Genomic DNA, 137096 nt, shown 5'->3' with positions numbered 1-137096 from the left:
CACGTCAGAATTTTTATGACGTGGTATTTCACCCCGTCAGAAAACTGTACATATTTATATATATATATATGCAGATAATTATATATAGATATATAATTATGTAGAATTTTTTTTTTTTGGGAGACTTTTTCTGATGTGTCATGTGTGGCACGTCAGAAATTTCTGACGTGCCACACATGGCACGTCAGGAAACTTCCTGCTTGGGTGGGATTTTGAAAATTTTCCCACCTTTTTTTTCTTTTTATTCTTGCCTCTTCATTTATTCCCCACACTCTCTCTCTCTCCTCTCTCAATCTCCCTCTTCTGATCTGCACAGGACGGAGTTCCTCTCTAGGGGAAGAAGAAAAGAAAATGTGAAGAGAAAAAGAAGACAAGCAGCAGATTGAAGAATAGCAAAAGAAGAAGAAGAAAAATGAAAGAAGAGAAGCAGATCTGCTTTTCTTCTAGAAGAAAAAAAAAAATAAAAGGAGAAGAGAAGAAGAACCAGAACAAGAAGAAGAGAAGATAAGAAAATTTTTTGAGTTTTTGAAGATTTTTGTTGGGTTTTGAGGTTTGGGTTTTTGATTTTTGGAAGACTTTTTCGGTTTGGGTTTTTGTAAATGGAGAAAAGAAGAGAGCTAGAGACAGTGAGAAAATGGAGAAAAGGGAGAACATGGAGAAAAGAAGTAGATCAAAAACGAATTGAAGAGAAAAAAAGAGGAGAAAAGAAGAAGCTGGCATGGGGAGAAAAGATCTGCAGAGAAATTCGCAGAGAAATTCGAATTTCTCTGCGTGAGGGAGCTGTACAGCAGGAAGGTGTGCATCACCTGCACGGCAGGAATTCTCAAAAAAAAAAAAAAAATTTAAATTAATAAATTTTTAATTCAAAAACAAAATTTCAGAAAATTTTTTTTAAAAAAAAAAAATTAATTTTTTAATTTTCTGACGTGTCAGAATTACCACGTCAGAAAATTTTCTGACGTATCTCACATGCTGAAAATTTTCCCGACGTAGTAAATGCCACCGCCGTAAAATTCTTTCACGTGAGTGTGTAACACGTCAGAATTTTCTGACGTGTTGCCTACTAACACGTCAGGAAATTTTTTTTCCTGACACCTACGTTTCTGACACTCGACACGCGTCAGAAACGACCCGTCAGAAAAATTTTCTGACGTGTCGGACACTAGAACACGTCAGAAAACTCCTGTCAGTAAAAAATGGTTTTTTTGTAGTGTGAGGGCCTGAATCCTGCAAAAAGCGCACACACAAATACACAATAATTAAGTAGACCCATTATTGCTAATACATGAACCCACCAAAAGGCCAAAACTGTGGAAGCCTATAATTGGTTTGAGCAGCAGCACAGTTAAAGAAGGGTTATCATATGATTTAGAATGCTGTAATGGCTGGAGGGGCCCAAACATGTAGGAGTTGGTGAACTGGGATTCTAGGTGGGAAGCAAATTTTGAAAGGAAAGACAGCAACATGTGCTTAATTAGGTAAAATAGTTGCAATGCCTAGGCCTGCATGCTTGAAGATTTGATGACTCTCTCTTCTTGTTGTTGTAGTTGAAGAGTACTTCTTCAAGTGTGATGGAGATGGGATCCCACCAATTATTGCTGTGAATGTCATTCATTTGTAATCATCATTGGACCCCCCTTGTTAATAAATGATTTTCAGTGAGTGTGGTGGTGAAGAATCCATCACTTCCCCCCTTATTGACCCACTTGCCACTTTTACAACCCAACAAAATATTATTACTTTTTATTTTCTAAATGATGAAGGAAAGGGGTTGCAAGAAGTCCTTCCTATTCTTGATCTAGATCGAAGAGAGAACAAGAGACAAGTTAAGAATGTTTCTAAATACAATGTAAGAAGTGGCTCATAGATAAGGCTGAAAAAATTGGATATTACAATTTTTGTAATTTTAGAAACCGTGCTTTTATTTTGCCATCATCACATTTTGTTTAGTGCTAATCAGTTTTTTTTTTTATTTTTTTTTATTTTTTTATTTTTTTTAATTTTAATAAAGTCTAATTCAAAGGCTGATTGACACTGTGGCATGAGCAAGGTGAGATAGTGATAGACTAAAGTCTAAAAGTGTGGTTTCTAACATTATTCATACAATTTTTATTGCAAATTTCTTATAAATTGACATGTTCACATTTTCTTGAAAAACTAATAATAGAAACCATTTTATTCTATTACCATCTCACCTTGCTAAAGTGGTAGTGTTAATTAGTTCTTAATTATTATTATTATTATTTTTTTTAAAAAAAAAATGGTTGATCAATTGGCACCAATAGAGTGAGATAGTGATGGAATAAAAGTGTGGTTTATGATATTGTTTTTTATAAAAATAAACGTTATGTAGATTAACACATTAGTTTGTAAAAAAAAAAAGAAAAAAGAAAATAATAATAATAATTATAGTAGCTTAGCATCCCTTCAATGCCCAATTCACTTGTTGGTTGATTTGGGTGGGCTTTAGATTTGGGCTTTTGTGCCAAATAATTATTAACCCTAATTTAATTGATTCCCTCAAGGGAAAATGTACGAATAAATCAACTTTTTCTTTAACGAAAAATAATGAACAAGGATTAAAATATTTTTGTAAGATTGATAACTTTTACTTTGGCATCTTTCATCCTTTTCCTTTTTTTCCTTTCTATTCAAAAAGTCAAAATATTAAGAGAAAATTCCACTTGAACTTTCATTAGTTTAGCAATTATACCCTTAAATTTCACTTATGGTTACTATCTTTCAAAAATTTGCAATGTCAACTATTCTGTTCAAATTCAAGGTTAAATACTAATGGAATAAGTGAAATCCCCAAAATATCTCTGTCCAAATTCAATGTATTTTTTATAATATTATAAACATCTTAAGTGTATTTTGGAGATGATTTAGCGCTGAATTTTGACAAAAAATTGTTGATATTGCAAACTTCTGAAATATGTGAAAGTAGTTTTGACTTTTTAAAAAGAAAGGAAAAAAGATGAGGCGTTAGCAAACAAGTCTGCTACTCTTCACACTTATTTATTACAATGGTTGACATGATATTTTTTAAGTAATTTTTTTTTTTTTTTTAGTGGCTAACATAGAAAACCGCTTAAAACATGCAACGTCGGCTGATATGAAATGGGTACGAAAAGTAGCATTACTAAAAAATAGTTGATAATTTTATTTTATTTCTTGTGGTTTTGGACCTTTAATAACCTGCTAATCTAAGTGGGCATTAGGCCATCCCTAAAGTTGGGCCTGGATAACTTTTTAGTTTTATGCCCTAGACTCCAATTGTTCCTATTGGGCTGAATTGCACTTTGTTTTTCTTTTATTTTTTCTAACTTGTCTACAAATTTGTATGACAAAATTCTTAACCCTTATTCAAAGAGAATAACTTATATAAGGAGGTTGGAAAAAAAAGGTGAGTTTTATGCAACTAATCAGAATTTGACTTCTAAGCCGAACTTACCAAACTTAAGTTTTTTTAAAAAAAAGCTTAACTACACCACATTATATCACATATGAAATAAAAAATTAATTGTTTGTAAAACAAAAAAAAAAAACAAAAACAAAATTGAAGGGGTGGCTGGCTGGCCACCCCTCCCTCACTTGGGGTGGCCGGCAGGGGTGGCTCACCGGCTGCCACCCCAAATCTGAATTTGGCACAAAAAGTGACTTTTGTGCAATAGGTACACTCAAGTCACTCTCTCATTCAAAACCATCGAAAGCTACCGCCCTCTCCTCCGCCGAAAGCTACGGCCCATGTTCATTGCTTCCCCTAGGGGTGGTGGAGGGCGAGTACATCTTTAATTGTCAAAATTAGAAACTTAGATCATTATTTGTCAAATTAGCAAAACTAAGTAACTTTTCGAGCAATTTTCCTTCTAATAATTGGAAATTATATGGTACACGTATTAAATAAAAAGAAAAACTTAACTTAAAACTGATTTTAAAGTCTATTTATTATGTAGCTATCCCACAAATGTTTTTTTATCTTATTTTATTTATAGAACTTATTTTTTTGCAAAATAATTTTAATCGAGATGACAATTTATAATATTCGCATGAATATAATTTAATAGCAGCATAATAGGGATAGACGAAAATATTTAATTCAAAACGATTGAAAATTTCTGTTGGTCTACGTATATTAACAAAGGCTTTAAAAAAGCATCCATAGAGGAATTAATGAATTATGAATTTGGAAAAAGAAAGGAATATGATAAAAAGAATATTACATAAACAATAAGCTTAAGCTTATTGTTTATGTCGAAGATAAGATTTTCGATTTTCTTTTTAATGAAACATAAAGAAGTATTTGGTAAAAATTAGTAGAAAATGTTGATTTAATTATTTAATTAATATTTTAATACTTTCCTCACTTGTTGTTTAAATTCATGTGAAATATTTAATTGAAAAATAAATACTACATATACTTTTAAGTGTGCACTCTCTGATGTGGTAGTGAAATAATTATTGGATCCAAAATTAATAATAATTTATCCACAAGTGGTAATTTTTAGGAAGTGTATACTTAGAAATATGCTTATAACATTTATTTAATTGAAATAATAAATAAATAAATCAATAAAAAGCTACAAATACAAAGTTTGAACTTTAACTTTGTTCTAAAGTATATGAGAAGAGAGCACGTTTTCTTTAACATATTGATTCGATATGTTTTGCTGTTCACTCCCAAAGTATATGCTTTCTCCTTAACAAGAATTTGTGTATGTTGATTTGCTTGTGCCTCTCCTAATTTTTTTATATTGTACAATTTTTTTATCATCAAAATGGGTGTCTTAAGGACAAAGTACAATTTTAAGTGCCCTACATGGGTTAGGGCTTGACACTACAAAAAAACAATTTTTTTCTTATTAGCGTTTTTTGACGTGGTGTTTCTGACGCGCGTTGATTGTCAGAAGCATAGGTGACTAGAAAAAAAAATTTCTGACGTTCTATTGTCTCACACATTAGAAAATTAAAAATTAATTTTTTTTTTTTTAAAAAAAAAATTTCTAGACATTTTCTTTTGAATTAAAAATTTATTAATTTAAATTATTATTATTTTTTTTGGGAATTCCTCTGCACGGCAGCGTGAGGAGCTGCCATGCAGATGCTGTGTTTATGGTGTGCAGAGATGGTGATCTCTGCACACCATACTCTGCACATCATGGTGCAGAGATGGTGCACTTTTTCTTCTTCCTCGATCTTCTTCTTCTTCTCTTCCCTTTTTTTTTTTTTTTTTCTTCTCTTCTTCTTCTCTTTGATCTCCCTTTCTTTTTCTTCTGCACCTTCTCTTCTTCTTCTCTTCTCCCTTTCTTTTTCTTTTTCTCTTCTCTTTTTTTTTGTTCTCCTTCTTCTGCCTAATTTCTTGGATCGCCGTGGAGAGAAGGGAGAGGAGACAGAGAGAGTGTGGGAAAAATAAAATAGGAGGAAAGAATAAAAAGAAGAAAAAACGTGGAGGGAAAATAAGAAAGGGGAAAAATTTCAAAATTTCGGCCTTTTCTTTTTTTCTTTTCCTGACGTGCAATATTTAGCACGTCAGGAAATTTTTGATGCGCCAAATTTGGCACGTCAAAAATTTCTGACGCTTCAAACTGGCGCGTCAGAAATTTTCCCCGTCAAAATTTTCTGACGTGTCACTATTTACACGTCATAAAAAAATTTCTGACGTTTTAAAATTTGCACGTCATAAATTTTTTGATGTAGCAACAAAGTAGGTACTGTAGCCACGTCAAAAAATGCTTTTTTTTTTTTTTTTTGTAGTGTGAGTACAATTTTAATAATTTGTGTGTATATATATATATATTGGGTGGGAAAGAGGGGTTTAAAAGTGAGTTTTACATGATATTTATATCATTTGGTATTAAAGAGAGTCATCACGTTGCATGTTTGCGTAAACTGATCTTTTAGGTACCTAAATTACGTCTTTGCCTTTTGGTTTCTATTAGTTATGCTTGTTTTGTTTCTGCATAAATTTGCGTTTAATAATATGGACTTAAATTACGTACACTCAACATGATCATGCATGTCCTAGTTGTCCCCAATTTAATGGCCTTGGGCGGGTTCCGCTGCTTCTTCCCCACACTTATTTTTCTCCGTGCCCATTTTACATGCACTTCGCGTGCCATTAGTGCTTTGCTCTCCTCTTATTTTTCATTGGACGGTTGGGATGGACTTTGCCGTTCTTTCCCAACTAAAATAGAAAATTTTTTAATGACTGCAACCGCAATTACCTAGGTGATTAGTAGTTAGTGATTATTTTATAACCGGTTATTAGTAGCTATTCAAACCAATAACTTGCAGTTTTGTAATCGCTTTTTTATGAGTTTTTGAGTTATTTAAGTGTTTTTGGCCATCATTGAGCTTATTTTAAACATTTTGTGCCAAAATGTTCCTAAAAAGAAGAAAATAACATGTTTTTTTTTTGCCAGACAATGTTTTTGAACAAACCTTACCAAAAACATCACATTCCACATTATATTTCACATACATACAGTCATACACGGCCAAAACCATGTCGTTTTGGATGTTATATATATATATATAATAAGCGGTTAGCAGTTATTAACCGCTTTTCCTTACTCTTAAAACCGTTAACCACAACTACCTTATGCGGTTAACGGTTTTATAACCACCCTGCTTGAACATCCCTATTTAATGCAAAGCTCACTTTAGAATTTGTTTAGAATTGCGTTAATGAATTTAAAAAATACTATTTTTTATTATTAAGATTTTTTGATTTATCAAATATCAATAAATACAAAAGAAAGTTGGAGATGGAGAGTATGCATTTAGTGGATTTAGGAATTTGAGGGATAAATATTTTGGACAAATTTATGATATTTATTTTCGTAAATACAATATATGAATGCTCTCCGTTTCAAAACAAATGAAACGAGAGGATCCATTTCCGAATAATTGACTTTTTTGGGTTCTCGGCTATATATATATATATATATATATATTAATTGAAGAGTTTGGTGTTAGAGAGCTGTTTGAATCCGCCATGGAAGGAGACAGCAGAAGAGGAGGAAGACAGGACCACCGCCACCGCCACCGCAACCCGCCTCTTCAAATTGATGAGACCTGGACCCTTAGGCCCGCCCTCGATCAGGAACACAATATTGTCCAAGCCCAGCTCTCACCGCCTTCCTCCCCTTCTTCTTCTGCTACAGAAAGCAGAATCGAACACACCGCCGCTAGTTTACCCATCTCATATCGTAACCCCAGAACCCGTCAAAATTCCAAGCGGGTGTCTGAGAATCGGCGCTCCCATCCGGTCAATTCCAAGTTTGTGAAAGAACCTGAGGTGGGTTCTTTGAATAACGAAGTGGGTTCTGTGAATTCTTTGGATTCTCAGATAGGGTCTTTGAGTATTGGGGAGAACGTCAGTGGGAAGCGAGAGAAAGATGATGAGGAGGAGGAGGAAGAAGGGAAGGGAAAAAGTAAGAAAGAGACAGTTGAGGTGTCCGAGTCAAGTGAGGGAGTGGATGGTGTTTTGAAAAGATTGGAAGAGCTGCGGTTGGGCATGGAGGAGCGGGAATTGTCGGAGGAGCAGCTGAGGATTAATGATCAACTGCAGGAGGATGAGGTAATTAAGTTAGTGAACTTGCCAATGATATGAAATTGTAGGTTTTTTAGCTTGGTGATGACTGATGATGGTCTATATGCTGCTCTGCTTATTGCTAAGTAGAGTTTGTTGAATAAGTTGAAACCTTGCTGGAATCGTGCCACGGACTTTGAGGTGAAAATTCTCCCATATGCACTTAAAAAGTTGCTGTCTGGCCAATAGAAATGGACAAATTGTGCAAAAATAAATTAAATCACCATCTTATTGATAAATAATGAGTGTATATTCATCCAAATAATAATAATAACAATAATGTTTGCATGGCCCAAGATCATATTGAACCCAGCTTGAACTGCATATTTGGCTCAAACTTGGCTGATAATGAGGTGAGTTTTTTTTAGTAAACAGTGCTCCTTTAGCCTGTTGGAAACCTTTGTTAAGAGCTAATTCCTATTTAATTTTAGGTCGCTTTTAGGGGCGAAACCAAGGTTTTTATCTGGGGAGTTGGATATACTCTAAATAGAATTTTAAAAGATGTATTTTCTAACAATTGGCTTACGGCTAAATCTTTAAGTTCTTACACAAAAGTATGTTTTCTTAAAACATCATTCATATTAAGGTAATTATAATAAAACAAGTGCACAAAGGGGGGAAAAAACAAAATTGATTATGCTAAGTGTACTTGACGTTCATTTAGCGAGTAAAAAATAACAAGTGCACAAAGGGAAAAATATAAGGAAAAAAAGAGACTCAAGCTTAAAGAAAATATATTTAGAAACTATAATATTATTGGAGCTTACAATAATGAAGAGGTTGGTCTCTTTGGGAGGTACTGAGACACTTATGGTGTAGGGCAGTGGGGCTGGCTTTGCTTAGTGAAATGGATCTTCTCTGCCCCTCTTTGTGACTTTGAAGGTTGAATTGTTTGGAAAGCTTCAAAGGAAAAGGAAAAGTGGAAGAAGAGTGAGGCATAAGCTTTTCTCTTTTTTTTTTTTTTTTTTTTTTTCCTATTCTTTTGAGAAGCTTTTGCTTGGAGAAAGAAGGGGATCGCTAATGAGGCATGGTTTTTTTTTTTTTTTTTGGCCAGGTTTTCTTTTTTGAGGGGTATTGATGAGAAACACTATTAGGAAAGTAACAAAAATGGCCATAATTATTATTTTTTCCCAGATCTTTGGGTCCTCCCCTTAACTTTGTCCCTCTTGCTATAATGAGAAAAATTATTTCTCCCCATATTATGGATAAAATGAATTGCTCATATTTGCGACACAGTTTAGTGTACATGTTCAATTGGTTCGCATTATTAATGAGAATCAGGTACTGGTGAATGATAATAACGACATAAAAGCTTGAAGATATCCAGAATGTTTCACATTAATTTGAAAAGGACGTGTACTTTGAGTTGCTATTCCCACGAAGAATATGCATTGGAAAAAAGTTTTGAGTTAGAAGTGATATGCCACTGAGATGAATCTGTTGCCAATGCGATGAATCTGTCTTAGTCTCTTCGGGTGAGAGAGAGATTAGGAGGATGCTTCTGTTAAATAAGAGCTATTGGCTGACATAGGATTATGCTTTGGAATCAAATTAGAGTATTACAAGAGGAAGTCCTTGGGTCCGTATTACAGTGTTGCTATCAGATTAAGCACTTTGTCAGTCAACATTTAGGCCCATACATGTTAAGTGTGTTTGGCCTGGTTTGATCTACTGAGTTATCTAGCTTGTTAAAGTAAAATTATGGTATACCTGTACTGAGAGTGTCATGGTTAACATGAAGGAAGACTTGGACATCAAGAAAAATAGGTCTTCCATAAGGAGTTACTTATACAGCCCCCTGTTAGGTGAAACCTAGGGGAGAGCTGGTTGGAATGGTGTGGTCATGCACTGAGAGCTGACGAGGACAATAAAGAAGTTGAATCTTAAATAGGTGAAATTCATATCTGAACATGTCAGACCAAAAAAAAAGGCAAGGTTTTGAGGTTTTGACCAATTTTTTTGAAAAGATAGCTCAGCCATAAGCCTCCAAGCTACCAAAGGATTGCCTCCTGAGCTGGCTACCATAAGATGTGGCCCGGCCCATTTTTAGCATTTGTATCTATATTTCCTCTCTAGAAATCTTGCAAGCTTTCTGAGTTGCCTTTGTGAAAGTTTTTTTTACCGTCATAAGAGTTTCCAATTATATCTTGCCTAGTTTAGGAATTCCATTCATGAAAGTGTTACGGCCTATGTAAAGTTTGTGTTCATCTATCGGCCATTACTAGATTTTATTTTTTTTAATAATTTCCAAATTAGAATCTGGTTGAAATAGATATTGGACTTGACATCTCAGACCCTTTACCCAGAATTTTATTAAATTAGATAAATTTGTTGTTTGAGAGATGATTGAAATTTTGAAATGCCAAATATTCAATGTTTTGCAAAGCAGAATGAATACGAAGATTTTAGAAGAAATCTTCCTTAATTTTAAAATCATGCCTGTGTATAGAAGAATGATGGCTTTGCGTGGTAGGAACTTTATGACTGCTTTGAATTTCTTGCCCTTTATCATCTTTTGTGTTTTTCTTTTGCAGTTACTTGCTATGGAGTCCATCTACGGAGACAATGTTTTCATGCTTGACAGACACAGCGGCTTAAGATCTTTTCAGGTTTTGCAGTAAGCCAATGTCTTAAAGACAAAGTTCAATATCCATAAAGAAGTGAATAGTCCAACACCTGTTTGTTATTTTGCAGATTCATATAGACATTGAAGCACAGGGTGAAGTTGCTATTACTGCAAAGCTAAATTCATCTGGTGATTTTGAGACCAAAATTGACAGTTCAGATGATTTCTCATACTCTTTCAAAGTCCAATATCTTCCACCAATTTTATTGACTTGTTTATTACCTAAATCCTACCCAAGCCACCTACCTCCTTATTTTACTATCTCTGTTCAGTGGCTGGATTCTAGTAGGATTTCCAATCTTTGCTCCATGCTGGACACAATATGGAGAGAACAGCCAGGGCAAGAAGTCATGTACCAGTGGGTGGAATGGCTACAAAGTTCTTCTCTTTCTCATCTTGGGTTTGATAAAGAAATAATGCTTGGTCCTTATGGCATAAGACATGCAGGAGATAGGCGTGCAGTTTCTGGAATTTTTTCGCCAGATGTTGATATTCCTTCAATAAAAAGTTACGACGATGAGAGACACCATGAGAACTTCCACAAAAACTTGCATGAATGCTGTATCTGTTTTAGTGAGTATGCAGGTAATTGTCAACCTTTGCTTGACGTATTAAATAAGATTTTTTTCCAATGATGTAAGAAAAGCAACGTTTTTGAAAAATGTTTTATAAAATAGATCTTAAAGAATTTAAAACATTATTTACATTATAGCGGTGATATAGATAAACCAACATTCTTTTTATAATACTATTATATATTTTATTACTTTATTACATGTTTTCATTTTTTACCATTAGGATCTTCCAAAATTTACCTATTTGTTTTTAAGCATGTAATCAATGCTTTGAGATTCTTATTTTTACTTTCCAATGACTTTCAAATTGATATAAAAGTAGTTAATGCAATTTTTTTTTTTTGGTTTTAAGACATTTTTAATTATATAATGTTCATCTTTTTAATATATTAAATTCAATAATTTTTTCGTCTTTTAACAATTAACCCGTGCAGCACGATTATTTTGCCTAGGTGAAGCTTAATAGGAGACCCCACACAATGTTGATGGTGCCTTCTTTTGTTTGGAGCTATTATAATTGATAGTTTATCACCTTGGTTATGTTTACTAACTACTTCGAAATAGGTTTATCATGTGTAATGCTAATCCAAAACCAGTTGTTCATTTTCTTGCATCAGGACATTGTCTTTTTTCCTCTGTACAATATTTCAGCCTAAGAGTCTTGTGTTTGTTTTTTTTGAAAGCAAATCCATATAATATGTTATAATTATAAGACTTATATAATGACCAAGGGAAAATCGCTAATCACATCTGTGCTATTACCCCAAAATGACTAGTCAATTTGGAGTTTTTCTAGAATTCCTTATAAAGCATAGTTTCACATAGTAATTAGGCAACTTGAGACTTAGCACTCATGACTATTTTTATAAACAACCTACTTTATGTAGGCTATTCCTCATCTTTGCAATATAGGACTGGAGTATTACAACCTCAGTGTACAACCTGCAGTGATTTAGGCATAGTTGTATATCCCCCCTGAATCATATGTCAAAGGACTTCCATTCTGTCACTGGTTCCAGGCTATGGTATCTTGATCAAGTTGATTTCTTCTCTCAACTGATTTCTTTTGTTAGCTATCTGCATGGATGTTCCAACTTAATATTCCAGTCTACCTTTGGTAAATTTATCATCATTTGACAATCCAATTCATATTATGTATTTTTCCCTGGTACACATACCAGGTAGTGAGTTCGTTAGACTGCCGTGCGAGCATTTCTTCTGCTGCAAATGCATGAAGATTTATTCTGACATGCATGTCAAGGAAGGTACCATAAACAAACTTCAATGTCCTAATGCAAAATGTGGGGGCATGGTCCCACCCACATTGTTGAAACGATTACTTGGTGATGCGGAGTATGAACGTTGGGAGTCCTTAATGTTACAAAAAACGCTCGATTCAATGTCTGATATTGCTTATTGCCCAAGATGTGAAACACCCTGCATAGAAGATGAGGACCAGCATGCTCAATGCTCAAAGTGCTTCTTTAGCTTTTGTACACTTTGCAGGGAGCGGCGCCATGTTGGCGCAGCGTGTATGACATCAGAACTGAGGCTTCGTATTTTGCAGGTAAACTTTGTAGATTCTTCTCTTGCATCCTTTGTTGCAATTTATTTGGTCCCTTCTGTGTTATGATGCATGCTTTTCATTTCCATCAAAACAGAATACTTTAGTCTGTCAACACTTTTTTGGTGGAAATACTGTCTTGTACCTTGTGTGGGGCTGGTGGTATACAACGATAGGAAATTGTCCATGGAATTGCTCTGCTTATGGGCCTATGGCTATGGATTCAGTTTTTTCACTTGCACCTTTGAGTTTGAAGTCCCTTTTAGATGGCTTAATTTTTTAGTTTGGTAAAATATAAGCATGTTTGCTTGAGTCTTGAGGACAGGATCTTCACATATCTATGAGGTTATAGCATTGCTTTTGGCCATGTGCTGTATGACGAAAAGCAAGTATGCTTTTTTGTCATTTCTTATTACAGTACACCAATTGCTCCATTGTGTGAGAAACCTCAGGATGTCTTCAGATATTTTTCTCCTTATTAAAAGTGTGTCCTATAAAGTTCTGGCTCGTTCTTTTTTTCTATTTACTTAATGATAGATAGATTGTCCACTGTAACCGGGGCTTTACTTGTTGCTTGATATTCTGCCTACCTTGGTTTATAATGATATCTTCTGTTATTTGAGCTTTTAGGTTTTCTTTATTATTTCCATTTTAGCATTCTTCAAGCTGTAGAAAACTTTCCATATTTCTATAAATTCAGTCTTTGCTTTTTGGTTGCAGGAGCGCCAAAATTCATCTCAACTAAAAGAGGATCAATTGCTTAGAGAACGTGAGATGATCAATGAAATTCTTAGTGTCAAGGAAGTACTTCGTGATGCTAAGCAATGCCCATCTTGTAAGATAGCAATTTCCAGAACTGAAGGTTGCAACAAGATGATGTGTAATAACTGTGGGCAGTATTTCTGCTACCGCTGTAACAAGGCGATTGATGGATATGATCATTTCAGGTATGTGATTTACAACCAGTTTAGATTTTACCAGTTATGCCTGTTTTGTTTCTTCATAAATGTGTGTTTACCGATATTGACTTAATTACTTGTACTCGTTCAAGGGAGGGGACATGTGATCTGTTCCCACAAGAAGCAATTCAGGGGTGGGAAGAGCGCATTAATCCTCGTCAGGTGTTGGGTCAGATTCGAGCTGGATTCTTTGCTCAACATGTTCATGCATGCCCTAATTGTGGCCAATTTAATGCAAAGGTGACTTAAGATTGGGTCTCTCATTTGAAGTTCTGATACTGTTAACGATGGTTATATCCAAGTTGCATGTGTAGGCTGTCACCTCCCAGTATTCTGTTTGCATTTCACATACCTCATTTAGTGAATTGAAATCTTCTTATTATAGAATTATAACCTTCATAATGATGATGCCCCAGCATTTATTATTTTAGAGACAACAGTAAAATTAAAAAGAGAAAGCCCACATTTCATAATATTGAGGATCATGCATCTGGCCATGTCCATGTCAAGATTGAGTCGAAAGTCAACCGGACCCCAAGGCATTGGTTCATCTATGACCGCTGGACTACAAAATTTTTTTCCCTCTTGATTACAACAATTTTAGATGACAACTTTTTCTGTTGAGAGCCGTCTTGAAGATCGTCTTTTTTTTTTTAATCATTTAAAGTCATGGAGTTGCATTAGTTTGACTGATATGGCTTTCTGTCAGGTTGGAAATAACAATCATATATTCTGCTGGGCATGCCAAGTTCATTATTGCTATTTATGCAAAAAGACTGTGAGGCGTAGCTCTCAGCATTTTGGACCCAGGGGTTGCAAACAGCACACGGCGGAGTAGTAGTGATTCAGTGAACACCATCAGATGTGTATAGCCTATTTGAAAGGAGCAAACCAAGCATTTGGTGATAATCTCTTTGAAGAGCACTTGCTACCAAATCTGTTGAGGCTGCTTGTGGTAATTTATATAAAATTCCAGGGTATTGAGGGAAGGCCCTTGTAGTGCAAGGCATTCAATGGCTCCCATCTTGTTCATAATTTGATTCAAACTTTTCCTTTGCTTCAGCGCTTTGCCATTACTTTCTTTCCTTTGGGTGATGTTTTGAGTGTAATTTTTGTTTGGTTCCATGTCGGATGTCCTCTGTAGATAGAGAGCTGTTGTTGTACTGAGCATGCTCTTCCAGTTTTGGAGTTGAGAGCTTGAGAGTATTCAACCAGAAAAAAGTGACAAAAAATAAAAACTGAAAACTTTTGAGTTGATTTGTACCATTTTGATAGTTTTAATAAGCTGGTATAAGCACACGTTTATGCTAAAAGCTTCGTGTTTCTTTTCTGACATTAATTTTCACAAGTGTTTGATTTTACAAAATATTAATGTTACTCTTTACACTTATTTCACATCGGTTGACGTTAATTGTTTTAAGTGACTTTTTATGTCAGTCACTACTTTATTATTATTTTTTTTTAAATAAAAAGTCACTTAAAATAGATTACGCTAGCCTGTGTGAAGAGTAGCATTACTCTTTACATAAACGAGCATAAATTTTTTGGCATTATCATACTTTTTGTTGCATTACTATAACATATAAAATGGTGCTGAGTAAATTAAAACTAATTGATGCTTGTTCTATGTTATCATCCTCAAACAACATCTAGACTTGCATTGTCCATCTCTTTCTGTTGATGTGGATTTTTTGAGTCTAATCTCTCAATCTCATCGGATGTCTGAAAAATTACCAAACTGACCTAAAATGAAATATAGGTCATGCAATTAGTAATCATACAAAACATGTCTAAGATGACAATTTTAGAACCAAATGCATATTTAAAGAGCGTGAGAAATACAAAAAAAAAAAAAAAAAAAAAAAACTTTGAATGCATAAATAAAATATGATCATATCTTCAAAATATGTCAAAAGACTATTCTACCTTAGAATTTCCTTTGGGATGAAGTTTTTTTTTCAAATTGAATCGGAGAAAAAAATTTCCAGTTCATGACATGTAGGCATTCTCTACCTCCATTTGACATTGCTCTATTAGGCTTTCTCTCATTGCTACCTGTCGCAGAAGTTTGAGCAATTCTAATGTGACCGATCATCCTTTTAGACCAGTTACTAATCATAACCTTGGCCCTTTTTAGGCGGATTCCTCCTCTTTTTTATTTTTTTCTTTACCCCATTTTTACTTTTAATGATAGCTTGAATAAAGTAAAGAAAAATAAAAAAGAAATAGCATTGAAACCTCCTAGGATTTATAATCGCTAAAACGGGCGGTTTAGTACAGTTCCTTTCTTCTACCGCTGAAGCGGGCGCACAGGCGGTTCAGTTCTGTCCAACTTTCTTCTTCTGCTAAAACGGGCGCATAGGCGGCCGTTTTCATGCTCCTATGCTGCTGAGGGCCATGCTTCTCAGCTTTCAGGCACAGAAAAATCTCTCAAACACTACAAGCCTCACCTTCTTGTCCGGCTTTTGATTGACCCACCTCTCTCTCTCTCTCTCTCTCTCTCTCTCTCTCTGTGGGAATCATAGACTCCTCAAATAGAGGTACTTCTATTATTTCCAACCTTTTTTTGTTGTAAATACCTGTTAACTTTGTCATATATAGCCCGCAGTAAATTTGGTTTTTCTCGAGCATAATTTCTTCTTCGTCAAAAATGGTGTTCTGGGTAGTCTTTATTTTTAGTTTTTGAGCAAAAAAGACTGGGTTTTGAGAAGCTTCAATGGTGGAATAGCGTTGGGTTTCACTGACCCCAAAGATTTGGTATGAGGCAGTTTGTGGTATTGTTTGAAAAAATCGAATTGGGGGTTGATGGGTATTTGCTCATGTTCAAGGATATTTTTAGCTGAGTCGTGTTTACTCCGGAACCAAGTCATTCTCCGCGAAAAATGCATTGTTAGAGGTTATTATGCTGCTGCTTCTGCAATTTTTTCAGAAGACCATATGTTCGATGAAAATCCTAAAATTGAAACTAATTTAATTGATAAAGTTAATATGCCGAGAAACAGGTCACGTATCCGGAAAAAGCCCAAACTATTTCCGTTAGTTGGCAGAGTTTTCAAGTCTTTGGATTGGATTGGATTTCCATACTTTTCAACAGCCGTGAGAAAGTATGGATTTTCTCATTCAATCGATGCATTTAGAATTATTGTTCATATATTCGCATTAGCTAGGATGCATATGGAAGTTCATGCTTTGCTTAGAGATATCATTAGATATTATAATGAAGTTGGTTATGATGCGTTTGAATTGTTTCCAACTTTACTGGATTCATCTCAGCATGCGGTGAGATCGATTGTTGTATTTGATGTACTAATAAAAGTATTTGCGGCCAATTCAATGCTTGAGAATGCTGTGGATGTGTTTATGCGGGCTAAAAGTATTGGCCTTAAACCAGATATGTTTTCGTGTAATTTCTTATTGAAGTGTTTGGTGGAAGCAAATAAAGTGGAATTTGTTAGAAGTTTATTTGAAGATTTAAAAAACTCTGGACCATCACCTAACGTTTACACCTACACAATTATGATGAACTTTTACTGTAAAGGACATCTTTGTCAGGATGTAGATATTGGACAAGCGACTGAGATTCTCAAAGAAATGGAGATGAGTGGGGAAAACCCAACTGTTGTGACATACGGTACATATATCCATGGACTTTGTAAAGTTGGTTGTGTCGAGTTTGCCTTGGAATATATTCGGAATTTGAGATGGAGAAACCAGCCTGTGAATAATTATTGTTATAATGCTATTATATATGGGTTTAGCCAAAAAGGTGAAGTATATGAAGCTTTGAAAGTTTTGGAAGAAATGAAGAGCTTTGGAATATCGCCAGATGTTTACAGTTACAGCATTTTGATTGATCGGTTTTGCAAGATGGGGGATATTGAGAAAGGTCTGAATTTGATTGAGGAAATGGGTCAATATGGTTTGAGACCATCTCTAGTTAGCTATAGTTCACTCTTCTATGGTCTATGTAAGGGCGGACTGATGGACATCACACTAGACATGTTCCATAATCTTGGGGATGCTGGTTATAGATACGATCATATCGCTTATGAAATCTTAATCAATGGATTTTGTATGCAGGGCGATATGGATTCTGCCTGTAAACTTTTGGAGGAGATGATCAGCAATAATTTGGTTCCTGATGCTTCTAATTTCCAGAGTCTGATTCATGGGTTCTGCAAGTTGGGCCTCTTAGATAGGGCCTTGGAAGTTTTCAATATCATGCTACTTCATGGTGTCTTGCCTAATACCATCACTTGCAATGTTATAATTGATGGATATTGCAAGGAAGGGCACTTGGAGGAAGCCTTGAAACTTATGGATGAAATGCAAGACCTAGGCATTTTCCTTAACTCATATACCTATAATGCAGTTATTGACAGGCTGTGCAAGGAAAGAAAATCAGAAAAAGCTTGGGAAATTTTTCCTCAAATGCTTAAGAGGAATGTACTACCTGGAGTTGTTAATTATGGTACGCTAATGGATGGTTTTGCCAAACAATCAAATTTTAGGAAGGCCTTGATGTTGTACACAAGAATGCTAAAAGTTGGGGTCATGCCTGACACAGTCACGTATTCAATTCTTATTAACATATTTTGCCGAAGACACAAAATGCGTGAAGCATATAAATTGTTCAAGGAAATGACTGAAAAAGGTTTGGTTCCAGATAAGATTTCTTACACATCTTTGATAGCTGGGTTTAGCAGAACTAAAGACATGAAGAAGGCTTGGGCATTGTTCGCTGAAATGTTGAGGAAAGGCCACATGCCCAGTGTTGTAACTTATACCTGTTTAATTTATGGTTTTTGCAATTTGCAACGCATGGACATGGCTAACTTGTTGGTTGATGAAATGAAGAGGAACAAAGTGACTCCAGATGTGGTAACTTACACTGTTCTCATCACTTGTTACCATAGACTTGGAAATATTGAAAGAGCACGCGAGTTATTTGATGAAATGAAGGCAAGTGGTATTGCTCCAGATGGTATGGCTTTGCACTGGGGAATAAAAGCTGGTGCAGTATCCAAAAGCTAGGAAGCTGAGGGAATGGCGTTGTGAGGACCAGATGGTATATTACTACTACTCACTTTACCTTTGTATAGTTTGCTTTTTCAAACTTTATAGACTAGTTTGATCCACAAAACTTCTAGTGAAGCTAATTATATTCAGTTTTCCACATTTTGTCTACAATTCTGAAAATATACGGCCATAAGAAATCCCTTTGCTCAGACACTGGTAGATATACAATTTTCTTAAGATCCAAATTTTTGTTTAGTATCCTGAAAGATATATCATTCACAACCAAGAAAGGAAGCATGTCATATTTACTTCTTTTTTTTTCTTATATCATTCACAACCAAGAAAGGAAACATATGATATTTACTTCTTCTTTTTCTTTGGGGGGGAGGTTCTGAAATTTGAACCATGAAGTGCATAAGTCCAAAACCTGTCTGCGCTTATGCCATTGGTTTCCTTCATGGTACTTGTTTAGATAGTGTACTTCTTGAATTTAAATTTATCGAAGGAATTATGATGATATCCTATTTCTTTCACTTTATGCTACAGTATTAGTGAAGCGGATAATACTTATGACTCGAGCTTTTTGGTGATTGAAGAGGGATTTATTTCTGGATAATACAACTTAAGGAGTACACAATTGGATTGGTTATGGAGTTGGATAACATTGCAAAAGCCACCTTCGGTAAGTATTCTGGGAACCCCTTCTCATTTAAAACTCTTGTAGTAATTTTGAATTATTTTTTTTTACAAGCATTTACATCTTCTCATCACATTATTCCGCATCGTTTTCAATAATAATGCACGGCAAAAATAACTTGTGTATCATCATGAAAGCCATATGCAGGTGAGTGCATTACAATTTTTCTTTGTATTTTGCTAAAACATTGTGACATGTACGATATGCTTTTGATTCATAACTGATAACGAACTATTTCTTCCCTTAAATGAATTATCAAATATAAACTACGGAGTACCGAAGTTAGGATTTGATGCTTTAGTGTCTGGTATATGTTACATCAATTATTTCAAAAGCTTAAAATTATAGGAAATTGTGAATTTAAGCACTTAACCATTATTCTAATGCTCCCCTCTCCCTATGTGTGGGCTCAAATAGTCCTCAATAAATGGGTCCAAAACATGGGATTTAAACTTTTTTTAGATGGATGGTAGAATAGAGTGAGAATTCAAACTCAAGATAACTTGCTTTGATAACATGTTAGATTATTAGTTGTCCTAAAAATTTAAGCCGATAGGATTAATCGCTTAACCATTATTCTAATAGTATTACAACATTTATAGATTTAATCTACCACCCATAGAGGCCAATTTTAAGGGTGGTCGGTCATCCCCCAAGCCATCTTAATGGGTGGCAAAATTACCCCCAAAGGCTGTTGGAGATAGCTTGGGGGTGGTCAGCCACCCCCTCAAGCCACCTTTGTGAGTGGCTGAACTACTCAAAAGGCCTTTGGGCTTGGCCCGCCACAAGATAGTTTTGGGGGTGGTTGGCCACCCCAAGGGTGGTCAAACAAAACCCCTATTTTTTTTTCTTTATTTTTTATTTGAGAGTAGAATTGTAATGAGTAATGTTACGTACTACACCACTACACCACCTCCAACCTATTAGACTGATATGACAATGCCCATCAGCCAAGTGGGATAGAGGTGAGATGGGGTGTAATATGTAGCATTAATAAATTGTAATTGCGTAAGGGTCATGTCAAAAAAATGGAGGCAATCTGTATGGAGTGATTGATTTGATACAGGAGCTTACCACAAGGATTGCGTTATATCGTCCAAAATGAAGCTGTCCTTCATTTCATGGAACATGCAGGTGGTGATGATAGAAACCTAGGGTTTCTTTTTTTCTTTTTAATAAGTAATCGAGATATCATAAAAAGCGTAAGGCGTCCCTAGGTACACAGGGAGTATACAAGAGAAGCCACTTAACTAGTAGGAGCAAAAAGAACAAGAAAATCATGATAACTAATTTTTTTATTAGTAATGTATATTTAATCAAAGCGAAGAGAGGCGTAACCCTAGTACATAAGGAGTATGCTAGAGAACCCAAAAATTGTAGAAAAAGAAGCACATAACTCCAAAACAATCAAAACAATTAGAGACATGCACACTATTTATTTCAAGCCACTTTCCATGTAAACAAGGATTGTAGCATCATCTTCTTTATCTCTAGCAAACCACTCTCATGATCTTCAAAACTCTTTGTGTTCCGCTCTTACTTCCCAACAAATCACTCACCCTTCAAGGCCTAACCCAATCAACACCAAATAGCTGAAAAAGCATATTCCACAATTCAATTGCAAATTCACAGTGAAGGAATAAATTATCAATAGACTCCCTACACTTCTTACACTGTTGAGTTACACATACAACATCACAATAGCATTCCTCTTTCGTAAATTATCCAAAGTTAACCTTGAAGGGTTGACTCAAGTGGTAAACTTTCCACATGCTCTTCCAAGGGAGATTGAACCTTACATTATTAGATAATACGACTCTTTTTTTTTTTTTTAAAGTAATGTGCTTGATAATGTGACTTAACTTCACATGTTTTCCTTTTAGATGGAATCCAACAATATGTATACTAGCCTCAATGCCTTACTCTTGGAGAATACAACATCTAGAAAATCATGATAATTAATTGCCAAAAGAGAGACAAAAGCAGTTATTCAAAGATAAGAAGCTTGGGGTTTCTATCATTTGTTAATCAGAAAATAAAGGGAGCAAAGAGATAAATCAATTGCTTCAAGAGGATTGAGCCTCTGAATAATCACTTCGAGGGGACCAACCTCCAAATGCCTTATGGAATTTGTATTTCTTTTCTCTGAATTGACCATATAGGAAAATAAAGGGAGCGAAGAGATAAATCAATCCCTTCAAGAGGATTGAGCCTTTGAATAATCACTTCGACGCGACCAACCTCCAAATGCCTTAGGAAATTTGTATTTCTTTTCTATGAATTGAAACTGTTTCCCATACCTTTAGCCTCAAAACCACATATATCGGCCAATCTGAACTTGGATTTATCAATAAGCCATATACCTTGCCCTCCATAAACTATATAAAATGTGACACACTAGACCCACTGATATTGGTTGCAACCTTGTTTTTCTAGATCAGTATTATTAAGCTTTTACATATATGATTTAGTGTAACCTACAACATAATGACGCAGTAGAAGGAATACATCACGAGGCATCAATACATCGTCTATAATGTATACTTGTTTAGAAAATCTGCTGGAACTGTTTCTTAGTCAGTTCCTTAATATCTTCATCTTGTCTGTTATTCCAGTGCTGAACAACCTTGGTTCCAGTGAAAAGACTTAGAAGCGTCAAAATTGAGTTGTCTGCTTATAGAATTAAAGGTTTCATACAATGTTAAACTAGTAAAAGATTCTTTTGAGCACTATTAGTGTTATATAAATGCAGTTTGGTAACTAAGTTAGCTTAAGAATAATTTGTAAGCTTGTCTTCAAATATAATTATTTCTCAATCCAAAGCAGTTGCCTTATAATTGTTGGTTCAATCTATAATGAGTACCATTAATTTTTATTTTTATGTTTTTAGCGTAAAGACAGGAAGGGGCGACCAAAGTGGCTACTCTACTTGGGCATGACTATAGTAGTAACTGCCTGCTTGAAACCAATGATAGGAGGGGCCTAGACAGACAGGGAGACTGCAGGCACTCCCTCAAACTGGTTTAGCAAAACTGTGGTCCAACCCCACCGAGGACACTAGTGCCACCCAAGTCGGTGGTGTACCATTGGTGTTTATATTTGTGTTTTGCTATATTTGACCTCGTGCATTCTTTTTATTTTGTGTAATTGAATTTACATGTATCTTGCAGATGCTATGAGCAAAGCTCAAACCCTTGGAAACTCTCTAAAACCTCCCAATAAGGCAAGATATGGTTATTTCTCCAAATTTAACTTGGAAAAGTGGAATCTTTTTGGTGAGTATGAAGCAGTATCTTTTTCTGTTAATGTTTTTGCTTATAGAAATCACATTTTAGAAGATATACTTTTGTGTTGATTTTATCAGAAAATAAATAATGACGTGTAGATTGCCTTAACATTAGTCCAAGCAATATTTCATGATAGTTTCTTTTTCTTTTGTCAACAGACCTAGGCATCTGTTACATTACTATTATATGCTCTGAATTTATTTTTGAAATAGTATGATTGAGCATAAACTTTGTGGTCCTTTTAATGAAAGGAAACATTTATTATGTTCTTGTAGATTATCAAGATGTAGGAAAGATAAAAACAAAACAAAGAGAAGACTACAGTTGGCTACCCTTAGCTTAATTGGTTTTTTCAAGGTCAAAGCTTGTTCTTTCTCTCTACTGTGTTTTCTAATTGAGCTTTTTTCTAATAGTTGGTAACTTGGTGCTAGGTTGATGGGCTCTCTTATTTGTTTTTCTTTGTGTATGTGCGCAGGTGAATATTGTCTGTTTGGGTCAAGTATAGCTACTGTACCAGTAAAGAGCAAAAAATAACTCAAAGGTGGAAGGCATTGCAAGGACGAAGCCAACAGGGGTTGGTGCAGCAAAAAAAAAAAAACAAGACAATCTATGATTTGCCGCAGCCCGCAAGACCTTGTGTATCTTATTATGTCGCTTCCTGAGTGGAGCTAGCTTTGAACAACAATGACCACAAAAACTGCGATGACAACAATGACAGTTGCAGTGGATGGATACTAGGAGTATTCTTTGATGAGCAACAGTGTTTTTATATTAATGTTTAATCTCGACATTTCACTTGAAATGAAGAAGATCCTGATTGTCGTAATATATGTTGTTTTGACAGTCTTACGATTAGTGCTAATACAACAGATCAACAAATTCTATTAACTATTTTAAAAGCAAGAGACTTTTTTCTTTATCAACTCCGACTCTTAACTTTTCGAAGATAGAGGCAGCTCAAATTCCACCTTCATCAAAAGTGTGTTGAATGTTTTTCTGACTATTTCAACTCCGGCGAAAGCCAGAGTCCAAAGATGCCTTTTCAATTCCATCGAAATTTTTTGTTAAAATTACTTCGAATTGCTATCAATCTAAGAAATAAAATTGTTGAAAATCTTTGTCCTGAGTCTTCTGATTTAAGCAATCTTGATTCCTTGAGTTGGGCAATTGTTTCGACAAACACAGAGAGAAAACCAAATATACTAAAAAATATCAAGTATGGAACGAGAATTCAACACGAAACTGAAATATGGAATTAGAACAAGCATTATGAACTATGATAAAGATGTCCTTGTTCCCTAATCATGCATGAAAAGTATATACAAAAGTAGCATAAAAGGGGAATGCTGGGAGACCGTGAGATTCATTGACAAGGAACAATGTGCAACAAGTTGCCATAAATAGCAAATGTCAATCATTTACAGTGTCTTCATCTTCCTCAGGTTTCACAAAGAACTCGATGTAAGCAATTCGGCTGGGTTGCTGATAGCCAGCAGAATCAATGTGTGGGTGAGAAACGGATGTTCTTGCAACTGAAACCAGGTGCTGAACTTTCAGCATTCCACCTCGCCCCATAGTCACCTTGCTTCCTCTGTTATCTTTAATAACGCTGCTGGGTATATTTGAAGTTGTTGCTCGAAGGAACTTGTATTTGTACCTGTTAAAATTAGGGTGAGAACCAACGCGAACCCAACACAAAACTAGCAGGTTAGGGTTAAAGGGTTTGACTTGTCTAATTAAAATGATCAAGTTAGGGTGACCTATATAGTCTTATACTCATATCTCAACACGACTCAAACTCGACATGCGACATTAGGGCTGTCAATTTTTGATATAACCAACGAACCCGACATAATCCTAACATGAAATTAGCGGGTCATGGTTGAGAGATTTGACCCATTTAATTAAACCTATCAGTCTTATATTCATGTCTCAATATGACCCGAACCTGACACGTGAATACAAATTGCCACCATTTGTAAATTTCACTAGAGCGAAATGGTGCATTACATGAAACCAATTAAGAAAAAAAATAATAGAGTACCTATAAGAAACTTGACGATCACAGCTAAATGCGGTCAAGAGATCAGTATTCACATAATACATGAAGTCTATCTGCAAGATAGACAAGGATTTAAACCTGTGAAAATATTACATACCTGATAAAGTAGGTGCTTTCTTCCAAGTTATAAACAAACCTTACCTGCAAGTCTCCATGGCCTTCACCTTTAAAGGTGACAGAAGGAGGAACTGGTTGTAGCATGATCTGAATGCTTGATCCAGGCCATTCAAGATCATCAATAGCTTCCTTCAACGCAGCGGACTGGGGTTTAAATATCATGATTTTGAATTATTAGATGTGGTTCATGATTACAACAGTAGGCAACAAAATAAACAACGCATGCGCTGAAAACCATACTTATTCACCTATTAGAGGAATATTTTCATATTCAATTGCTATTTCTCTCGAAAACACACACACACACATGCACATAACATAACATAACATAACATACCTCCTCCGACACATCAAGTACCACAACCAAACAGTTTAAGCTCATTTTATAATGAACTTTTTAGTAAATAACGAACTTGGAAAATTATGTTTGAAGTTTTACAAATGTGGAAAGAATTAACAATGGCAAGAAGGTGATTAATAAAAAGAAGGCTTTTTTGAGATTAAACACTAGTGAACTTTCAAAATGGCATATGAGCTAGTTACCTCACAAAACCTTATATCCAACTAATTGGGATGGACAGCAGAAATCCTGTCTCACCATCCAGCACTAGACATTTTGCATAATTAATATGAACAGTAACGCTAAATACTACACTCCCATCTCACCCACATCCTACTCAGCCCTTGTTAAAAAAAGAAAAATTCATAAGCTAATGAGCACTGCCACATCAGCCTAGTGGATGGAAATGTAATATTTAGCATTACTTTGATATGAATGAATAAATTCTAACATTAAATGACGAATGGAATTTTCTTAACATACTACTATTAGCATGTATTAGAGAATATTAGTTCAAACCACTAAAAAGAGCCAAATTATGGTGGAAAGAAAATTGCAACTTTTAGGGGCCACCAAGTGTAGGTGATGCTCAAAAGAGAGTACAATCACACAAGCACCATATGCATGCATTAGAATGCAGAGAAGCAGAAGAAGTTAGAGAAAGAGCAGCTTCAAAGCTACCCACTCTCATGCATTAGAAGACTAGATGATAAACCGAGAGAGTATACCTTAACAGTAAAACTGAGTGGCGTGCTTCCAGCAGGTTCAAAATTGTAGTCCCATGAAATTGTGTCAGGGATTCTTGTCCTGATCTCCGCATAAATGCAAGCATCCAGGGAATCAACAGACCTTAAAGCACAAATACAATAAAGCATCAAAGTAGAATTCAGATTATAGAATCCGCCCGTTAGAATATTAATTAAACACGTTTACAATTTCTTATCAGTTTAAACTTTTAGGATAATTGGTGATTTAACATGGTGTTAAAGCAAAAATTCGGAATTCAAACATTGTCTCGATCATTTTCCTCTCATATAAATTAAATATTTTAAAATATTAACTAAAACGATTAAACCAATCATTTCTACTTAAATTTTAAGACAAGCTAACACACTTGAGAAGGAGCTGCATATCAGGTCCGGGATATCGAATTTCAATCATGGTAGAACGACCCGGAACCGAAAATGTGTTCAAGCAATCCACCAAGAGGCCCAAGCTCACACCAAACCGGGGCCGCCCTTGCGCGCCGTACTCGTAACGAATGAAAAGCTACATGCGGAAATTAAACAACGTAAGTCCCGAAACTCCCTGTTTGGCCAAAAGGGGAAAAGGGAAATCGGGTACCTCGCGCTGAAGATAGACTTTGGCCTGAAGACAGCCGGTTTCCTCCACAATGAATACGACGCCGTGTTCTGACAATTCCACGATTGCGTCCTGATTAGCGAAGCGAAAATCAATCAGAAGGCAATCACGGAAAAATGTGAGGAATGTGAAGAGAAAAGGGGGAGCGGGGACCACCTGGAGGCGTTTCCATCGGACGGCGGTGAGGGCATCGACCATGCCCTGGACGTTGTCCAGCTGGCACACCAGATCAGGGGCTTCGGGCTCTACCCCCGTCGCCGACGAGCTCATGCTCTCTCTCTCCTTTCCTTTTTCCCGCCAAATATGTCATCGGCTAAAGTCCCCAAACAACAGTCCTCGTGCTCTTTTCTATTCGAAAAGAGTATCTTGGAAAATGCTCGGATAATGCATCCGTGCAGTAAAAATTAACTTTTTGATCAACAATTACCTGTAAAAATAAAAATTAATAATTAATATTCACTGTCACATTATTATAATAGTTGTATGATAGTCATATAAAATTTTACTAAATATTATTTCTCGTGATGATTAATATACAAAGAGTAAAGTTACTTTTCACACTCCTTTTAAATGAGAGCAGCTGCTGTTCGGTCATGGCAAAAAGGAGGAGGTTTTTGCCACCAATAAGAAGTTGCCACCTAACCCAATCCTATCAAACTTAAGTTTACAAAATAAACACAACTACATCTGATTATTAATTTAAAATATTATTAATCTTTAAAAATAAAAAAAAATAAAAAATTGAAGTCCCAAGTAAGGGGAAGCAACCACCCAAGAAGGGGTGGCTCACCGGCCACCCCCAGTAGCCATGGGTGGCAGCGAGAGCCACCCCAGATTTGTCTGGGGTGCCGCGAGGCCACCCTAGAGACCGCGGGCCACCCCCTTGGTGGTGGGGGTGGCCGCGCGAGCCACCCCATAGGCCCTGGGGTGGCCCGCGAGCCGCCCCCCTGTGGTGGCGAGGGTGGCCCGCGCCAACTCAGATCCTGTTGGGGTGGCCCGCGCCACACCAGATCTTGCTGGGGTGGCACACCGGCCACCCCCAACAACATTTTGGGGTGGCGCGGGCCACCCCATTGTAGTGCCCCAGAATTTTCAAACCTATTTAAATAGATTATTCTGATAATGATGTTATTTTAATATCCATTGTAGTTAAAGATTTTAATTCTTGGGAAATTTATGAGAGTGGTAATTAGAGAATGGTAATTGGTGAAATAGTATAGGGTTGATGAAATAGTATAGGGTTGGTGAAATAGTAAAATGAGGGTATAATTGTAAATTGAAGATAGAATGAGGGTATAATTGTAAATTGAAGGTAGAATAGTATAGGGTTGGTGAAATAGTATAGGGTTGGTGAAATTGTATGATCAAAGGCGGAACTAGAATATTTAGTTTGGGAGGGGGCAAAAGTTAATTTTTAAAGGTATTTTTTTAAAAATTTTATTTTTTTGGAGAGCACCCCTTGGCTTGGGGGGCTGGGATCTCCCAAGCCCAAGGGTTGTTCTACTCTTGTGTATGACAGTCCTATAACAATCTACTAAATAATATTATTCTTAATAATTAAATGAATAATACTAGATATTATACCATCATCCCGATAATGGACATCGGCTCTTGAATTAGTCATTGGTAAAAAAGAAAATTAGAAGATAGATCGATAATGTGATATTAGTATAATGAGATAGAAATGTAATATTTAATATTTCTCTAATTAAATAAATAAGTTAAATTATTTCATTAATTATGAAGGGTAATAGTCTACTAGAGATTAGAAGATCAGATCCTTATTTTTACGGCCATTACAGTTATATGATAATATATAGAAGTCCATTAAATATATTTTTTTTTTTTTTAACAATATATACTTCTTAAATATTTTGTTAATATCATAATTTAACGTCAGCCGTCGTCACGTCAACCCCAAAAAAGGGAATCCGCTTCGTGGCCACTCGCTCCGTCGTCACCGCCCCCAATATACATATATCCCCTCTTCTTTCTCTCTATCGTTTCCGTACAATCTCCCTCCAAATCTCTTAAATCTTTCACTCTCTCTCTCTCGCTCGCTGCAATCTAGGGTTTAAGTTTACCCCTCTAATGGCCTCGTACATTGCGACCCTCTCAAAACCCTAATATCAATTTTCCAACCCATTCTATTAGAAAATTGTTTGGTGGAAAATGGACGGAGCGAATAACGAAGGAGATGTGTCGGGATCGAGCGGCGGCGGGGGAGCTCAGCCCATGCCGGCGCCTGCGCCGATGCCGAGCGCGAACGCGCCGCCGCCGTTCCTGAGCAAGACGTACGACATGGTGGACGACCCGGCGACCGACCCGATAGTTTCGTGGAGCGCCACCAACAACAGCTTCGTGGTGTGGAACCCGCCCGAGTTTGCCCGGGACCTCCTGCCCAAGTACTTCAAGCACAACAACTTCTCCAGCTTCGTCAGGCAGCTCAACACCTACGTACATGCCTTCCCCTCTGATCCTCTACTTATTGTTGCTCTTCTTTCCATTGCTGTGAGCTTTGTGTGTGTTTTTGTTTTGTTTGAAACTTTGTGGATTTTTGTCGGTTAAATGATTAGAGTGACTTCGTCGATGATGATGAGTGTAGTGGGTTGAATTAGGAATTAGTTTTAGCTTGTGAAGTAAAGTTCGCTTTGTAGAAAGGAAATCGATTGGGTTTATGATAGGAACCCTTATTTGGTTGCTGAGAAAGCGGAGGGAGGGAAAAGGAATATTGTTTTGAATTTGATGTTTCTGTTTCGGGTTTTTGAAACCCGAGGGATTAACCTCGACTAAATTAATTTTGGTGAAAATAATTTGGAAATGATTAAACAAGAGATTCTAGTAAATATAAGTTATGATTTAGGGCTAGGTTGCGGTGCATGTTGTCGTCCCCCATTGGTTGCTGAGAATTTGACGAAAAAGGGGAAAAATAAGAGAGGAATGAATGAAATATGGTCAAGTTTTTTCTTTTGCTTGGAAAAATAGGAACTTGTTTAAATTAAGTGGGATGGTCTTGTCAGGGATTTGATGCTCTATTGTTTCTTTGTCTCCAAAACAATAAGAACTTTGTAAAATCTGAAGTTTTGATATCTCATCTTCCTGCATTTTTATCAGCAACCAAATGGAGCAGAAGGGGAAGAAAAGGAAAAGGAAGCAAGTCTCAGGTCGATCATGACCTGATTCCAAGGTTAATAATGATTTCATTTTTCATATGATCTTGTTGTTGCATTTGTAGTCCAGGCATAGCTAAATGCAAGGCAAACATATGAACTGATTAGAGTGGGCATAGATACACCTCTTGCAGCTTTTGAAAAACCCTTAGAGTCCTATATGGGATGTGGAAATTCTGTTGGTTTTCTTTTGAGGGAAAATTACAAAACCAGTCCACGTGGTTATACTAATTTGCAATAAACTCCCTGTGGTATAAAAATGTTTTGCAAGCTCACTGTGGCATGCAAAAATAACAAATAAGTCCCTATTATCAAATTCCGTCCAAAATCTTGTTGGATTCCGTTAATGTGCCGTGTTAGATCCAATTATATAGTGACATGTGTCACTCATAATTAAAAATATACAAAAAAAAAAAAAGCTGGAAGAGGGTGTGGTCGAATGGCCCCCGACATTCCTAGTGGCGCCTCGTCATCTTGCAACTCAAGTGCCGCCACCCGCAGTGACATCTTGCAAACCCATCTCTCCCTTCAAACCTTGCCATCCGTCCCTCCCCTCCAGAAACCCTAAGCCTCTCCATCTCTTAGCTCTGTGCCATGTCCTTAAACCCAAGTCGTCCCTCCCAATCGCCTGCCTCGCGGTCCATGGTAATCTCCTCTATGCAACCTCCTCACATGAAATCAATGTCTACAATAGCGCTTGCACATCTCAACACACTCAACGGTAAGGATTCCTCCGGCTTGTAAATGCTCACCTTTTGTGATAGCAAAGTCTTCACTGCTTGCCAGGACTTTTAAGATCAGAGTCTGGCAGATAATGGCTGCAACATCCTACCCCAATAACACACAATATTATCCGATTTTAGCTCCCCCGAACCAGATTTCCTAGGAGGTCACCCATCTTGATACTACTCTCGCAGAAGCACGCTTAATTGCGGAGTTCTGATGGGATCATGACCATCACGGCTTTAAAATGCGTTGTTGTCATTAAGGGTGTAAGTATACATTTAAATACATCCTCATCTCCATACTCAGGCGATGTGGGACGCAACAATCACCCCCTCTTAGGACTCAGCGTCCCTGCTGGCGACCCTCATGGGATTAGCCCATTCTTGGTGTCGAAGCGAATGCCCGCTAGCGACCTTTTTGGGCTTGTGCAGGCTCTCCCCATCTCAAGTTGGGCAATGATTCTAATACTATTTGTAACACCCCACCCCAATGACACACAATATTGTTCGCTTTTGGCTCAGCTGAACCAAACTTCCCAGAAGGTCACCCATCCTGATACTACTGTCGCAAAAGTACGCTTAACTGCGGAGTTCTGATGGGATCATGACTATCACAGCTTTAAAACGTGTTGTTGTCATTAAGGGTGTAAGTATACATTTAAGTACATCCCCATCTCCATACTCAGGCGATGTAGGACACCACAATGGCCACCAAGCCACACAAACTGTTAGCTACTCTACCCACCATTAATTCTGAAGGAATTTCATCACTACTTTGGGAGAAGTATTATCTTGCCTTGGTATTACCACCATTATAAGGAAGAGACAACGGATGCTATAGCATCGCCCATTAGCTTGGCTGGAAGCTTGTGGTTTCTACTTTCTTTGTGTTTGTATTCTTTCTTTCTCTCTCTCTCTCTCTCTCCCCCTCCCATCCAGTGCATAAGTCTAAGGTGGTTGTCTCTTATATACTTGGTGTTGGATTGTGCCCGTTCGGCATTTTATTTTAGTAAAATTACTTGCTTACAAAAAATAAAAAAGAAACACGCTGTTCTATAGCTAATTAACTTTTTGGTTTCTTGAGGGTTGAAACCTTAAAATTGTACTCTTTTGGTTGGGGGCAGAATGTTGAAATGGATGAGGTGTTTCTCCAATTTTTTTTTTTTTTTTTTATAAGTTGGTGTTTCTCCAAATTTATTGTACCTCTTATACATAATATAATGTAAATAAAGATTTTCATTTTCTGTGATGTACTTTCAGGGCATCCTTTGATTTAGACTATAAGCCATTGTAGGGTATTAGCAATGGATTTGTGGGGAGACCCATTTCATAATTTCTTTTTGTGACAGTGGTTAAGGCGTATGGTAGGTTATTGTTTGGGCCAACTAAAGGGGGGTTTACTTAAGGGCCTTTCATTAGAAAGCTTTTTGAACTGTTCAGGTAGCTGATTTTATAGGGTCGGCTTCCTTTCTGCACTTAGTAGGTCTCATAGTTTTCTGTTGTCTGTAAGGCCGCATGCTTTATCTAAATTTATACCCCTGTGGCTTGTAATTTCACACTTACAATTGGATCTGTAGAAGTGTCCTGTACCTAGTGATGATGTTGTCCAAGATTCATAGTCAGAATCTATCCTGAATTTGTGTTGGACATGGGACCATTTCTGGATATTACTAAAGGTGTCAATAAATTCCCTTGGAAGAGAAGTCTTTTCCTTTTCCTCCTTTTGTTTCCCAAAGTTTCTCATGTAGTTTACCTACATCTTATTTTTATTATTGATTTCAAGGAAAAGTGTCATAGCTAACTTGTGAGAAAGAAGCAAAATTATGTATTTTGGGTGATGTGAGGACTTGCAACTTATTTAAATATCTCTAATGCATAGGACCATTGATTTGAGGTTGACTGGTGTTATGGTGAGAAATGTATATTTGAGGATTGGAAGAAGTAGAATTTTATTCGGCCGTATTTACAATTTACATTGAGGGTGAGAGAACTTGATCTTGAACGAAGATTGACGTAGAACAAGTGCCCAATTTGTTAGAATATTAATTTAAATGATTAAATTTGCAGTTTCTTATCAGTTTAAACTTTTAGGACATAGTATTTTAACATTATATTCGAGCAGAGGTCTCAAGTTTAAACCTCAACTCCCCAATTTATATATTCAATTAAATATTTCATGTGTTGAGATTTATTTGTTGAGGGAGAATTTGAATCCACATATGGAGAGTATTATAATATTAATTTAAATGATTAAATTCATCATTTTTTATTAGCTTAAACTTTTAGGATAGCTGGCGATTTAATACAATTATCATAAACTAAGTTTCAAAATGTTGCTTCCAATTCTTGAATGAGCTAGGGTGCATGGTTTTACTTCGAAGTTGATTCAAAATTTTGTAATAAGAATGAGTTTGAGTAGACTGAACACTTGAAATTATCTCATAATATTTTGAATAAAAGGTAAGATACTTTTTTCAGTCTTATTACTGTTATGTAACTATGTGCGTTTTATTTTTTTATTTAGAATTAAAATATTGATGAATTTTTTTGTTCATTTATGTTTGGGTATCCATGAATTCTAATTTTATTTTTCTTCTTGCTGTCATCTTTCATTGATTTGTTAGGATGTGATTACTTAGCTTTGTCATCTGTTTATTCTGCTGATTGATATTGTGCTTTGCCCCCACCCCCTTTCCTTTATTTTTTATTTTATTTATTTATTTATTTATTTTTTCCTTTTCTTGTCACTATTTGTTGAACAGGGTTTCAGAAAGGTTGATCCAGACCGCTGGGAATTTGCAAATGAGGGCTTCTTGAGGGGCCAAAAACACCTCCTTAAGAGTATTAGTCGGCGAAAACCTGCCCATGGGCATAGTCATCAACAGCCACAGCAATCACATGGGCAGAGTTCATCAGTGGGTGCCTGTGTAGAGGTTGGGAAGTTTGGGCTGGAGGAAGAGGTTGAGAGGCTTAAAAGGGATAAGAATGTGCTTATGCAGGAACTTGTCAGGTTGAGGCAGCAGCAACAGACTACTGATAATCAGCTGCAAACCATGGTGCAGCGTCTTCAGGGGATGGAGCAGAGGCAGCAACAGATGATGTCATTCCTGGCAAAGGCCGTGCAGAGTCCTGGCTTCTTGGCTCACTTTGTGCAGCAGCAAAATGAGAGCAACAAGCGAATAACTGAAGCCAACAAAAAGCGAAGGCTCAAGCAAGAAGGTATTTCTGAGAGCGAACACTCTGCTGCACCTGACGGACAGATTGTTAAGTACCAGCCACCAATGAATGAGGCGGCAAAGGCAAAGGCAATGCTTAGGCAGATTATGAAAATGGATGCTTCCTCCAGGCTGGAATCTTATAATGACAAAGATAGTTTACTGATTGCTGACAATTCATCATCTTCGAATGCAATGGACAATGGGAGCTCTCCAAGCCGTATGTCAGGAGTGACTCTGCAAGAGGTCCCACCAACTTCAGGGCATAGACCCTCAGCTGCAATTTCCGAAATTCAATCTTCCCCTCGTGCTGCAACTTCTGATAAAGTTACAACAATTCCTTTCCCTGATATGAGTGTGCTGGTTGGAGCAGAAGATGCATCTTCCATTTCTATGCCTCAGGCAGATGTAATCATGCCTGAGCTTTCTCAAATACCTGAAATGATGTCCGAAAGTGTTGCTATTCCCGAGGAAAATTACATGGGACCTGAAACAGGCAATGGTGGATTTTTAGACCCCACTTCATTGGAAGTTAATGGGTCTATTCCCTTAGAAATTGATATGTCCTCTGATACTGATATTGATGCCTTACTAGGTTTTAATGTTTGGGAGGACTTTCTTGTGGAAAGTCCAGCACCAGAGGAGATTGAATCAAATTATGCTGACGGTATGCCCAAGGGAAACGATATGCAGCCAAAGAACGGATGGGACAATGCTCAGCATATGGACAAGCTTACAGAACAAATGGGCTATCTTAGATCAGATATCAATGAGGTTTGATATTGTTTACTGAATGTACATTTTGTTTCACTCATCTCCTAGGGTCATACTAGTGATCTTTACAATCGCATGCTCCTCTTGTTTTGGTCGTTGGAAGACCAGCTAATACCTTGTGTACCTGTTCAGCCTAGCTTTGTTTTGCATATATGGGAACCCTAGTTACAGTTTTCTTTATTTATTTATTTTTAATTATGATTTCCTCTACGTCATGTTGGTAGTAACACGAATGAACTCAACAGAGCAAGGTGGTTTTAGAGGCTATAGCTTTGGCTTTATGTTCCTTTTGTACAGGTCGATGTCCTGCCCTAGGTAGACATGGCCGTTGTCTGAAGGAACGACTTGTAATGGATGCTTTGGCCTAAAATTTCAGTCATGTAGTACCCTTTCAAATATTTCACTGGATTACAGTAACCTTCTGTAAATACACATTTATGTTCGTGGTTATTTGAAACCTTCTTAGTAAACATATGATGCTTTTTTGAGGTTTGACTTAGTGGATATATATATTCGGACAGAAATTTCCTCTAAACTGGGTCGGAGGAAATTTCTTTCAACCAATCTAATAAATCGCCGAGTGTCCTTCAAACATGTGAGGGACACATGTTTCTTTAATATGTTTAACAGCCGTCAACTCCTCAATTCCACTAATGTCGTCTCCCATCTCTCTCTGATGAGCTTTTTTTTCTTCAAGATAAACAAATCACTTCTTTTCCTCTGGTTTTGCTTTGTCGAGAGAGACCTGAAATTTTGTTTCACCCAAATACAGAGAGTCCAGGAGTCTTGCACCCAAACACATCTGTCCATCTCCCTTTTCTCTTCAATACACGTTCTGAAAAATGGCCGATAAAGCTGTTAAAGGGGGCATTAGATATTCAGATCAACGAGAGAGGCTAAGTTTGAGAATGGCGAAGAAGGAAAAAAAAAAACAGCAAACAAAACTAGCGAGACAGAACTGAGGTAGGAAGAGGAAGATCAAAAAGAGACGAGAAACGGATTTTAGAAATATCGTTTCTCTTTCCAAAATGACGTCATTCTGTTATATATATATATATATATAAAATTCACCCGTTACCCTTACGGGCGGGCGAATTGGTAAAACCGGCTCGCTACTCACCGAACTTGTTTTCCCCTCTCAAGTTTCAACCAAAAAGTTCTCTTACCCTTTTAACAGCTTTCAAAGAAAAATGGAGAGGAGCGAAAGCTCTGCCTCCTGTGAGCATATCATCAATCAGATACCAATGAAGTTTGGTTAGTTAAAGAGAAAAGCGGCTGCTACATGGCTTTACCTTCCATTGCGGCTTCTAATCCTAATAAATCTAATTCACAAATCCCACCGGTAACACTCCCCCTTCTTTTTTGTTGTATCAAAATTTCACACATATATGTCCCAAAAGAGTAGCTCAATCGGTTGTGAACTACGCCTCTTGAAGCGGATGTCATTAGTTCGAATCTTCCCTCCCCTTTTCTTTGTGTGGGTATGTCAAAAAAAAAAAGGAGGAGTGTTGCCAGATCCCGCTGGCAACACTCCCCCTTCCCTAATACCTTCGCTATATATCTACACTCTTTCACGCCCTCCATCGATCTTCATTTTCAAATCTCAAATTGCTGAGAGATTCCCCAATAATAATTAAACTCCAATTCTAACCCATTAATGTAAATTATATACACAAGCATGGCAATAAAAAAGACACCTTAAAAACACTAACTATATTCATGACTAAGATGTGCTGTCCTACACATACATCTCTTGTATAACTACAGACGTAAAAAAAGCATTTCTGGTTGGTTACTAGTGGAGACGGCATTTGAGTAACTAGGGGTGTCAATGCAGGCAGTTAAAAACCGCCCGCTAACCACCTAACCGCTAGAACCGCCTAGCGGTTATTGGGTTTACTAACCGTAACCGTAACCGCTAACCGCCTTTTTATATAATATATTTTTGTAATTATAATTGTAAAAATATTTATACATATAACATAATCACTTGATCAATAAATCACAATTTTTTTTAAAAAATAATTAAATCGCAATTTGAGTATTAATATACTATCACTATAATTTATATGATTATATCACATCATCAATTGATCATTAAATCATTTGATTATATAATAATTAATTATACATATATAATATGACATGACTCATAAGTATACAAATTCAGACTAATACAACAATTAAATATCTAGAGACTTATTTCCAATGTATGTTATACACTTATAAGTCTATATAAGTCTACATATGCATATGAATAATATAAATGTATAACATCAATACTTAATCATATGATTCAATGACAATTCAAATACTTTATTCAAGACTTCAAGTGAATCATATTATTAATGTACAATGATGATATGATTCGTATAATATCAAATTAAGTAATTGACATTGCATTAAACAATGACCAATGTGTTACTTATAAACACAATTTAAGTATTAGTATATTATCATTATATGTTGTGACAGTTGTCTGAATTCTGAACTTTTTTTTATATGTTGTGTTGAATTTTTTTTTTTTTAATATGTTGTTTTTTTGTTTTTTTTTTTAAAATAAAAAATAAAAAGTTAACCAATTATGATTTAATATTTAAGAAAAATTTTTTAAAGTACAAGTAAAGGTAAATTTTGGGTCAAATATTTTTTATTTTTTAATATGGGCTCTTTTTATAGCAATTGGGCCCAAGAAACACTAAAAATTAAAAATTAAAAAAAAAAAATTAAAAAAAAAGGCCCCAAAAAGAAGCTCAATTTTGAAAAGACGGATTATCTATTTCACTAACCACTAACCGTTAACCACTAATCGGATGTAGAGATACTTAAAAATGGCTTAGCTAAACTAGATAAAAGTGAATTTTGAAGAGCTATTTTACATAAAAATATGGCTCTTCCATTGGGAATGCTCTAAGCGGTTAACGGTTAGTGAAATCTACTAACCGCTAAGGCGGTTACGGTTAGCGGTTATTGCCAATAACCGCTAACCATAACACACCCCTATGAGTAACCACAAAAAACTCACCTGCCCCTAAGATCATGGGATAGCCACATCCACGTTTTACATCTCTGATAAGCTCGTGGCTTCCATGCATATATACGCTATGTATAAATAAATACTCTCTCTGATTGATTGATTTCTTTGCAAAAAAAAAAAGAAGAAGAAATATGTTATCGACAGAGAAAGAAACGGAGAGGCAGGTGGGTGGAAGAATAGTGTAAATTATTGATGACATGGTGAGAGAGAGAAGGCACCAACAAGCACTGAAGCTATCCTTACCGTTGCCAAATCCGGCAACTGATCATCAGTTCTGGGGCGAGACCCAATTGCTGCCATTGTTGCCATCTCCGGACATCGAAAAAGTTTCCGACCTTGAGAAAATGGCTATTCTAGGACAAGGCAGCGGCAGCGCAGTCTATAAAGTTGTTCACAAGAAAACCACCGCAATTTACGCGTTAAAAGTCCTCTTGCTTGATCGAGATTCTGGGAGCATTCGCAACCGGGCTGCACGCGAGGCCGGAATCCTCAAAAGGGTTGACTCGGAATATATTATAGGGTGTCATGCAATTCTCGACGATGGTTTTTCCGGTACGGAAGCGAAAAGCGGAGAAAATTACCTTTGCTTTGTAATGGAGTACATGGAGAGAGGCTCGTTACAAGAGGTGCTGCGAGCGCGGCAGAGATTGCCGGAGACGGTAATCTCCGGCATCGCCCGGCGGGTCCTGAAAGGGCTGCGCTATCTGCACGGCATGAAGATAGTGCATAGGGATATAAAACCATCGAACCTGCTTGTAAATGATAAGGGGGAGGTGAAGATTGCGGACTTTGGGGTCAGCCGTGTGGCGATGGGGGCGGGGGCGGTGGCGGGAGCGGGGGCGTTCGAGGCACGTGACTCGGCAATGGGCACGTGCGCATACATGAGCCCGGAAAGATTTGATCCGGAGACGTGGGGCGGCGGTGATGGTGCCGCCGACGAGTTTGCCGGGGATGTGTGGTCACTTGGGGTGGTGGTGTTGGAATGTCATGTTGGTCATTTTCCGTTAATTGGTGCAGGGCAAATTCCGGACTGGGTGACATTGATGTGTGCGATTTGCTTCGGAGAGAGGCTGGAGATGCCAGAGACAGCCTCACCGGAGTTTCGGAGCTTTGTTCGGCGGTGTCTAGAGAGGGACTGGAGGAAGAGAGGCACCGTTGCTGAGCTTCTTGGCCATTCTTTTTGTGATTAATTACCATTTGCATGAAAATTGAGTTGCACTTGCTTCGTTTTTCTTTAAAACCACACACTAGAAATACTTTTTGTTCTGAGTTGATAACACTTCTTTTAATTAATCTTAATTTCTTTTTGGCCCTGGGATAAGTCCCACAATAGAATTTTTGGTTCTAGGTTGAATTGTTTTTTAATTGAATAAGGAAAATAATTATGAGGGAGGATCATTTCCACCGATCCAAAAGGAAGAGAGAGTGAATGATCCTAAAACCAAAAGAATGGTGGGTTATCCAACAACAAATCAAAATGAAATAAGAGCAGTGCAAAAATACATACAAAGGGTAAGAAATTGATTAAACAAGTGACCCAATCTTCTTAAGGGGCCGCTCAAGGTGGTTAGTGGTTACAGAAGCAAAATGAACATAAATTAAGACGAGCCTATTTGAACCCCAACTTGGGAACAACAACCACAAAAAGGAGGTTGAAGCCGAAAATGCACTGCCATAATCCGATGCACGGACTAAAGAATATAGAGGTACCAATACAAATTCGGCTACAAAATTGCTAGATAATGGTTGATTATTTCTATTGAGGAAATTTTTGTCTAATCTTCAAAAGATCAACGAAGGTCCCTCTCTATATATATTCTTTCTATGTTTTCATCATTAGAGAAGCTTGCTTGTTTCAAAATTTTGACTAAATTCCTCTCCATCTCCAAATGATCTTCCTCTTGCCACCCCTTTTAACATACATTTCACTATACTGTATAACTATAGTTAAATGTATGTTATATTGAATGTATATAGTTGTATACACTTTAATACTTATATAGGGCAACTAGGACATAAGTTATAACATTTTACAAATGGTTATTTATTTACTAGTACTTGCCTATATTCTATGCTATAAGCAAGTTTTCATTATAATTTAGGATTAAATACTAAAAACCCCTTTAAAGTTTCACTTATTTATTTTTTTCCCTTAGGGTTTGATTTTTATTGCAGAAGGTAAGGGTGTCAATGCGGGAGGTCCGCTAACCGCTATAATCGCTAACTGTTAACCGCTTAACCGTATTAACCGCTAACCGCCTAACCGCTATAACCGCCTAGCGGTTAGCAGTTATTGGGTTTACTAACCGTAACCGCTAACCGCATTTTTATATAATATATTTTTATAATTATAAAAATATTTATACATATAATATAATCACTTGATCATTAAATCACAATTTGAGTATTAATATATTATTACTATAATTTATATGATTATATCACATCATCAATTGATCATTAAATCATTTGATTATATAATAACAAATTATACATATATAATATGACATAACTCATAAGTATACCAATTCATATTAATGCAACAATTAAATATCTAGAGACTTATTTCCAATGTATGTTATAAACTTATATGTCTATATATGTTATAAGTCTATATAAGTCTACATATGCATATGAATAATATAAATGTATAATATCAATACTAAATCATATGATTCAATGACAATTCAAATACTTTATTCAAAACTTCAAGTGAATCATATTATTAATGTACAATGATGATATGATTCATATAATATTAAATTAAGTAATTGACATTGGATTAAACAATGACCAATGTGTTACTTATAAACACAATTTAAGTATTAATGTATTATCATTATATGTTGTGACAGTTGTCTGAATTCTGAACATTTTTTTTATATGTTGTGTTGATTTTTTTTTTGTTTTATATGTTGTTTTTTTTTTTTTTTTTTTTTTTTAAAAAAAAAGCTAACCGATTATGATTTAATATTTAAGGAAATTTTTTTAAAGTACAAGTAAATGTAAATTTTGGGTCAAATATTTTTGATTTTTCAACATGAGCTCTTTTTATAGCAATTGAGCCCAAGAAGACACTAAAAATAAAAAAAATAAAAAAAAATTAAAAAAAAAGGGTAAAAAAAAAAGCAAAAAAAGGATAAAAAAAAAGGCCCAAAAAGCCCTAAGAAAACCCAAAAAGCCCAAAAAAAGCCCACTTTTAAAAAAGCGGTTAGCAGGCGGTTATCTATTTTACTAACCGCTAACCGTTAAGGCGGTTACGGTTAGCGGTTATTGGCAATAACCGTAACCGCCTTGACACCCCTAACCGTAACCGCCTTGACACCCCTAACAGAAGGTAACTGTAATTTTAATAAAATACCAAATTGGTCTTTTCGTCCATTGACCTCCACATCACTGACACGTAGAGCAATTAAAATTCGACACTTGGCATAAGTGGCTACGTCATCAGTGATGACGTGGCCACCTAATTAAATTTTTTAAAAGAAAAAAAAAATTTTGGAATGGCCTACCATTTGAGTGGCCGAAACCACCCCCAATGGGTACTAGGAGTAGCACGGCTACCCCCATGTAGCTACGGGAGTGGCCGAAACTTCCCCCAATGGTAGTTTGGGGGTGGCTCGGGCGCCCCCATGGAGCCAAGGGGGTGGTTTCGGCCACCCCCTTGGCACCTTGTGGGTGGCTCAACCACCCCTATCAGGCCAGATGAGGGTGGCAAATGGCCAAGGGGGTGGCCCCCAAATTTTTTTCTTTTTTTCTTTTTCTTTTTTTTAAAAAAAATATATATATATTAAAAAAAAATTTAATTAGGTGGCCATGTTATCACTGACGACGTGGCCACTTATGCCAGATGTTGAATTTTAATTGGTCCACGTGTTAGTGATGTAAACTTTCATTAAGTCAACTAACGGTCAATGGAAAGAATGACCAATTTGATCTTTTATCAAAATCACAGGTACTTCCTGTGATAAAAATCAAACCCTAAGGGGAAAAAATAAAGAAGTGAAACCATTGGGGGTTTTTTAGTATTTAACCTTATAATTTATTTTTATTTTTATTTTTTGTTTAAACATCTTAGAAAGAGTAGCTAAAAAATATAAATAATAATAATTAACAAAAAAGGAAAATAAATGTTATAAAAAAAATTCATTAAATTCAAACATATGTTTATTTTTGTCCAATGGTGACAGTTGGATTGATCAAATTAAAACAACATTAAACTTCATAAAACAGTCATAAATAGGGGCGGAACCACCCTCAAGGCTTACCCCCAAGCCATAAGGTGGTCCTCCAAAAAAATAATTTTTTTTTTTTAAAAAAAAAAATAAAAAAAATTATATATATATTTTTAATAAGATAGACCCTTAAAATTTAATTTTTGCCCCCCGCCAATTTTTTTTTATTTTTTTATTTTTTTAATTTCGCCCTCTCAAACTAAAAGTTCTAGTTCCGCCACTCATAAAATGTTACTGTACACACATTTAGCCACCTAAAACTATTTTATATATTAAAATTTGGTTCTTTTTCAACCTACTTTTCATTAACCATTGTTGATGAAATTTTTATGTACACAAGTATAAAATTACTGGAAAGTTTTGGCCTATTAAACAACTTTAGCCAACCTAAAACCCATTTAAAATGTTAAATTTTGTTTTTTGTGAGGTAATATTATTATTTTTAGTGCAGTATTTAACAATTTTTTTCTTTAATGTTGATGCTTATTATTGTCATTGAAATTTTGGGCTTAAGAAGGTTCATTTAACTTCCAACTTAACTATTCATCTTCCACCCTTTTTAAAGGTGCAAGAACTTCAAGAGGTCCTTCAAACCTATCTGAACCTCTACTAAGGAACTGCAACAATCACCGGAAATAAGGTGAAGTGGGAAAGACATAGTCAAAATTTGAAACAAAAAAAGCTGATGAAAAGGGAGTAGGTACAAATCTCCACTATAAGATCAAACTACAATGTCACTAAAACCCAAGGAACACAACAGTAAATATAGAAAAATAAAAAGCAGTAAACAGTAATACCACAAAACAACAAGTAGAAGTTTACAATGACAAAAACAGAAAAACAACAAAGGTGGTGGAAAGAGGCAGAGGCAATGCGTAGGAAAGGCTTTGTCTAAGACCTGTTCTTTCCCAATCAATATCTCCATCACAAGGTCCAGATTGATGCAGCCAAAGTGCAAAAGAATAGAAACATAAAATGTGTGTGCATGTGAGAGACAGAGACAGAGACAGAGGTCAATAACTATGAAATTCAATGAAAACATTCAGGGGTTTACAGAGAAAGGCCTTGGATGGACTCGGGATGAATTTCTACACTTGAACAGCTTTAATTTATTTGAAGGAAAGAAGCACAACCTCTTAATTTTTCACGTGTATAATAATAAGCTTCTGTTCTAACAACTCTGGATCACTTTGGTGGAGCCAATTTCCAGCTCTTTGATCCTGTCTGCTTGTGTAAAAAGCCACCTGAAGTGAAATTTACAGTTAAAAAAAAAAAATCACCAATATTAATGTTGCAATAAACAGATAGAAGAGGTAATAGTTACAGTAATATGGAAGGAATACAATGAAATTATGAAGAGTTGAAGCAGCAAAAAAACCAAACCAGGCTGTCAAAATACAAAGAGGTGAAAGCAATGTTTCAAAAAAACAGAAAACTAGAGAAATTATGAAAGATGTTGCTGAGGCTATGCTAATGAGCAAGACCATGGTATGCCAATAAGCATGCACTTTTTGCTTGGATTTTCTAGGCACGTTTTATAAACTCATAGATTACATTGCTCTCCATGCAGCACATGTAAATCCTCTCTTGATACTCATTCTACATGTAAATCCTCTCTTTCAGGTTTTCAACCAGGCAGTGAAACAGAAATAATTTTCCTTGAAAATATTTTACATTGAAACATTTTTTGCTCAGAAAACATTTTTACCCCATGAACAAACAGAATCTGAAAGTCAACAAGTTACAAGACAAGATTGAGTGTTATTCATTCATTCCACAAACAATTTGAAACTCTTTTACAGAGCACGAGCATGAGTAGCTTGATTCTCCTAAAGCCATTGAAGGAGCCAGGTTGGCTGATCATGTAACAAACTAGGACAAGTTGAAACCATTAGCTATGTTAGAATCCAGAAGATTTTCAACTAAATATGTCTGTATCAAATCATAATCTTCAGGATTTTCCTTACATTTCCTAGCACACCTCACCTACCCATTCTACCCTATAAATAGACCATCTTGTAACACATTATAATCAATTCATATAAACAAAATGTAAGCCTACTGAGCATTACCAGCAGTGGATGTAGGCTTCTATGGCTGAACCACCCCAAATCTTTGCCTCTCTCTTGCTTCCGCTTGTTCTCATTTCCTAGCACGCCTCACCTACCCATTCTACCCTATAAATAGACCATCTTGTAACACATTATAATCAATTCATATAAACAAAATGTAAGCCTATTGAGCATTACCAGCAGTGGATGTAGGCTTCTATGGCTGAACCACCTCAAATCTTTGTCTCTATCTTGCTTCCACTTGTTCTCATTTCCTAGCACGCCTCACCTACCCATTCTACTCTATAAATAGACCATCTTGTAACACATTATAATCAATTCATATAAACAAAATGTAAGCCTATTGAGCATTACCAGCAGTGGATGTCAGCTTCTATGGCTGAACCACCTCAAATCTTTGTCCCTCTCTTGCTTCCGCTTGTTCTTTTATATTTTATTTTAATATTTTAACATGATATCAAAGTAGTGATCTTGAATTCGGACCTTGACTTTACAGTTTATCCCCTAGTTCAGCTAAATATTTTCACATGTTGGACCTTGTTGGAGGAGAGTTTAAGCCCACACATAAGGAGAAGTATAAGAATATTAATTGAATGATTACATTCATCATTTCCTATCAGCTTAAGCTATTGAGATAAATGGTGATTTAACATAAATATATTACATTCATCCCACAAACGATCTTGAAAAAGTCTTGTGAAGAGCCAAGCACTAGTAGTTTGACTCACACTTAAATCCCTAAAAGTAGCCAGGTTATATAGTTTTCATTCATTTAAGCTTTTCAGTCTGAGTCAACTTGTAACCAGTAGGTTAATATTGAAATTTTGCTACTCCCAAAAAGCAAACCAACACCTTACCAGCCCTACCTGGCCAATATGAAAATCTGCAACTACTTTGGATCATGTTTTGAAAAACTTAAACTGACGTGTTGAAGTGATACCATGACAAATCAAACATTTTTTTGATAAGTGATACCATGACAAATCAAACATAAGGTACTCACTAAGATTGACAGCAATTTGACTAAAGAATGTAATGTAAAACTATTACTAGAATATTCATAGCAGTCATTATGAAGCATTGCAGATTATGGACCTAGGATCCATCAAAATTTATAATGGTCCTATGGTATAGTAACAAATCAACAACACATAGGATATGACAAAAGCAATAGGTAATTAGTGGGTTGAAGAACTAACCTCGTCTTGATATAAGGTGGATACGGGAGCGAGGTCCTTCAAACTTCCAGTTATCTTCATCCAAGGATTTAACCTCCTTGTCAAGTGCAGCCATCAGATCTGACTTTAGAACTAGAATTCAGAAAGCAAACCAGTGTCTTATTATGAGAACAATGGTCTATCTGGTATAAAAGAAGCATAAGAAAAGGAGAGACAATACAACAATTGTAAACTTTTCTACTTAGAACCCAAGGAGACAATTAGCCCCACTCAACTGAGTCCAATATAGTAACCGCATACGGTTAAGTGGAGTCTCTCTTTTTGTTAGTCTTTTCTTCTTTTCCCAACCAAAAACAAAAAGAAACATAAGATCCAAAAAAAGTGAATGAAGAACACAAGGAATTCAACCTCAGAAACACTTAACCCATATACATGGAGACTCAACTCAAAAGATGCTTTAGGCTAGTGAATTCCTTGTAAATTAAAAAAAATATAGCTTCATAAACACCTTTATGAGCAGAAGAATCATAGAAAACGCTAGACATAAGCAGTCCCCATGAACTCTCCTTACAAAATTCACAGTAATGAAACAATCAGATCTAAGTAAAGCCGAGGAATAAACAAATTATCTGAAAGGTTGCTGAGAAAATATAGGAATTCTCATTACTTGCAAGCCTAGAAAAAAGAATTCTTCACACACCTGATCTTAAAACAATTATTTGCCTTTGTGAGCTATCCACTGTCAACCCATAAAATAAACATTCTTAGTCTTCCCTCATCCACTAGTAGGCATTATTTCGTACAGCCAAGGAAAGTATCTTCCATTTAGGAAACCAAAAGAACACATAACATAAGGTTCAAATTTCTTGTTCTTTTCTTTTCCTAGGCTGCTTTGGCAACAAAATAGATTCACCAGCTTGAGGATTTTACAAATGTCAGGAACAAAAACAGGTCCAAATCCTACTTCTACACCTCACATAGTTGCTCAAAATTTGTCATAGCCCGGACCAGCCAAAAAAAATCAACAATTAAATAGAGGGTCAATGATAAGTCTGAAAAGCACAAGACCAGTCCTGCAAACCCTAAAGATTTTGTAGAAGTGAAAATGTTCTGATGGCTGAAGCTAAGCCTCAACCTCCACCCTCCCCAAAACAAGATGGCTGACATTGAGGAATATTACAATTATAGATTAAATGTAGAATTGAAGAGCCCATATGGCTAAAATTAAGGAATTTCACAATAACTATAAAATGACCCAGATGGTCTAAATTAAGAAACTTCATTAAAAATAAATAAAAAAATAAAAATAAAAATAAAAACAACCAAAAAGAGAAAAGACTAAACCAACCAAGATTATGCAATACAATGGCCCAGATGGAACAAACAAACAAACTTCAAGAACATAGCTTAATACTCAATAGTAAAAAAGAAGACTTGAACACAGGACCCTGTAAAATTCAGAAATAAATTCCACAACAATATGACCAGGAGCACCTGACTAATCCGAGGCATGTACAGTCGACCATCCCACATAGGATTACTGCCTGAGGACAATCCAAAAAGCCCACGAGTCTAACCCCTTGAGGTAACAATAATTAACTAAACCCACAATGATATTGCAGAAAAAAAAAATGACCCAGATGACTCCAATTAATGAACTTCACCAGATTAGCTTAATTACACAGACAATAAAGAAATTTAAGAACCCAGATTGCTCAAATTAACAAATTTTAACGAGAATAGCAGCAACCATGTCATTCAAAGGGGTCGAAGATACAAAAGAGATTTTTTTTTTTTTTTTGATAAATAATACAAAAGAGAAAGTTAACTACAGGAAAGTAACTAACCATGCAAAGCCTCGTCTTTGCGCTCCTGTATTGAAATTAGATCAGGTGGGATGTGGAACTCTTCTGTGGACAAAGCAGCATTGCTGCTACTCCCTCCCACAATTGCTGTGGTCGATATTGAAGAATGTGCCGGCGATGTACTATTCATTCTTTCTTGTATTCCTTTTTTTTTCTGGGAAAATTGCTTGGTGCTTTCCAGGAAAATTTCACGCTTAGGCAAACAAAGCTTTTTTTATACCAAATTCACAGATAGAAGCAAATGGATGTGCCCCCTACAATGCCACTGCGCTCACCTCGTTTAAATTGGGTGTAGTCGAATTTATTGTTTGTTTATTTAGTTTTTGGGGCGGGCTTGATTCTGACTTACAAGCCCAACTATGTGTTGAGGAAATGAGCCCCATCACCCATGGCTGCTTCCGAGCCCACATTAGCCCATCTCTCTCAGCAACCTCTCTCTCTCTCTTTCTCTCTCTCTCTTCCATGGTAAGCCGAACACGGTAGGATAACTGTCCACCATCATTAGCCGATTCAGGTGAGTTATACTCTCTCTCTCTCTCTCTCTCTCTCTCTCTCTTTTCTTTTCTGTATACATGCTCTGAGAGATTAAACCAGTATGTTACTGATAAATCTAATCCGTTCTTTTTTGTTTTTTTTTGGTAAATTCGTATGGGAATCATAGATTTTACTTGGAATTTTGGGTATTAGATGATTTTTTTCTTTTTTCTTTTTTCTTTTTTGGGTCGTTTTGCTTGAGGGAATTGGATGATATTAAATAAGGGATACTCTGGAAATTGAGGGCTGCAAGATTGAACTTTTTTTTTCAGTTATTGTTATGAAGCTGATCACTTTCTATTATTAGATTCGAATAAGTTGGTCTTGTTGTGTCCGTGTCAATTCCCATCAAGAAAATGAAATCGTTTTAGAATGCAAAATGTTTCTCATGGATTTTTTTACTTTTTGGCTTCTTTGTTAACTCCACATTGGTTGCATATATTTTTTTGTTTATGTATTTATAGTTCCACTCCTTTTTGTTTGTCAGTTACTCCATGGAAACTCGGCGACATATTCAATTGTGCATTTATGTGTTGGTTGGAATTTCGTTGGTACTCTTCTTTGGCAATGGCTCCTGCGTGCATAGTTCTTCACTTTCAAGTGAGGTGAGTTGACCGTAGTGTTTGTTAGCTGACAATTTAGTATCTTTCAAACTGGTTATTTGATTTTAATGCACTGACAATTTTTTTCCTGTTCTTATTCGAGGTATTTTTCATAACACAAACTCCTAACCATCTGTCTGGATGTTATATATGTTACACCTTGCAATCTATTAATGACTAGGGATTTCACTTAAACAAAGTTTTGGTTTTTGTCTGTGCATTGCCAAGTGTTTGCTTCTGTATACAATGGGGAGCATGCCCATTGATACTGATTTCCCACCGATTTCTCAGTTTCTTACTTGATGATTGGTAGGGTTCATGGTAATTTTGAAGTTTACTGGTTGATGTCATTTTTACTGTAGAGATTCTGGGTACCGGCTGTTGCCAGGATTGAAGATTCGCGCAAGGTTACGTGAAAGATAATACGGTTTATATTTTCCTCCTTATAGACCATATAGAAGAAAATAAAGTGTAAAATTAATACTTAAGAGCGTGTTGCCAAGTTTAGGGATGCTTATATAAGACAATGATGATTATGTTTGCAACCCAAGTACATCATTTGCAAGGAGAGGAATATAACTGATATCAATCACTGGCATTGTCAACATGGTGGCTTTTTTGCGTACTTCTTTTGTTATTATATTGGCATTCCTGACATGGCTTTTTGGTGTTCATGCTTGTGTATTTATAGAAAATAACTATGGTTCTTAATGTTATTTAGAGCTCCTCCTGTTTGTCATAATGTTTGCTTTTTCCTGAATTTCTATGGTTGTCTACTTGTTTTTTTCCTCTTCCTCCTGCTGGAGATGTACTTCTTATATCTGCTCCATGGTTTTTGAAATATACTTATCTTATTTTCTCTCTTAAACAAACAATCAAGAAAACATCTAGTGGACAAGCATACCAATGTTCAGTTTGTGTGCCATCTAAGGAAGTTATGGTCAACATATGTATATGGTCATGTTTAAAAAACAAGCTGTCAAAACGACCACCTTTTGCTTGACCTAAACCATATTTTTCACCCATAATTTTTACAATGACATGACCTTTCTCTTACAATGGAAAAGCACAGGCTATGGTAACTAATCAATTTGTTCATGACCAGTGGAAAAAAATTGAACTTAGTTGATCATATTATAATTAAGATTCAATTATATTTTCTTTGTTTCCTTTTATGATATTCACTGTCACATCATGAATATCCATTGAACACGTTAATACATCAGTTAATAGTCCTTTATTTTCAAAGCCCTACATGCTTTCCCAAGTCAATATGGGGCTTAATTACTCAACTCCCCAAGCATGGAAGAATTAGCTTTTATGTACAATCAATTGATGATGCAGTTGTTGATTCAAATATTGCTTCCTCCTTTGTTGCCATCTGCAAGTTAAACAAAGTACTTTCTCTTTGTAATTTTTGTGGCCTTCTGCTGACATTATGGTATTGTAAAACAATTCATTTTAGGTAGACTAGATCATAGCTCATATACGCTCAGGCCTCAACTAGAATGCCATTAAGTCTTCAAGTTCCTCTAATTCTTGTCTTTATGTTCAAATATGCTAACTCCTGGAAATTACCTATTAGCTTCTGCTTTAAAATTTGTAAGCCTTTCTAAACTTGACTCCCCTCCCCCTCATTTTAATAGAACAACCTCTACAACACTTTTTTTGATTGCTTGATCTTAATTAAAAATCTTTGTTCCTCACATTTAATGCAGTCAGGAGGTTCCTTATTATGATGACAAGTCCAAAGAGTTTCTTATGCAAATTCTACACACTCTGAATTTATTAATTATCATTAATCCCAAGTGAGAGATATTGTAAATAGCATCAAATCCAATGTTTTAGAGAAGAAATTTTTGCCAACTTTTACCTTCTCTTCGAATTAGTTTTCTCACGTGTATCCATAATTTTCAGGCACGAAGGTCTAATCCGGATTTTGATTCCAACAATTCAAATATTAGCTCGTTTTGTAGTCACAAGAAATTTATAATGGAATCTTATTATGAAAAGCACGAAAGTTTGCTTGATTCAGATTTCCAAGATTTTGTGGCACAAGCACTTCCCTCTGGGTTTTGTGGAATTCTACAAGATAATTTGAACCTTGTGCCAAGATTGTCAGTTCTAAAGCGCAATCTGATTGGTGAAGGTTCTCATCGTCATATATCCTCATCCATCAGACTCAACATTGATCCAAAATCCATAACTGAGCTACCAACTCTCTCTTGTGAGGTCATAATTATTGAAAGATTGCCATCCGGAGTCTTTGCAGACCCATTTGAGCTACAACATCTTCTTCAGCGTGGTGGTAAAATTCTACATTCTTTTTTCCTAAAAAAAAGTAAAAAATAAAAGATTAATCCTGTTTCTTAAATTCAAGCATATTGCATTGTTCTTTCTCAAGGTAGTTTAAACCATTTACTGCAGTGCTTAACGATGTAGCTGTTTTTGGAGATACAAATTTGGAATTGCCTTCATTTCTGTCCAACCGTTCTGCTGTTGAAGTTCACATGGATGTTAGTCCCAATCTCTTGTTAAGGCACAAGAATGGACTTGACATCAACATAGAACTTCCACTACATGCACGGTATCCGGTAAGTGATGAGGATATTATGAACTGTGAAAAAAAGAAACAGGAACTGTTTTTTATCCTTACTTTCATAATCTAGATACCCATTTTGTCAAAGTTCCATAAATGGTTGGAAAAAGTGGTTTTGCCATTTGACATGCATTCTCAAAATATGCCAAGAGTCATATGCTGTAATAAGAAGAATCCTGCATAGTTTATTGTGGACTATACAAATTTCGTTTTGCCTATTATTAATACTTAATAGGAAGTGATATATAATTTGTTGTCTTTCATTAACAACTGAATGGCTGCAATGGTTGGTTGCAATACTTCTTGAAATTCTTTTCTATGTTTTTTTGCAGCCAATAGATGAAAGTGGCTACTCAAGAGTTAAATTTGGAGCTCCTGATTTGTTTGTGCGGTGCAGCACAGAGGATGAGTCAGATAATCAGAGCTTTTTATTTACTTTGACCAGTGACGATGATGAAATGGAAAGTGGTGAGATTGTGTGGAGAATACCTGCCGGGATAAAGACACATGCTGGAGTTGTTTCTTTTGTCACTTTTATTTCAGCCTTATTATCAACTCTGTTTATTGTTTTGACATCCATTTTTTATTCAGACGCCAGAATGTACAAAACTCTGAAACAATCGTAATTTATCTTCTGGCTTAACGATTTGGCATTTAAATTGCTTCCCTCAAATGCAGTTAATAAGTGCAGGAGAATGATTTCCACAACTAATTGTCTGTTAATTACACCACTATGGTGCAGATGTTATAGGTTCAAATCGTGTCGTTTGATAATAACAATAAAAAATAATTATAATCATCAGTCTTGCTTGAATGGCCTTACCGCTTTCCTTGTTTGGTGTTAGACTATTTTCATTGTTTCTCTTCAAAAGTGCTAATAATGATGATGATAATGATTTAAAGTTGCTTCCATTTCCACAAGATTACCAAACAGATCCTAGACTCTACCTTAAATGCAGGGGGGAGGAGCACCCGGATGTCATTGCCAATTTCACAGCATAAAGACGACAAGAAAAACCAAAGAATAATGAATTTCATTATAAATAGGAAACGGGACCATTACACAAGAACCTGTAACTCGTCCTAAAAACCCCAAACACGACTTACAGAAGAGAACAAACGGTCACCCAACTTAAACAACCAAAGACGATAAGCGGACACCCGATTTATATATATGTATATATACTGGGGAGTGAAGTGAGACACTCCGGTCAGCCATGATGTCTCGTAAAATAACACTTTCGAAGAAATTAGCAAAGAAATACACTATCTTGTTGCTGAGCACAAACCAAATTTGCTGCACTATCAAACCAGACTCTTCTGATTAGGCAGCGAGAACTATGATCACAATAAGGAGCACAATCCCGAATATCACCAACAGCAAGCACGTCTACACACACAAAAAAAAATTATTGTTTAACATAAGCATACATGATAATTTGACAATCTATCATTTTGGTTCACAAATTAAGAAATGATTTGAGCAGAGAGTGAATGAGGGGTAGAATGGAGCATGCAGTCATGCATGTCGATACCCACTCTCATTTTGTACCCCCACCCCCCCTCCCAAAAAAGAGAAAGGGGCATCATAAATTACCAGAGACGAATTTGATCTTTGTGTCTTCGCGGCTTTCACAAGTTGAGACTTCCCTTGTGAAGTTGCAGACTGAGCACCCTCAATATTGGAGCCAATATCATCTGGCAAAAATAAATATGCTTGATGTGTGACAACATGAGCCAGAAAGACAAATATTGGTGACTTGTAGATAATAAGCTAGATGACTTACCAATCATGGCTCCTTGCTCGTGGACCAGAATGGCAAGATCTTTAAAGATCTCATTCACTTCACCAATTTGATGTTGGATTTCTTGTATGCCTTGCTCTCTTTCCTCAATTACAGCTTCATTGAAGGCAATCTCATTGTCCAACAGCAAGACCTCCTGTCTGCAGCACAAATCATTAAAAGTTAAGGGTATGCAATTTAAGCAACTGGTTAAACCAATGCCTGGATGCAAACTCTCTTAACCAAAGTAGATAAACAAAGAGCATTCCCAATGGACATTGAATAAAATCAAGACACAAAGCAAAGGCAGTGGGGGCCTTCAACTCCCCAGATGGACAATGGGATCTGTATTTGAGGTTTCAACACCAACATCCTTTTGGCACTAAATATGTAGCAATCACATTATGAAAAGGAAAATAGGATTATTTCAAATGTTACTTCAAGACCTCCCTTGTGTTTTCTAAAATTACACTTTAGTCCATGTCAGAGGATTCAGTCAATAGAAATCATATGATGATGATCCTGCCCTTAGTCCATTTTTTACAATAATTAGGGTTGTGCTTCATTTTGGGGAAAAAAAATTTAAAATACAACTGCATGTGTAGGGTACAGGTTTGAAAGTTTTGAGTAATGATATAAAATATTATTATGAATCTTCTAGCAACAACTAAGGGTGTTTTGGGCATTTCCAATTATTTTTAAAATGCCATTAATAGTTTTCCTGTGTGCTAATGATGGTCTCGATCAAAAGTGTTTGCCACAAATGAAACACATGGGAGCCTTAAATAAATTTTTTTAAATGAGGAGGTCCAAGAATTTTTTTCGTTAGAATCTAGGAGAGGTTGAAGTATTTTTCCTCAAATTCTCAGTTCAAAAATATTCTCTTCTTCAAGGGAAATCATATATCAATCTCACTTGGAGCCTCACCAAGAAAACAAAGAAACAAAAAGACAAAAGAATGCATACAACTTGATAGCTACACGCGTCCAAGGTATCATCTTGTACTTAGATTAGCAAAGGAACATATTTTGGGTTAAGTCTAAAAGTGTAACCATAAGTTCTGAAACAAGATAAAAATGAAATGCAACATAATATAGAAGCCCTCAAAGACCAAGAAAATTGGAGAATGTAGATTGAACAAAAACAGAATAATAATTTTGCAATAAATTTTTGAGAAAGAAAGACCTAAATGGGTGAAGTAAACACAACTCACCTTCTAGATTCCACAAGAATAGCACGCTGTTCTGGACTCTTATTTGAGCTTACATCTATCTCGCTGGCTGTGTAACTGTATGAAGCATAAATGACCAAAATGTAAGATACATACAAATATGGAATTGTATGCATGTATGCATGTAAGATACATACAAGTCAAGTTCAAAATTATACAGTATAACGCATTGACAACCACTGGGTGAGTTGAACAAGCAAATACTAAAGAAACAATAAATCCTGAAAAAGGATTTTGAGACAGATTTCTACACCCAAAAAAAATATTCCATTTTTAAAGTATTCTCATTAATTTAGTAGAATCAGTTCACTTTTCAAAAATTTGCTTTCTTGCAAGCATGCACCAACAAAAAAAAATAATCACAGACAATAAAGGAAGGAACTAACAAAGATGCATGCTTAATCATTAAACTTTCCGACACCTATTACCTAGAAGGAAGAACTGCTTGGGGAACAAAAGGATTGTATGCTGTTTCCCGCTCAGCTGCCAGCCGTTGAGCCTTCTGAAATTCTTTCAGCACTGCTTGAAAATCTTTTGCAAGTTTAGCATCAGCAATTTTTTTGTTGGCCTGAAATTAGATGAGAGACATTGAGGACCGTTATACTCTTGAAATCAGAATTAAATGACAAAAACAAGGCAAAAGATTTTAAATTCAAAAATCATTTTGATCCAATTTTAGCACCACCCAAGTGTGCTTCTATGTCGGGGAGAACCTCTCCAAGGAAGGGCCCTTCGGACCCACCCCTACAAAGTAAACCCCGGTCCCGTGTACCGCACTCTCGGATAAGGCAGGTGTGCGCTAAGGAGAGGAAGAGAGAGAGAGAGCTCTGCATTATAAACTACTTACATTAACTTCTACATTATGATCTATTTCACTAGCTTGCTTAAGTTTGGCTGAAGTATCCTTCACCAATTGCCCAATATGTAGCCTTGTCTTGTGCCTGCAAGTTTTAAATAAAAAAAAAAAAAAAATGAAATGAGGACCACTAAATATGGAAATTCATCATGCCATGATTTTCTTGACAAAGATCAAAAGATTTATGATAACAAACTTAAAGAAATAAGATAGTTGCACAGAAATGATGGCCTATAAGGATACATAAATCAAAACATTTATGTATAAATTCCACTGCAAACATGGTAAATTCCAAAAATTACACAAGAACCCCGAGTGTTAGAACTTGGCTAGGAAGATAACTAGAGAGCATATGCATAACAAGCATAATGCTAAGCGGAAATAAAAATTGACTTCGTAACCCCCAAGCATGCACGTTGACAAAAAGGGTAGATTGGAGAAATAAAAGCCCCTCTTTGTCTTAAAGTGAAGTCCTGAGCCCTTTACTTTTAGGCCTAAGAAAGCGCACAGAAATGCAGTTTACACTTTATAGTAGAATTTCTGCGTACTAGAAAGATCAAAGAGGCCGAATAAACTAACTGCGCGCATTCACAGTAACAAATTATTCTCACCTATAAGTTTCCCTAACATACATTACATCAAAATTCCTCTACCTACAATACAAATCCTCGTCCACCAGCACTGCCTTCAAATGCGAAACTTAACACAGACTATCTCCCACAAAAGCAATAGATTTACTTCCCAAATGCTAGCCAAAAATACATAATTTAATATACGAGAAATGCTACATGCACTCCCAACTTCACACTCACAAGTGCACACTCCCCTCACTCACCGACGCGGCACTAAAAATCCACATTCAGGAAGTAAACTTGGGAGTGCATATAGCATTTCTCCTTTAATAGATTATACATTGTAGGCCTTGAAATCATAATAATACATTATAGCTTGTTCAAACCCAATGATCCAAATCCCAAAATCAATCATTACCCCTTCCGCACCCCAAAAAAAAAAAAAAGAACCGTAAAAACCCCAATTTGAACACAAAAAGTCAATTCGACCAAACGATAACCCAATTCGCATACAATTCAACCTACAAATACGAATTATATATCCTCTACACGTGTATCAAGTAAATGCACACAACCCTATAATTTTCCGGAAAATGGAACTCACAGCTTCTCGCGAAGCTCGGGCGTGTCCTTGGGAGTACCGAGCGTGTTGACGAGCCGCTGAAACGTGGACACGGCGGTGTTGATCTGGAAGATCCCGGAGGCGACGGCTTGGGTGGAGTCCTGCTTGCCATTGATGCGGTCTCGCCTCGAAGACAAGGGGCGGCCCGCCTCGAGATCCTGGAAGCTCATTATCCGTCTCTTCTCGGAAACCTAACCCAAACTTTCTCCAGAAAATCAATTCAAAAGGGGAATTTTTCCAGAGAGAAAGGGACCCAGTCGGTGTTTGGTTACAAGGATCTGCAAAATCCTGACCTGGAGAGGGTAATTAGGTTTTTATGGAGCTGGGAACGTGGAGAGAAAGAGAGAATGGACGGTACAGAGAAATGACTTCTCGCTTAGAGAGAGAGAGAGAGAGAGAGACCTAAATCATTAGGTGAGGTGCAGAGGTGGTTTTCTTCGTTGATTATTCGGTGCAGGCACGTCAATGGGGACCGGTCGAAAGGGACACGTGTGTGGTTGGGATGGGTGACGAGCATGCTGATTCTGTTTGAGTGATATGCACGTGGACCAAGTCTATCGTGTATTGCACTTTTAACTAACATTTGCATTAATCCTTGTTAACTGAAAAAATAAAAAATAAATTATATCAAAAAAATAATTTAATTCTTATTGTCAAATTTCGTTCACTGACTTAATATATTCTGATAACGTGAAACCTTAAAATGAATAAAATTGTGATACTTGTCCGATTTAAGTTAGTGTTACACTAATAGAATCTATTAAATTAGTGGACGAAATTTAACTATATGAACTAAATTGTTTTTTTCGCATACCTCAGTGACCTTTGAATTGATTTTAATACCACATTAAACTAATTGTAAATCAAGTAAATTACACTGACTAATTTTTTTTTTTCTTTTTTCTACATTTTTTGCCAAAAGATAAATATTAAGATGATGTGGAAGTTATATATTGGAGAGGATTACAATAATTAATAAGAAATAAATGTTACAGGTACCAAATAATTAGCTCTACATCATTTTGGTACTCGTAATATTTCTCTAACAAAAAATTAAGAATTTTTTTTATCAAGAGTTAGTTGATGGTCGTATGAATGTTTGATATAATTATTTTCTAACATTTATCTCTTTTATTGTGGTTGTTTGATTAAAATAAAGCATTAAAATTGTTACATGTCTTTTAGCACGTAACACCTCGAAAAGCATCTTTCTAAAATAGTTTTTCCACATGCCGACAAATCTTCTCAATTGAAATATTCCTTGTGTGAATAAAACACATTCTAGTTAACAGAGTAATGCTTTGGGCCTTTGGCCAATTGAACTAAGGAGATTCCTTCTCCCTATACCTATTTGTTTTAGTTATGGAAGCTTTAGAGGGATGGTTTCGTTTTTATAAATTGGTCCGGTCTATTGCTCTTTCCTTGTACCTATTTCACCTTAGGATGTTGGTTTCCGAGTACAACCAAAGCCAAGCTGAAAGCAATTCACTTTTGTTATCGTAAATTTTTAACTAGTATGTAAAATTATCTTGTTTTTAAATATAACTATTTTTTTTTTTTATTATTTTGTATATACTCAAGAAACACATAACAATTTTATATAATTAGATTAAAGTAAATTTCTACAACCTAATATAAAAGACATTTTTGTCTTATAAGGTTCCGGGCTGAGATACCAAATGATCCTACATAAATGTCATACAATTAAGATGACGTAACAAATGACAATTATAGATCCACGTCTTTAAAGATGTGAATTTAGTGTGAAAAAAATATTTGTTTTCATTATCCACACATCTTCAAATATTGTCTTTTGTTTTGGAAAGTGAGAGATTTGTTTGATTGAAAATAGCCTCACCATCTCTTCCCTTTACTTTCCCTCTCCTTTTAGATTCGAAATTGGCTTTTAAAACTTTCCCTTGTCTCCTTTTTCCCCTTTTCATTTTCTCCCTTGACCCTCATCCTTGAGTCAAACATGGTGATAAAATTGAGTTTGGACTAGTCAGCGTCGTTCCTTTCTTTTATTTTATTAGAAAAAATATATGAAAATCATTCCATGCTTTTGATATGTTATTAAAAAGTCCTTTAAATATTTTCTTTGTGGTATAATTGACATTTCACAAACGTTTTGATTTGTTCAAAAAAGTTGATGGAACATTAAATTAAGTAATAGGAAAACTTCCCAAGGCCTCATTAACTTTCCAGCATTTTGATATTAATAAATGCTAGGTTTACCAAAAAAACGTTTACAACATGATGCGGCATAATATGATTGGGGTTCTCAAAAGTTAAATTTATATTTTTTTATAATCATGTTGCGTTACATCATGTTGTAATAATCTTTTTTTTATTTTTTGTAAAATTTGTTTGTAAGCTTAGCATTCCTCTTTGATATTACGTCTTAATGTTTAAAAATTCTCAATTTATTTAGGGCATTGAACTTTTAATTTTTTGCAATGTCCCTCTCCATTAGAATTTTTTGTTAAATATTTTCAAAATTTATAAAATACCTCTGTTTTTTATTTAAAATAAAATAAAATAAAAAATTGCAAGATTCAGGCGTTGGTTAAGATTTAATAGAATTTGCAAAGATACCTACATGAATATTTGTAATTTTTTTTTATTTTGTTTATAAAAAAAAATGATATTTTGTAAATTTTGACAAAAATTAACAAAAAATTCTAATGAAATTCATCTATTCATCTATTCTACTTTTGTTCATTTTAGATGTCAAAAACAGTATATAGCTCACAACTAGACATTCTTATACAAAAATATATTTCTAAATTAGATAATGTAGTCTTAATAGGATTATGCGTCATTAAGAAAGTCTTGATTACTTTGTATATTTTCTTGGGAACCAAGCAATTGCAGAAAATCAGTTTTCTTATATATATATATATATATATATATATATATATATATATATATAATTTTCCTAAACTTCATCTTTGTCGATATATATTTGACTCAAAACATTTTTTCTTATAATCCAACACAACGATCGTTCACAAAAGCACAGAGTTTAAACATGGAGAGGGTGATTGACTAAAACAACCAAGAATCATTTCTTTGATATCAATATCATCATTCATTTTGAATAAAAAATATATATATATATATATATATATATATATATATATATATATATCTCATCATTCATTTTAACATTTACCATGGTAAAAATTGATGAAATTAACTAGCATATCCTGTAGCTACCTGCAGTACTTGTAAATACTCCGCCGGTAAAAGTGGTCGGTGCGGCTCATGGGCCGACAAAAGCAGCGGCTAGATACATCATGGATAGGACTTGGAGGGAAGAAATTCCCTGCAATGTTTTTGATGTAGTATCCTTAGAACAATTTACTCTTTCTCTTTGGAGTTGTTATGCTCTAGTTTTCATTGTTTAATGAAATGAAACTACGATTTTTCTATAAAAAAAGAAAAACAAAGAAAAAGTTCCGCTGGTATAAACTGTTAAAGTAATGATTAAGTGATTGAATTTACCTATTCCTATCAACTTAAACTTTTTGAATAATTAGTAATTTAACATAGTATCAGAGCCAAATGTCCTGGAATTGAACTTTGACTTTGTCAATTCACCCTATTTAAATTAAATATTTCACATATTGAATCTCATCTATTAAAATGAAGTTTAGGCTCACACGTGAGAGAGAATATTCTTATCAACTTAAGTTTTGGGGATAGCTCGTAATTTAACATAAACTGTTATGCTTTGTTAGTTGTCTTAATAGCTTATTTGGTATAGTTGTTCATGTTACTCGTTACCCTTACTTACTCAAATCCGAAAACCAAAAGATAGAAATAATTGTTTTGTTTTTAATTAATAGTAAATGTGGCATGACAACTCAATAAAAATATATAGCGAGATGAACACCAGAATGTAAATAAACGTTGGTTTATTTCTATCTATCAATAATGCACAATTATTTATTCTTGATCCATCGGAAAGAAATCGGTACGTATTTGATGGAGTATACATTTAGGCCGGCTCAAATTTCTTATCCATCCGTCCGATGCACATAAAGGATTAAACATTCTAATGATTTATGATGGACCGACATATTTTATTGACGAACTCGTAAATACTTCTACCTAAGAAATTTTTTTTTTTCAGAATTCATTTATTCCTTTTAGTACTATATGTTAGTACTATTATTTTAAAATTAATAATAAATCAATAGTTATATGAAAGTTGTCGAGTGATGGGTCACCTTTAATCGTGTCTTCCCTATTCAATTCAACTAAAACAAAAGTACTTTTTTTTTAATCACTTTTTTTTTTTTGTATTAAACATTATGGAAAATAAGAGAAAAATAGAAGTGCTATACATTTTCTTTTCATCATTTTAATTTTTAAAATTATCATTAGATTTATCTAACTCACTTGAACTCATAAATTCAATTATAATTATAATTTTTTTTTTTTAAATCATTTTTTATAAACCAAAACTGATGAATACAGTCCATGCTCATTCCAAAAAAGGACAGAAGTTTTTTTTGGAGAAAATTTTATATAACCTAGTATAATAATAAGTGTCAAGTGTCATATTTTCTTTAATATTTTAAGAGTTATTTATTGTCATTTCACTAATATAGGAATTCAAACATTAATTTTTTAGAAAAAAAAAAAAAAACGACTGTAGTCACTTTTGAGAGTAAATTAAGGAAATTTCGGAAATTTGTGCAAAAAAAAAAAGAAAAAAAAAAGAAAAGAAAGGCAGTTTTATTGAAATTCTGTATCAGTTTATAACTTTAAACGCCAAAATAGATGGCCGGCCTCCGGCCGGTCCACAGAAGGTGGGTCCTAGTCTCGAAAGTCCAACCCCGTGTCGGATCGTCCCGTTTATTAATCAACACTTGACCCGGGGAAACCCTCCAACACGTTACGCGCACATGCGAAGACTTCACACGTACGAGACCCAAAATCCCCCGCGTCCCCTTCTTCCATACACAATAATCATTATAAATAAAATAAAATAAATATCTCCCTCTGCTCATTTTCTTTCACGAAGACTTGCAGCAGTCGAAGGCGCTCTTGCTCTGGTTCTCGGAAGCGATTGAAACGATGTCGGTCAGTAGTTCTCTACTCTCTATACGTACATCTCTACGGGTTTGTGTATGTGTTTTTTGATTTCTTAGGGTTTTGAGAGCGTTGTCTCTGTGGCTTTGATTGATTGTTTGCTTACTCAGTAAGTTTGGTGTTTGACTCAGTGATTCGCACAGATCTGTGGTGCTTGTTATTGCTTCTTATAGTAGATTTTGTGCAATTAGGAGTTTTGCTTGATTAGAGAGTTGAAATGAAGTGTATGTTAGAATGTGTAGTTGTGCTGTGCTATTTCTGGAATGGTGCGACTCTTTTTAACCTAATTCAGATTAGATTTATATAATTGCTTATTGTTTTAGTTCTGAAACTGCCTTTTTTTTTGGTTTGTAGAAATGCTCGTTCGTGTAACTTGAGTATCTTATTTTGTTCTCGGCTATGCTGCTTGTTCTTTCTACTGTTCTTAGTTTTGTTTCTTGAATAAAATTCTTATTGATCCAAAAAAAAAAAAAAAATGTATGTTTGTGTATCGATTGCGTTATTAAGCATGGATGTCCTGCTTAGAACTCCAGAGTATTTCATGGCCATGATGGTTATCAACTGCTTCGCAATGGAGATCTAAGTGAATTCAATGAGAACTCTATATATATATATATATATTTTTTTGTGTTGCTTAGCATACTTTGTATAGGAGACTGAGTATTAATCATGCTGTTGGATTTTTAATTTTGGCTTTGTATTAAGAAAGACTTTCTTTTCCATGACATTGTGCACCAAAATAAATGGAGAGATTTGCATCCATGTTTCTTCAAATCTCTCTATTTATTGAAAACCTACTTGGGTTTGAAGAAACATGTATGCAAATCTCTCCATTTATTTCGGTGCACAATGTCAAGGAACTGGCAGTCTTTCTTTGATCAGATTTCTTCTGTTCTTTTCAGATTTGATTATTCAGTAAATTTAAAAAATAATACCAAATGGGTCATTCCATTGTTGTTAATGTTTATATTGGGTGGGGGAGATTATTGGATTTGATTCTTACTGTGAACTCATAAAAAGAAATATTCAAATGGTTATTTTGACCAAAAATATTATTTAATGAAATGGTTTTTAGTAATTTATTGTATAGATTATGGCCTCTCTGCGAGTTGGTGAGATCAGAAATTCCTATGTGTGTACCATTTATTAATTGAAGACAAACTTTGCTCAATCTCAAATCTCTAGAATGCTAGATGCTTCCCTTTTTTATTAATTAGTTCATTTTTGAAAGAGGCAGCCTTAATGGGATTGAAAATTTTATAGGCATGATAGTCATAAGTGGCAAATGTGCGTATTGACGAGGCATCAGGTGGCTTTACCAGAATGTGTCACATGATAAACTGGGGTTTGATGGAAATCATCATTTGAGAATCACTAATTATGAGAGAGAATTTTAGAAGAATTTCCCATTAAACTACTAAAAAGTATTGAATTTCAGCCCTAAAAAGCACTTTGCTTTTTTTACTTTTTCCAAAGTAGTGGTTCTAAAGGATGTTCATTCCACATTTTCCAACTTGGAATTGGAAAATTGGTGCTCTCAATTTCTCACAATGTATGAGCCTTTGCTTTGTTGGATTTTGAGTAGTTCTATCACTTATTTTTGGTATGAGATATTTTTTATTTTTTGATAAGTTTTTTTAGTATGACATCTTTGAAGCATAATCATGTATGCTTTACTAGTTTTCCTCGGTGGTGTTTAACTTATATATTTGCTCTTGTTGCAGGTAAAAACTGTTAGAGTTAGCAATGTTTCTTTAGGAGCATCTGAGCGAGACATCAGGGAGTTCTTTTCTTTTTCTGGTGATATCGAATATGTTGAAATGCAGAGGTTAGTTCCATCATTCCTCTCTCTCTCTCTCTCTCTCGGTTTCATTGTTAAATAAATACAAAGCTTATCAAATGCTTATGCAGTGATAATGAACGGTCTCAAATTGCATATGTTAGCTTCAAGGATTCACAAGGAGCTGAGACTGCAGTTCTTCTTTCGGTACTTTCACTTATGAGTACATATATTATGTTGGTGTATGTTTGGTGCCTTAGGCTTTGCGATATGAAGCTTCTAAATTATCAGAAGTGTACAGTGTTTTTTTTAATAAAAAAATTTATATATATAAATGGTGTGACGATTGAAGATTGCCTAAACAAAACCTGATATGTGGAGAACACAATGCGCATGTTAGTTGCCTGAGAGCCATGGCATATAGGGCAATTATTTGTGTTAGCTTCAATAAGTTTTAGTGCATTGATAATTGCAATACAGCTTTGTGCATGAAAACAATGATGTTTCCTATGTTTTCTTAATTGTTCTCAAGAAAAACAATAAAGAAAACAACATCTTCAGTTTTTGTTTTACAATATTTCAAAGATGATCCTAAATAAAAATGCATTTCTAAGATGGTACTAAACATGCCATGTGCCCTGGATTTAGTTACAACATGGATTAGAGGTTGTCAGTTATAAATCAGTCTAGGCTTTATGTGCAAAGATGCGATCTAAGGGGTGAGCAGAATTAAAAGAAATGAAATTAACTAAGAAGCATCGACACTGAACAGTTTTGTGTGTGGTTTTTAAAGCTAGTGGGAACATCCATTCTTGAAGAGTGAGAGATTCCAGAATAGAGATGATATTGTACAAAATGGTTCTGTATTTTCCTATGTAATGGATCTCAGAGGGGAAACATAATACAAATTCTATTTGTTGTTTTTTTCCTATAAAAAAAGTTCTTAAGGAAGATGGCACATATAAGAGTGGGGAAACTGACTTCTCAAAGCAGAGCATGATAAAACTAAAGCAAGAATAAAAAGTCAGTTAGGAATATAGTTTCATATGAAGTTTCTAGAAGGAGAGCATTCTGTTGGGACTAACCTATCTACTTCCTGATTGCCTGATCTAGGAATCTGGAGAAGTGACCTTTAATGTAGAGGCTGTATTTATCATTCTCTCAATACTTTTAAATCTTTTAGGATTTGAAAAACCAAGCGATATTTTCCCATTTGGTCACCTTTTTCACTTGATATGCCATGTTTATATAGGTTTATTGATAGAATAAGATAACCAGTTCATGTGCCTCTTGAATGTAATTGGAGATTTTCACTAGAAGGGTAAGCGTAAATTTTGAACTTTTATATGCAGAACTTCGTGAGTAAATTGTCTGTGTTGAGTAAGTTCTGGCCATTTGGCTTTGCACCTATGCCTGCTCCACATTAATAGCAAGAATTTGAAGGTGTTGGTTGTTTTAGTTAGGGGATGTAAAAATTGGACTTTTATCATGCCTTGTCGGAAATAGACCTTTTCTGATTGAGAGTGAACAGCAAGCAGGCAGAATACATTATTTTTCACGAGGGTCACTGAAGTAGGGTATGCGAGAAAAGAATGCATAACTTCTTCAGCATAGTGTATGCCTTCTTCACTTTCTTCTTTAAATATAGTCTTCACATTGAGGGGGTTGGCCTTGAATAGTATTGTTCCTGTGTAACCATATTAAATGTATGGTATTAGCTGCAAACAATAAAAAGAAGTGAGATTCATCAGAACTTATTTTGAGGAAAAGAATAGAGTTTAGGATGGTTCTTATCCAAGATGTGAGGTATTTATCAGAGAATTCAGAGAAATTCGAGGGCTAAGGGGATTTCTTTCACATTACTCGAGAGAAATGGCGGCTCAAGAAAAGGTGCTTATGAGTTTCTACTTCTGGATGACATAAGTGGCATATGAGATCATCTTCCTCTAATTGGATGTAAGGTTGCTCCACCTATTGCTTTTCAAGTCCTAAATTGGCTGGACTTGGAGGTGGGGACATGTTTGATTTTTGTGGGTCATAGTGCATTCTTTTTTGAAATGATGGCTTTCATAAGAGGTGGATTGCACCATCATGTTTGTACAAGTTTCTGGTGTAATATATATAGATGAAAGATTCTGAGGGGCACTTTAGTTTTGGTTGTAAGCTTTTGTGGCATATGTTTGAATTCTTTTTGTTGTAGTTTTAAGTATCATAACTAAATGCTCCATCTATTGAGGATGTATGAGCCTATAATGGATAGAGATATCTGATCACATGCTTTATATATACAATCTCTTGCCTATAGTTTCGGTTTTACCTAGTTATACTATTGGTTTTTACAACATTAAATTGGTGACCTTATGATACATCTCTGTATGATATGCACTGTTTCCTACTCTACAATGCATATGAAACTTTCACTTCAAATGCATTTTATCTCAGGGAGCAACAATAGTTGATCTGTCCGTCACCATAACTCTGGACCCAGATTACAAGCTGCCATTTGTTGCTTCAGCACCCCCTGTAAGCGTTGTTGACAGAACTGCTGTTATACTGCATAAACCAGAGTGACCCTGACCTGATTTTTTTTTTTTCAAATATCTGCAGGCAATAGAAAACAAAACTCCAGGTGGTGCTGAATCTGCTTTTAGGAAGGCGGAGGATGTGGTTAGCAGTATGCTTGCTAAGGGCTTTATCTTAGGCAAAGATGCAGTCAATAAAGCAAAGACCTTTGATGATAAGCACCGGTTATCATCAACGGCCACAGCTAAAGTTGCTTCTATCGACCAAAAAATCGGGCTCAGTGAGAAAATAAGCGTCGGAGCTTCTGTGGTCAGTGATAAAGTACGAGAAGTGGATCAGAAATTTCAGGTTTCAGAGAAAACCAAATCAGCATTTGCAGTAGCAGAGCAAAAAGTGAGTACTGCCGGATCTGCCATAATGAAGAACCGCTATATATTAACCGGGACTTCATGGGTGACGGGGGCTTTCAGCAAGGTTGCTAAGGCCGCTGAGGAAGTTGGACAGAAAACAAAAGAGAAAGTGGGTATGGTTGAAGAAGAACAGAAAAGAAAAGTGGAGGATGACTACGCTCAGGTCCTTTCCGACTCTCCAAGAGCATCTGCACCAAGTGAGCAGCAACCTTCTAAGCCAGCACCTGCCCAAGGTTTAATCCTTTGACTTGCCACCACTGTAAATACAATTGTCTGAACTTTCTAGAATCTCCCTCTGGATTACTTGCTTTGTGTTTCTAGCGTGGGAAGTAGTGGTTGTAGGACAAATACCCAAATTGGTTGGTCATGATGCATTTTATATTTTGATTTTTCTTTATAAGAATGTTAAACTGAATGATCATGATGTTATTTTGACCATTTTTCCTCTTTTACTGTCCGATTATTTTTCAGTCTGGTTTTGGATTACATTCACATTAGCAAAAAATCTTAACGTGATTATGTTTTCTTATGTTACTTGTGCATATATGTGTATATATAAAATGGCACTGAAGGCATCTCACGGGAAGCAACTACATATCATGTAATGGTATGAAATGAAGGGTATGTTCTTTGCTCTGAAAGGAGTTTACCGATTATTCGATTACAGTGAAGGCGCTCTGCAACATTAGGTTATATATCATTACAATGGTATAAACCATGGACGTGGCTTAAAGTTCTATAGAAGTTTGAGGGTATTGAGTACCCTAAAAGAGCACCAGAAACAACCATGGAGATCCGCTTGGCATTCATTTCTCTCCCTCCCTTCTCCTTTCTCCTTTCTTGATTTGGCTTACATGCTCTAGTTTTAATAACAGGAAATCTGCTGTAGTTCATCATCGGGCTGTCAGCATTGGAAGCCTCTCAAAATTTTTTAAAGTTAATTATTTTTCAACCCATATGCGCGGGTCACCCCTTTCCCTTTTCCTCTACGCCCTCCTCTGCATCTCATCTCCAATGCGGAAGACGGCTCCAGAACGGATATGGCTTTTAGCTATTTGGTAATCAGCCAAAGAAGCATTAGCCAAAACCAGCAACCCAGAAAAATAGGTAAATAGACATTGAGAATTTTGTTATTATTATTGTTGTTGTTTTGTTAAAGTTTAGGGGATAATGGGAAAGACGTGAAATTTAATATTATAAAAATTACTTGTGTTGATAACTCATTTAATATATAGTCTGACATTTCAATACTACCAACTGGGCAGCCTAGATTTATAAGATAAATGTTAATGAAAGAAGAAAAGTTGCTCGAGACCGTGGATGCCCCATCCATGATTTGGGCATGCCTAAAACAAACATCAAGGATAATGGGGTCGGTTTGTCGGTTAGATTAGGTTTGATGGATATGATTGTATACACAATTATACAATTTAAAGCAACTGTATAATGAAGAGAGAGAAGGAAAAGATTAGAAGATTGAGAGCTTGGATCATATTGGACCCATACAATACATAAATAGAAAATGGCATTAAGAATTATTGTTATTATATCTTAAATATCGGCTTTGTTCGATAAAAAATTTTTTTTCTCTATTGTTTTGTTTTGTTAAAAAAAAATTAACAAATAATTCAAAATACAAAAATACTTCAAATTATTTTCATTTTTATGTCACATCATAATACTCTTTTCAAAAAACAAAAAAAAAAATCATCTAAATCGTATTAACAAACGGAACCAATTGATTATTTGTAAATTATAATAAGAATTCGAACTCAAGACTTTTGTTAATTGTGATATTATGTTAAATTAAATTATTACTTATTTTAAAAGTTTAAATTAATAAAAAAAATTAAATTAAATACCTAAGTAGATAAAATAAATAAATTTAAATATTTGATTAATAATTTAACAAATAAAGCAACCCTAGAGATGGGAAAATGAGTATCCTGCTTATTTATGTAATTTTCTTGTGGCCCGTTTGGTGAAGCTATTTTTGTAGATTATGATTTTGTATTTGTGTAAAAGCACCATGCGGCCACCTTTCACTTGAGAGGCACCCCAAGACCCATGTGCTTTCTCAAAAGCAGCCGTGGCTTTTAATGTCAATGAAATGATGAAGTTCTCCTAATAAGTAATATCCTTACCCTTTTATCAATGCCCCGCAAAATTAGCTTGCATTTAAGAAAAAAGGGCAAAAGTGGCTTCTCCACCAAACCCACCGAAAAATCAAGGTTAAGTTTGTTATTGTCTGTTATTTAAACAAGTGTTCTAACCTGATGTTTTTGTTTTTATTTTTATTTTATAGGATTTATATTGAAAAATAATTTCTATGAAATATATCTATTTATTTTGAGAAAACACAAAATAGATGTAGAGTTGATGTCTTACTTTTATATATATATATATATATATATATATAAAGAAAAAGAAAAGAAAAATGGTTGTCTGACTACCTTCAATGTGGAGAGGGGTGGTTGTGTAGCCACCCCTGTTTTGGTCGAGGTGGCCGTATTGATGTAGCCATTGCGATCTAGTTAGGTGGCTGAATGACCACCTAACCTACTGTGGTAATTGTATGACTACATCTGAAAATATATGAATGGTCGTGTAGCCACCCCTCTCCACCGATGTGCCGGCCTAATTATTATTATTATTTTTTAATTTGTTAAGTTTTTTTTTTTTTTTTTTTTAAAAAAAAAACAAATAAGTTAACCTCTACCTTGCAAAAGTTAAGCATATTTTTTTGTTTGTCAAAATACTCATACAAAAAAGGGTGTGTAGTCCAACCTAGCATATTGTTTTGGCTTGAAGATAGGACATAATATATGCAATGGTGTTCTAAAAGGCTAAGAACCTTGGAGTGCATTGGATCTACAAAAGCCATGAAAAACAAAGAAGCATATATATTAACTAATGCTGAATTATTCTTCCTCTCCTATTTTAATGCTGGCGAAAAAAGAAACCTATCTTAACTCTTAAGTTTCCAAAACCACTTCCCACCCACTTCTCCAACTAAAAAAGTAATACGATTCCAGAATGAGAACAATATTTAATGACAATCTAGTTCAGTACTTTATGCTTGATTGTCAATAACTTATTTGTTTCAATGACAGTAGCTAAAGATGTCAATGCCTCCTAACTCGGTTGTAGTTTAATGCCTTTAAACTGATAAGAGAAAATTCAATGAATTCAGTCTATTAAACTGACACCTGTTAAATTAAGACCGAAATTAACGAATTTTTTTCTAACTCAATTTGGAAGAAGAGAATTTTTTATCTTTGTAAAAAATTCTCTACATGATATTATTATATTATTATTGTTTTTTTTTAAAAATTTTTTTTTAATTATATTATTATTGTTGTTATTGTTGAGTTGCACTCTTATTTGAATTGGTCTAGGATAGAAATCAGTGCTAAGATTTATGATATTATAAAATTTTACCTACTTTGGCCAATGGAAATCATATATAAAATTTATGAGTGTTAGGTTTTTTCTTCATTTTGTTGAATATTGTTTGGGCAATACTAAAAGCCTAAGTTTTTGCAAAGTGTTGAAGCAATCTTTGATGGCATTTTGCTCGTGGAAAGTTTCCATTCTTTTTATTATTATTATTATTATTGTTATTATTATTCATCAGAAAGTTTCCATTCTTTTCAAACTGCCCCACCTCTTGAATTCCATTGTATAAGACATGGCAAAATCCAAGAACCTTCCAAATTCTGGAAGCTGTGTATAACAACAACAATCATTCGGTATAAAGCTTTGGAATTTGTCACATACTACTTTGTAATCGTTAATGAGACCAAAATTGAAAAAGAACAAATAATATTTTTTTAAAAAAAAAATATGCACGTGGCAGGACCACAGCTAGACATGACAGACGAATATTTTCATTTTTCCCTATCAAAGTCAATTTCTTGAATATCTCAAATTTTGATAATCTTTTCCACTTTCAAAATTCTCGGTTTTGGGTACAATATCTTTTCAATTCCTTTGCATGAAAACATACTAGATTGCCAAATTTAATTGTATGCTCTATCTTATTTTAGAATTTATCACCAACTATAGCTAGTAAGTATGTCGGACAAAGTTTTCCTTTGATCCGGTTTATTAAATTGATATTTTTCTTTAAAATATGTAATTTTTACATACATTTTTAAAAAATATTCATGTTTTAAAGACAGATTTCTCTAACTTGCTATGAAAGTTGTCTTGAAGTACGTATACCCAGAATACCATAAGGCCAAGTGGCCCCAACCAAAAGTTTAGTGACTCAAAAGCAAGATCGGCCCCGACCTGAGCTCATCGAGCAAAGCACACACGGGAACCCTTCCCTTTGCTTGTGCCTCAAAATAGAAAAGGAAAGTAATTGTTGGCTATCCTCCTAGAAGAGTTGTCCTCCGAGACTCGCCCAATAAGAAAAAAAGGGTCGACGGCTCCATAATCATAGCAAATAAAAATCACTACATTTAATAGACGATACCATGTTCCACGAGACTTGCCTTACCCGGCATACCAACCAATCAAGGGACAAGCAATCCCTACAAAAGGCAAGTAAAGTCGTAGCCCAAGTATGTTTTTCTAATCCTTACTCATATTCGTACTCCATTCTCTCTAATTCATCCTCACTAATTTAATCATCAAAGATGATTTCACCACCACCGTCGACATGTCACTATAACCTTTGACTTTTTTATAAGATTCCAACACCATTTCTTAACCACACGAAAACCCCAAAAGAACATTTCAGAATTTTGAGGTGCAACTTAAAACATAAACCAATTAGAATGCATGTTGGGTCAGAGCTAATCACTATGTACGTTCAAATCGAGTCATTTATTACATACAAGGAAAGATTTGTCCAAATGGGCCTTCTTCCTTCTATTTATTCTTTTTTCTTTTTGGGGTCACGTAATTAATGGTATACACCCTTGACCCTACACATCCACATCTTGCTATCTAGGCTCTACCGAAAGAGACAAAAAAACTTAATTCAACTATAATAGGTAACCCCCCCATATTTATTGAAGTAAAACTTTTCATTATTTAAGGGTTATTGGTTTAAGGGTTACATATATGTATATACATGGTTATTTGTAATATTCATATCTGTAAAATACGAATATTATTTTTAGATATTTGCATTAGCATTCGAATCATGTTTTATAAATAGCATCTACGGTTATTGTGATTATTATTTGCTATCTGCATATTAGATAATGGCTTTTTTGTGTGCCTAATTTAGTCTCTTTGGGTCTCTATTAGAGCTTATTTTAAACAATTTAGAAAATAATGTGAGCCGCTTTTAGTGTTTTTAGCTTGTTTTAATTTTTTTAAAGCCCTAATGTTTTGAAAATATATTAATTTCATATTACTTTTAAAAAATAATGTAAACATAACCTATACCTAATCCAAAACAACATCATTTTGATACTAAACACTAAAACGGTGTCATTTTGGCGAATTTATTAAACATAATATATATATATATACTCCATCCTAAAACCGCTATCTAAATCCGTATGTGCGGATAGTGATTTTTCTTAACCACATCCGCATGTGCGAATAGCAGATAGCGAATGTGAACAGTTAATATTCACCCACATATACACTCCTATATTATAGAAAAAAAATTGTTTATGGTACTACAATTTTTACTACAAATTCTTATAAATTTATGTAATAATTTATATTTTAATAGTGACTGATATGCATGATAATTATGACTGCTCAGTTAATTTGTAAAAAAAATTATAGTAAAAACTGTAATATTACGCTTATCCATATTTTTTAATTAACCCTGCTCATATGGAGAAGGAAAAACACAGCCTGGAAACAATCACGAGCACATGTCGTCTAGCCTGCCTCGTGATAGTGGGGACAATTTTTTTTTTTTGTTTTCGTTTGTTTGAAATGGCAAAAGTGTGGGACCCGTAGGGGGCATTATCATTAATTTCATTGAAAAGAAAGGTTGAGGAATAGCATGAGATAGCGCTGTCTTTTCCGGTCCATTTGAATAAGATATTATTATTATTTTAGTTATTTTTATTTTTTTATAGTTTCAGAAAGGATAAAATTATCCATTCAATATAATTAACTAGATATTATATTTAAATTGGAGATGATTTTAATTCCATATAATTTTACAAATTAACTATTAAATTTGTCAATCTTACAAAAAATCTAATGATTAATCTATTAAATTTTTAGAAAAGTATGAGCAAAATAGAAAGAACTTATTAATCACTAATTTTTTTTTTTTTTTTATATGTCTACATAAGAGAAGGGGAGCGAGATTCGAACTAATGACCTCCGCTTTATAAAGCGTAATCTTCAGTCGATTGAGCTACCACTTGAAGACATAACAATTCTCTCTTTATTATATTATTCACACAAAATCTCCCCCTCTCCCTTGTGGCTTATAGGCTAATTACTTATTAAAAATAAATAAATAAACCATGCTTAATCTTACCGGCCACGGAAAGCACTCTCACAATCCTTGTTGAAATGGTTTATTCAACTAATCTTTTCACTAAGTTTCTTTGGAATTTAATATAATATAATATATTGAAATTCTACTTGTACAATATTTTATCTCCATGAGAATGTATAGTTGACGATATCATTTTTTTATTAATTATGGAATGTCACAGTCAATTTGTAAAAGAATTTATAGTAGAAGTTGTAATAGTCTTAATAGCTTCATGTTAATTTAATAAATTTAATTGAAAAAAAATTCTTCCCAACTCATTTTGAAAAAAAAAAAAAAAAAAAAAACTGTCAATGACTATAATCTACTTGAATTTACATAGTGTAGGACATATCGATAACAACCAATCATGAGGTGAACCTACTTTTACCCTTCTTAATCTACCCTTCAATTTTCAAGGCCATCCAATCTTTTAATATTATTAATGTATTCTATTGATCAACCATTAGGGTTACTAGAGTCTGCTCGATGTATTTTGAGGCATAAGGCGACAAGTTTAATAATATTAAAGTCATTTCTTTAATAAGTGGAGGATTAGGTTTTTAAGAGAATCAAATAATTAATGCCTTTCTCTAATTGCTTGTTACTACAATGAGAAGAGTAATTCTAAAAATTCATCTCGTGTCCCTAAAAAATGAGGTGATTTTTAAAATTACAATTTGATTAAAATCTAATAATGATCAATCACAAGCTTAATAGTGATTTTAAGAGCCAGATCATCTTTGGATGGACACAAGAGGGACTTGTAGCATTACTCGAATGAGAAAGCTTAATTAAAGAATATTGGTTATAACTAGGACTTTTAAGTGTTTTTGAATTGAATAAGTATTTATTAGTAATTTTTAATTAGGAGACTTATTTAATTGAAAGCCTTAATAGACTGAACATGATCATCTTCAGTTCAAATGAACTGGATAATATTCAGATAGTTATAATGAAGAGGTATTTTTATCTTTTCACTTTTTTAGAGGACAAAAATACACTAACTAAATATTCTCTAATTCAAATGAAATAAAATTTTTTTGACGCAAATACTATACATAAAATAAATAAATAATCCAAAAAACAAAGACGAGAAAAATTCAACAAAAAAAAGAGGCATCACTTCGTTCTATTCTATTTTTAAAAAATATATATATATTTTTTTCATTTTTATTTGTTTTTTTATGAGCGTAAAATGTAGTTGTGGCTTATCATAATATAGAACAGTGCCACTTGTCATAACAGCGTGGCAAGTGATCGTCATCGGCAACCGCATTATTAATGTCCGAATCGAATAATGCAAAACTTAAGCCCAACAAAAGCAAAGCCGAAGGAACAAAAACTTAAGCATACTTCCTCACCCACCGACACTTTGGTGATATACTTCCCCCATCATACCATCTCCATATTATGACGCGTGTAACAACTACAATCCCTCGCGCCTACACCTTAGGGAAAGAAACGTTTTTTATACATATTTTTTAAGGTATTTTTATTTTTTGTTGGAAAAAAACAAACGATTCTATTGAATTATTTGTTGATGTTTTTTATGATTTGAACAAATAATATAAAAAAAACTTCAGAATAAATGACCTCAAAATTAATTATTGTGAATCTTGATCTGAATCTCTTATTATTGCTGACGTGTACGCAGAAGAGCCCCGGAGCACGAAAGTTCCGAGCATTGAGCGGTGAGGTAGCATGCTCACTGTAAGAACCTGGTACCAAAAGGACAGCTTTCCAGCTGGCATCTCCAACCGCAAACCGAGGACGCAGTAACGGTCCGATTTCCAGCTGTAGTCCAACAATAACACCCAGCGCAAGCTAGCCCGCTCCATGCTATTCTACGCTTTCGCGGACGCGCACGTTATCACACGCCCCCTCGCAAAAACAAAAGAACACTTGGAAAAAAAAGCTATACAAATCCGAATAAATACTTTGGAATTTCTATTATTGTGATCTGATTGATTTCTATGTTCGTCTACAAATCCGAAACAAAGCGCCACACGCGCTTACCCAATTTGTTCACAAATATAAGCATGCAGTGAATGAATATACACGCGCGAGGAAGGCTGAAGAAAAAAAAATTAATGAAAGAAGATGGGAGCGCACGTGTGAATTCTACCCAGAGAGTCGCACGTGCGAAACCGGAACAAAATGCGGCCTAGAAATCAGCGACTTTTCGGTGGGAGCGGGATTTCGGGGAGCGTTTTTCAATCTCTTGCAAGTTGCGGAGGCTTCGGATCGCCAAAACATCGCCCTTTTTGATCTCATTAAATCGCCCGACATCGTTAATCTCGGCCGAGTCTGCGGGGAAATTGAAAGAAGCGAATAAGGTAAAAAATAATTAAAAAAAAAGAAAAGAAAAGGGAAATCTCAGAATCTGCATTATACCTAGGTGCTTCGCTGGTAGCTGAAAACCATTGAACTGAGCCAAATCTGGAACAAAACGAACGGCGAGGATCAGACAAAGATGAAAAGCCGAAAAGAATGGTGGGCCGTTGATTGTGAGGAGGTACGTACCTGACTGGGAGGGAGTGTGGGAGCTGAGGTAGAGGATGAGGAAGCAAAGGAAGGTGAGGACGGGGATGACGTGGATGAACTTCTCTGGCCTCTGCGGCGGCGAGAGCGGCAGCGATACACGGTGAGGCTTTGTCGCTTTGTGTTCCACGTCGTCGTCGCAATTGTTGTCGTCTCTGTCTCTTTGCTTTGGCTCCTCGATTATGAGAGTGTCGTCCTTGGCTGCACCGCCATGGCCGTGGTGCTTGGAGACTGGGGAGCCCAGAGACTGTCTTTGCATGATGGCGTGTAGAGAGAGAGAAAGAGAGAAGAGAAAGAGATGTTGCTTAGTGAGGCGTAGTTGTGTTTCCGGGCTTTCAATATGACTTTCTTTATGTCCCTTTCTCTCTCTCTCTCTCTCTCTCTCTCTCTCTATCTTTTCTTTTTTAAAAAAAAAAAAGAAAAGAAAAGAAAAGAAATGTTATCTTTCCTTATTCATTTGAATCATTTCTCATCCAACTTTTTTTCAAATCTATGGTTAATTTAAACTCAATGATGAATTTAAGAAAGAAAGAGTTTTGATAAGAGTGGAATTTAAATTTTTGAAAGAGTAATGTTTATCGTTAAGAGAAACTGTCATACTCTTATCATACAACTAAAATGAGATCATTTTTATACAACTGGAATCATCAAATTAAATAACATTCATATGTTTTTTTAGATAAAGCTAATTGAGGCTAAAATAATGGGTACTGATTTTAATTTAATATTAAGGCGAATCTTCTAAAAATAGTAATGGAATTGGGGGGGGGGGGATTTAATTAGTTATTTGTGAAATTCATGGCTAGTTTGGTTTAGTGGGAAGCAAATGTGGGGATTTCTTTGGATCTGTCTCTATAGTGCCGTCGGGTTGGCTGTAGGATAACGGTGCTTAGCTGTTAAAGTGTTTTGCGGATTTTGCCAATAGATATGCTAAAGCATAAATGGAAGAGAAATTAGGTGGGTGTTGGGGCTACAGGTAGGAATGCAACTTTGAACGGATATCCTCGTTGCAAAATAGAGAAGTGTTAAAGAGTCAAATAAATAAATTTAAAAAAAAATTTTAAACCGAGGTGATAAGGGTTTTTTAAATTTGCGAATTTTGCGAACAGATATGCTAAAGCATAAAATGGAAGAGAAATTAGGTGGGTGTTGGGGCTACCAGTAGGGATGCAATTTCAAAACAGAGAAGTGCTAGAGAGCCAAACAAATGAACTCATAAAAATTTTTAAACTGACGTAACAAGGATTTTTAAAGAAAAATGCTAAAATCTAATAAAAACTCCATATTTTGTCTATAAAAGTATATGTGGCAAGATGTTACATTATCTTTTTTGTGGAGGAAAAAAGATAAAACAAAAAGAAGATGTGACATCTTGTCACGCAAACTTTTATAGACAAAATATAGTGTTTTTATTAGATTCTAGCATATCTCGTTTTTAAATTAAAAAAATACAATTCCCTCTCCATTGTCTGCTATTCACGACCTGCCACGTCAGTTTGAAATTTTTTTTTAGTTCATTTGTTTGGCTCCCTCGCACTTCCCTTCAAAACATCAACAAACACAAAGCCCTTTTCTGTTGGGCTTGGGCTTGGTTTCAAAATTTCCAGCTTCACTAGCCTTGAAATTCCTACAAACATTTGGAAAGTGTTTTTGTTTTGTTTTTGGGAAAAAATAATTTGAGCTCAATTTTTTCTTTCATCAGCCAAATCAACAAATTCCCAAGTCTTGTTTTATGTTTTATTTTTCCCCAAGAGCCTTGATTTATTCGTCCTTGGCTGCACACCATTCATTATTAACTTGAGTGAATTGACATCTTTCAAACTACTCTGTATCTCTTTCAAGTCCTCTCACTTTTTTTCTTTCGGTGGTATTTTAGAAAAAGAAAAATATGAAGAGCTTGAAGAGTTAGGTAAGTAGTGGGCTTATTGTAAGTGTGACAGGACTTGAAGAATTAGATGAGTGAGTTTCACCTTCGTGCTCTATTGAATCATCCACCAAATCATCATTATCTTGAATTGTAAAAGAAATATTGTAACCTTGTCCTATATTGAGAAAATAAGTAGCTCATATAAAGTAAATAGTTTTTAAAAGATATACATGAATGTAAAGTCTCACAATAACTTTTATAACTAAATTTAGAAAAATTTTAAATTAACTAGTCATTTTGAGTGATAGCACAAATGTAGTTAGTGCTTTACCTAAGTCATTACAAATATGTTGCTGCTCATTACAATTCTAAGCATTTTTCTCATCAAACAAATCACTGACTAAAAAAGTTTTATTTTTTTATGGGAGGATCATTACACTAATATCCTTTAGTTTCCATCTACTATAACCCACAAAAATATTCATTTCACATTATTATCTTCAAGTTTCTCTTTTGAAAAGGAATATGACCATAAGAAATACAACCAAAAACCAAGAACTAAGTAATACATCATCATCTGTTAGCGCACTTAAATCCTTAAATTCTCACAACTTAAAAAATACAAAACAACAACATTTTCGGCACCGAATCGCCGATAAATCAGTGTCGTGTATAAACTAGTGTTTAGGTACATGTCGAATTTTTTTTTTTAAAAAAAAGGAGGTGACATTTTGTGATGAGCCTAGCTAGGATTTGGTCAACATTAAAGAAATCTCCAACTAAAAACAATAAATGATACTAGAACAGGTAATATGGAACGATGAAATCCCCAATAAGGTAAAAATACAGCTATAAGAAGTTTAGTAGAACAAAACGACCCAAACTACTAGGAGACAATCGAATCTGATTGAAAATTCTAAAAAGTTACAAAACAAGTACATTACAAATTAATACCCATGCCAGCCACTGAGAAGATCCGAGTTTGCAAAGTAACTCCATCATAGTTCCTCTTTACTTAGCCATAAACACTCCAACAAGAAAAACATACTCACAAACAATAGCACGATTGGGTATAAAAAAGAAAACAGTTTCAAAACACTAACAATAAGAAATTTTTAACTTGCAAATACACCAACAAAACATGTGCACAAGATCGCTTTTAACTGTCACAGATTCGATCATGTATGTAAGCTTACCAAACCAAGTTCTAAATATCTTAATACGACGTTAAAACAAAGGTCATTATCTAGACAGGTCTCACATGTATTCGAGCTAAAATGCATGAATCCCTGTAGAAATTTTAAGTTGTACTGTTTATAGAGACTTGTAGATGGTGAAACTATGGTTGTTTTTAAGCCACCAAAGGCAAAAATAGTTATGGATGCAGGCATATATATATATTGCAAGCTACTATAGAGCCAGCTTGATCAATAACGTCAAAATGTTTTCTAATAAAAAAAAAAACAAAACAAAAGGAGAAGATCAAAGAAATATAATATCTTGATTCATTTGAAGAATGTAGCTTTAGAATCTTACAAGACAAATTATTGGACTTCACATTGAGATGGATGATCAACTCATTTGACCCATAATGGTTTCCACTTCTGACTTAAAGTATTATTTCTTTACTCATCATATATCTTTTTTGTCCTTGAATGTGAAGTTGGGGAGGGAGCAGGAAAGAAAAGCTAATGATGGCACTGTGTAAAAGACACTAAATGTTAATTAAACAAGATCTTCCTTGGATTCTTATCCTAATCTAATATCATTGTCTTGTAATCGCCTTTCAGAATTTGTATCATTTTGCTTATGCCAATTAAATGGCTTAAACTCTCCCACTTCTTGTAGCCTTACGAGAGAAGAAACTCATTATGCAAATTGTTGCTCTTGCTTTAGGTTTCTTTTTATTTATTAGTTTACTATTGTTGTCATTATTATGGTTTTCACTTTTCACCATTTGTTAGGCTTAACAGTGGTTTTTCTACTAATACCATAATATAACAGTGCAAGGTGCAAAATAGCAGATTCGATATTGATTTCTATAGTAAGTTAGTAAACATCCATACAATAGTAAATTAGTAAAGTCTCCACCAAGACCAATCTTATTCTAATTACAAAAGAACATTGCAAATCTCACTTGCTAAACCGGCAAAACCAAGGAATTTACAACTCCCAATCAAAAGACAGCAATATGTGCCAAATCTAGCAATATACATAAAAATGGAAAAAGAAATCAAAATCACTATTACCCTATAGTTGTGTAGGCTGTTACTAAAGTCCTTTAGTTTTAAAATACTTGAAAAGGCTAGAGAACTCACCTCCTCGTCATCTGCATCCTCATCTTCTTCATCTTCACCCTCACCCTCGTCTTCCTCATCCTCAATCAGATCATTACCTTCAAAACATGTTTCACATCTACACGCAATTCTGAAACTTACAACAAGAATACAGCTTATACTACACATAAAACATCACCTGGGCATCTATGCCTTGCATAACAAAATTTGTTTCCATGTTTTAACCACTTAAATTGTGTATTACCCATACAACAAGGACAAGCAAAACATTTCGTACTCCCCACAAACAAATCACTATACGTAAGAAAATCATTTATTGTCCAAATCAAGGCCACACGTATCCTAAATGTCTTTTTGGAGGACACATTTGACATCCCATAATTCCTTCAATTATGATATTAGAAGCTCTCGGTACATATCTATCTTGAATGAAGGTGAACTTGGGCTTGAAATAATCAAGAATAACATGAAAGATGATTGTTGCATGCATATCAAAGGAGGAAAATTGTATAGTACCAATATAATTGACCAAGTACAGTGAGTAGTGCTCATGTTGCCAAAATGATTAAATCTATATAATACTAACCCAAGCCTGACATTGAAGAGGCTAGAGGCAAAATCTTAGTATTGTGAATCATTTGACTTCCAGGCTAGATCAACGGTCAGATGCCTTAGTACCTCATCATTTGTTCGAACATTAGCATGCCACTTCATGCGTGAAGCAGTCTTCAATGACATAAACAACATTTGCAATCTTCAATGACTTACCTTCTCCGGTTTTCTTTTCGCCTTTTTAGACGACTCACCGAGACCATTGTGGAGCTTTCATGTATCGGCACCCTATTAACTGGAATGTTAGTAGCTCGACTAGTACTAGTCAAAACCCGTTCCCCATGAGCATACCAACAGGTGTAACCTTGCAAAATCCCCCAACTAATCAAATGGTCGTATACCACACTGAGCATTAATGTCTCAAATGGTCGTATACCACACCGAGCATTAATGTCTTGCGAATGCCACACCTCTTACATGGGCACTTAATTGACCCATTTGTAGTTGAGTTGTTACACGCAAGCCTCAAAAACTCGTTAACACCATCAATATACTCTAATGACTGTCTAGATGATCATCCAATTGTTGTCCATAACTTAACTACATTTGAAATTAATAATAATAATAAAAAAAAAAAAAAAAAAAGGAATTAGACCATCAAGGCCTCTTTTCTCGTTGTAATAAGGAAAAAAGAAAGGAACACAATAGAAGAACTTACTCTAGGTACAAGAAGTCTCGCAATTAAGTGTTGGTTATGAACTTGCTAGTTAACAATTAATAGAAGCTTCTCGATGGCAGGAAGTATCTTTAGCGCACAGTTGAGGGTAGGAAGAAAAAGAAAAGGCTATGAAGAACCTGATCAAGTTTATTAGTATTCTTGTCCAATCTGTGCCAAAACTTGTTTTTTTCTCTTTACAAAGTTTAAGAGTCCTATTAAAGAAATCAGTCTAACACATCATTGCTTCTTCTCTAAGGAAACAATAAAAGAGACTGATCAATTCTTTTGTTGAATTATATATAACAAGCAACCTCAACCACTATCTACATCATTTTCAAATTCCAAATAAACAAATTACATTCAAAACGAAATATTAAAATGTGTAATATTTTAACTGTAGGTGCATCTCATAGTCACAGGGTCATGACCTATGAGGAGGAATCATCTTCAATATAATCTGCAAGTAAAAATGAAAAAGAGTAAATTGTGTATGAAAAATAAAAATTAATAGAAATCTATACAGAACGATGAAGTGGCGCAGGGTTATGGTCATGTGTGTTTTGATAATAAAACGCCCACATCATCCTGTAAAATAATTTTGTAAGAATTCTTGGCAAGAAAAGCATTTTTCAAATGAAAACTATATATCTTCAAGTGCAATATCCAAGTATTATTCACATGGAATTGTGTGAACTATAATAAGAATTGTCTTGATTTTGAAATAAAAGAAAATTAGGAGAGTTTGAGGTTTTCTCACCTTCAGTCAATCAATATCGATAAAGATTATCACAAAGAGTTGAGATCTTGCCCAAATTTGCTAGCAATTTGGGCAAAGACATTGTGAAAGAGCATTTACATAAAAACTCACCTGATCAAATAAATTTTGGATCGCCAGACCACATCTTAGAACAGATGCGGTAGACTCTCAATTTCAACGACGAATTGCTGTCCATCGTATCAGGAGGGGTAGCTTGGGGCATGGTTTATGAAAGAAGAAGTTGCATACAGTACATATTGAAAATGCTTAGAATGCAACTTCTTCCTCCATAAATCAAGCAACAAACGACCACATACTCTAGATATTTGGACGAAATACATCACTTGATTCTCATAGAAGAGCTGGATGCGAAGGAGGAGGAACCAGTATTAGCGCCATTTATCTCTGATATTGATTCCTCGCCATCGTTTTCCAGCTCTTCCCAGAAGATCAAGTGAGGCCATGCTCTGCAATCTTCGATCGCCATCTCTCTCACTATCCTCTGTACCTCAAGAGCCAGAGATCCACAGCACGATCTATTAAACATTGAAAATGCTTTAGAAGTGGTGCGTGCCAGCTAGTTTTTTTTTGTCTTCACGTGCCAGCTACCTGTACTCTACCGTCGTAGAAACCAACAAAGCAAGATTCTGCCAGCTGGCCAAATCAAAATGAAATAGGAAAAAAAGACTAAAGACAACAAATATTTCAAAAACTCTGCCTTGTTTGGCATTCACGAGGCAGGTCAAATTAGTCCATAAAAGTTAATAAAATTTAACAAAGTTGATTTCTCGATGCTTGAGCAAAGGGGTGTCATTTATATAGAATTAAACATGGGATTCTTAATTTTTTTTGAAAAAGTCAAGATGCACTCACATGAGATGGTGAGTAGATGGTCTTGGGAATGAAGAGAAGCATTTCTGTAATTTTTAATATGTGAAACTCATTAACATATAAATTCTATATTTATTTGAACCAGCATTAAATGTGATGAATGATTTAGATTTAAAAATTTAAGAATCCTATATTTAAGAAAAGAGAAAATTATAGTTTACCCTCTAAAGTTGTCAGCGATTTACAATTCGATCTCCAAAATTTTAATTTTTACAATCCACCCCCCTAAAGTTTCAATTATTTTCAATTTAGCCATTCCATCAGTCAAAGCCGCTTTGACTAACGGAACAGTGATCACGTGCCACTGTTGACATTTTGGAGACCCCCATCCCCTGTTCTCTCTCTCTCCCTCTCTCTCTGTTTGATCATTTCTTTTTTGTTCAATATCAATTTGAAACCTTTCGAGCTAGATTTCATCCGATTCCAATTTGAAATTGCACGCTGGGACGGTGAGACCTTCCTCCAGCCATCTGAATCTTCTCCAATCTCAGGACTGACGAGCAGTTTTTCTTTTTTATTTTCTTTATATATATATATATATCCAAAGATTCTTATCTCATTCCATTCCAGTGGCTCGACCAGTAACCAATGGCGAAAACTAAAACATCCATGGTTTCCCAGTAGAACCCCATTTTGCCCAAGTTGTTGCGAAACCGGCAAAAAGAAGCAATTTTTCGCACAGCTTGCTAATTGTACAGGTCCCACTTCTATATATCCTATTTGGCCGAAGAAGCATCGGATAGGTTGGAGTTCTTACCTTCTTGGGACTCCATGGACCAAGATCTGCTTTCATTATATGGGCAATACCGATCTACTTTAGTATATATATATATATATATATATTCTTTTTTTATTCTCATCTGATATTCATGATTCTGAAGTTTAAAAAACTCAGTAATTTTTTTTTTTTTAAAAAAAAAACTCAATCAATTTACAAATTTTATATACTACCGATTTGTTCCTTATTTTCCCTACCGATCTGTTTCTTTTTTCCCTACCGATCAACTGGCTCAGCCAAAATAAAATTTTTGTTTTCCAATGAATTCAAAGCCAGAAAAAAAAAAACTTTCACAACCAAAGCACTCGAAATTCTCTTTTCTCTCAGTTTCTCTGCATCCAAACGATGATTAAATCTCAACCTCTCTCTTCGGAATTGGCCAGCCAGCATTAATATCAAAGGTGATCTTCGACATGCTTGTCGTCGTTCTCGGCAAACACAGGAGTGAGAGTCTGTGGGATGGGGGGCATTTTGGGTAGAAAAATGTTAGAAGTGATGGGAGCATTTTCGGTAGAAAAAGGTCAGAAGTGATCACGTGCGTCGCACGTGATCACTGTTCCGTCAGTCAAAGCGGCTCTGACTGACGGAATGGCTGAATTGAAAAAAATTAAAACTTTAGGGGGGTGGATTGCAAAAATTAAAACTTTGGAAGTTGAATTGCAAATCGCTGACAACTTTGAGGAGGTAAACTGTAATTTTCCCTTAAAAAAAATATGAGGATAGATCCTAATCCTCTATTTGGTGTTCTTTTGATCTTATATATATATATATATATATATATATATATATATTTGAGATTCAACTTTATATTGCTAGTAATAAATTTTTAAATTTGTGTATAAATTTTTTTGAGATTGAATTTAATTTTTAATTTTTTAAATATTGTTATATCCAATCCAGGAGCATATTTTTGGCAGACGTTTAAAATTAAAATGGTAAAGTCTATAACCGGAGAGAATCCTCTTCCAAAATTTTAGTTCACACTACGTTTCGATTATTAATGTTCATATTACTTTCCATTGATGATTTTAAAAGAATCATAAACAATTTATAACAAAATTCTCTTTAGTTCAAATGAACTGGATATTATAATATTCAGTACATTATAGTAGAGATGTATTTTTGTCTTTTCATTTTTTGAGAATACAAAAATACTCTTCCACTGTAACTAACTGGATATTCTATCGTTCAAATAACTAGCCACACAAGGTAGTAACAAGTGACAAGGGGGCTTGATGATTCCAAAATGACCATAAACAATTTGGGCTGCACAAAGTAGTAACAAGTGACAAGGGACTTCGATGATGAGGAACTTGAGGAGGAGGAGATGGTATTGTTAAGAACTAAACGGTAGGGGTGAAAAGATGGGTGGTTAGTAACTGTTCGCTAATCTCTAAGTGCGCTAACCGTTAATCGCTAACCACACTAACTGCTAACCGCTTCTGAAGACAGTTGGCAAAAATAGCTTTTCCACAGGCTACTATAAATTGGAACACTAGAACATTTTTTTCTAGTTTTTTTGACATGTCCACACAAGGAAAGGGGGAGGGAGGGATTCGAACTAGTAACCTCCGCTTTATGAGCCGTGGTTCACAGCCGATTGAGCTACCCCTTGAGAACACATTTTTTTCTAGTTGAAATGCTTTTTTTTACCAAAAATTCTCGGCTCAAAGTACCCAATCATACTAATTATCATTACTCAGTTGAAGGCTTATGGGCAAACTACAAATGCTGGATTGCTTCCTCTTCCTTAATCATAATGTTGTGCTTAAATCAATAAATCATATATATATAAAATAAACAAAAAAAAGAAGAAGGAAGAATTACAAGGATCTTTTATGGTTGAGCACCTTCTTCAACAGAGCTTCACGTCCAGGAAATGGATTATAAATGTCCATCGTCCCATCTTGACTATTTCCTCTATCATCCCTTTCATGAACTCTCCTCACATCACCTCCACTACTTTTCTCATAAACCTTATCTCGAACACCTACCTTGCTCTCCTTCTTCCCTTCTGTCTTCATCTTCACTCTCTCTCTTCTCTCCCTCCTCCTCTCTTGACCTTTCGATAAATCCTCAACCTTTTCCCTCTTATTCACACCCAAATCTCTATCCTTTCCACCATTTTTGCTTACTCTTGGAATTCTACCGCCATTAGAGGTACCCAGAAGCTCAAAACTCACTCTGCTCCAACCCACCTTATCTCTGTTATCCCAACCAAACCTTTCACTTATTTCCAACAGCTCTGAAACTGCGCTCTCATTTCTCATAGAAGTAATTATATTATTGTTACCGCTCAATAGATTCTCAGCAAACTCCCACTCGATCCGATCTTTGTAAACTGGGTCTTGGAGGACTTGGTCGGCAAGCTTTGCCCAACCCTCGAAGTCGCGGGCTCGGAGGTTGTCGGAGACCCATTTGAGGTAGGTTGAAGGGAGGGTTCCCAACATTTTTCCCTTGTGTTTTCCGAAGTCTATGACTCGGTCTCTTGCTGGGATTTCTGCATTGGTGGGTGCTCTGGATTTGAAAGAGCAATTAACGAGACTGAGAGAAGAAGAACGAGTGAGATGATGTGAAGGAAAAGCGTGGGAGAGAAAGAGGGTCATGGAGATTGGAGATGCCTCAATTTTTCCAATGAGAGGAGAGAAGAGAGGCTTTGGGCCTTGGAGAAGTGATAACGATACAAATTGAGGTAGGGTGAATAAAGGACTAAAATGAAACGGCACAAACAATGCGATTAGGGCGGGTACTGGACTAGAGGCCGGTCGACCTTTAAGATTTTAAGGCCGATTCATTTACGAAAATATTTATTCAAGTCGAGTTCGAGTTCGAGCCGAATTATAAAATGTGTGTTAAAAACTGACTTGTTAGAAATTCGGGTGAGTTCGAGCTTATTGAGAATGTTATTTAAGCCGAGTTCAACTCAAGCTCGAGTTAGGCTATTAAATATTAAGTAACTAAATAATATATTAGTTTATGAACTAACTAGATAGTATGTTAACTAATAGACACACATAAATATTAAGTAACTTATATAACATATATTATTTAATTACTAATATATATACTTAAATTTATGTAACTAATTTTTTGTAATATATATATATATATATATATATATATATATGAACGATCTAACAAGTCGAGCAGACGAGCCAGTTGAGTTTTAAACGAGCTGAGCTCACGAGCTCCTATTGAGTTTTCTCGAGCGAGTCAAATATCTATTATTTCCTAATCGAGTAGTTTTCTAAAATAATGAGCAGATTTGTATAGTATTAAGCTCGAGTTTAGGTTGAGTTAAACCGAGTGGGTTGACGAACAAACCGGTTTATTTAAATACTTAAATGGAATTATATATACATAGTGATAGCCTCTATGAGTGACGACTAATTGAATAAAAAAAAATTTAAGTAATAAAATTTGACACAAATTTAATTTTTTAATTATTTAATAGTTGATATAATAATTTACACGTAAATTATCATGTCAATTTATAATATTTTTACTAGCACTCGAAGTAATTTTTTGTCATTTTTGTTATTGATTTTCATCTTGTCTATTTTCATATAAAAAAAATGAACAAATATGTCATTGAATATTAGGACTGCATGTGGGTCTCACCGATTCAACAGTGAATTTATAAGAGATTATTTGATATTTTTCCGAAAAATTAATCTCTTAATATTTTGATGTGCTCTCAAACATATTTACTTTATATATGATATAAAATCATGGTCACATTTAATAACTTGAAAGTGACATGAGTAAAAAACTTGTTGCAATTGAATGTATCTTAGGGATCTTCTGCAATAAAATTCCTCCTATCCGAATTTGCCTCAGCATATTCTTCAACTTCCCTAAACTCATCTTCAAATAAAATGAACTAACTTTTGGGCCTGTCAATAACCCAAACCCGAATTGGACCCCAAAAGCCCGGTCAAAAGAGCCAACGGTTCAGATGAAGCACAAACGAAAAAGCAACGGTCACGATGTGGCCTGGGATCGGTGTCGCCTGCTAGATAGACCAAAAAAATGTCAGCGAGATCGAAATTTCTGGCGGCTCCCACCGGAATCCATTTATAACTTGCGCGAAACGAAAAGATGGAATAAATAGTGAAGACATTCAAAAGACACAGAAAGAATCACAGCGAGAGAGAGAGAGACAGAGACAGAGAGAGAGTTTTAGAAAGAGAGAAATGGTGCTGTGGGAGATAACGTTGGGGACTGCGTATTTCTTGGGGCTGAAGCGCACGTTCAGGCTCGCTCTGAGGATTCAGCGCAAGGTCGTAAGCCCCAAGCACCCCAAGATCCGCCACTTTCTTCACAGGTAGTATTTTCATTTCTGTGTTCTTTTTGTTGTTGGGTGGGTTTTGATCGTTGTTTGGGGTGTTGAGTGTTTGATTATTATGTCTGTTGTTCTTGAAGTTTATGGTTCGCTTTGTAAAAATTTGTACTTGGGGGTGTTGAAATATACTATTTTATCATGGAGCAGAATAAATTATTATGCAATGAATACAGGTGAGTTTGGTGGGTTGTTCTTATTAGTTGTATAAACAGAAGCTAGACTGAAGTGTAGGCAGAATCTGAGAGCTCCTGTGCTGATTAAGAAACTTTACAAGATTTCTACTTTGATCCTCCAGGATACACCATTAAAGGAACTTGTTCTTTCTGAAAATTTAATGTTCCACATGATGCACACCATTTTTTACTATTAATTATGCAAATTTTTGTTGCTTAGGCTGGTGCAAATGTTTTTTCTTTTACTTTCTTTTTGGTGATCTTGCATCTGAATTAGTTGTTAGATTGATATATTTAGCCATATCTATATCTTCACGCCTTGACATTTGGATAAAGAACTAAGCCAAGGGCGTTCTTTCAGTTGACTTTGCCATGATCTGGATGGACCGTCTGGACTGTCTGGACTGGGTTAACTTTGTAAGCAACGCAGACCATAAGAATGTGACATCACTGGGGTCTCATAGTATATGCTTTTTTGAAGATATCAGAATTTCCTCTGTTAACTCTATATGATAGTGAAGCACTAATTTGATTGGAAATTGCCAGTTGGGTTGGTCTAACCAACAAAGGCATGGACGTCTTTGGTATTATCTTACTATAATTTCTTCGAAAATTGTTCTTGTGTGAGGTAATGGGTGTGTATGGCCTGCAATCAAACAACCTTTTAGAGTTTCTTTGGTCAGATGTGCCCTTGGTCTTTTAGTTGCATACAGAAGAATGAACTTTGTGCAAGGATTGCTGAATGGAAGTATCAAATTGCATTTCTCTCTAGATATTTTTACATGGGGAAGACTTTTAGCTGAGCACTTTATCAACTTTTTCCTGAATAGAAGTGAACGTTTGCAGGCAGCTTCCTTGTTCCCTGTTAGGTTTTGTTGTTGTGGTAAAGAATAAACTTGTCTTCCACCATTTCACCATTTATATTTATCTCTTATCATCACCATCATTACATTTCTAAATGTATTCAAGTAATATTACCAGTACACAGAAACTTGATGTCATTTGGATTTTTAGTGATAAAAGCCACAAGTTTCTATCTGTAGAAAGCCCCAGGCCTCCATTCCTTAGTACAGCTACTCCTATCACAATAATTCCATCCTTTAAGACTGGAAAAACACTTGGAATAAAGTTAGTTGCTCAAAATTGTTAATAAATCTCCCATTCAACATGGACAGCTCATTTAAAAAATGTGTCACCTAATCAAGAATCAATATTAGACTGGTTGATCCACTTGTACATCCAAAATTGAGAAATAGAAATCGTGGATCTACGAGCAGAAAAGATAGCATATGATTGCTTATAGAGAAATTGCAATTAGGTTTATCTATGTCCCAAGACCGGCAGTGACCTTAAGTTATGCCTGTAATTTGGTGATAAACCATTCAATGGAAGATTAAGGACACATTTATTGGTCTCGTACAAAGTCTATTTTTAAGTTATCAAAAGCATCAGGTCAGACTCAAATTTGGGAATCTGTTTTGGGAAAACCCTATTACACCAATCACTGCTGCAAGATGTCAAGGCATAGACACTTTTAATAAAATTCCATCGTTCTAATACCTCTATCTATGCGAATTATCTCAAGTGTTCTCTTGTGGAGCTACAAATTTTGGAAAATCACAATCACTCATCCTTGTTTATAGCTCTGTCTTTGCATTAGTGACTTGACTTACCAATTCTGTTGCTCGTTGGATCTCTAATGAAGGCAGTAAGGATATGGTTTTGTTTTAAGGATATTTGTGTGATTTTTATATTTCTGAAATGGGCTGTAGTTTTTGGTATATTGGGTTATATTATGGGTTTCTTATCTTGTTGAGTTTTTTTATTCTAGGTTTCTAATTGTTAGCTATAGCTTGGGCTTATTAGTCAAAGCTCATACAGCCCAAGTCCTTTTAGGGTTTGGTTTAGTTTTCCTTAGATATATGAGGTAATGCTTTCAATTGAAGGGATAACAAATTTATGAGAATTTTGCAGCAGTTATGGTTTGTGACTCAATCCTTTTTTGATGTGCGATGTTGAAGAAACCTTAGGGACGATGCTTATGAAAACTAAGTGCAATAACTAGGTTATCTTCTTTTTCTTATACCCTTTCAAAGCCAAAGATCCGTAAATCAGAACGCCAAATCACCTATCCATCTTCAAACCCCCAATTTTCCTTAAAAGTCCATATTACTATTGTTACCAACCCTACTGCACCATGAAAAACTGTAACCCTAGCCCTTCAACAGTATTAAAACTCCCGTCACAAAAATCTTGTGACCCAACCTGCCATTTAAATCATATTTCCCAGCCATTTCAAAGTGATCAATATTCAATATTTCCTAAGTCAACTGGAGCTGTAGACGCTAGATTACCTTTCCACCATACTTTAGACCTTCAAAAGCCACAATCCTTCTTTAAACCTTGCTACCAATTAGCCATAGACTCACCCTGTTGTTGCTGTCCTTCATCAGTTTGTAATACAAAGCCCTTTGTCCTACATCAATCTCATATGCCCGGACTATTCATTGATCTTGTCCTAAGATGAGTTTTCTCTGTTGTTGGATATTTATTTTTGGCAGTAAGTAAGAGTTTACTTTCTGGGGTTGCTCAGATGACAAGTCCTTGAGTTTAAATGTACCTTACCTTCATCAATCTCTTTCATGCTATGATTTATATTAGAAAGCTATCTCCATTATAATTGCCTTCATTAGGGAGAGATATTTTTCCGTTGTCTTCTGGAAAAGTATTTTAAGTACTTTTTTTTTGGGAATCACGAGCATGATGGTGGTATGCTGATAAAATCATGATACCATCTATATTAATTCCACTGCACAAAAAATTGTCAGGGTGAGTAATTTTTGGATATCCAGGGAGTCACTAACCTAAAGCTCTCTCTGAGAACCTTGAAATATGATGGCCATTGGCCAATTCGTACTGGCATAAGTGTTCAAGTATTCTATGCCTTTGTTACTAGGTTTGGACTACTGCTGTTTGCATTATTTTATTTTTGAAAAGTAAATATTTGTTTCACTGGTAATGGCAATCAGGATTTTTGTTTTATACTTAACCAATTTTTTTTCTTTTATTTCCCTGCTTTCGCAGACGAACACGAGCTGTATTTGATGTAGCACTCAAGGTTCACCGGACCATTCAAGAGAGGGATATAGAAGTTGGTCGGAATCTTGGTAACTGGATTCTGCGGTGGCTTGACCGAATGAAACCATCAGCTCATATTCGAGGTTCCCCTCCTGGAAAACCCCCCAATAGTGGTAGCTCAGGGTTGAGCATGACAAAGCAGATAAGCAACTCCTCCAATCTGAAACCTCCTGGGGAAACCCAAATATCCAAAAATCAGAATTCTTCTAGGCATCTGTTTACTGCGTCAAGAAATATTTGGCCTAAGCCTTTTCCAACCATTTCAATGATGATGCGGCCACCAAAGCCTGCTGGGACTATGACCCAGTATAGGCACTTCTCTAGCCCTGAAATGTTGAAATCAGATTCTACAAGAGGTTGGTTGGAGGTAGGTCTCCGGAAGGACATAATGCTGTGGATGCTACAAAACTAACAGTGAAAGCCCTTTTGGTGTTTCTCAGGAGAAGGAAGACTTTCGAAATTCAACAATGGAAGAGGTGGTTTCTGAGTTGGTGATTGAAAAGACACAATGTTATATGGGAAACTGACGGCTAGAACATTTTTATGGTTCATTGCCTCGTGAAGATTTTATATATATTTTTTTTTTCCTTGGATTTTGTATATTCCTTTGACCTTTTTTTTTTTTCTAAGAACTTGCAGTTAATCGAGATCGGAGATGAGTTGTTATTCATAATAAGAGAAGGCTTGTTATTGTGACATTGTCTAATGAATTTTGTTTCCTAATTAGTTATCATTGTTGGGTGGCGGAGTCGGAATTTTTTTTTTTTTTTTTTTTTTTTTTCATCTTTTCTTTCAAGAGGCGAACTTCTCAAACTTCATAAATGTAAGGTAATATGTAGGCGCGAAACAAAAATACAAAATAAACATACTATTTTTTAAAAAACTAAAACCATCAAGTTTCAAATCTGAATTAAAGTTTTTAATAATTTTCATTCCAATATAAAGAACTAAATTATTTGCAAAAAGATATGAAAAATGCTTTGAAAATTCAATCCATGCTTTAAGAGAATGTTTTATTTTTTGGTAAAGTTTACTTAACCCCCTTAAACTACCACCTCAATGATAATTTACCCCCCAAACTATCAATTGCGACAATTTACCCTTAAAACTACCAAAACAATGACACTATACTCCCAATTTTAACAAAATGATACCCTTACTAAAATAAAAACAAAAATACTATAATTTAATTTTTTTTTTTTTTAATTTTTAAGGGTATTTTTGTCTTATTGAAAATTATATAAGAGTAATTTCGTCATTTTGCTACCATTGAGATGTACATTGTCATTATTTTGATAGTTTGATGGGTAAATTGTCGTAATTGACGGTTTGAGTGATAGATTGTTATTAAAGTGGTAGTTTGAGGGGTTAAGTGGACTTTACCTTTTTTTTTATTTTTTTATTTGTCATAAATGCAATGTGAAACTAAATTCACATTTATATTAAAATCCAAAGATGATATATATATATTTTTTTTTTCCAAAAATTAAATTAACCCAAATAAATGTTGGTCTATTTTGTTTAAAGTCCAATCCCATGCCCAAACCCGATACTCTCGGGTTGATTTTAGAAAACCCAAATACGAGCAGTCGTTCTGAAAATGCGTAAAGGAAAACCGAGTCCATATTCAATTCTTCAAACCCACCTCTCCTGATCGTAGCGAGAAACCAATTCCTCTGGTAAAAGAAACAGAAAAGCATTTCCATCAACTTTCTCCGTACCGGCCTAATAGGTAATCTACAACTTCATTGATTTGCATAAAATGATATTTTTGAATTGTAAAGTTTTGTTCTTTTTGAATTATATGCGGATTTTTATCGCTGTAAACTCTAGGAAATTGAATTCTTAGTACTGGGTTTTCTGCGATCCTCCTGTGTTGTTTATTAATGCAAGTGAAATTGGGTCTGTCTCTTTCTTGAAGCTAATATTGCATAGGAATCTAAGTTCCATGCCTTTCAAAATGACAGTTTTAAACCCTTTTTGGGCCAAGTGATAGTCTTAAGTAATTCGTCTTTGTAGTAGAAGTAAAAATTTTACTGACCTTTTGATTTGCACTGGTAAATTTGTTTATAATGAAGGACCTAAGGTTATTGTGTGTTCTACGGTGATGTCTTTAATTTTACTATGGCGATTTCGCGGATTTTGTTCTTTGGAAACTGGTCTCTGGTGAGAATAATTGATTTTTTGACAGTTCATCTCAATTGCTTTTAAGACTTTAGGGTGTTATTGTTAGAATTTGGAGAATATAAGTGTAAATTGGTCTGTATGAATTTGAAAGCTGAAGAATTTAGTGGTTTGTTGAAAAAGGATGAATATCACAAAATTAACATGACTATGATCAAAGACTAATAGCTTATCTAGTAAATTTTAGAGTAGGTTGAATAGGGGTACGCTTCGCTAGTTGAAATGTTCTCATACAAATTGAATTCGGTGTTGACTACTTTTAGAATGAGTAATGCTATATACCACACCAATATCTCACAAATATCTTACCATGTTAATGTGCTAGGGTCTAGAAGCTATTGCATATTTTTTTCTTAACAAGGATTGATCCAAGGGCTATTACTCCCTGTCACGTCTGCATAGTAGGATATTTGTGGGATATTAGTGTGGTATATGGCATTTCTCTTTTGGAATATGTCCCTTTGGTTGGAATAGGAAAGACATCCTGAGTGCAGATTGCTTTTAACTGTGAACATAACAATGGTATTGATAATTGTGGAATGCTGTAGAAAGAACACAGTATTTTCATTGTAGATATTATTTTGGTCAATTTGTTTGTGTACATCTATTCTTTTGTGTCTTAATTATCTGAACCTTCATGAAGAGGGGTGCTTTGTTAGGTCAAAACTCTTTCTTAAAGGATATATTTTATCTTTTGTGTGTGTGTGTGTGTGAGTGTTTTCAAAGCCTGTAAAATGGTAATGGAAAGAATTCATGTTAAAAAGAGTGAAAGAGCTGGCTTTTGTTGTCATGGCGTTAGAATGATGGATCAGGGTATCAGTTATCCCAAGAGATCACGGCTTTGAACTAGATGCTTGCATACTTTGGAAAGTTAAAAGGCCTCAAAATGGTTTTTGGCATATCATCAGTGAGTAATAAGTTACCCTCAACAATTGTTCTCCTCTTTATGGAACTTGCTTTGCTTTGCAACTTTTTTTTTCTCCTCACATTGTATATATTGAGTGTCACCCAAATTTGGTTTACTTCTGGATGTGCTAGGCATTATTTTTTGGCTGGGAGGTTCCCTCCTCGTTTTGCCTTGACTTAATAGTTTAATAGTTGGAGCATCATGTATTTGCTTAGAATTGAAACTATAAGCTTTCGTTTGTGCTTTGGAATTCAGATATTATTTTGCAGTGAAATTTCTTTGTGCTGCATAGGATGAAAATTCAATTTCAAGCTCATTTATGTACAAAGGGACTAATATCGAGTTCCAAGGCTCTGATTCCACTGAACCCTGAGGGTTCTGTTGTTTTTGCTTCTATTCACTTGTTAATATTTGATCAAAGTGTCTGCTACTACCTATAAAATTGCTGATTTCTCTTCTTTGTACTTGCATTACAGGCAGTTAAAGCCAAGAACATCAGAATGGAATTAGCAGACAAGGCAGTTGGGTTTCTTTTATCTTTGATCAGCTTATCCATATTCACGTATTATACTTTCTGGGTCATCATTCTGGTCAGTTTACCTTCAATTTAATTTGATCTCTTACTTTTACACAAAAATTAAAAATGATAATGATATTAAAAGGCATAGTGTACCATGTGACTACCTATTAATGCTGTGTACTCATATCTTGTGATCTTTCAGCCATTTGTAGACGGTGATCACTTCATTCACAAGTATTTCCTGCCGCAAGAATACGCCATACTAATTCCCGTATTCGCTGGTGTTGTGCTTCTTTGTTTCTTATGCGTATTTATTGGATCTGTCATGCTTAAATCCAAAAAGAAGAAGGCTTAATGGAATTAGCTTAGTCTTCTTTTTTTTTTTTTTTTGGTTCTTTGAAAATTACCTAGAATTTTTACTTATTTTTCTTGTTTCTTTCCCTTTTTTTTCCTTCACCTTTTCTTATCTAGATGTGTGTCTTTGTTTTGGATTTGCTGCAGTTTGCAGATTTTGTGTATCTGTCTCATTTATAATACTATTGGAAGAAACTTATTTTGGAATATTATAAATGAAATACTTAATTTACTTTATTTTGGTCATAACTTGTCGATGGTTCTCAGCACAGCACACATCATAGAATGCATACTTACAAGATTAATGGCATGGATACTTTTCTTTCTTTCTTTCTTTCTTTTAGAAGAAAATGTCTGTTAGCAACAAGTTAATTAATGGGATATTCAACCATTGTTCTTCAGAGACAATTTGAAAAAAAGAAGATACATTGACATAATTCATGAAATGTAAATCAATTTTCACCAGATAAATGTTCCAACCATTGTGCTTTTTATATACACAGCAAAGCCATTTGATCACCTCAGTCCTACTTATCAGTACTTGTCCAGTATGTTTGATTCAACAAAAGGAAGAAATTCCCAACACCAATATTGGAAAATGGGCAATATTTTAAAAACCAAAGGGCACAAGACTAATCAACCAATCAAAACAAAAGGCTCACATATCTAAGATTTTTCTTTTTCCAAGAAATGGGGGAGATTGAAGATTGTCAGGCAGAATATGGTTCATGAAAGAAATTAATCAGCCCCGGCATAATCAAAAAATTGTAGCTTTGTGGCATGTTGGAATTGTTCATCAATCTGCTGGCGTGGAAATTTGTCTAACCTGCAAGAAACAAAAAGCACATAATAAATTTGCTGCAGAGTCTGTTTCACAATGAACTGCATGTGCCTGACGATAGTAATTTTCATCTTTGAAAAATCATAATATTGAAGAAGAATAAAAAAAAAAAAAAAAAGAAGAAAATTTGGAACAAAGCACATGCAAGCTGGATCTTGCCAAGATACAACTATATATGCCTATGACCGAAACACCCATTGCCCAAAAACCAAAAATTATAAATAAAATTATCATAAGAACTTGATCAAGTCGAAGATAAAGATCATTTGCATTCAAATAAAGAGATGCAAAGCTCCTTCATAGTCTCCTACATATATATATGATTTCAATTTGATTACTGAAACATTGATTTTTTCAAGATCCTCATCCATTAATTTAATTAATTAATTAATTAATTTCCTCGAGATTTTCACAACTAGCAGATCTTTGTTTGAATAGAAAGACTCCAAAGTGAACACAAAATGATCATATATATGCCAAGAACAAATATATATATATATATAAGAGATCAAAGAAATTAAAGGCATACCAAAAACAAATCCCATTGTTTCATTAAATCAAGCCCATGAATTATCAAATGCAGCGGAGTTTATCGCCTGAGAGAACTCGTGAAAATTAATTCTTCCATCTCCGTCCGTATCCGCCTCCTTTATCATCCCCGTAAGCTCCTCCGCCGTAAGCGCGTGCCCCAACTTCGCCATAGAGTGCGCCAACTCAGCCGCCGTGATAAACCCATTTCCATCTCTATCAAATATTCCAAACAGCTGCCTTAGCTGCTCCTCCGTATAAGGAGACTTCGCCGGAAGAAGCTCTGGCGCCACAAGCGCCACGAACTCCGAAAACTCGACCAAACCGTTGCTGTTCTTATCGGCCTTTTGGGTCAACGTCTCGAGCTGCTCCGGGCTTGGTTTCAGGCCAAGTGATCGTAAGAGCGATCCTAGCTCCAGCTGCGTGAGGCTCCCGTCATTGTTCCGATCAAAAGAACGGAAGATTTCTCGCAGCTCGGCGATTTGATCGTCGTCTAACTCGACCCGTTTCTGATTGCTCATGTCAACAGCAAAAACGTCTAGATTATTATATTACTTTTGTTTTTGTTCGAATATCCAGATCTATAATAAGACTGGAACAACGACATAGACACACCCTTTTGTCTTCTCTGCATGGATTCCTAGGAATCACCGAACCCCAACTCTTTTAACATTGCATTTTCTTATACATATATCTATATATATGTTTTTTTCGAGGGGGGAGAGATCGATAGATCAATTTTTCTTTTTGTCTTTGCGTACCTGAAGAGATGATGAGGGTTTGAAAGATCCGAGATCTACTTTACTTGTATATCGTTCTTCTTCCTCCTCTTTTGATGGAGTTTCCTTAACCACTAGCAACCCCACTAAATTATGGATCAGGATTCCTTATAAATTGTATATTCTAAAATAATGTGAATTTAGGCCGTGCCGGGCATCAAACGGCTTGAAAAATACTATTTATTAAAAATGTGGCATGTTACCAGCGTAGTCAAAAATGATTTTCTTTTCAAAAAGCTTTCTTTATTGTATATTTTAAAATTAAATGATGTGAATTTAGACCGTTTCTTAACGAACGGCTTAAAAAATGCTATCTATTGAAAATGTGGCATGTCACTTACGTATTTAAAAATAATTTTCTTCTAAAAAAGCTTCTTCTTTATTGTATATTCTAAAATGATGTGAATTTAGACCGTTACTTGCATCGAACAGCTTAAAAAATGCTATTGATTGAAAATGTGGTATGTTACTAAAGTAGCCAGAATGATTTTTCTTTACAAAAAGTTTGTTCTTTCAATATTTTGTTCATATTCTCCTATAAATTCAATAAATCAACCATTAAATTTGTGAGATCCACTATTGACTTATGTAGAATCCACGTACGTCTACAAATTGAATTGTTGATTTGTAAGATGTAATGTGCAAAATATAGAGAAAATATTGACCCTTAACATTTCTCTTTCTCAAATGCTAATGGTATCAAATCTTTTACAAAGAGATAGATACCAAGATGATGTTGAGCTTATTCATTGATACCCGTAACATTTCTCTTAATTATTCTTTTTTGATAATTAATTTTCAATAAATAAGCTCCCTATCATTTTGAGACCTCTTTTTAAAAAGCGTGCTCGATAACCTCTATGAAGATAAATATTAAAAATTAACAAATCTTTTAGCAAGATAATGTGAAGCTCATTTCTCTTAACTTAAAACTTTTTTACAACATGAATGTAAGAACTCGGTACAATTCGGTACAAAAATAGCCCGATTTCACCTAATCTTAGAAGTTATAATATCCTAAAAACTTAAAAGAGAAATTTAATTGGGGGTGCTTCCTTAAATTTATCTGATAACCTAATGATCAGCCTTTGATTAAAGGATGATCACCGACAAGGAAAAGGAAAAGGATGGATGACGTGGACGTGATTGATGATTAATATTTGGAAGATTAATCATTGGATCAATCAATAGGCGGGAATTCCGTGCCTATGGAATACGATAGATTTTTATTTTCTATATTTAGAAAAATGTTATCACGTGATTTTCAAATGTTATTCCGTGCCTTAATTAGGTATTGTAAAAATAATTTTAGAACATTTTTTTATCGTATTGTTTTTTTTTTGGAAAATTTCATTGAAGACTCCCAAACTTCTACCCGTTTTGAAATACTCTCCATAAACTTCAAAATCTCTCAATTTAGTCCCATAAACTTTCAATTGCTCTTAATTTGGACCCTTCTGTCAATTTTAACCGTTAAAAATACAAAAAATACCAAAATATCCCTGATTTTTGTTTTTTTTTTTTTTTAAAAAAATAAAAAAACATTTTGAAAGTTAAAATTTTATACATAAGTCAGGGGTATAAACGTCATGTAACGTTTAAAATCATGGAGGGGGTCCAAATTGAGTATAATTGAAAAGCCGAGGGGACTAAATTGAGAGATTTTGAAGTTTATGGAAGATTTATCAAATCTAACGATGAAGTTCGGTCTTTAAATTTAAGTTTCCCCACCCCTCTAATTCCCCACCCCCCCCTTTTTTTTTTTTTTTTTTTTCATCATATTGTTAATTGTTTAAATTTAGGGGAAATTACCTTTTGCCCCCATAAACTACATCGCATTTTCACTTTACCCTCATAAACTACCAACTGTGACATCCGACCCCCATGAACTACCCATTTTGTATCCAAAACCCTCATTCCGTCAGTCAAAAGCGTTAATTCAGTCGGTTAAAGTGACAATGCGTTGTAGTTCATGTGTGCAAAGTAACAATGCGTTGTAGTTCATGGGAGCAAAGTAACAATAAATTGTAGTTCATGGGGACAAAATGAAAGATAAACCGTTTGAGTTAACGCATTTGACTGACGAAATGAGCCTTTGACTGACGGAATGAGAGTTTTAGGCACAAAATGATAGTTCATGGGGTGATGTGTCACAATTGATAGTTCATGAGGAGAAAGTGCAAAGACGTTGTAGTTCACACGGGCAAAATGTAATTTCTCCTTAATTTTAATTTTTTCATTAGAAAAAGAAAAATTTAGATATCGGAATTTTATTTTATTTTTTTAATTTTTTATAGCACCTAAGCTTAAAAAAAAAAATAAAAAAAAATAAAAAAATAAAAAATAAAATTCAGTACATGTGTTGCTTTGGTGGAATTGCGGGTGGTGTAAGGGAATATTAGCTAATTACGTGTCTAAGAAAAATAAAATAATTAAAACAGAAAGGTAGAGCATTGACTGAGGACGGTGGGTGGTTAATTAAATCATCTTATTTGATTATAAAGCAAATGATGGGGACAAAGATTTCTTGCAGATGTCGGAAACTATTTTTCAACTCAATTTATAAAATTGTTATTCGTTTATTTTTGATAATTTTATTTAAAAAATTTATAGATTCAACATAGTTTTTTTTTTTAAAAAAAATTTGTCCAATGATGGGAACACAAGAATGAGATGAGGGTATTGAAAAATGATGTGGTTTAGGTGGTGTAAAGAAAATTACAAGAAATCTATTGTAAAAAGTTTTTTTTTTATTTTTTATTTTTTTATTTTATAACCATTACATTAATATAAAATAAAGAAAAATGCTAGATATTATAATTATATATAATATTTATCCAATAAGACTGACCTAACATTTCTAACTCTTGGATTAATTATTATTAAATAAGAAAAATGTCTAATGATCGATTTGGAGTACCATATCAACATTGTTGGACAATTGTAAGATAAAAGTATAGTATCTATTACTGCTTTAAAATAAAACTACAAAAGAAGGGAGTGAGGGATCCTGACAAACACCCCCCATAATAGTCACTACACTACATGAAATTAAGATTCATGGTTCATTTGAGTTTGCGATTTCAAAATGTGCGATTTGATAATGCAATTTTGAAAAACACAGTTAATTATTTTGTAAAGTCTCAATTTGAACTTTAAAATCGCAGTTTAGTTTTTAGTATTGTGCGATTTAAAAGTGAATATTTTTCTACTTTTGAAATTGTAATTTTTAAAAAACGTACTCCTAGATGATATATTTTTTATGATTTGGTTTAAAATTATACTTTTGGTCTACGAAATTACAATGCCAAACATACTCTACAAATAAAACAAGAAATTGATCTAAATAGATCTGATCCCAAAGTTCTTGGACCAAAAGGTCGATGAGAGAGCTATCTTGAAGGTGGTATAAGTACGTTAGGTTGTCCGATGATTGGATAGCTGAAAAAAGAGTTTACTATCGTGATTGCAATGAGACAATCGATGAAGATCACTTTTCTCCTATCATTGGACAAAAAAACATGATCTGCGACGACTCTAACAAAAGAGTCATTCTTTTATTGAGGTAGGAGGTAGGGATAGGCTCTTAGAGGGAAAAGCTGAAACAAGACATTACTGAAGGGGGTAACGCGTGTACCTCATGAGCTAGTGGAGAGGGCGGATTGTGGGGTCCATACGCCGGTGTAGAGGTTCGTTGTGGATCTGGGACGGGAAGGCTAGTGGAGAGGTGCTTGCGTGGCGGAGATCGACGGACGACGACAAATTTAGTCCTCCTGAATGCTTCACTAGGGACTGCATGATTATAACATTAAAGTCAAAGGTGAAAGTATATGCAATAATGTGTTACGAGCCTAGTATTGTAGTCCTATTCCAATAAAGAGGTGTACTCCACTATAGGTTAATAGTAACATTTTAATCATTTCCTAAGAGCATTCCCAGCAGCTTCCTCATCATTTTCCCTAAATTTAAGGATCCAAACTCCTTTTTGCTTCCCTATGTCAAAATACACCACAATAGCTCCCTTAATCATTCCCAATAGTATTAAAATATTATTATTTTTATTTTACTTTTTTTATTTTATTCTTTTAATTTATTAAACAAACTTTCTCTCTCTCCGTCATATTTTCTTCCCTCCGAAGGTTCTGTTTCATTTTTTTGGATTTGATTTTCAGAATCCAAAAGAGGTAGAGATTTTCAGAATCCAAAAGAGGTAGATTTGATTTTTTTGGATTCTTTTAATTTTTTGGATTTGATTTTCTTCGCTCCGATGATTTTCCGTTCCATTTCGTTTTTCTCTCTCTCCCTCCGTTTCATTCTTTCCGATGGGCTCGGCGGTGTTCGAGAATCTGAAGCAGAGGCCCCAGACCCCCTTTTTCAAACACAAAGCAGAGGCCCCAGTTGTGGTTAAAATCCAGCAAGTGAATCCTTCTTTGGCAACCAAGCTTGAGGATTTTTCATCCCTGCCAAGGAGGTGAAGCAAGGACTCCAGAGATTTGTTCTTGAACTCGATCCCCTGATTTGCAACCTGGTAAAGAGGTCCCTGATGAAAAACACCAAGCTTTTATGGAAGAGCAAGGACCTGGGTGAGAGAGAACATGGCGCTTGACTGGTGGAGGACCTCGGTGTCGTCCGGCCGTTTGGTGAGGTGGGAGAGAGAGACGTGAGAGGAGAGAGGAGAGAGGAGAGAGAATTTTTTTTTTTTAATATAATAATCATATGGATCGCTACAGTAGAACCCAATACATTGGGTTCTACTGTAGCATCTGATGGTTTAAGGAACCATTTAGGGAATCTGCTGTAGGACATTTTTTGTGATTTTTTGGACATATTCCCTACATATAGGGAACAGACTCCCTTATAGGGAGTCTGCTGGGAATGCTCTAATAAGGAGACTTAGTCCTCTCCTAATAAGGAGACTTTCTCCACTACCTTGTAAGTCAAGTAAGGATATTCTCTTTTATTTTCCTAGTCTAGGTAGTATTACTTTTACAAATTTTAGAGGGATTTGACCTAAATTGTAGTTCTATTTAAATCCATGTTTAGGGTGCAATGAAGCTTGCAAAATTAATTCTCAAACCTAGTGTTTGGAGGCATAGGAACCTCTGATTTCCTATCGTTAATTATGTAGCGAAAATAAGTCAGAATAAGAAGCAAGATCCTGCTTCTTTTCTGGTGGTGAATTAATGTAACACATGGATATATTAGGAACTAAATATTTTAAATTATTTCTTTAACTTTTTTTTTTTTTGCCAAGAAATTCCTTCTTAGCTAAAACAACTTTAACAATTTTCATCTTTTTAAGAGCACTAACATCAAACTCCCTATAGCCCATTCCATTCCTTATGTTTAGGGAAAATCTAAAAAAATACCAATATCAGAAGTCTTAAATATAACTAACATCAAAGGGCATCTACAGTATTGGGAAACACTGTAAACGTCCAATGCATTATTAAATTATAAAAAATTGATTCTATCTCATCTCTCCTTTACATGTCTTAACAATTCTCTCTCCTCTCTCTGAAAAAAATAAAAGAATTTATTGTGATTTTTTTTTTTTTTTTTTTTTTTTTATAGGGAATCAAAAAGTAGTTTTATTTTCTAAATTAAAGAAAAATGGTTGAAAACTGCTGCTAGTGATCTATCCTAATGTATTTTATTATTATTTTTTAATTTTAGCTACGGTCGATTTTATTAGGTAGATCAATTTTTTCATAGAATACGATGAGAATTGGAGACGGTGACATTACTTTGTTACATATATATATATATATATAAAAGAAGAGTACAAGAAAGAAATATATATATATATAAGAAGAGTACAAGAAAGAAACAGAGCACTGAAATATCTCAAAAGTAACCCAACTGTTTTAACCACCAGAGCTTTCTCTCACAGAGAGTGAGTTTTAGAACCCTAGCCCTCAGGAATGCAGATTTCAGGAGCAATCAACAACTTGTTGGTGGTAATTCCGTCGACCGGTAGTTTCAGGTCCCCAAAATTCAGGCAATTTCTTTCTGCTGGATTCCCCAGAGTATGCTACTTAATCGTTTTCTTGCGGCTCTTTATACGTGTTTGTTTGTGTACTATCAATCTCTTATGCTGCGCTTGGTTTCTCAGAATACTTGGGAAAGTGAAAGAATCGTAATTTCCTTTTTGATTTTTAAGTTTCTGTATTTTGGGAGTGGAGGAAACTATGACTGATGCGCTTTTGAAATGAGGGTTGTGGTTTGTTTGGTTGCTGGGAAATGCCAGGAAAAGGAAGAAATATGAAAATTTTTAACCTTTTTTTTCTCCTTTTGCCTGAAGGCGAGGAAAATGAAACCTTTACACATGTGATTGATTTGCTCTCTGGGTTTTTTCCTTTAGCCCCATTTGTTTTGAGGAGCTATTTTTTTTTTTTTTTTTTTTTTTAATTTTTTTTTGGGAATGTGTTTGCTGCCTTGCCGTAATTTGGTGAAAGCACTTGTGTAAATAATGAACTGTTACAGATTGAGATTATCTTGTCAGTTGCTGTTGAGGAATGATTGTTTATCTTGGACACTACGGTTTCTGTATGGTCTTGTTGTGATGCAGCATATTGTGTTGATGGATAATCCTTATCATTTTCTATTATGTAAATTAAACTTTTGGTATATATGATTGACTAATTATTTTGGGTTTCCATTTTACCGTTGGTCTTGGGTTGCCAAGCTCAAATGTGCAAGGTTTGAGTCTTGGGAGTGACCATTACATACAGATTACTGAAGGGTAGAACCGTATCCAAGTCACACCAAGACTCTACCTATATAGGTCCAACACTAGATAATGACGCTTATATAGATGTCAAATTGTAGAGAGGCATACTTCACTAAAGCTAATTTTAGGTGCTTGATTAACTAAATAATTAAAAAAAAAAACAAAAGAGGAAAAATTGAAAGGTAACTATCAAGGAAATGAAGTTACTTGGACTAGACACTTTCAAGAAGTGATGTCTATTGACTACATTTGTTGATTCAACTATATGTATCTACTGGTTGGCCCTGAAGGTTGACTTAATAGTATATTTGTTAGTTCCTTTTTAACAGAGATCATGATTTTTAAGATTTATATAGGGAGAAACACAAATATGGAGATATTAATTATGAGTGCTGAAATCCTGTTAAGAACATTGCAACTTGTACATAATGGCATTTAGTTGAATACTTTCAATGAGCGGTATGAATCATACTTTACATAGTGACAATTCATTGTTTTGTTGCTGAGATCATGTCTGGAAAGAAAAGAAAAGATGATATTCATCTCTTATGTGCTTTTGATTTTAGAGGCCTGGGAACAAAAAGATTCCTTGTAATTAAGCCTAATAAAACTATGTGGCCTGCCTACCTATCTAAAGATACAAACATTTATGTGACTTAACTGAGGTGAAATTGTGATTTTACAGAGGCAAAAGCATAAATCCTCTTCAGATTAACACATGTTCATTTTCTAGACTAGCAGATTGAGGGTTAGAGAAAATAGCAAGAGAAGTGAGGCAAATCTATACATTTTAGACCATACTCTTACTATGTTTGGTAGTAAAAATCATAAAACTAAGGTCCATAACTTTAATGTCAAATTCCCTACTGTAGTGCTTGAAGATCCATGCGTCATGAATTGCGGAATAGATACAAGATGCTTGATATTTGACATTCTTCTTCTCCTCCTGTTCTTTCTCTGTCTCAAACGTAATGCACTATTTTCCAGAATTGTCCTTCATTTTGCATTCCCAAGCTTGGGACTGGACTGCACAAATGTCGAGAAAGAGGCTTCACTGTGAAAGCCTCAGGGGATTCAAGCGATAATTTTGTTCCAGTTGCTCCTCTTGAATTTGAATCCCCAGTTGGTCAGCTTTTGGCGCAAATTTTGCAAACCCATCCTCATCTACTGCCTGCAGCTGTTGATCAGCAACTCGAGAGCCTTCAAACTCATAAAGATTCCCAGAGTGAAGAAACTGCTTCATCTCAAGATCTCCTTTACAAGTAAGTACTGTGGTCTCTGGTCCTAATATTTATTGTTATTTTGTGATCTCCTTTTGGCTTTGATTTTAAGGTAAATAAGTAAGCCTTTTGATTTCAGAAGAAGAATGTAATTCTAATGTTAGACTGGGGCTTTGATTTCAAATAAAATGCCAGACTTCAAAAAGTCCAAGAAAATAGGTAGGCATTAATAGAAGAGGTGATGCTATAGTTTGTAGTATTAGCCACTTCATGTGCAAGTGGCAGACTGCTTCACTGATTTCTTTTATCTCACCCCTATTTTTGGTTACATTTTATTTTCACCATTATTTTGGCCCCACTAATCTTGTAAATCTGGCTCTGCTACTAGTCAATGAAGTAAACTCTTTATATGTCATAGCCATTATGGAGTTAATTGGTGTCTCCTAATATTCTGAGAGATTCTGATGCTTTCTTCAGTAATTGATAGACTAGCATTATTCATTACTTATCAAAAAAAAAAAAAAAAAATTGATAGACTAGCATTATGGATAATGGATTGCAGGTTCCTTGGTAGTGGTATGGCAAACTTATATATATATATATGCGTGTGTTTGATTGTGATGCTAATATCTGTAGTGTCAAATACTTGATTAGAAGTAACCAGTTGAGGAAAACCAATAAGCTAGAATATGAAAGGATCTTGAGGATTGAGTCTAAAAATTTGAGGTCATCATCATTAGGGATGTACTATATTCTCTTTGGGTCATGGTCATTATTGACTTTAATGGCGTCCCTCAATTGAAAATTTTGAGAGATTTTATTAGTACAGCTTATTCTTACAACACTTCCCCAGCTTTGATCATCATTCATAATGTTTGTATATTCGATTTTGAAAGGTTACAGATTTGACATGATGGTTACTCTGCTGGGTTATAAAGCAGAACATCAAAATTTTTCTAGGGCCTCAAAAGTACCAAGGAAATGGGCTTATTTTATTTGATCTTGGGTTGGAATAAATTTTTGACACAATAGTGCAATAAGTTCTACAGGGACCCTTGGAGAATTTAGCTTTCGATATTAGAGATTATAAACATGCTCACACTCAGAACATGCACTTTTTCGAGTTCCTATGTGGCAAACTGAATGTAGCCACCGCCCTGGATAACCTTGATTATTTCTCTATCCTAAGAAATTGAAAGATTGAAAGATTTTGTTGAAATTGTTCTGTTGGAAATTTCCCAAAAAGCTGACCATTTTGCACGGTTCGTGGGGCACTTGAGTCAGCCACTGGCACCTGATTGCTTCATGGCCCCTAAGCTGCTTTCTAATTTTTCCTTTTTAATCTAATTATTTGTTCTGTAAGTGATGCGTATAACCAAATGAATACCTAGAGAATTACTTACCCTAAGTGTACCACTATAAATGCTAATAATGGTATTCCATAATAAACAATATCTTTTGCAGATGTATTGGCTTTCATCCATGTATCTATTTATTTTATTTTATTTTTATCATTTCAACATTTATCTGCTAAATTGTTCAATTGCTGGTAATATAAAGTAACCAATTTAAACTAGAGCTACGTATTTTAGGAGAATTGCTGAAGTCAGAGACAAGGAAAGGCGTAAGACACTGGAAGAAATAATATACTGCTTAATTGTACAGAAATTTGTGGACAATAACATTTTGATGATCCCAAAGATATCAGCAACCTCAGATCCTACTGGCCGTGTGGATTTTTGGCCGAACCAAGAGCAGAAACTAGAATCTGTTCATTCTCCAGAAGCAATCGAGATGATACAGAGCCACATATCTCTTGTACTAGGGGAGCGACTCGTGGGCCCTCTTGATACAATTGTTCAGATCAGCAAAATCAAACTTGGAAAGCTATATGCTGCTTCAATAATGTATGGATATTTTCTTAAAAGAGTTGATGAACGATTTCAACTTGAAAGAACCATGAAAACTCTTCCTGTTGGTTTAAGACCAGAGCAGGTAAGTTTTGAAGATCCTACTCGGCCAAAACAGCTCTGGGATCCAGATTCCTTGATCCGGGTATTTCCCAATGATGGTGGAGAGAGTGATGGGGGAAGTTTCATGGATACTGATGAAGGCAAATCATACCGACTGAGATCCTACGTTATGTACTTGGACGCAGAGACTCTTCAGAGATATGCTACTATAAGATCCAAAGAAGCTATTTCCTTGATTGAAAAGCAGACACAGGCCCTGTTTGGGAGGCCTGACATCAGGATCGCCAATGACGGTTCAATCGACACGTCTAGTGATGAAATACTTGCAATTACTTTCAGTGGATTGACAATGTTAGTCTTGGAGGCAGTTGCATTTGGATCATTCCTATGGGATGCAGAAAGCTATGTTGAATCCAAATACCACTTTGTTAAAAGCTAAAAAAACAGTAGCATTCATATCTGTTGATACTCACTGAGGCTGTACAGTCTGTAATGTGTCGAGAATGGTGTAATGGGTTTATAGTATGAGTAAGAGTGGATTTAGTGGTAATTTTAAAAGCCAAAAGTGTAGGAGTGACAGTATGTGTAACATTTCTCTTTCGGTACATACAATAGTCAGGTATTTTGTTTTTTAAGAGATGCATACGGCTTTCCTTACCTAACAAGTAAAAATCTTAGCCCTAATGGCTTATAGAGGAAGTCTGTAAAAATGTAAACAGAGAAATAGAAAAAAAGGACTATGATTTGAAATTAGTTGTGTTTTGTGGAAGAGATTCCATTGTTGTACAAAGAGAGAAGCCTAGGATAAGTTTTGGACTCGGGAAAGATGCTTACAGCTAACCCTCCAGTGGACGTATCTACTTTTGTTCAGACAACTTAATGGCAAGCCAAAAAGCTTGCTGGAGTTTAATTCCTGAAATACCAGATTTTCATGAATAAGGAGGATCCCTCCATGTTGTCACTACACCAGAAACAGAAAACTGTTATCTTGTACAAAATCTCATTTTCTCAACTCTTTGTCTTTAACGTGCCACTTCGGCCGGTCCGGTGTGAAGAGTAGCCGTACTCTAATATGATGGATCCCTGCTTCGTCTCATCATTTACTTTGACCAAATTTCTGTTACAAACTTAAATGTTAAATCCGTAGTGGAATAAGTTCGACTAGGTTTTTAAAGGAAATTTGATCCTCCTTCTCTCCATTAAATTTATTCAAGAGGTTGATTTAAATAGACTTATGAAAATATACTAATGTAAAATAAACACAAGACTCTTAACTACAATTGACAAACGACTTCTACTATAATTATTGAAAGACCCAACTAAAATTCAAATCCAATCTACTCAAGAGGTAGATAGAAAGAAAGACAGACTTCCAATTCCAAGCATCATAGGGCTGTAACATTAACCAAAAAACAACAAAAGTGGAACCTCGTACAACAACCCTAAATCTAGAAATGGGTCAAAGACTCAAAGCATGATCCAAAAGAATCTTGGCCCGCAAGCCAAGAAAAGGGTCACTGTGGAGGCTTGTCTAAAAGATACTACTATATTGACTTGGGTAGCATGATAATTAATTAACACATCTAAATTCCAAACTTCTCCGGCTAAATGCTTACATGTATAACTTATGTGGTGGATTATCATTTTTTATTTTTATTTTTTTTATTCTTATATTATTTAGGGTTATTCTTCTGCAACTTTCACTTTCCAACCCAGAAAAAAGAAAAAGAAAAAAAAAAAAAAAAAAAAAGAGTTGCTTTTGGGCAGCTTCTTCCAAAGAAAAGATGCCATGCCATCCCCCTAAGATGCTGGCTGTTAAACCTTTTCTTAATGAGTAATCATACTCATTAAGAGGGAGCTTTGTCTCATGCCTCTTTAGATTGCACGCATGCCACAAACGCGTAAAACATGGGTCTATGTAATTTTTCCAAATTAAGATTATTAATTGTTGTTAACGATTTTTTTATTTTATTATTTTATCTTTTTTGTTCTTTTATTTTTTATCTTTTTATTTTTTTCTATTTAAAACATAAAATATTTCTTTTTATAGAAAACTACTTTTATTTATTTATTTTTAGGTCACGTTAAAAACATTTTTTCAAACAAAAAACAAAAAATACCCTCATAGACATATTTGTAAATATAAGTGATCTGCAGGCGATAACATGAATGCATAACAAAATAAAATTTGCATTGGCGTGGTAATATATATATATATAACAACATATATACCGCTAAATCAATAAAATAAATAATTTTCATTTCATTTGAAATAGAGACGTTCATAATCGATAAACAATTAATTGAGTATAAATGACGCAATATTGGAACTTACTGCATCACTTGTTCTAACTTATAAAAAAAGTGGGATTTTTTTTTTTTTTTTTGAAAGGTGTTTTATATTTTAACTTATAATTGGTTAATGGTTTTGAAAAAAAGTGTAGTGTTTTTTTGTTTTGAAAATTAAAAATAAAACGTTTTCAAAATCGTTTAGGAAAGTTTTTGATTGATTATATGTTTTGCATTAAGTTAATAAACAAATTTTTTTTTTTTTTTACATTGATGACCGATTTTTTTATAGTAAAAATAGATATACGAAAAAAGAGAGCTAAATAGAAATAATGAAGTAAAGGAGAAAGAAAGAGGAAAAAGAGTGATAAACTTTTGACCGTTTTAATAGGCTGTGAAGAAAGAGTGGAAAACCAGAGGTCAGAGTAAAGACAGCGTGGCACTTTAAAACGTCGCCGTTAGTCTCGCACGCGGTTTTCGGCGACTAAAGCGAAGAAGCTTTCTCTTCCGTCCCTTTAAACCGTTACACAAACACGGCTTCTATTTCCCAAACTACCCTCGACCGCATCAGATGACTACAAGGCGTGCTCTCACACGCTTCATCCCTGTTCCTTAACCTATTTTTCTCTGTGGACAATAATACCCACCCTCAGCAACTTGTTTTACAAAACTCTTCGATTATTACGAAAACCAACCCCTCACTTTCAAAAAGAAAAGAAAAGAAAAGAAAACCAACCCCTCATTATTAAAAATATATAACATTTGAAAGGGTAGGTTACTGTCACTCTCATTGCCAAAATTTCTAGAATAGTCAGGTAGATAATATGCCTTGCTTGACTTTATTTTATTTTTTTATTTTAATTTTTTAAATGAAATTATTTTTTTTATTTTGTAATGTCATCATTCCGATTCCAAAATTCGACACGTAAGTATTGTTATTGTCATATTAAATTAAATACAAGAGAAAAAAGAGAAAAATATATATTTTTCTCAATCGGTTGTGAACCACGCCTCATGAAGCGGAGGTCACTAGTTCGAATTCTCCATCTCCCTTCTCAACATGTCAAAATAAAAAATAAAAAATGAGTATCTATCTAGAGAAGGTGCATTTTATGCAACTTCATCATATAGAAAAGAAGAAAAACAACGACTCTTCGTATTTTGCAAGTTTCATATTGATATATATATTTTTTTTAATTTTCATACAATTTACAAGGAAAATACCAAATATTTTGAGTTGGAAATATTCAATTCTACCTTTATGTGCTCTCCTTTGTTTAGAAATACTTTTCAACCAAAAATGTATGAGATCCCTAGTGTTATAATAATAATAATAATAATAATAGCATTAGTAAAATATATTAGTTTTTATTACGTATTAGAAGTTTTACAAGGAATTCTACTAATTGGCCTTTTTATTTTTAAATATTTTTTCAAGGATTAAGCAATAGATTATTTTATTTTGTGGGTGATGGCTGATTATTCAATGCAAACTTCTGCATGCAACCTCCAAGAACTCATGTGAATCCCACATCATCTTGATTGTCATCTTCCCCTTGACTTTCAACCCCCAAAGACACCATTCTCCTTTGTTGGCAGCTGCATGATACATTGGCATATCAAATCTCCTAAATATTATTAATCAAACCCCTATTTGATAGACTAGAATCAATTAATCATCAAACCACCAATAATTTTAAAAACAATGACAAAATTCCAACCACCCCTACCATACAATCCTACTCCATTGTTGGCATCTTCACAAAATAAGCCGGAATTCCTACAAATCATCGTATTAACTGACATATATAAAAAGTCATTTAAATACGTCATATGAATTAATATAAAATAAGTGTGATAAATAAAGACGAAGAACAATATTAATGAATTATTCAAAATCATTACCCAATATCCTCAATTTGAATGATTAATTAGAATCAACCCCTAAACCACCATGATAAAGAAAGATCACAAATTTCCAACCACCCCTACTTTATAATCCTGCATAGTGGCCACCTCGTAATATCCCAACACAACAAGGGTATTCTCGTACACACCCATAATAAAGAAATCTCATAGAGCAGCCGCAAAGACCATTCGATCTCTTCTTTCTTTCCCTTCTGTCTCTCTATCTCTCTCTCACATTATATATCCTTTGCATTGAATTCCTTCTGCTGCTCTAAATACACACACACACACACACACATATATATATATACATAGACTTACAGAGAAAGCAAAGCGAGCGGAGAGGAGAGAGAAAACATAAGATAGAAAATAAAAGAGAAAACAAAAGCATGGATCGTTTACGTTGTTTCGGACCATCTTATAGTAGGCTCGGTTTATTTTCCCTCCTCCTCCCTCTCTTTTTCTTCCTTTCCAACGCAGCTTTCAACAACCTCTCCACCATTCCCTTCAACCCCGCCTACTCACCTCTCTTCGGCGACGGCAACCTCGTCCGCGCCCCCGACGGCAAAGGCGTCCGCCTCCTCCTCGATCGCTTCACAGGTATCTTCACCAACCAAAGCTGACATGGCGTGGTTCTTCCATTGATTTTTTAAATGGAAGAAAAGAACTTTGTTTATTTGTTTATTTGTTTATTTTTGATAGGTTCGGGTTTTATCTCCTCCAATCTATACAAGCATGGGTTCTTCAGCGCGAACATCAAGCTGCCGTCGGATTACACCGCCGGAATCTGTGTTGCGTTTTATGTAAGTATGATCATAACATCCTTTTTAGTAAATCGTTTGAATTTGTTTGTTTGTTAAGAAAAAAAAAAAAAAAAAAAGGAAACGGAAAAGAAAATAGAATTTTGATTGTCACGTATCATAAAGTTTAGATTTTTAACAAACCCATCAAAATTAAGGAAACAATTCAATTTTCAAGGCCTTAATTAGTCAGTTTTCCTTATATATACATATATACACGTAATTGCTCGTTGTACATATTGATGACATTCCTCCTCCATCTCCATGCCCCGCTAAACCATCATGCATAATGATTACATGTCATCATGATCATCATCGTTGAATTTTTCATATACTGATCATTACAGACATCAAACGGCGACGTATTCGAGAAAAGCCACGACGAGCTAGACTTCGAGTTCCTAGGGAACCTTGAAGGGAAGCCATGGCGGTTTCAGACCAACTTGTACGGAAACGGCAGCACAAGCCGCGGCCGAGAGGAGCGTTACCGCCTTTGGTTCGACCCCACCAAGCAGTTCCACCGCTACAGCATTCTTTGGACGGCAAAAAACATCATGTGAGTTTTTTTTTTTTAATTAATCAATTTAAATATTTATCTCTTAATTTTGATTGTTCTTTCTGCTTTGGGAAAGTTTTTATGCACAATAGTTATTAACGTGGTACGCCTTTGTCTCCTTTGTTGTGTGTTTGTTTGACATCACGAGTGGGAAAGATGGGTTGGCGTTGCGTGTGAGATGAGACTTTTCTAATTAAAAGTTGTGGACAAGAGTGAATTCTTTTTTGAACTTGAAAATGATATATATTTATTTATTTTCTTTTTTTTCTTGAATTGTGCCAAAGATTTTTTGCTGTCTACTTTTCTCTAGTTAGGTCAATTTTTCTAGATTTATACTAATTTTGTTTAAACATGGGCATGAATTAATTTGTTTTCTAAACCGTTTTTCCTTGATATATGATGGTAACGCAAATTAATTGGTATATACCATGCCATATATAGATTGAGAATTGCAGCAAATATTTTGATTGCACTGAATTTTCACTATTCTTGCGGTTGAACCTTTAGGCTCACCTTCATCACCAAGGTGGACCGGAATTTTCTGAAAATCTTTGTCCTAATTTTAGAGGATTCAGACAAAAAATGAGAGAATGGTGTGGCGTTCAGGGCGTTCGAATAGGTGGGCCCCCTACTTCGGGTAGTCTGCAGACTTGTTCGGACGCCCCAAAATCTAGATCCCCTCGCCCTCGATCTCGGCCCGAATTCTTCTATACGATAGAAAGAGGACACGGGTCTAAATAAAAAAAAACTTAATTTCAATCTTAGTCCATAATCATGTGAAGTACTGCATTAATTTTTTATTCTTCATGGTAGGAGTTGCTGGAAAAATCCCCCCACCATATATATTTTATGATTCATAATATATATATATATATATATATATATATATATATATATATATATATATATGTAGAAGCAAGAAGATGACCATAATTAGTGAGTTTTGCTAGCTGGCATGGTTTACTGGCATGGTTTACATATAACGGCTAACACATTAATTATTAACTCTTTTTTTTTTCCCTTACCTAATACTTTCCTAAGTTTTTGACATTGGCTTTACTCATGTTAATCATGTAATTAATTCCTAATACAAATTGTAAAAAAAAAAATAATAATTATTATAACCCTAGTATTATATATCCTCTGTTATTGACTTGATTTTGTTTTTTTTTTTTTCAAATAAACAGATTTTACATTGATGAAGTTCCTATCAGAGAGGTTGTAAGAAATGATGCAATGGGCGGCGACTACCCATCAAAGCCGATGTCCTTGTACGCCACCATATGGGATGCTTCAAATTGGGCCACGTCCGGCGGCAAATACAAAGTGAACTACAAGTATGCACCTTTTGTAGCCGAATTCAAGGACCTTGCCCTAGAAGGTTGCCCCGTTGACCCTATTGAGCAATTCCCGGTAGCCAGCGTTTGTGCCGAAAAGGATGCTCACCTTGACGTCCAAGACTATTCCATTGTCACGCCTGAGCGCCGCCGTGCCATGCGCAAGTTCCGCCAAAATTACATGTACTACTCCTATTGCTATGATATGTTAAGGTACCCTGTGTCACCGCCCGAGTGTGTTATTATTCCATCGGAGAAGCAACGGTTTAAGGACACTGGAAGACTCAAGTTCGGAGGAAGCCACCGTCGCCAGTCAAGGAGGCGAAGCCGGGCTTCGGCTACTTCTTCAAGCTCTGATGCTAGTGTTTAATTGATGCCTATCGATATGTATGCCGTCTATCGATATGTAAATTGAAACTTTGTGATGTTGATTTTTTTATTTTTATTTTTTCATAACGTACATTAATATTTACTAAAATAAATATATATAAAACATTATCATAATAGACGCGTTAATTAAGTCATAGGGTTTCATTTCGCTTTTATTTGGCAAGACTTATCCCAAAGTCTCATACCTATAAGACCATAATAAATTGGACTTTGGATTTCCTTGCCAAGGATATTTGTATTTTGATATATCACTATATTGTAAAACTATATATTAATTGATGGCAAGTCTTGCAAAACTATTGTAAAACTAGATTGTCAAACTATCCCTTTAATTGGTTAAAGGGGATGGTTTAGCAACCCTAAAAAAGTTGGGTTAATTAAGGTGGACAAATTAATTATTTTAAGGCCAAAAAGGTAGTTCGGCCACTCCAATAACTTGCATGCCACCTCTGTGGCTTACACACAACATAAGCTTGGCATGCATGCAACCAACCCCTCTTTCTATCTCCTATTATGGTAGTACTAACCTAATTAATTTGGCTAAAACGAAGTCGAGCTTTTCTTGCTGCAATTGACGATGGAAGAAGATTTTGAGCTGGACTGTTAATGCTGCAGCTAGCTCCATTTATAAGAATTCATAGCCAAATTCTTATCCACTTATTTTCAATTTAATTAGGGAAGTTTGTAGAGAATTTATACTCATAACCCCTTTTAATAAAAATTATTAGCACCGCAATAATTGGCTAAGTATGGAGGCAGCAAAAAGTTGTTATGAGGATAATCCATGGAGAGACAACGACACTGTGATTAGCTTGGGGGCCGGCTCTTGATGGAGACGAGACAAATGAAAATGGTGTTCATTTTTCGTTGAAATGGAGGTTAACGTGGTGTTTAAGCTAATAGCCCAACAATAATGAAAGTGGTTTTTATTTTATTCTATTTTATCTTATCTTATATTTGGAAAGAATACAAATGAGTTTATAATTGGCAGGGCATGGGAATATTATCATATTCCCAGTTGGCTGGTGGCGGGTTTCGTAGCTCGATCTCCTCTTAAGCTGTTTGAATTTCTATAAAATTTGGACAACTTGATTACAACTTAATAACTGAGATTACAGTCCCTAAAGGGTACCTCAATCGGCTAGGAACCACGCCTTATGAAGCGGAGGTCACTAGTTCGAATTCTCCCTCCGCTTCTTGTGTGGACATCTCAAAAAAAAAAAAAAAAACCGAAATTACATACAAATTAGAAAAATGCTAAGAATACCAAAACTAGGACGGTAGTTAGAGAGCACCGATAATCCAACCAAGAGACCGTCCAAGTGCTTAGATTAATCAACATTAAAAAAACATGAATATTGTAGTACTCCAATCTCTTTTAGTTATGATCATAAAAAGACAATAATTAATTTTTGAGCCAATGGAGTTTCCGTCTAATGTCATATCAATTGGATTGAAGAATAAGCTTAATAATAGTGTAGTGTTAGAATGTCATAATCATGTATGAATGCAATTGGTTGTGATTATTGTAAGGTGGAAAAAAGAGCACCTCATCTTGTTTATTGGTTAATCTTGAACGAAAATGACTTTCTCAGCTTATCTTTATCGAAGAAGCAAGACCAAGTCTTTCTTTTCTTTTCTTTTTTTAATTATTTTTTTTCTCATTATAATTATTATTACTACCATGTTTATGCTGCAAAAAACAACGTTAACTTCAGTCAAACATCGACATTCATTCATAAATAAGCTGCTCTTTGAAGGAGTACTATTCGAAGCTAGAGATGATAGGATGACTCATTATTATCTTCTTCTTTTTCTTTCTTTTTTTTTTTTTTTTGGTGAGGGATGACCCGGGCCATTATAATTATCAATCAACCTCAATCACCCCCTTGACAGAATCTTGCCTCTGCTCCTCATACAGAATATCTAAATTAAATAAAATAATAAAAGAAAGGAAAATGGGAAATTGGATACTAATAAATGCAAGAGTAGTTAAACTACACCCATGCAAATATCACAAAGATGGTATTGGACCTATTGGTATAGGTGCTTCGGTTCAACCACCACGGCTAATTGTCACCAACTTTCACCCCCTACACCAAAATAAATAAATCTAACCATACTCACCAAATTTTTTTTTGGCAATAGTATATATATATGTAGAAAAATAAGGAGTATTTAATTCTGTAATATTATTTGCACAAATGTTATGCAGAATAACCATAAATTACAACTTGAAAAAAGAAAAAAAAATCATTTATTATTTGGAGAAATTAATACTCTGTGCAAAAGTCATTTGATTTTACAGTGCAATATAATGCTCACATTTGGCCCATATTTAGTGAGAGAGAGAGGATTAAAATTCAAATTTTAAATTTTAAATTTTAATCTTTCCTTTTATGTGATTGTCTATCTGCCATGTCACTAAAAATGAAATAAATATGGGCATTATATTGCACTGAAGTATTTTTTTTTTTAAAAAAATACATCTATAATTTTAATGCGATTGTAAGGACATTTGCTCATCTTTGTGATTTTCCTCAATGAATAGATTCAAATCCAATATGTAAAAGTTTAAATTTTAAATGGGAGGGTAGAAAGTGCAAATAGGATTCCAACTCACATTAATTATACGCTTTGATAGCATATTAAGAAAATTAATTATTTTCTCCCGTCAACTCTTACAAATTCGTCATTCAATATATATATGGGTAAATATATTATAAGTCTTTGGGTCAACGTGCCAAAATTTTTATTTCCTTAAGTTTTTTTTTTTTTTTCAAAAATTTACTCTTTGGGTCAATCGAAATGCCAATAAAATCTCTATTGTCAAAATTTTTTTAACAGTTGTTGGTCACAATCAAAACACACCGTTTCATCTCATTAAAATATTAATTTTTTATTAATTTAATTTAAAAATTAAATCTAAAATAAATAAATAAATAAAAAAATCCAGAGAGAGCGCGTCGGCGGTGGGTAAGGTAAGGTGTGAAAATTTTCCAGAGAGAGGCCAGATCTGGATTTGGGGTCTCTGGAAACTTGGTCAAAAAATTACCCAATATATGGTTGTTAGAAGGTTAGAAACCATTGATCTGTTCTTCTATTTCTTTTTTATTTTTATTTTTGTATCTGTTCATTTATCTGTTCTTCTTTTTCTTTTTATTTTTTCACCTGCTCCTCTCCCCTTCACATGTGTTTCACAATTGGAAAAATTAAATCTATATATATATAAAAACCCATCTCCGGCAACGTTGATGGCGAGAAAGCAACCATTTCTAGCAATGTTGAATTTGTTACAGGCGAAAGCTGGTATTGATCTTGAGAATCACGAAGGATTTCAATGTTCATGTACCACATTGCGATATTACTTCATAAGGAATAGTCAATTTTGAAGCTTCTTTAGAATTTATTATAAAACTCAATTTTACATAGCAACTAAGGAAAAATGTTAGCCACATCTGCGCTATTACTTCAAAAAGACTAGTCAATTTTGAAGTTTCACTAGAATTCATTATAAAGCATAGTTTCACCTAGTAACTAGGTAATATAAGACTTAACATTTATAACTATCTTTATAAACTACCCACTCTATGTAGGCTTTTTTCTCATCTTCTCAATATAGGGCCGGGTTGTTACAATTTTCATAGAGATTTTGGATTTATTTTAGAGGAGGGGGTTCTTTGATCGAATTTGATTGAAGACCCCTGTTGGGTTTGTAAATATTTATGGGTTTGTTGTAGGTTTGAAAACCCTTTTGTAAAATTGAAAAATTTAAGGCAATAAGAAACAGGTCCATGAGTTTCTTCAACCTCAAGTTTTTCGAACAATGTCAGTTGCTGATGTTGCTCTGGGTCCGATTCACAAGGAGCCGGTGGATTATCGAACCCGGATAGGACCTTTCTCTAGCGAATCGATCCTTGTATATCTCACTTTCGGCGATTGTGTAATTCCTATGCGTGTGTTGGAATCCCCAAATCTCTCCCTCCATCTCCATCTTCCCTCTCCCCCCACCCACGGGGCACTATGCCATTACCAATCATGTCCAAGAACAAAAATTGCCCAGAACATTGTTCTCTAAGTAGCCCAGTAGAGTGGGAAAAAGATCCAAGGATCGAAGTAGATTGCAGCAGCAACCAATGCAATAACCAGTAGATTGCTCTCTGGAATTTTTTTTAAAAAAATTTAGATTTAATTTTTAAATTAAATTAATAAAAATTTAATATTTTAATGAGATAAAACGGTGCGTTTTGATTGAGACTAACTACTGTTAAAAAATTTTGACGGTATAAATTTTATTGACATTTCAATTGACCCAAAGAGTAAATTTTCCAAAAAAAAAAAATTTAGTGAAATAAAGATTTTAAATTATGACTCCAAGGACTATATATAATATATATATATATATATATATATATATATATTATTTTTTAATGATCGACTGAATATAATGGCCAAAGAAAAAACGGCATTCAAGAATGTATGAATTGTGTTCTGTACTGCTGTTTTGTTTTGACCAAAAGATATTAATTCATCTGACTATTTCTAGATAAAAATTTCAAACCATTGATTTGCATTGGCTCCAGCCTCCAGATTACGTACACATTCTCATTGACTTTTGCATGTAAAAACATCACGAGCTAGTTTAACGGAAAAATATAAAACTCATGACCATGTCTCTTGAAAAATCCATATATATATATATATATATATATATAAGATCATTATGAATAGTTAGATATATTGAAAATAACAATATAAAAGAGACAAAGAAGAGGGGAAGAGAGAGCGAAAGGGGAGAGACGTAATAGATTATATTTTGTATATTAAGTATTGTATTAATTATATTACAATAGTCTTCATAAATTGAGAACTTAGGAGTGGCAAAAAAAAAAATAATAATAATAATAATTAAGTTAGGGAATAAACGCTAATAAGGAATTAAACATAACAATATAATAAAATATCCTAACAAATAGTTTTATAATCTAAATACATTTGTCTTTATTGTGAAAGATCGAGAAGCTCTGAATTAATTCCTGTTTCTGTCTCTGGTGAAAGAAAAGTCATATTCCGTCGAACATCTCTAGAGCATGCTTTAATCAGGGAGTCATTATCAGCTTCTAGAATGACACGTGTAAATGACAAGGGAATTGGTCAGTTGAAAAATGGTTTCATTTCATGCATGCGTGTGTCCTATTTATTGCTTTTGTGGTCTACACTCTAGAGGATATATACCTTTCTTTCCAATGTAACCAAAAAGACTAAAGGCCTGTTTGGCCTTCTATCATCAAAATCCCTTTGAATTTTGAATGATTATTGGAAATCCAAAGATGCACACTTTTGATTGCCAATCTCAAGAGAGAGTATGTTGCATCTTTCTCTTGAATAAATTCACTTTGGTTGGTAGCAAACATTTTTCGGACACGTTGAATTTCCATATCATTGATCCATATATATACTACAATGACCAAATTTTCTTGAGAATTCCCCTTGGTCCTTTGCTTGCCTTTCTTACTAAAATTTGCCTTGTCTAGCACACCTCACCTATCGTTTTGCTTCTTTATAAATTACAAGTACCTCTATGGTAAAATAATTATATACAACTCAATATAATAAAATTGTAACCCTCATCTTGGGCATTAGCACTATAAACGTAGGCTTCTAAGGTTAAATCACTCAAATTCTTGTCTTCTCTTCTTGCTTTTAGGACCTATTGTGGAAATCCACATTCCTACGAAATAATATTAAATTCTCAATAAAAAAGTAATATTCTCAATAAAAAGTGAGACTACGTTTGTTTCGATGCAAACCCGTTTTTGGAAAAGGTTTTACCTATTGTCAGTATTTGACATGGTCGGAAATTTTAGTCAAACCAAAAACATTTTCGGTTGATTAAGAAACCTCATTTAAACTGCATAAAATTGTTTCCATTTTTTATTTCTATAAACTATTTTTTGAGTTTAAGCTTATCCTTATTGCACGCATTTTCTTTCGTAGTTCATTCTTTGTTGCCTTTGGAGGTTGCTGGGGCTGCCGGAATCCGCCAGAAGAGATGTTAGTCGAAGCCAAAACAGAGGGGCTTTACTCTTCCTTCCTCTATGCTCGGCGCTCACAAGGAGAAAACAAAGGCTTATTGCGGGGGGTTGGGGGGAGTTTCTGAAGAGGGAAGAAAGAGATGAGAGCTCTCTGGGAAAAAAACTTCCATTGATTTATTTATAAAAGCAAGATAATGGCCAATCAATAAATTAAAAGATGCAATTCAAATGATGATGCAAAATCATAAGCAAATGGTGAAGCCAGTTAACAAGAAGGGCGACAGCCATCGTTGGAATGCCTCAAGGGAATGAAAAATAGCAAATTGTGCTATCATGAGATTTGAAGAGGCAAATCCATTCTTGAAGGTGCAGCTATTAATAGAAATATCAGAAGATGGCAAAGGGATTTCAAAAAATCCCAGCATAATTCTGAAAATGAAAAGGGCAATATTGACATAATGACACAAGGTATATATGAGTTAAAATGAACTTTTTTAGTATTGAACTTCAAGTATCCAAATATCAGAAGAATGAAAAAATGTGTGTAGTCCTTCCCCCTATGAACATCATAATCCCAGAGATCAAAGTAAACAAATACTACAAAGCCCTCCCAGAATTCTTCACAAGTATTCACTGAAACTAAAAAACTCAATGTCATGGTAACTGGAATGACCCTCCAATTTGGTTATTACCTGATGGGGGATCAATGGCTACCCAAAGAAGAGATATGGTGATTGCAAGAAGACCTGACCAGACAAATACAATAACAGGTGTCTTCCCTCGTCTTCCCATAAGCCCTTTGGCAAAAGGATAGAGATGTGCCAAGACCCAAAAGCTAAAGAACACACCTCCAAGCAAACTGCTCCAATCTGGTAAGACGCTATATATAGTTCGACAAAATGCAAAAGCTATTCCAAGCAAGTTAGTCATCATGATGGTGATCGGGGGTACCATCAACGATGTCCATTTGAAGATATATAGATCAACAAACTCATCGTTTGCATCATCACCGCCGGATTTTGATGTCAAAGTGAATGAAATCTCAATGCCTGCTAACACTTTTAAAAGCCCTTGGAGAACAGCAGCAAGGTGGGCACTTGTGCCTCCAATTAACCAGAACTGCTCATTCCTCCACCACTCTTCCAAATGAATGCCAGACCACTTGATCTCAAGCACAGCAAGAAAAACAAGAGTCAAGGTGATGCCCAAGAGGTATACAAGGAAGGTCACATTCAGGGACTGAACAATGAACTGACCAGAAAAGAGGGAAAGTGCAGGAAGGAAGCAGTAGACAATAAGAAAAACGGAAGTGAAAGGGTAAATTCCAACATTAAGGTAAGCAATTCTCTGCAAAAACTTCATTCTATGACCGGCCAGAAGAGCATTATTTCGAGAGAAGAATATCTCGACAGAGCCAGTGGCCCACCGGAGAACTTGGTGAAGACGATCAGTGAGATTGATTGGGGCAGTCCCACGGAATGCATCCCTCTTGGTAACACAATAAACAGATTTCCATCCTCGATTGTGCATCCTATACCCTGTGACCACATCTTCAGTCACAGACCCATAAATCCACCCTACCTGTTGACCCCATTCAGTTTTATCTTCAAACCAGCATGAGATGACACTGACTGCCTCTGCAACCATGGGTGCATCAAGAAGCACCCGAGGAAGAGTGAGAGCACCAGGTGGTCGCCCATTTTTCATAGCCGCATATTCAGGAAGGAGCCGGCCTTGGAATTCTGCCGTTCGAATAGATTCGATAAACAAATTTGAGTTTCCAAACCTCTTAGGAATAAGAGCAACACTCATGTCTTCATAATCAGAGTCCCCCCTTTGAATTGACTGGCTCTCACTAGAATCTTCAGGGACAGAAGCAACCGTTGCACCTTTCTTGCGACGTGCAAAGAAACGACCATAACAACCAGTCCGTTCTTTTAACAGAGGAGGGTCAAAACCATAAAGGGCAGTCCTCCGGAAAAGGCATCCTGTTCCAACATACACTGGACCCTGAATCCCGTCAAGGGCTCGCATGTTGACATCAAAGAAGACAGTGTTGTTATTGGCATAGCGATCAGAAGGGTCAACTCCTTCAAATCTCTGAGGAAACTGAACATAACAAATTTGCTCCCCACCATGGTCCATCATGAAGCACATGCCTTCTCTCAGTGCCTCGGAGTTGTAAATGTAGTGATCGCAGTCAAGGTTAAGAATGAAGGGGCCATTGGACATGATGGCTGATGCTCGAACGAGGGCATTCATGGCCCCAGCCTTCTTGTTGTGATCATAGCCAGGTCGCTTTTCACGAGAAAGGTAAACCAACATAGGAAGACGAATGTCAACTTCACTTAGATTTATGCCATTTGAATCTACTTCGGCACCTTCAAGTGGTTCATCGCTTGGAGGTTTCAACATGACCTGAACATGAAATACATCATCTAGTTAGTACATCCAAGCTCACTAACAGCACAACAATGCCAATCAGGATATGGCCTATGAACTTTTAAGGTGCTGCTCTGCAATACTAGTAAAACAAATCCCCTGAAAAATTGATGCAAAGAAAAAAAATATAGAAAGGTAAAATTCTACATAGCTAGGGCAATGTAGTGAGGTATCAATAACAATATCAGATATGTTAAACTCACTATCAGACGAGGGAGAAGAAAAAAGAGAGAGGATGCAAAAAAAGGGTGTGGAGGGTTAGTTCTTGCAATGCAATAGGTACGAGTACATGAGAATATGATATAATGGACTAGGCTAAGGCATCTCCATTTAGCTTTCAAAAAGCTCATGCTTCACCAAATTCAACCAAATGGATTTGATCAGTCTTGGTCTGATTCAGTGGCTTCCTAACAGATGAGAAGCTATTATTCAAATGATTACCTGTATGATACTGGCATGATCACCCCTTGAATGCTCGGGCGAAGGAATTATCCATGTGCCAGGCCAGTGTGTTCCATCAGCCATCCAAGTAGCTTTTGGGATCTTTGCAGTTTCCAATGGCTCATCAATTTCCATCTCTCTCTGAAGCTTCAATGCTCTTATCTCCTCATAACTATTATAAGCCTCAGAACGACGCCGGATTGAATCAGGAAGGCCATTTATTCGAACCTTAAACTCATCATACTCACGCTTTAGCCGCCTTCGATCTCTGACAAAATCTGGGAGTACCTTGTTCTTATAAGGATCAGCCTTCAAATTGAAATAAGATTCTGGGTTCCTTGGCTCAATATTATGCTTCCGGCAAAACGGTACCCACAAGTTGGCAAAAGTAGCAGCTTCTGCCATAGCCTCAAAAGTTAGAAGGGCGCCTCCATCATCAGAAACATAACATGAAAGCTTCTCAACGGGGTAGTCGGCTGCCAAAATAGACAGAATTGTGTTCGCAGTGACAAGTGGTGGTTCTTTCTCTGGATCTGCAGTAGAGACAAAAATATCTATGCCTGGAAGATCAGATTTTCCAGTAGGGTTGCTGGGATTAGGTGTTTCAAATTTCTCTTTCAGAACAGCAAGGTCAGTGGTGCGATTAATAGGACAGAGCTTAGGAAGCTGGTCAAGTAGCCAAGAGAAGGCAAACCAGATTTCACAAACCACTGACATACCCCACAACCACAATGCATCGTCATTAGGGTTACTGACCCTCCATTCCATAAATAATGCAAGAACCACCATCCGAACAAGGATAAGGAGCCTGAAAGAATATATTCAACAAAATGACAAAATAAGAATGTAATTTAGTTTATAAATGTTATTAAAGAATCCAGAAATAATTAAATCAAAGTATATGCAAATAATACTGCTCAAACATGACTCATCACAATCAAGGCAAAAGCTCAGAAAAATCAAATCACAGATCGACATTCAGAGTCTGGTAATTTTGGTACCAAGTGTACTATGGATCGCCAACAGTGGAAAAGAGCCAATTTCATCATATAATAGTATGCTGAAAACAATTCTTAACAACATAGGTTTCTGGTACTGAAATACTTACTATGGTCTTAAACCCACCACAATCCACATGGTTCACATGTTAAAAACATAAAGTGGCAACTCCCACCAAGTACTCTATTATTAGGACAGAAGCAAAAACAAAGCCTAAAAGGAACCTTATATTTAATGGCAGTTCAACTAGAAGCTCAGACAAATTGAAACCATCGGAGCATTCCCTAAACCTGTTGTTCAGAATTTTTTACATTTTTATCAACTCCCCTTATACAAACTTTTTGACACCTCCTAGTGATGAAAAATACATTGAGGAACCGAAAGATGGGTTGTGTTGGAAATTACAAAAAAATTAATACACTCATCCTAAAGAATTTACAAACATTATAGTCAGAAAATCTATAACCACATTCACCATATGAAACAAGTAACAAAAGATTGGAAGAAATCAACTTAGCAGACTAGCAAAGAGGGAGCATAACAAGATTACCGATATGGAGTGAGGACTAAAGTAGATATGTTCAATTTTCTTGTAAGTTTGCCCTGCGGCTTGTCTTTAAAATCAATCCAACCTGGATCCTCATTCCTAGCATCCTTAGGCCTCATAGCGTTTCCATACCCATAATCCCTTTCTGGTTTAAACAGCCAATCTTCTAACTCAACTCCATTAGTCTGTGATTTCATCATTGACAATCTCCTCTCCATCTTTGACGCTCCATCCAGAGGCGAAAGATGTTGACGCTGTCCATTATCCGGCGCAAACGAAAAAACAGTTTCATCATGCCCTTTATAAGACCTTCTGCATCCGGGGCACATCCCATCACCAGTTGCAAAAGCATCCGTTAAACAGTCCCTACATATCTTGAACTCACATGGGCAAGGGAGTATATCTAAACCCCTCTCATCAGTTATCACCTTGCCATTACATCCAGGCACCTCGCAGGCCGACCCTCTAGCACTAGCCATCTGGGGGTGGCTTGAATCCGTCTCGATCACCTTTTCCTTCAATTGGGCACGCGTAAAGCAATTGTAGCCCCCTGTAAACATAGAACTTGATGCAAATTGGTCTTCAAGCCTCAGAGAAGCAGACCGTTCCATTGATGCATACTGGTTTTTTACATTCCGTGAAGTAGACGGCTCCACAGAGATAGCTGCCGGCTGGTTGTCCGGGGTGAGTGGGATGTGGACAGTGTAGGTAGCAAACTCTACATTGCTAGCTTCACTGTCCGGATCATAGCTGGAATCGTTCATTTGGTGAATTGTTGGTGCTCTTGAAAAATGGGATTCATAGGCCATGTCGGTGTTGAAACTATCCGCAACAAGAACCTAAAAGTATACAGAGGAAATCAGAATTGCTTGCCCGCCTTCTCTATGAAGCAAAAGGCCAAGATTTATTTATAGACAACTTGGAAACAGAGGAACAGTTCAAAATACTTCAAACTATTATCCAATCTCTGTCTCTAGAACCTTACATTCGGCTGAAAAAAAAAAAAGTCATTTAAAATTGAGTTTTTTAGAAAAGAAAATGAAAGATCATTCAGATAAGACTCAGATTATAAGTAAATCAAGAATATGCCTTAGTCGTCTTAAAAAAAACTCAATCTCTCTGTTTTTTCTTTAAAAGAAAACTCTCTCCCTCTCTGAAACTAAGCCATCCTCTGCCTCTCTCTGTTTCACTCTCTCTTTGGATCTCGAAAACTTTTAGTTCACGTGAAAACAAACGACAGAGAAAGAGTTTATTATATAAAAAAAGCGTACCTATTTGACACAATCCACTGATCAATGTCACTCTGAAACCTTCAAAGCTCCACCCACTCCCCAGACCAAATAAACTCCAAGTTACAGTTTTACCAAGTCCAATCTCAATCCCAACCCGGCAGCCCCTGCACTCTGCCAATATCATATAATAATACGAAAACCATTTATTTTGCTTATTGACAATTCCAACAGTCAACAGAGGACACCCAGTTCAGGACACAACCCATCAACGCCGGCGCTTCAATGATTTTTGGTAAATTCCCAGGTTTGGCAATGGCGAGGATGTGACTTTACGGCTTTGACACGCTCACGGGGACAACTGTGACAAGGCAGCGTGGAGACTAAGGTTGCTGGGAGAGAAGAGAAGTTGATAGAAGTTGTTCTTAGAGGTGAAGAATTTGTGACGGCTAAAAGGAAACAGTGAAATTACGTTTACCGCATATTGTGGGTTTTTTTTTTATAGTATCCGAGTCGACTTTCGACCTTCGAGGGTTTCTGCTGTGCCGCTGTACGCGGTATACAAGGTTTCGATTGGCCGCGGTTGGCATTTTTTTCGCTTCTTTTTCTTTTTAGAAAATAAACAATTATTATTATTGTTAGTCAGAGAATCAAATTACCATAAGGAAATTACAGCGGAGCGGAGGATCTTTTCCATTTTCAGTGTTGAATCATAATGGAAACAAAGAAAGAAAGGGGTTGGAAGCATCCAAACACGTGGCTGGAGTTTGATGTTTTGTTCGTCACTGGAATGGTCTGGGATCACCAAGTCTCCCTACACATATGACAAATTAATGAATTATCAAGTCTCCCTACACATATGACAAATTAATGAATTATCAATCTTTTATTTTTATTTTTATTTTCCTTCTTTTCAAGGCATATATAAAAAAGGACACAAATTTTCATCAAATTTTCTTCCATCTATTTCAATAAGTTGCAACTGTCATTCAACATTTTTAAATTTCTCAAAAATTAATGTTTAGATTCTTGAGTTAGTAGAATGCACTACTCTTAAAAATATTTTAAAAAAAAAGGAAAGAAATTTCCTTCAAACGAGTTTGGAGAAAATATTCTTCAACCCATTTAAAATAGTGCTAAGTGTCTATAAATATTTAAAATGCACATTAAATTCTTAACATCATTAATAGCAATTTATTAATTTAGACTAAATTTAATGTGTCATTTAAATGTTTATAAACACTTGGCATGATTTTAAATGGGTTGGAGAATATTTCTTCGAGACTGGTTTAAAAGAAATTTCTATGTAAAAAAGATAACATTTGTTAGTTATTGAAGTAAGTTGAAAGAAATTTCCTTCGGACCGTATAAAATTATAAATGTATTATTTTTTTGGGAAGAGAAACATTGCAACTTGCACACACAACCAAACAATAGACACGGATAAACTACGGACAAGTTATCCCTTGGGCTCCAACTACAAGCTAGAAAAAATACTGTTTTTAAAGTCTAGGGTTTCAAAAATTAATTAATTTACTCCCCCTCTCGAATTTATTTTTTACGTTTTGCCTTCCCCACACTAAAATTGTTCGGTTCCGCCCCTCTCCCTTAGTAGGAGGTTAATCTCCCGATTCCAAACCCAACTATAAGTTTATAACAATGTAGGAAGCATATCCACTTGGCAGGCAAATCGTTAGTTCCTAAATACTTTCTCCTGAATCCCAAAAATACTAGGAATGTACATGTAGTTGCGGCTAGAGGCAATAATAATTGACTACACCACCTTAAGCACACTTTAAGCGGTTATCAGATTTTCATAACCATAACCGCACCACCTAAAGCAGCTAGCGGTTTTGAATAACCGCCGGTCCGCCGGTTAATAGTTATTCAAAACCCAAACTATACTGCGTAACCGCCTTTCACGTATGAATCTTTTGGGCCTATTTAAAATGTGTCTTATGCTGTGCAAGCTCAAGCATTTTCCAAGATCAATGCCTAACGTCATAAACAAAGAACTTAGCCGGACTATTATAATTATCTTCACCCGGTATACGCGAAGCAACAAGAATCATGTTGGGATTCTCAAAAGCCACATAAATTATTTGATATTTCATTTCGTATGGAGGATCAAGCAAAGTTTTCCGTTTGTTAGTGGCGGCTTCAAAATCCTCAGCTTTCACGACGTTAGTTGAAGTATAACCATCCAAATCATACAGTTTAGACCCTAGGGTTCCGTAGCTAGAACAAGAACCAAACGTCAATTGAAGTATGAGGTCGGACTTTGGGAAAGTTCATCGATGGAACAAGGATTCAATCATCGGTGGTGGGATGGTTAACGTCTTGCTTACATTGTTTTATTAACCTCTTAAGTTGACCCTAAAACCACTAATTGCACTACTTGAGGCGGTTAGCCCTTTTTCCAACCACCCACCGAAACAGTTATGTGGTTATGCAGTTAGCAATTAATAACCGCCCACATGTATAGCCATACGACAAATTGCTACCAGTGTATCACTTACCCTAGCCTTAAACTTTAATTCAGTGCAACCTGAACTTTATTTTAAAATTTTAGAGTCATTTTGCCTCTCTCTATCCAAATTAACCATTAAGTTAGACCGAAGAGTAAGTGAAATAACTAAACTGTCCTTCATAAGCATGCTTTTTTAAAATTTGGAAATTGACATAAGCGGAATTTAAGAATAGGGTTGATGAGCCTTTTTTATTTCACAGTTGTGACTTGATTTGGACGGAAGGAGCAAATTGACATTAAAACTTTAAAATAAGACCCGGGTTGCAACAAGTAAAAATTTAGGAGGTAGGTGATAATAGTTTATGAGAAGAAAGTGTAATTTAGCCTTGTTTGTGGACATAAAGATTGTTTTCTTTTTTTTATTATCATCAGCATGAGATATAAACACCATTGACTTAACACGTCCATTAAGTGAATTAATACTCAAGATCTTCCCCCATGTGCACATAAATTTAGGGAATAATGTAATAATGTGGGTGATCTTTTGTAATTTTATTGATTAGTTATTAATGATGGGATGGGTAGGTTATTAACTAATCATATCTACAAAAGATAGAAAATGTTTTCAATCCAGTGGTAATAATTAAGTTGAATGATGCTGAGAACGAGTTCTTTCTCTCTAGCGCCCTTCCCTCTCTGTTAGGGTTTCATTTTTAGTGACCGGCCTCCTCCACTCTCCCTCTTCTACCTCCTTCCTCCTTTCCCATCGCCCTCTTCCGCTTAGTGAGTTAGCCTATTTACCTGATGTCCCTAGTTCTTTGGGGGATTTTTTCATTTCCCTTCCTCTCCGCCTCTTCCCCCTCCTTTGGTCCGTAATTGTTTTTGTTTCTTTATGTATTTGCTTTTGTTGTTTTTTTCTGCTTGTTTAGGTACACTTTGTGGGTGATACTCTTGGGGTTTCACTCAAACTTTCCCCTCCTTTTGAGTGCGCCGCTGATCTCCTTCGCGTGCTTCGCCGTCCACCGTCCTCTACTGGGCCTTTTCTCGCACCCTCACTGCAATGAGCTTCCAATGCCCATTTCGTTTTCGGTTTCCGGTGAGCATGGGATCAACTCTTCTTTTCGGCTGCTGTTATCCTTTTGATGTGCTTTTTATATTGTTTATTTCCCTATTTATTTTCCGCTTTCCTTTTTTTGTTTTTTCTGTCTTGTTTTGTTTCCCTGTAATCGTTTTTGTTTTTTTCTTGTAATAATGCTCGGTCCTCTCTCTCAATCTGCCCGCCTGATGCCCTTTGGCCTTTGGGTTTGTTGCTTTAGTCCAGACCTTTGGGTTGTGGATGTGAACATTATCTTGGCTTTCGGGTTGAGGAGGATGAGCTTTGGCTTGAAATTCTCTACCCTCAGTGCCGAGGAATAAGAGCTACCTATACATTGGTTTAAGTTTGTTTGGTGCAAATCTACTGTTTAATTTGAAAATTAGTCATAGGTTAGCAGATTTTGTTTGAGTCTGAAATATAGCATGTCATATTTGACGCTTGTCACCTTGTAACTTCGACTATAGTTGCTTCAGAGCTTTTGTTTTGTGTTATTTGAACTTTATGCTCGTTTATCAATGAATGAGACTGAACTGATTCCTTTCAAAATAATTAAGTTGAATGAGATAGAGTACCCTATGCCACCAAAGACCTTTTTTTTTTTTTTTTTTTTATTATTATTATTTCTTATGATTACAGGGCAATAAAATGGTGGTGGAGATGAATATTATTATTTTAGAATAATTTACTCTTAAATCCAGTCATAAAAACACAATTTTACCAATAAACTACACTAATTTTAATGTCTTTTTAACGCATGTTTATGTATAAATTACTAATAATTTAGATAATAAATATAATTAGTTTTGAGCATTTCAACCATATGTTAAAACAAGTAGAATTTATCTCATATTTTCTACCTAAATTCCTAACCTTTGGAATTGGAAATGTTTGAACTTCGAAGTGGTGGACCAAAATGAAGAAAACCAGCAGCTTTAATTATTGTTGAAGGAATCAAAGTAATAAAAAAATGTGCAATTTTAAATATATGTTTCTGATAAAGGTGTGAAGTGCTTGAACCATGTGGTTTAGCTAAATTGTTGCGTGTCATAATAATCACCTAAAAAGTTGACTTTACCTCTAACTTCTCTCTCTCTCTGACCTATACTATACAAAGCATCCCTACGAACTCCGGCTTCGAAAGCGGAGGACGAGGTCTTAAGAAATTATTTGTACTCAACAAAATTCGAAGCTTACACTCAATGAGAATGACACCAAAATCAAACTCCTTACTACTTAACACTTATAATAAGCGAGCTTTTGGAGCTATAACTTGTCATTTCTGCCTCGTTAAATCCTAGGGCGAACAAACACATAAATAAAAGAATAAAATAATGAAAAAATAAATAAAAGAGAAGAAACCTAAGCAGAAAATAGTGTGTGGGATAAAATAGACAGAAATGACAGCGAATTTAAAACTTCATTTCCCATGATAATGTGTTTCCTTTGTAAGAGCATTCACAGTAGTTTTCTCGTCATTTTCTCTAAATTTAATGATCTAAACTATTTTTTGCTTCCTTATGTCAAAATACACCCCAATAGCTTTCTTTAATCATTTCTTATATCATTAAAATATTTGTTTTTTTTTTAATTATATTATATATATGAGAGAAGAGATGTGAGAGAATTGTGAGACATGATAGGAGAGAGGAAAGAGAAGAGAAGAGAGATAATCATTTTTTTTTTATTTTAATAATCATAAGGATTGCAATAGTAGAACCCAAAACATTGGGTTCCACTGTAGCAATCCCAATATTTATGGTTCATTTAAGGAATCTGCTGTGAGACGTTTTTTGTAATTTTTTAGACATATTCTCTAAACTTAAGGAACAAACTTTCTTATCAAAAGTATGCTGAGAATGGTCTAACTTACAAACATAGGATACCAAAGGAATATATACATGGCGGAGTTTGCTACGAAGACAATTCTATCACCACCCTCCAAATGTTTTGCATGCATTAAAATACAATTAAAAACAAAACAAAAAAAAAACACTCAAAAACATATCAACAAATATACCCATGTATACCGGGCCAGATAAGATGGGATTCCAAGAATAAAAAGCAAAAGACAAAAAGAAAGAAAAAAAAAAGAAGCAAATTGAGAAAATTTATAATTATTAAATAAGTTCGAAAGTGGGACAGTGTGAATCCAAAGTGGGAAAAGAGTCCCACAAAAGCGTGTGGGTCTCACCAGTGTGCTTTTCACATGTGACCTCGATCGATCTTAGGCTCTTTTGTTTTTTTGTTCGTCAACACAACAATGATGTTTTTGCCGGCGTGAATGAAGGAAAATGAGGCGTGATGCTAATTCTCTGTTCGGTATTTCTGTTATTATTCCTCCTCTTTGTTTAAGAAGGGTTAGTAGTTGCCTAAATTAGAGGTTGGGATTTCTTACTCGGACGCGACACCTTACCTCAACCTTTTAGGGCAACAAATAGATGAGCCTGTCCTGCAAGATGAGGGATCTCACCAATAGAGGTGTCAAGACGGTTACTGTTAGCGATTTTTGTGAGGGATCTCAAAAAGAGTTAAATCGTCTTACCATTACCAATTAAGGGCATAGTGAGGGTCTTCTCCCCTTAACATCACATTTCATGAAGTCATATGGTGTCAAAGGTTTTCCGATGCTTTCAACTTTGATCGAAGCAGAAGTCAGAAAGGACATTTTCAACTCTGTCAAAAATTGGTGCGCGCCCACCACTAATATGAATAACTCCATTAACATACACGTTGCGGTCAAAAAACATTAACTTATTCAGCCACCTTTTAATTATATTTTGAGAAGTAAGAGGCTCTTATTAGATTAAAAGTTCAAAATAAAAAAAGAAAATCAGAAAAGGAAATTGTGCTTATGATGTTGAATGGGGTCATAGAAAAAAAAAATGTGGGATATATATACGTAAGCCATCATAGATAAAATAAAAATGCACAATGTGAAGGGAATAGGTTGAAAAGAAAAACTGATGAGGACATGATAACGTTTTCTGACCTACAAATAGTCTTGTTAACGTGTTATTTGTGTACTAGTTATTTTCATTACTCGATCATTAATGTCATCAATGCGAAACTCCCTTGGTCTACTTTACTCTTTTCAAATCACTACGTAACAAAGAAAAGTATGTTACTTGAAAGAGTCCATCAATCGAGTTCAATTGATGTGATTCATTTTTTTTTTCCTCTTTTTTCCTAATTAAAAAATTGAGGGTTCAGACGGCAGTAATTACAAGTTCTAAAAATTCTTATTACAAGAGTTGAATCTATGCTCTAGTGTTTACCTAATAACCATTTGAAAATTACTTTAAGGCCATTGAACCACCTGTCTTGATGGTAATTGATGTGAACTTTGAAATAGCATAGCCACCTATACCTCTCATGTGTATGCATGCATATATATCCACCCTAAAAGTTTTTAATCAGAAAATTATATACACAATCAATGATTATCACATGTTATGTTCTTGAAAAAATTAGATATATTGACTGTGATTAGCAAAAGCGTAAGAGAGTTGTTACTATAAATTCCTTACAAATTGATGTAATAGTTCACATAGCACTTAGCACGTCAGACATTAAATAATTAAATTTATTTTTCAAATTTTGTTAGTTAATTTTTTCATTCATGTTATGCCATGTGACACTGGCGGAACTGTCATGTCATTTTGGATGAATTTTGCATAAAAGTAAATTTTGTAGGCTTTTTTTTTTTTTTTTTGTTGAGTAAACTTTGCAATACACTTAATAACAATAATTTAGTTTGATCTTTTGTAGAATAAAACAAAAAAAGGTCTTAAACCCTAATCTTTTCTTCAAATATGATATATCTTTAACAATAATTATATATATTTTTTTTATGAGATTTCATTTTTTCTGATTATTCAAAATAAGTGGTTTTGGAAGTTATCTACCTTTCACATTTTACCTTCTTTTAGAAATGGAGCCATCATTGATTCAGGATTCTATGTATGCCTCTTGTTTCAGACTGTTCTACACCAAACCATGCACAAGTCAACGTGAGCAAATGGTAATCAAGCCATCTTATAGAATGATGTCTTAATAATAATAATAATAATAATCTACAAAGAAAAGGAAGCTGCATGACTTTCAAAGTCAGGAGCAAGTTGCTAACTCATTAACTCATATGTGGTACCATATCAGGGTAGAGAAGTTTATGGTCCAAGAATTCAATCCATAGAATTCTCTCTAATGTTAATTGAAGGCCTGTTAGAATTATGTCAAATAAAAAAAGTTAAATTCGGAAGTGAAATGAAGATGATTAGTTTACAGCCATGATATTGTTTTGTTGCATCTAAAGGCGTATATATTGTACATTATTTATAAATTTTTAAACGACATAGCAACATATTTACTATAGATTGAGATTTCCAATAATTAGCTAACAATTATGAGAGTCTGTAAATTTTGGGTTGCACAAGCACCTTCTCAAGCAAGTGGATCCTAAATGGACTCCCTAACAAATGATGCCCAAAGTCTAATTGACCTAGAGATTAAACTATAATTAATTGGATATCATCGAGTTTATTTGAACTGGAGAGGATTCTATTCCCTCATACATCCACCACATGATGATATGGCATGTGGTCATAAATGCTACATTTAATTTTAAATTTCCTACATAATACCTGCAATAAGAGAGAATTTTGAATATTTTTGTAAATGTTTTTTCAAGAGAGAGAATCTTGTTTTAAGACCATGATATAAAGTTGGCTACCAAACTACCTTCCTACTTTTGGATATGAGAATTCACCGTAATCCTCCATCCAAAGGGGAAGGGTAGGAGAATTACAGTCAAGTGAGGTAGGAATACGCTCTACCGGACCCTCTCACATCCCTTTGTCTAATTATAACGGGCACAAGGAATTTTCCGAGATCCCCAATTATAAGGATCTCAGTCCTGTTCTTCATCGTCAACGCTCCGGAAACAAATCTTGCCATTTACGTAAAAAGTTGTAAAAATTTAGATAATTTTGTCCCATCATTTTGCCTAGTCAATTTTTCTATATTTTATTTGAAATTGAGATGATCTGTTTTCCCAACGAGTCCATGCTCATCACGGAAAAAGAAAACATTGATTTAACTGGAGTTCATACTGAAAAGCTACAATTGGCAACTTCCTAAGGCCCAAGCAATCTCAATGTTTATATTAATACATCCAAAGGAATCTAGTGGGTTGCCCCCAACTAGTAATTAGACAAACGCAAAGTTCTAAGACCAATTACTAAGACTCTCATTATCAAACTTTTCTCAACAACATTGATTATTTTGATTTGAGTTTGCAAAATATTTTTTCAAATCAAACAGAACATCTCAAGTCATATTCCTTTCTTTCTCTCGGAATATTTTCTCCATAACCAAAACGTTGCTTCTGCATTGCCTTCCACCAAGTCGAGAGAATTGAGACTTTGCATTCCACCTCCATTGGGGTTAGAAGAGTCAGAAAATCTCTTACTCTTCTTGTAACAGAGGTCATTTTCGCACCGCCTCCACTCCTGAAATGTCGGAGGATTCAGACAAAAACCTTAGAGATGGTTCAAATAGCGAAAATAAGCGATTTAAGGTGCATAATGGAAAATAGGGCAATGAAAAGAGGAGAGTGGAGAGGAACAAACGATGAAATGACAAAAATAAGGGAGAAAATGATTTACGTTTTGCAACATGGAGAAAATAGGAAATTTATAGGATCCAAAACGACACCAATTTTACTTATTGGCAGAAATAGATGCCTAGAGAGTACACAATTGCCACACAAGTTAAGAGAGACTGTAACCCAAAAACTTAAAACCTAATAGATTTGGACACCCAATAACAACTCTGACAATCAAGATAAGCTGTCTAAAAATTTCTTAAGGTTTACCAGCAGCATGTTTTCTAAAAGAGCCCATATCAAATTAAAGTTTTTGAATACACCAGTATCAATAAAATAATTAAATTACAAATTTCTTTTGAGTATCCAACAAGTAACAACTACTTCCTCCTTTTGGTACACTACTACACAAGATTAGAGGGCTGTTAGCAAGTTCAGCAATCTATACAAAGCACATAATTGCATTAGCCATCCTCCTTTCTGTTTAACCCACTTCTTGTTCCCACACAACATTGCCAGCTAAAACATTTCAGGCAGCAGCTAGGTCTCGAACATTTCAGGCAGCAGCTCGGTCTCGAACATTTCAGGCAGCAGCTCGGTCTCAAACATTTCAGGCAGCAGCTCAGTCTCAAACATTTCGGCCATTTGGGTCGCCAGCAACATTTTATGCAGCTGGGTCTCCAACATTCTGGACAGCTTAGTCTACAACATTCTGGGCAGGAAGGTTTACCACATTCTAGGCATTTGGGCCGCCAGGAACATTTGATACAAGTACAACTAGGTCTTGAACAATCAGGGCATTTTGGTCGACATATTTTAATTCTGCAGCACCTGTTAGAAACTGAGGGCCTACGCAGACTCGGCCGGATCTTTTTGAGGCGGATTTCTGTGGTTATATTCTCCATTTCTTGGATAAATCTGCAAAGATGGCGGATGTAATCAGGGTAAAGCTCCAAGTTGCAGTGCCCACCTCCTTTAATCCATAAAGGCTCATATGGTTCCCTAGCCATTTTCCACAGCCCATTGCCATGTAACCAATTGACAACATCATCTTCCGTGCCCTGTAGATTTATCCAACCCCATTTCAACATAGGTTGTGAACAGGAAATTAGGACAGATAAATTACATAGAGCAGAATTGTTTGTTTGCTTGGCACATGCCAAAATCAAATACCAGCACTTACAAAATCAAAGTTTCTCCAAACAAAGCGAAATAGATGCTCCTCTTCCATGTTTGGTGATCAGAGATTTAGATCAACAATCCATTTAGTGCACACAAGTATTAAATATAATATGGGATCCACCATGTTTGGTTGACCGACTAAGGAAACAAAGGGTATGCTTGTTAATGTGTTTTGGGAGGTGTCTTTTGTTTTTGGTTTGAAAAAATGTTCATGTGTGATGTAGAGGCGAAAATTGTTTTTGTGTTTTTAGAAATGTTGTGTTTTGAGTTATTTGTTAACGTTAAAAACAATAATTTTAATGAATATGGACTAAGTTTCTTTTGTGTACATAGACAAGGCAAAGAAGAAGAGGGAAATATAAAGGCTATTCCTTGGTGACCACACAGCAGTTGTGGTGAAACTGAGAAAGAAAAAAGAGAACTTTTTCGGGTGAGAAAAAAGCATGTGTTTCCTTTACAAATGATTTAGAGTGCACACACAAATCACAAGAAAACTTGTGACTTTTATGCTTGTTTATTGAGAATTTATATCAGATTTATTTGAGGCATGAAATCTTCAATGCCATATTTTTTATGAGTTACTACATTATAAAATGGGAAAAATGCAAAGTCAGTCATTGTGGTTTACCTGATTTGCAATAAGTTCTTTGTGATATCAAAATGAACTCAAAAGTCCCTGAGGTTTAAAAGTCAAGTTCCGTCCACTGGCTTAACATATTCTAATAGTGCGACACGTCAAAACCACTAAATTGTGACGCGTTTCCTATTTAAGTCAATGTCACACTAATAACATATGTTAAGTGGACGAAATTTGACTGTAAGTAAATTATTTCTTGCGTACATTAGGGACCTTTGAGTTCATTTTGATACCATGGAGAGCTAATTGTGAAGTAAGTAAACCACAATGACTGATTTTGCATTTTTCCCTTATAAAATATTTAGAGAAATAGTTCTCAAGATTGCCTCCACTTGAGGTGTGCACCAAAAGTTGTGGGCATAAACTTGAGATACCCTTGAAACCTATTTTCTCATGATCTATTTAATACAAGCCTAAACCCTAAGAATCAGTTTACTAAAACAAAAAAGGAAAAATTTATAGGAATCTGAGTTTGGTTGTGGTTGATTTGTATATGCAGATTAGTTACTGAAATTTGCATATGCAGTTTTTTTTTTTGGAGGGGAGTTTGTTCTACAGATTTGTATGTTCTGTTATACTGCAGAGATAATGAAGGACAGTTAGATAGAAGAGGGGCTTGAGTTCTGACTGTACTCAAGTAATGTGTTTGAGTTTAGTTGTATAGTTGTTTGTAGTGCTTGTTGTAGGCTGTGTGGTGCAGTTTTTGGTCCAGCTTGGTTTAAGCTGGAGTGCTTTGTAACTCTTGTGCTTCTTTAATGAAATTTTCATTTAAAAAAAAAATGTTTCTAGGGTTGCTGCTTCAGACCAAGAGGGGAGCTTCAATCTAACGTGATTCTCCCACAGGAAAAGTAGTGTGGGGGTTTTCTTGAATCAAGATTTGTGAATGTTGAACATTGGCGCCTGGGAAGTCTTTATGTAAATACTTAATTCAAAATGTTAGGCCACCACCTTCACACAATAACTTAACCTAACAAATGTTAGAATATATGACTTCTATATTAGGTTTGAGTGATTTTCCATATTAGAGAATTACCCTAAAAAAGTGATTGTAATAAGATTTGATTACCTTTCTTATTTCACTCCACCTACATCATTTCCCCTATAAATTTGGTCATTTGTATTGCAAATATATACAAGTCAATAAGAGCAAAATATAACCCTAAAGGGCACTTCCCAATGGTGCACGTAGATCTCTAGGGCAAACCGCCTCAAAATCTCGACTCTCCTTTCTTACTGCGTCTACCACATTTTCTTCCATTCTATAATTTATTATGAATTTCTAGATGGTACAAGAGCAACCTAGTAACACCATATGACATTGAAACACTTCATGAAATGGCAGTGACGTCAAGGATTTGAGTGGGGAAAATTATAACACCCCCAAAAAGTTAGTTCCACATTAAGAATATGAACTGCCCACATGGTGTAGGTGAATTATAAAAGAGCTCATAGGTACCAAGTCCCATATTGCTTCCTTAT

At 35.2% G+C, this 137096-nt stretch overlaps 17 protein-coding genes and 1 long non-coding RNA gene across 29 annotated transcripts in view; 9 read left to right on the top strand and 9 right to left on the bottom strand.

Moving 5' to 3' along the window:
• The first annotated feature begins 6947 nt into the window (after window positions 1-6947).
• On the top strand, window positions 6948-14577 carry LOC132176313 (uncharacterized). Its single transcript, XM_059588481.1, has 7 exons — window positions 6948-7582; window positions 10129-10203; window positions 10289-10805; window positions 11977-12362; window positions 13080-13306; window positions 13411-13558; window positions 14028-14577. The coding sequence occupies exons 1-7, from the start codon at window positions 6998-7000 to the stop codon at window positions 14154-14156; spliced, it is 2067 nt and encodes a 688-aa protein (XP_059444464.1). The 5' UTR covers window positions 6948-6997; the 3' UTR covers window positions 14157-14577.
• Window positions 14578-15588: 1011 nt separating this feature from the next.
• LOC132176488 (pentatricopeptide repeat-containing protein At3g22470, mitochondrial-like) lies at window positions 15589-23212 on the top strand. Of its 5 annotated transcripts, none has more exons than XM_059588714.1 (6): window positions 15589-18386; window positions 18884-19019; window positions 21925-22105; window positions 22205-22309; window positions 22597-22678; window positions 22797-23212. In XM_059588714.1, exon 1 carries the CDS (start codon window positions 16124-16126, stop codon window positions 18350-18352), a length of 2229 nt encoding a protein of 742 aa, XP_059444697.1. In that variant the 5' UTR covers window positions 15589-16123; the 3' UTR covers window positions 18353-18386; window positions 18884-19019; window positions 21925-22105; window positions 22205-22309; window positions 22597-22678; window positions 22797-23212. The 5 variants fall into 5 exon arrangements, with proteins under 5 accessions (XP_059444697.1, XP_059444698.1, XP_059444699.1 ...); XM_059588715.1 differs by having other exon boundaries at window positions 21925-22123; XM_059588716.1 differs by lacking the exon at window positions 21925-22105.
• A 295-nt stretch (window positions 23213-23507) lies between these two features.
• LOC132175932 (uncharacterized) lies at window positions 23508-26538 on the bottom strand. The gene is made up of 7 exons (XM_059588029.1): window positions 26359-26538; window positions 26185-26274; window positions 25955-26109; window positions 25569-25689; window positions 24525-24644; window positions 24366-24436; window positions 23508-23978 (listed from the first exon to the last, which is right to left on the bottom strand). The coding sequence occupies exons 1-7, from the start codon at window positions 26470-26472 to the stop codon at window positions 23732-23734; spliced, it is 918 nt and encodes a 305-aa protein (XP_059444012.1). The 5' UTR covers window positions 26473-26538; the 3' UTR covers window positions 23508-23731.
• A 1582-nt stretch (window positions 26539-28120) lies between these two features.
• Window positions 28121-34516, top strand: LOC132174982 (heat shock factor protein HSF8-like). The gene is made up of 2 exons (XM_059586762.1): window positions 28121-28659; window positions 32860-34516. Exons 1-2 carry the CDS (start codon window positions 28375-28377, stop codon window positions 34090-34092), a joined length of 1518 nt encoding a protein of 505 aa, XP_059442745.1. The 5' UTR covers window positions 28121-28374; the 3' UTR covers window positions 34093-34516.
• A 2804-nt stretch (window positions 34517-37320) lies between these two features.
• LOC132174108 (mitogen-activated protein kinase kinase 10) lies at window positions 37321-38313 on the top strand. Its single transcript, XM_059585809.1, has one exon. The coding sequence runs from the start codon at window positions 37321-37323 to the stop codon at window positions 38311-38313; it is 993 nt and encodes a 330-aa protein (XP_059441792.1).
• A 3783-nt stretch (window positions 38314-42096) lies between these two features.
• LOC132176347 (protein SAMBA) lies at window positions 42097-46732 on the bottom strand. Its single transcript, XM_059588526.1, has 3 exons — window positions 46456-46732; window positions 44630-44740; window positions 42097-42602 (listed from the first exon to the last, which is right to left on the bottom strand). Exons 1-3 carry the CDS (start codon window positions 46601-46603, stop codon window positions 42544-42546), a joined length of 318 nt encoding a protein of 105 aa, XP_059444509.1. The 5' UTR covers window positions 46604-46732; the 3' UTR covers window positions 42097-42543.
• Window positions 46733-46891: 159 nt separating this feature from the next.
• LOC132176346 (uncharacterized) lies at window positions 46892-50968 on the top strand. Of its 2 annotated transcripts, XM_059588524.1 has the most exons (6): window positions 46892-46987; window positions 47495-47612; window positions 47972-48016; window positions 49527-49917; window positions 50037-50203; window positions 50541-50968. In XM_059588524.1, the coding sequence occupies exons 2-6, from the start codon at window positions 47502-47504 to the stop codon at window positions 50832-50834; spliced, it is 1008 nt and encodes a 335-aa protein (XP_059444507.1). In that variant the 5' UTR covers window positions 46892-46987; window positions 47495-47501; the 3' UTR covers window positions 50835-50968. The 2 variants fall into 2 exon arrangements, with proteins under 2 accessions (XP_059444507.1, XP_059444508.1); XM_059588525.1 differs by lacking the exon at window positions 47972-48016 and having other exon boundaries at window positions 46894-46987.
• Window positions 50969-51221: 253 nt separating this feature from the next.
• On the bottom strand, window positions 51222-55682 carry LOC132174679 (syntaxin-22-like). Its single transcript, XM_059586319.1, has 7 exons — window positions 55256-55682; window positions 54071-54164; window positions 53652-53791; window positions 53206-53280; window positions 51996-52153; window positions 51806-51906; window positions 51222-51598 (listed from the first exon to the last, which is right to left on the bottom strand). Exons 1-7 carry the CDS (start codon window positions 55441-55443, stop codon window positions 51533-51535), a joined length of 822 nt encoding a protein of 273 aa, XP_059442302.1. The 5' UTR covers window positions 55444-55682; the 3' UTR covers window positions 51222-51532.
• A 4577-nt stretch (window positions 55683-60259) lies between these two features.
• LOC132175683 (binding partner of ACD11 1-like) lies at window positions 60260-65559 on the top strand. The gene is made up of 5 exons (XM_059587705.1): window positions 60260-60367; window positions 62101-62204; window positions 62288-62363; window positions 64599-64679; window positions 64764-65559. Exons 1-5 carry the CDS (start codon window positions 60362-60364, stop codon window positions 65334-65336), a joined length of 840 nt encoding a protein of 279 aa, XP_059443688.1. The 5' UTR covers window positions 60260-60361; the 3' UTR covers window positions 65337-65559.
• Window positions 65560-73483: 7924 nt separating this feature from the next.
• LOC132175806 (uncharacterized) lies at window positions 73484-74445 on the bottom strand. Its single transcript, XM_059587865.1, has 3 exons — window positions 74085-74445; window positions 73956-74000; window positions 73484-73868 (listed from the first exon to the last, which is right to left on the bottom strand). The coding sequence occupies exons 1-3, from the start codon at window positions 74359-74361 to the stop codon at window positions 73726-73728; spliced, it is 465 nt and encodes a 154-aa protein (XP_059443848.1). The 5' UTR covers window positions 74362-74445; the 3' UTR covers window positions 73484-73725.
• A 2319-nt stretch (window positions 74446-76764) lies between these two features.
• LOC132176700 (uncharacterized) lies at window positions 76765-80807 on the bottom strand. The gene is made up of 2 exons (XR_009439575.1): window positions 80405-80807; window positions 76765-79993 (listed from the first exon to the last, which is right to left on the bottom strand). It is a non-coding gene; the product is annotated as an uncharacterized LOC132176700 (long non-coding RNA).
• A 2890-nt stretch (window positions 80808-83697) lies between these two features.
• LOC132176090 (uncharacterized) lies at window positions 83698-84681 on the bottom strand. Its single transcript, XM_059588214.1, has one exon. The coding sequence runs from the start codon at window positions 84566-84568 to the stop codon at window positions 83786-83788; it is 783 nt and encodes a 260-aa protein (XP_059444197.1). The 5' UTR covers window positions 84569-84681; the 3' UTR covers window positions 83698-83785.
• A 1321-nt stretch (window positions 84682-86002) lies between these two features.
• On the top strand, window positions 86003-90317 carry LOC132175298 (uncharacterized). Its single transcript, XM_059587187.1, has 2 exons — window positions 86003-86289; window positions 89565-90317. Exons 1-2 carry the CDS (start codon window positions 86159-86161, stop codon window positions 90028-90030), a joined length of 597 nt encoding a protein of 198 aa, XP_059443170.1. The 5' UTR covers window positions 86003-86158; the 3' UTR covers window positions 90031-90317.
• A 3732-nt stretch (window positions 90318-94049) lies between these two features.
• On the bottom strand, window positions 94050-95792 carry LOC132176002 (probable calcium-binding protein CML17). The gene is made up of 2 exons (XM_059588103.1): window positions 94954-95792; window positions 94050-94409 (listed from the first exon to the last, which is right to left on the bottom strand). The coding sequence occupies exon 1, from the start codon at window positions 95471-95473 to the stop codon at window positions 94982-94984; it is 492 nt and encodes a 163-aa protein (XP_059444086.1). The 5' UTR covers window positions 95474-95792; the 3' UTR covers window positions 94050-94409; window positions 94954-94981.
• Window positions 95793-101564: 5772 nt separating this feature from the next.
• LOC132176647 (UV-B-induced protein At3g17800, chloroplastic) lies at window positions 101565-106207 on the top strand. Of its 2 annotated transcripts, none has more exons than XM_059588912.1 (3): window positions 101565-101760; window positions 103452-103726; window positions 105277-106207. In XM_059588912.1, exons 1-3 carry the CDS (start codon window positions 101656-101658, stop codon window positions 106094-106096), a joined length of 1200 nt encoding a protein of 399 aa, XP_059444895.1. In that variant the 5' UTR covers window positions 101565-101655; the 3' UTR covers window positions 106097-106207. The 2 variants fall into 2 exon arrangements, with proteins under 2 accessions (XP_059444895.1, XP_059444894.1); XM_059588911.1 differs by having other exon boundaries at window positions 105262-106207.
• A 3870-nt stretch (window positions 106208-110077) lies between these two features.
• Window positions 110078-113051, top strand: LOC132174898 (probable xyloglucan endotransglucosylase/hydrolase protein 30). The gene is made up of 4 exons (XM_059586638.1): window positions 110078-110454; window positions 110557-110657; window positions 111002-111210; window positions 112398-113051. The coding sequence occupies exons 1-4, from the start codon at window positions 110244-110246 to the stop codon at window positions 112915-112917; spliced, it is 1041 nt and encodes a 346-aa protein (XP_059442621.1). The 5' UTR covers window positions 110078-110243; the 3' UTR covers window positions 112918-113051.
• A 6441-nt stretch (window positions 113052-119492) lies between these two features.
• On the bottom strand, window positions 119493-125085 carry LOC132173334 (cellulose synthase-like protein D3). Of its 2 annotated transcripts, XM_059584811.1 has the most exons (4): window positions 124673-125085; window positions 123405-124240; window positions 121856-122663; window positions 119493-121390 (listed from the first exon to the last, which is right to left on the bottom strand). In XM_059584811.1, exons 2-4 carry the CDS (start codon window positions 124208-124210, stop codon window positions 119627-119629), a joined length of 3378 nt encoding a protein of 1125 aa, XP_059440794.1. In that variant the 5' UTR covers window positions 124211-124240; window positions 124673-125085; the 3' UTR covers window positions 119493-119626. The 2 variants fall into 2 exon arrangements, with proteins under 2 accessions (XP_059440794.1, XP_059440795.1); XM_059584812.1 differs by lacking the exon at window positions 124673-125085 and having other exon boundaries at window positions 123405-124365.
• An 8228-nt stretch (window positions 125086-133313) lies between these two features.
• LOC132173332 (uncharacterized) overlaps window positions 133314-137096 on the bottom strand; it is an 11169-nt gene continuing 7386 nt past the window's right edge. For 3 of the 5 annotated variants that reach the window (XM_059584805.1, XM_059584806.1, XM_059584807.1), the window contains one exon: window positions 134077-134859. In XM_059584805.1, coding sequence (XP_059440788.1) covers window positions 134263-134859 — 597 coding nt within the window. In that variant the 3' untranslated portion in view covers window positions 134077-134262. Of the gene's footprint in view, window positions 133704-134076; window positions 134860-137096 lie in introns of those variants that run through there. The other 2 variants (XM_059584808.1, XM_059584809.1) reach the window with 2 other exon arrangements.

Source organism: Corylus avellana, chromosome ca3 (genome assembly GCF_901000735.1).
Source record: "Corylus avellana chromosome ca3, CavTom2PMs-1.0".
Classification (NCBI taxonomy): Eukaryota; Viridiplantae; Streptophyta; class Magnoliopsida; order Fagales; family Betulaceae; genus Corylus; species Corylus avellana.
The sequence above is the reverse complement of the archived record's forward strand: the minus strand, read 5'-3'. Positions and strand labels throughout refer to the sequence as shown.

Excerpts from the sequence above, each read along its gene's own strand:
- LOC132176313 (XM_059588481.1), top strand. The coding sequence starts at position 6,998 with ATGGAAGGAGACAGCAGAAGAGGAGGAAGACAGGACCACCGCCACCGC. Across the intron at positions 10,204-10,288 it reads GCGGCTTAAGATCTTTTCAG|ATTCATATAGACATTGAAGC; the intron begins GTTTTGCAGTAA and ends GTTATTTTGCAG. Across the intron at positions 10,806-11,976 it reads CTGTTTTAGTGAGTATGCAG|GTAGTGAGTTCGTTAGACTG; the intron begins GTAATTGTCAAC and ends TACACATACCAG.
- LOC132175806 (XM_059587865.1), bottom strand. The coding sequence starts at position 74,361 with ATGCAAAGACAGTCTCTGGGCTCCCCAGTCTCCAAGCACCACGGCCAT. Across the intron at positions 74,001-74,084 it reads CCACACTCCCTCCCAGTCAG|ATTTGGCTCAGTTCAATGGT; the intron begins GTACGTACCTCC and ends GTTTTGTTCCAG. Across the intron at positions 73,869-73,955 it reads GCTACCAGCGAAGCACCTAG|ACTCGGCCGAGATTAACGAT; the intron begins GTATAATGCAGA and ends ATTTCCCCGCAG.
- LOC132173334 (XM_059584811.1), bottom strand. The coding sequence starts at position 124,210 with ATGGCCTATGAATCCCATTTTTCAAGAGCACCAACAATTCACCAAATG. Across the intron at positions 122,664-123,404 it reads TTAGTCCTCACTCCATATCG|GCTCCTTATCCTTGTTCGGA; the intron begins GTAATCTTGTTA and ends ATATTCTTTCAG. Across the intron at positions 121,391-121,855 it reads ATCATGCCAGTATCATACAG|GTCATGTTGAAACCTCCAAG; the intron begins GTAATCATTTGA and ends TTTCATGTTCAG.
- LOC132176346 (XM_059588524.1), top strand. The coding sequence starts at position 47,502 with ATGGAAACTCGGCGACATATTCAATTGTGCATTTATGTGTTGGTTGGA. Across the intron at positions 49,918-50,036 it reads ACATCTTCTTCAGCGTGGTG|TGCTTAACGATGTAGCTGTT; the intron begins GTAAAATTCTAC and ends CATTTACTGCAG. Across the intron at positions 50,204-50,540 it reads CACTACATGCACGGTATCCG|CCAATAGATGAAAGTGGCTA; the intron begins GTAAGTGATGAG and ends GTTTTTTTGCAG.
- LOC132176488 (XM_059588716.1), top strand. The coding sequence starts at position 16,124 with ATGGGTATTTGCTCATGTTCAAGGATATTTTTAGCTGAGTCGTGTTTA.
- LOC132174982 (XM_059586762.1), top strand. The coding sequence starts at position 28,375 with ATGGACGGAGCGAATAACGAAGGAGATGTGTCGGGATCGAGCGGCGGC. Across the intron at positions 28,660-32,859 it reads TCAGGCAGCTCAACACCTAC|GGTTTCAGAAAGGTTGATCC; the intron begins GTACATGCCTTC and ends TTTGTTGAACAG.
- LOC132175932 (XM_059588029.1), bottom strand. The coding sequence starts at position 26,472 with ATGAGCTCGTCGGCGACGGGGGTAGAGCCCGAAGCCCCTGATCTGGTG. Across the intron at positions 26,110-26,184 it reads AAGTCTATCTTCAGCGCGAG|CTTTTCATTCGTTACGAGTA; the intron begins GTACCCGATTTC and ends TTCCGCATGTAG. Across the intron at positions 23,979-24,365 it reads GATCGTCAAGTTTCTTATAG|GTACAAATACAAGTTCCTTC; the intron begins GTACTCTATTAT and ends TAATTTTAACAG.
- LOC132174108 (XM_059585809.1), top strand. The coding sequence starts at position 37,321 with ATGGTGAGAGAGAGAAGGCACCAACAAGCACTGAAGCTATCCTTACCG.
- LOC132176347 (XM_059588526.1), bottom strand. The coding sequence starts at position 46,603 with ATGAATAGTACATCGCCGGCACATTCTTCAATATCGACCACAGCAATT. Across the intron at positions 44,741-46,455 it reads CAAAGACGAGGCTTTGCATG|TTCTAAAGTCAGATCTGATG; the intron begins GTTAGTTACTTT and ends TCTGAATTCTAG. Across the intron at positions 42,603-44,629 it reads CCACCTTATATCAAGACGAG|GTGGCTTTTTACACAAGCAG; the intron begins GTTAGTTCTTCA and ends ATTTCACTTCAG.
- LOC132176090 (XM_059588214.1), bottom strand. The coding sequence starts at position 84,568 with ATGACCCTCTTTCTCTCCCACGCTTTTCCTTCACATCATCTCACTCGT.
- LOC132174679 (XM_059586319.1), bottom strand. The coding sequence starts at position 55,443 with ATGAGCTTCCAGGATCTCGAGGCGGGCCGCCCCTTGTCTTCGAGGCGA. Across the intron at positions 54,165-55,255 it reads CCCGAGCTTCGCGAGAAGCT|GCACAAGACAAGGCTACATA; the intron begins GTGAGTTCCATT and ends TAAAACTTGCAG. Across the intron at positions 51,599-51,805 it reads AAAGATCAAATTCGTCTCTG|ACGTGCTTGCTGTTGGTGAT; the intron begins GTAATTTATGAT and ends TTGTGTGTGTAG.
- LOC132174898 (XM_059586638.1), top strand. The coding sequence starts at position 110,244 with ATGGATCGTTTACGTTGTTTCGGACCATCTTATAGTAGGCTCGGTTTA. Across the intron at positions 110,455-110,556 it reads CCTCCTCGATCGCTTCACAG|GTTCGGGTTTTATCTCCTCC; the intron begins GTATCTTCACCA and ends TATTTTTGATAG. Across the intron at positions 111,211-112,397 it reads TGGACGGCAAAAAACATCAT|ATTTTACATTGATGAAGTTC; the intron begins GTGAGTTTTTTT and ends TCAAATAAACAG.
- LOC132175298 (XM_059587187.1), top strand. The coding sequence starts at position 86,159 with ATGGTGCTGTGGGAGATAACGTTGGGGACTGCGTATTTCTTGGGGCTG. Across the intron at positions 86,290-89,564 it reads ATCCGCCACTTTCTTCACAG|ACGAACACGAGCTGTATTTG; the intron begins GTAGTATTTTCA and ends CTGCTTTCGCAG.
- LOC132176647 (XM_059588911.1), top strand. The coding sequence starts at position 101,656 with ATGCAGATTTCAGGAGCAATCAACAACTTGTTGGTGGTAATTCCGTCG. Across the intron at positions 101,761-103,451 it reads TTTCTGCTGGATTCCCCAGA|AATTGTCCTTCATTTTGCAT; the intron begins GTATGCTACTTA and ends ACTATTTTCCAG. Across the intron at positions 103,727-105,261 it reads TCTCAAGATCTCCTTTACAA|AGCTACGTATTTTAGGAGAA; the intron begins GTAAGTACTGTG and ends AATTTAAACTAG.
- LOC132175683 (XM_059587705.1), top strand. Across the intron at positions 62,205-62,287 it reads GAATATGTTGAAATGCAGAG|TGATAATGAACGGTCTCAAA; the intron begins GTTAGTTCCATC and ends ATGCTTATGCAG. Across the intron at positions 64,680-64,763 it reads TTGTTGCTTCAGCACCCCCT|GCAATAGAAAACAAAACTCC; the intron begins GTAAGCGTTGTT and ends AAATATCTGCAG.
- LOC132176002 (XM_059588103.1), bottom strand. The coding sequence starts at position 95,473 with ATGAGCAATCAGAAACGGGTCGAGTTAGACGACGATCAAATCGCCGAG.